This window comes from Paroedura picta, chromosome 8 (genome assembly GCF_049243985.1).
Source record: "Paroedura picta isolate Pp20150507F chromosome 8, Ppicta_v3.0, whole genome shotgun sequence".
Classification (NCBI taxonomy): domain Eukaryota; kingdom Metazoa; phylum Chordata; class Lepidosauria; order Squamata; family Gekkonidae; genus Paroedura; species Paroedura picta.
The window spans coordinates 94040676-94167855 of record NC_135376.1 but is presented as its reverse complement, the minus strand read 5'-3'; the positions used below and the strand labels follow the sequence as shown (position 1 = coordinate 94167855).

At 46.5% G+C, this 127180-nt stretch overlaps 5 protein-coding genes and 2 long non-coding RNA genes across 8 annotated transcripts; 6 read left to right on the top strand and 1 right to left on the bottom strand.

The window, feature by feature from the left end:
- The first annotated feature begins 7102 nt into the window (after nucleotides 1-7102).
- LOC143843967 (pulmonary surfactant-associated protein D-like) lies at nucleotides 7103-16399 on the top strand. The gene is made up of 5 exons (XM_077350852.1): nucleotides 7103-7153; nucleotides 8916-9100; nucleotides 10228-10323; nucleotides 11572-11643; nucleotides 12751-16399. Exons 1-5 carry the CDS (start codon nucleotides 7146-7148, stop codon nucleotides 13122-13124), a joined length of 735 nt encoding a protein of 244 aa, XP_077206967.1. The 5' UTR covers nucleotides 7103-7145; the 3' UTR covers nucleotides 13125-16399.
- A 5996-nt stretch (nucleotides 16400-22395) lies between these two features.
- On the bottom strand, nucleotides 22396-29962 carry LOC143843969 (uncharacterized). The gene is made up of 4 exons (XR_013233766.1): nucleotides 29883-29962; nucleotides 22876-22962; nucleotides 22637-22756; nucleotides 22396-22503 (listed from the first exon to the last, which is right to left on the bottom strand). It is a non-coding gene; the product is annotated as an uncharacterized LOC143843969 (long non-coding RNA).
- LOC143843968 (mannose-binding protein-like) lies at nucleotides 26598-38377 on the top strand. The gene is made up of 5 exons (XM_077350853.1): nucleotides 26598-26826; nucleotides 27704-27887; nucleotides 31294-31401; nucleotides 35557-35640; nucleotides 37122-38377. Exons 1-5 carry the CDS (start codon nucleotides 26743-26745, stop codon nucleotides 37496-37498), a joined length of 837 nt encoding a protein of 278 aa, XP_077206968.1. The 5' UTR covers nucleotides 26598-26742; the 3' UTR covers nucleotides 37499-38377.
- A 6714-nt stretch (nucleotides 38378-45091) lies between these two features.
- Nucleotides 45092-54893, top strand: LOC143843966 (pulmonary surfactant-associated protein D-like). Of its 2 annotated transcripts, none has more exons than XM_077350850.1 (5): nucleotides 45092-45264; nucleotides 47059-47252; nucleotides 48615-48731; nucleotides 49791-49874; nucleotides 51236-54893. In XM_077350850.1, exons 2-5 carry the CDS (start codon nucleotides 47069-47071, stop codon nucleotides 51610-51612), a joined length of 762 nt encoding a protein of 253 aa, XP_077206965.1. In that variant the 5' UTR covers nucleotides 45092-45264; nucleotides 47059-47068; the 3' UTR covers nucleotides 51613-54893. The 2 variants fall into 2 exon arrangements, with proteins under 2 accessions (XP_077206965.1, XP_077206966.1); XM_077350851.1 differs by having other exon boundaries at nucleotides 45137-45266; nucleotides 47062-47252.
- Nucleotides 54894-57215: 2322 nt separating this feature from the next.
- Nucleotides 57216-66959, top strand: LOC143843964 (pulmonary surfactant-associated protein A-like). The gene is made up of 5 exons (XM_077350847.1): nucleotides 57216-57355; nucleotides 58453-58639; nucleotides 62366-62485; nucleotides 63179-63256; nucleotides 64077-66959. Exons 2-5 carry the CDS (start codon nucleotides 58465-58467, stop codon nucleotides 64451-64453), a joined length of 750 nt encoding a protein of 249 aa, XP_077206962.1. The 5' UTR covers nucleotides 57216-57355; nucleotides 58453-58464; the 3' UTR covers nucleotides 64454-66959.
- Nucleotides 66960-77038: 10079 nt separating this feature from the next.
- On the top strand, nucleotides 77039-94221 carry LOC143843965 (pulmonary surfactant-associated protein A-like). Its single transcript, XM_077350849.1, has 5 exons — nucleotides 77039-77073; nucleotides 78469-78572; nucleotides 81820-81909; nucleotides 90192-90269; nucleotides 93498-94221. The coding sequence occupies exons 2-5, from the start codon at nucleotides 78482-78484 to the stop codon at nucleotides 93872-93874; spliced, it is 636 nt and encodes a 211-aa protein (XP_077206964.1). The 5' UTR covers nucleotides 77039-77073; nucleotides 78469-78481; the 3' UTR covers nucleotides 93875-94221.
- An 8817-nt stretch (nucleotides 94222-103038) lies between these two features.
- Nucleotides 103039-121478, top strand: LOC143842703 (uncharacterized). The gene is made up of 3 exons (XR_013233307.1): nucleotides 103039-103262; nucleotides 115987-116235; nucleotides 120886-121478. It is a non-coding gene; the product is annotated as an uncharacterized LOC143842703 (long non-coding RNA).
- Nucleotides 121479-127180: the final 5702 nt, after the last annotated feature.

Below are 127180 nucleotides of genomic sequence, written 5' to 3'. Positions count from 1 at the left end.
TTGAGGCTTTTGAACTCCGGTGCTGGAGAAGACTCTTGCGAGTCCCTTGGACTGCAGGGCGAACAAACCGGTCAGTCCTAGAGGAGATCAGCCCGGACTGCTCCTTAGAAGGCCAGATCGTGAAGATGAAACTCAAATACTTTGGCCACCTCATGAGAAGGAAAGACTCCCTGGAGAAGAGCCCAATGCTGGAAGCGATCGAGGGCAAAAGAAGAAGGGGACAACGGAGAATGAGGTGGCTGGATGGAGTCACTGAAGCAGTCAGTGCAAGCTTAAATAGACTCCAGGGAATGGTAGAGGACAGTAGAGGCCTGGAGGATCATTGTCCCTAGGGTTGCGATGGGTCGGACACGACTTCACACCTAACAACAACAACTAAATAGAATGAATAAGCAGCTATTTGATTTAGGTTCTTTCAGTAGAGTAATACCCATACCCTCTCTTTCTCATCTAGTAAATCACAAATGCAGGGGTATAATTAATGTGATGCCTTCGGCTGTTCTTGAAGGCAGGTATTTAAAAAAATTCATGTGATGAACATATACTCCCTTATTGTGCTGAATGTATAGAGACATTAAAGGTAAAGGTATCCCCTGTGCAAGCACCGAGTCATGTCTGACCCTTGGGGTGACGCCCTCTAGCGTTTTCATGGCAGACTCAATACGGGGTGGTTTGCCAGTGCCTTCCCCAGTCATTACCATTTACCCCCCAGCAAGCTGGGTACTCATTTTACTGACCTCGGAAGGATGGAAGGCTGAGTCAACCTTCAGCCGGCTGCTGGGATTGAACTCCCAGCCTCATGGGCAAAGCTTTCAGACGGCTGCCTTACCACTCTGCTCCACAAGAGGCTCTATAGAGACATCAGAACATGTTATTTTTGACTGCAAGCTGCATAAAAACATCTGAGAATCTCTCCTGATCTCGACAACTTTCCCCCTTACGGGAAGGTATACGGCATGTTTATCTTTAAACCAGTCCTGCGGAGTGGTATAAATAAAAGGCTAAGGGGTAAAGGGAAGGAGAAGGGGCGGGCTGAGTCCGTGAGGAAAACTTGGAGGGGCCAAGTGGCTTCGCACGGCTCCCCATTGGCTGCTTGGTCCGTCCTCGGCTGGCCCAGCCAGGGAGTCGCCACACCAAGGGAAGAGGCTTCCCCGCAGGCAAGTCCGCCGACTGGGATCCCTTCGCACCGGGGAAAGTAGCAGGGACGCAGCCGGCTCGGCTGGGGAGGGGGTCCACGGGAAAGGAGCAGGGCCGCCGCATCGAAGTTTCGGTGGCCCTGCTCCTTTCTTGACCACGAGCCATGGCCCGTGGGCAGGGAGGGTGGCCACGCGATGCCGGGGACGCGAGACCTTCACCACGGTGTAAAGACCAGGGCTGCCGCCTCCCCGACTCACCGACCATGGTCTTCTTCCCGCGTGGGGGCGGGGCCCGGGGAGCACAGCATATCCGGCCCCGGGACTGCCAGGCCCCGGGAAGCCTTCGCCCCGTGAAGGCTTCGCTGGGGAGGGGGCCTAGCACCCATTTTATATTTAAATAAAATTGGCTTTCCCCCTAGTTGAGAATAATTCAGATAGGAAGTCAAAGACAACTTATAAAAGGACTAGATTGCATGGCTTGCAACCATGATTAGGAGAATGCTAATAGGGCATAATTGGTTTTATATTTATGTATTTTATACTTTATATTGTTATATTTTTATTTGTAACTTAAAAAAAACATTCCTGCATGTATTTTATACTTGGACTGTAATTAAACATCAGGCATGTACGTTACTTCCGTGCTATGCATATGTTATGTCTTTAAAAGATGCTTCGGTGTAAGTGAATTCCATGTTAGGGAGGTAAGAGGTGCAATAGAACTCTATGTAAATGCTTTCCATAGCAGGACCATTTTGAGGACATGCGGAATTGGAATGAGGAACAGCCATACGATCCAAGGAACTGGTTGGTGGAATTGCATTATCCAATGCAATGAGGACCCCTGATCATTTACATACCATTTACTTATACCATTTTTAACCCACTCCTAGCGGAGCGGATTAAATAATTCGCTAAGGGCACCCAAGGCGGGCCCTGTCCATGATGAGGAAGGGGCCCATAGGCCCCTTCCTCCGGACTGACAATTGGAGGGCCCAATCGGCAGGCGCGAAGCGCCTCCCAATCCGCCCACCTCCCACCATGCCCGATTGCACTGCGCCGCCGCCATTACCACCTTGCCCTTCCACCTGCGCAGTCGCTGCGTCCCTGCCCGAACACTCAGGACCGCCCGTCGTCCTCGCCCGCCCTCCAGCCACCTCCGGATTCACATGCAGCCATGGATGGCCGCCTGCCGTCGTCCTCGCGCCGCCTCCAGCCACCCGCATAATGAACGCCTCACCACAGCCCACAGCCGTGCCCTGTGACTGCACCCCCCCCCACAGCCGCTCCGCCCGCCTTCCCCCCATCGCCTCCGTGGAGCCTTGCAGCATCGCTGCCGGCCCCAAAGCCTCGAGAGCCGCACCCTTGCCTGCTCCATCTCCTCCTCCGCGAACGCTACAGTACGCTGCGCCACGGGGAGTGTGGACACTGGACGAGTAGCACCTCGCCTCCCGGCCCTGTCCCGCCACGAACCGCGCGACTCCCTCGCCCCGCTAGCACCCGCTGCATTCAGCGGGCTTAATTACTAGTTAGCAAAATAATGCGTTGTCAGTTTTCAAAATCCAAATATAACCCCTCCTTTTCCTGAGTTTTATCTGGGAGAGAAAAAGATTTACTCAAGGCTTCAGGCTATTGGAACAGGCAGCTTTAATAAGAAGATTGTTGATCTATCCATGGGTTCAATAAGCACAGGCACAGCTAGTGCATTTCAGCTCTTTATTTGATCCAAGCAAACTTTGAACTGAGTTCTCCAACCTCACCCAATAGAGACAGATCCTGAGCAAAAGGATCTCTCCGCTCCAGTAACCTCGTCAGTCATAAGTGGAGTCTTCTCACTGGATGTTAACTCTGGCATCTCATTATCACACCTCCCGGCCACTCCTCACCGTCTTGCTGTCTCACTCTTAAAGACCACCTTTTCACACTTCTTATACTCCACAAGTGCTGCTGGAAATGGCAGAAGATAGCAACATGCTTTATACGTGACTCTCTTTCGCCTGTCAATCAATCTTAGCACCAATCCCCTTTCTCCTTGTTTCAAAGGGCCCACGATGGCCACTAATTTTTTAAGTTAAATACTTCTTCGTATAAATGCTTATGCATAAATGCTAATCATAGATGCATAGTGCTTTTTGAATGTCACCCCTTATGGAATCACAAGGCTTGATACTTAAAAAAAATTATCTTGTTCCTTATTTGGGGGGGGGGGCTTTAGAGAGACATGCTTTTTGTTACAACTTTGGGAGAAAATTATTTCTGGCATCACCCGCATGCTTGTTTGTCTCCTCGTTGCTCCAGGCTGTTCTTAAGAAGCACTTCCCATCCCCCGGAAGGCAGTGCAAGGGCAGGACATTGGAGGAGATAGTGCTTTCCTCTGCCTCCATACATTTCTTTTGCTTGTGGTCTGCTGATTGCTCTTCCGTAGCTCGTCCTTTTTAGGTTGGGGAATCCACTTTATGCGATTCCCCAACTAGCGTTTTGAAATGGAGGATGTAGTGAGCAGTTTGCTGCCTGGATGCTGGATGTTGGCAACATCATGCGGAGTGGCTGGAATATAACGACTACCTGAGGTAAGCATTTCAGTACACTTAACGGGTGCAGAATTGCCCTCAATGTTCTTCTTTTATAGGATGAAACAGACAAAAGGTTTAAAAGAAAGTTCACCAATAATTCACTCTTACCCTTTCAGAATAAAAATAGAGTCCAATAGCATCTTTAAGACCAGCAAAGATTTATTCATGGGGTGAGCTTTCAAGTGCAGGCACTCTTCCTGAGACTAAGTGAACAACCATCATAAATGTGGAGATAGAAGGCAAAAGCAAATTATGGCAAATTAGTACATCTTGCATTCCTTCTAGGGAGAAAAAGAAAATGTACCTCAAGGGAGATAGGGATGGAACAGACCTTTAACTGAGATAATGTTGCTAAGCGATCCCTCCCTCCCTCCACCTGGAGATCCTAGGACCCTTTGTATTCTGGGGTACAGCAGGCTTTGCCCCTAGAAATAGTAGTAGTAGTAGTAATAGTAGTAACAATAACAATAACAACAATAACAACAATAACAACAATAACAACAATAACAACAATAACAACAATAACAACAATAACAACAATAACAACAATAACAACAATAACAACAATAACAACAATAACAACAATAACAACAATAATAATGCACGCAATGTGACAAGCACAAAACAAGCACAGCAGAGACTGAGAGGGGAGACGAAGAAAGTAATCCCTACCTCCAACAGACAGACAGAGCTACTGGGGGCACTTTCAAACCTGCTGCCATTCTAATCCACTTCAGCAACTGTTGGCAAGTGGATTTGGCCATTTCACATAGTTAAATGTGCCTGCCAAGTGGATTGCGAGTGTGTTGTTTAGTGTGTGGGAACATGCAGTGGGACTCAGCGAGCCGCTTGGGTATCTCACACACCGGGAGGCAAACTTTGGCGAGTTCATTTGTGATCCCTGGGAGAAACCTGCAAGAAGGAGAGAGACATCATGTTGTTTGGATCTTCCTGGTATAGTTGACAGGATTGGTGCAATATACTGAGGCTGGATGTCGTTCTAGGATGGGGCCACAGATTTTTTTAAGAGAAAGATTATGGCCCAGTGCCTCTTAAGTCCAGTGTAATATTTTTTCCTAAATATATGTGCTTGTAAATTTGCAGGTAACCATTCAGTTGACCATTCCTAACAGGCCTTATGTTTCATGAGTGTCAGAATGAAGCATGAATGGTTCTGCTTGGAGCTGTGCGGTTAGTAAGGAGGACTAAGATTCTGGGGCTTCTTTGGCACTTAAGAGTATTATTTCTGGCAGCCGGCGCCCCCTTTGACATTATGCAAGTGACAGCAGGAGAATTAAAGGGATATAAAAGCAAGAATTAAATGGATGTAAAACAAGAACTGGAATGTTTCGCAGGGCATTAATTCATTGGGTAAGTCGGAAGCAACTTAATGGCACTTAACGCGCACACAAACAATGTAATTTTGTCGTGTACGTATTTCCTACTTCTCAAGTTACAGCAAAGCCGAATGCTTTGCCTTGGTAACAGTTCCTGGCACTTTCCCTTCCTCTCCAGAAGTCTCTAGGTAAGTCCAGGAATTCCCCCACCCTTGGACAACTTGACATTCTACAAACCCAAGGCTCTAAGTGCTTTCCTTCATGAAATGCACCATTGTTCTCCTTCCCTTGTTGATACAATCTAAAACCCTGGAATACAGTTAATTCCGGCATTGACCCATCTGCCAACTCAGACTGGGAGCAGCTTTCCAGGGGCTTGGGTGGAGGTCTTTCAAATAACTTACTGTTCGGTCCTTTTAATAGAGATGCCGGGGATTGGGACCTCCTGGGACCTCCTGCATGACAAGATGTTCTACCACTGGCCACAGCCACTCCCTAAGAAAAGATTAAAAGTTGTACAAATTGAAATTTAGCAGTTGCTGAGGAATGGACACTGAATTGGCAATTTGGCTCGAGATGGGGGTTGGGTGTTTCTGAGGGGGGTATCCATTTGTCTATTTAAATTGCTCACGAATTGGGGAAAACATTGTGGGGAAGTAGGATAGAAAACAGCTGGTGAACATTTTTATACCCAACTTTTCACTACCCAAAGGAGTCCTCAAGTGGCTTACAAACATCCTTCTCTTTCTTTCTTCACAACAGACACCCTGTGAGGGAGGTGAGGCTGAGAAAGCTCTAACAGAACTATGACTACGAACATTTACTCAATCTGCTTTTGAAGCTGTCTGTCCTTTCCCACTACTTCCTGTGACAGTGAATTCCACATGCTAATTAGTCTTTTGGAGAAGTATTTTCTTTTATCTGTCCTAAGCCTACTGCTCATGGATTTCATGGAGTGACCACACGTTCTTGTATTGTAGGAAAGGGGGGAAAGTATTTCCTTCTACCTTCTCTATCCCATGCATAATTTTATTAACCTCTGCTATAAACGCCCTGTCTTCTTCTGATGATGATGTCATCCGTTCAGCCATGTCTGACCCGCAGCGATTCTATAGGAAAGTCTTCACCATACGTCTCTGTCAATGACTGCTTCTTTTAGTTGGTTCATGGTCATCCCTGTGTTGGCTTTGATCATGTCGAGCCAGTGGATCCTTTGGCGACCACGTTTCCTTTTGCCACTGACCACGCTGAGCATTAATGATTTTTCTAGCGAGTTTGATCGCATGATGCGTCCAAAGTAAGTGAGCTTTAGCCATAATATCTTGCCTTCTAATGACATAGTTGGTTTGCTCCTCTTCAAAACTGTCTTGTTGGTAACTTTGGCTGTCCATGGTATTCGCAGCATTCGTCTCCAACACCATAATTTGAAAGCATCTATTTTCTTCCTGTCTTCCTTCATCAAGGTCCAGCTTTCGCATCCATAGGTTGTTATGGGGAAGACAATGGCGTTGACTAGCTGGCACTTTGTATTAAGGCTGATATCCTTACTCTTCCATACTCGGTTCATGCTTAACATTGTGTTCCAGCCCAGTGTTATTTGCCATTTGATTTCACAGCTGCAACCACTACTTTGAGTGCCTTCTTCTAGCTGAGGCCAAACAAGCCCCACAAGAAGGGGCTCAGCTGATGAACAGACTAGATGGACATCCTTGCCCTGCATTTCAGAAACCTCAGAGCAGTCCCTTTTCCTCCAGAAAAACAACACCCTTCCAAGCCTTTGCTTTCCATCAGTTGTGAACCATTTCCCTACTCTTTGCTCAGGCTCATAAGAGGACAAAACCTTCCTTTGTGTGTGAATTTGCCTTATTGGCATCGACTGAATGGAGGCAGGCAGCCAAGCTCATGAGCTACCCTGGAGGTAATCGAATGGTCTCCTCTGAAGGTGTCTTGTTTGAGGATCATGGCCCCAAATCCAATGTTGATTGTTGAGGTGATTTACTTAAGAAACACGTAAGCTCTGGTTACATAAGCCATCGTTTATAAATGGGAATGTGCGTCTGCAAAATTGTTTTCACTAGGACTTGTGTGGAATAATCAAAATGACACAGTAAGTGAACAGGTTTTTGAACCCAATCTCAGACCGCAGGAATCCTCATGAACGTGTACGTAATTAAAATGATCAATGCATAGGCTGAAAGGAAGTTCTACTTGACCCAAAGAGTCACTAACACATGGAATTTACTGTCGCAGGAAGTGGTGGCAGTACAATTGTAGACTCCTTCAAGAAGGGATCGGATAAACTTCTGGAGAGGAGGTCCATCAGTGGCTGATAGCCACAAGGTATAGATGGAAGACTGGGGCAGGGATGCTCTGTGTTCTTGGTGCTTGGAGGGGGCAACAGTGGGAGGGCTTTGATGGTGGAGTTCTGGCCGTGATGGTGGACCTGCTGACAGCCCCTGGGTTTTGGCTGCTGTGTGACACAGAGTACTGGACTGGATGAGCTGGTGGCCTGATCCAACATGGCTTCTCTTATGTTCTAGGCTAAGGACTATTTCTGTGCTTACCAAATTTCTTTGAAATCAGTAGTAATTGTTGCAGTGCATATAAATGTCTTACGATGCAAACACAGAATGAGAACAAGTTCTGGATTTAAAGGCAAAGGAAGCAGATTTTGAAAAAAATATATATAATAGACATCCTTGGAACTTGGGTACGTTGGAAGCTGTGGCTACCATGCAGAAATGATGAAATCTGTAACAGGATGCGTACTTTGTGCTGAAATTAATATAACTGTAAAATACATCCATTATGAAACTGTTTGAATGTATTTTGTAGAGAATGTCTTGAGGACTGCAATGAAGAGAATGTTGGGGAGAAATATTTACTGTTCTATACTTTGATTTTTGAGCTACGTGATTTGTTATATGGCCCCTCTTTTATTTTTGTGTCCTTTTTATATTATGGTCTTTTATTTTTAAAATTAAAATATATTATAAAAGAATAAATCACAAGTGGTATAAATGGTTCAGAGCAGGGGTCCCCAGCATGGGTGCTCATGTATGCCACAGTGCCGCCAACACCTTTCCTAGGGCTTCCCATGTGTGGGCAGGGGGCTGAAGGGTCTTATACACCACAGAGCTTCTGACTGGTCATTGGAGATCTAACTGGCTGTGTAGATTTTTATAGCACGTTGCTTTGGGAGCAGCTGCCCCCACAGCAAGGATCTTCACTTGGGACTGAAGGTAAGCTTTGGTAGCCATTTTGCAGCTGGCTCCACCTCCTGCAGCAGCCATTTTGTGGCAGCCATTTCATGGTTGTCCTCACTACCCTGTACCTGGATTTCAAAGGTGCCCACAAGTTCTATAGTTTGGGGACTTCTGTTTCAGACTAGCTGAATGACGTCCATTTTTGACCTAGGAGAATAAAATGACTGCCATTACTTCACAGGGGAAGGGATGGTACAAAGAGGTTTAGCAGGGCCCCCAAAATGTTGCCACGTCATTTATAACCACCCTTTGGTTCTTGCTTTACACTTCCAGCCAGCTACATGTTCTCCTCTAAGATTCTCTTATTTCTCACTTTTCAATATGACTTCTGATCATGTTTTCTGTTAACTCTCATTCCAGCAGGTTAGCCGAGTTCCCTAAATCAGAATCCTTAAGGGAGGTTGTGGTTTAGTGGATGTCCCAGGTTCAATCCCTGATACCTCCTGTTATGCTTACTTATGTCATGCTTACTCCCTTGTCCCCCTCCCTACTCCTAATAAGTTCCCCCATCCCTCCCTCCTTGGCTGGTCTTATACACCTTTCAACTCTATAGGCAAGTCTCATAACTTAACATCCCATTTATTCTTTTTTAAAACATTCTAGATCATCTATCCAAACTTGGTTGCAGCTTCTAACACTACATCTGCTAGTCCTGGTGGTATCAACACAGAGGGCCACAAGCTCATCAGCACCAAGTTATGTTCTCAAAGGATGGGTTCCAAATGCCTGCACACTGGTTGTCTGTGCGCCACAAGACAGAGGTCCGGAAGACGAAAACAGAAATCCAGGTACCAGGATCTTTATAGGGAAGGTGGGCTTTTACTCACTTTGTGCGCTACAGCAGGGGTAGTCAACCTGTGGTCCTCTAGATGTTCATGGACTGCAATTCCCATGAGCCCCTGCCAGCATTTGCTGGCAGGGGCTCATGGGAATTGCAGTCCATGAACATCTGTAGGACCATAGGTTGACTACCCCTGCTCTACAGGCCACTCCATTTATTTAATTTCTATGCTGCTCCTCCTAGCCAGCTAGCCTGTGGCAACTCACAACATTTCAATGAAATACAATTCAATAAAACAATAGTAAAATAAAATAACCCTCCTCCTCTCCCCCCTCTCAGAACCTCACCCTACTCAAGCCCGTCGTCAACGGCCATCCATCCGGGGAATGACATAATTGGAGTGCCAAAGAAGGGGCAGATCTTCTTCTTCCTGGCCTCAACCAAAAGCCTGCCCAAATAGCTCCATCTTCCAGGCCCTGCAGAACTGACTCAGCTCTGTCAGGGCCTCCAGCTCTCCCCAGAGCTCATTCCACCAGACAGGGGCCAGGGCTAATTATTAAGCCCAGAGTAAGGATATGGGAAAGAGCCTCTTGTGGCGCAGAGTGGTAAGGCAGCCGTCTGAAAGCTTTGCCCATAAGGCTGGGAGTTCAATCCCAGCAGCCGGCTCAAGGTTGACTCAGCCTTCCATCCTCCCGAGGTCGGTAAAATGAGTACCCAGCTTGCTGGGGGGTAAACGGTCATGACTGGGGAAGGCACTGGCAAACCACCCCGTATTGAGTCTGCCATGAAAACGCTAGAGGGCGTCACCCCAAGGGTCAGACATGACTCGGTGCTTGCACAGGGGATACCTTTACCTTTAAGGATATGGGAAAGGAGTTATATTATAGTTGGTGCCAAGTAGAAGTCGGGGTTCCACACATGCACATGAATGGCCTCTATTAATAGAAGGTGCACTGAGGAAGGAATACATTTCATTAAAAATCCCCCCAATGAGGAATATAGGGAGCAGCTGCCTTTCTGGTACTGGCTCTTCTAACAGCAATGTCAACAAATGCCCCATTTCATGGAGATATGTGGAGTTTTACAATTTTGTTGAAAGGTACATCACGGGTGAATTTTGTCCTTCTGTACTAGGGTTCCAGGGTCCAACTGGAGCACCTAGCAGCCATAGGTCACATAGACATGCTGGCTCAAGACATAGGAGATTTAGAAGAGATGCCAATCAATCAGGTCAGTAATTTCTTTAAATGCATTCTTGACTCTCCTATTGTATCTTTCTACTTGCCTACACTACAGGCTTAAACCAGTTTAAACATCTGGGAGGAAAGTACTTCCAAGTTACACTCTATGCATCTTTAGGGCAACATACTGAGCAATTTGCACACAGCCCTCAACATAATGTATGCATGCAGCAAACCCATGCTCCCCATCTTGGAAGGTGTGAGCTTTCTTTGCAACCTTTGCACCCAATCCTTTTTTTTTTAATGAGCAAACCAAACTCAGTCAACAGATGCAATACACAAAAGTTCACCAGACTCGGTCAACAGATGCAGTACATCTAAACCTGATGCATTTCTTCATACATTCTCAGACAGATGCCTATGCTGATCATTTATAGCAGGGGGTAGTCAAACTGTGGCCCTCCAGATGTCCATGGACTACAATTCCCATGAGCCCCTGCCAGCATTTGCTGGCAGGGGCTCATGGGAATTGTAGTCCATGGACATCTGGAGGGCCACAGTTTGACTACCCCTGATTTATAGCTTTTAAAACAAATCAACAACAACAACAAAAAATCCCTGCTATAATTTGTTGCACAATGGTAAGAATTGTCTTCTGCCATCTGTTGTTGCTTGGGAATTAAAATAATAGGAGAGGCCCTCCTCAGTGCCCTCCCACCCATCAAAGAAGCTCATGTGGTCAGCACTCGAGACAGGGCCTTTTGGGTGGCAGCCCCATGATTTTGGAACAACCTTCCCAGGGAGGGGTGCCTGGCCTCCCTCCCTTTTGATCTTCAAGAGGCAGCTGAAGGTTTTCTTTAGGACTGCATCTGACTGATTTAATTTTTATTTATTGGAAGTCCTAATTGGAATTTTAAAAGTGTGACCTCTTGTGTGCTTTTATACTTGTTTAATTGATATTGTTTTCATCCTGCTTTTAAAAATAATCATTGCATTTAAGGATGCTTTCACACACAAAAAATAATGCAGTTTCCATCCACTTCGGCATGCGCCAATTCGCCCAGCAAAATCCACTTGTGACGCGCTTTGGAAGTGTGATTTTTAATGTCTGTGAAAGTGCCCATTACATTTATACTGTAAGCTATCTTGTATTTTGCGAGGGAGAAAGATGGCTAATAAATATGCTGAAAGAAAGAAAGAAAGAAAGAAAGAAAGAAAGAAAGAAAGAAAGAAAGAAAGAAAGAAAGAAAGAAAGAAAGAAAGAAAGAAAGAAAGAATGCTTTTTTTTTTCATTCAGAGCTTGACTGCCTCAGAAAGGAAATAAGGGACCTGCAAGCACAACTGAACGCTTTCAACGAAACCCTGAAAGGTAAGAAGGGGGGAAGTGAAGTTTGGCTGTAACTGAAATGGTTGTCAAATGGCTCCGGCATCGTAAATGACCAAAATAGCCATTTCGACTCTGGGTGGAAATGCCGCAAGATTCTCTTTCCTCGTTTTGATTGGAAAGGGGCAAAGCCAAAGTTTTGAGTTATGCACCACAAATTAACCAGTGTCCAATGTAGGTCATTCCAAAGTGGCTTTCTGTTGTGTGTGCACAAGAGGGAGCCAACTCCCTGACTGGTGCACTTTGATGATTTGACCAAAGGGTGATCCTGGGAGGAGGCAGCCTATTCCTCAGGCATCAAAGAAGGCTGCAAATCATAAAGAAATGAAAGTTAGCATCTACACTAACTGAGCAGCCGCAAAGATGCCTGCCCTGTTGCTCAAGTTATGCTACCGACACAGAGGGTGAGACAAGCAGGTGCGAGATTCATTGCTTGGGTAGAAAAGGGATGCATGAGGATGGCATGCTCACCTGGTAAACGTGAATGAAGCAAAATTTTGCAAAACACGGCTGGCCTGGGAGCTAGTGAGTCCGAACTGAAATGCTAAGGGCCAGGACTTGGGGCCAGTGTGGAGATAGGGGGGCTGAACAGATCCAGTTTCAAAATTGCTGCCCCTCCACCGAATTGGTATCCTTGCCGTCAGAGTACGTGGCAGTTCTCAGTATGACATGCCCAACCTTAGTGAGCCTATAGGAGGATTCGGAATTTTGAGGGAGTGGGGAGGGCGTCACCCCAAAAATGGCTCCCACAGGATGTGGAACCAAACCCAAATAGCTTCTGCAGGAGGTGGAGCCAAATGGAAAACCTTCCCCCTCCTGAGAAGACGGAAAGCCGGAAAACACAATGGCACCAGACACTGACTGGGGAAAGCCCAGGTGCTTCACAGGTCTTCTGATCCTTAAGGGAAAACTCTTTCATTTGAATGAGGGGAGCCAGTAACAAGCCCTGCTTGAAAGTGGTTCTGCCCCCTTACTGTAAAGCTCAGCTGATGCCAAGGGATGTCCTGTTGGGCACCTTGGAGCCCACAGGAACCCTGTCGGGGAACCCTGGCAAAACCAATTCAGAAACACGGCTGTTCTGTTTCCTTCTAGTTCTCCTCATGCCCAACGGCGTGATGGTCGGTGGCAAAATATTCAAAACTGACGGCTCCACGGGTGACTACGAGACAGCAAAAAACATCTGCTCACAAATGGGGGCCATGATCGCCTCGCCACGGAACGCCGCAGAGAACAAAGCAGTGCAACAAATAGTGCAATGGCAAAACCGGAAAGCTCTCCTAGGAATCAGTGATGCTGAAACGGAAGGCAGGTTTGTGGACCCAAGTGGCGTCGAGGTGCGGTACTCCAACTGGGCACCAGGAGAACCAAACAATCTTGAAAATGAAGATTGTGTAGAAATGCATCTGGATGGCAGGTGGCACGATCGACGCTGTGGATTTGTGTGGTTAGTCATTTGTGAATTCTAAAAGATCCCACTGCTTTTTTGTTCTCTGGTACCAACAGGAATGCTGTCGTGTGCAGTTAGTTCTAATTGCAACCCAATCTCCATGATGTCGTCGTTTGAGGAGACAGTTGTGTGGATTGTTTTGAACCTGTGACGATTCTGTATTTGACTGTGTTTGTTACAATTTTGCAGCACCAAGTTCTTAATAGCTTGGCTCTAGATGTATTGCTAATTGTACCTTCACCAGCATGTGTTTCTTTTCTTTTGATATCTCCACTGTTTATAGACTTCAGGCTTTATATATTTGACCTGGATTTAGGATTATTTTGATAAATATGTTTTATCCCAACAACCCCCCCCACACACACACACACCCCTTGTAAAATCTCTTCTTGATTTGGAAGAGGCACGTTTTCCTCCTTTGCATGCATTTCCTCTGAATGGTGGGGTGGAGGGCACCAGCATTCACGAAGGCCTTTTCAGAGTGCTGGCTGGACGACCTGACTGTCTGGGGGCTCAGGATGCTTCCAAACTTATTTTCCTCCACATTCCTTGGCAGCTGTCATCGTTCCAGGTTTTTTGACCTTGTTTCTAAAGCAGAAACATTGCCTTACTGAGTGCCAGGATGGTGTAGTGATCCAAGAACGGCGGACGCTTATCCAGAGAACTGGGTTTGATTCCCCACTCATCTACATGCAGCCAGTTGGGGGACCTTGGGCTAGTCACAGTTCTCATAGATGTGTTCTGACAGGGCTCTCTCAGCCCCTCTTATTTTTATAGAACTAAGTCTGAGTCCAGTGGCACCTTTATGACTGACAAAGTTTGATTTTGGGTATCAGCTTTTGTGTGCATGCACAAAACAAAACAGAATAAAACTTTGTTGGTTGTAAAGCTGTCGCTGGACTCAAGCTTTGTTCTGTCGCTTCAGACCAACAAGGCTAATGCACCAGGAAGTAGTTTTTATGTGCTTCCTTGAGTGACAAAGGAAGACTGGAACAGGGCAGACAAGGAAGCTGTGTAGTTTAGTGGCGCAGAGCACACTCATTTTATGAGGGCGGTTCCAATGGGGAAGTTCAAATGCAGTCCTTTTTAGATTCAGGCTGAATTGGTTCAGCGAAATCCAAATCACCCGAATCGGTGGTTCAGTATACTGATTTCGATTATTCGATTTGGCCAAACTGATTCCACACCATTATAAACTAAGTTGCCATTGAAGTCGATGGAAACTTTTGCCTTTTTGTCTATCCCGTGGTCTGGGGGTGGGGGGGGGTTGAGAGATAGGCACCAAAGAACCCCCCATTTGCAAAAGGATCTACAGTCACGCAAAGAGGGTGCCCCATCTGACCTTCTTTACTTCCTATGATGGGGAAAAGGACAAGAACAGAGAACCACAATGGAGATGCTTGAGGGCCCATAGAATTGGACCCACAGTCTAATCTTTTTTGCAGCTTAGGGGTTCTTTTGAGGACAGGCTCCAGCAGCTATGCTGCAAATTTGGTGCCTCTGCCTCAAACTCCAACCCCCCCCCCCCAAACCAAGAAGTATACAAAATTTCCCATTCACCCTAATGTCACCATAGGATATAACAAAGAATCTGAATCACCATTCAGATACCACTTATTCTGCCAGTCTAAGAATACGGATGGGCAATTTGGCTCAGATACATCAGAAAAGTACCCAAATGAACATTGTTTCAAGTACTTTTCTGTTTTCCTGAACCGAATCGCCCATCCCTAGTTCCAAGTTCAATTCAGATCAAAGAATGTCAGCTAGCAGTGCTGGAAAAGACCTCAGCACACGACTTATTCCCAGGTGGCATAAACCACTGGTCCCAAGCATAGCACTTGCTGGGGGGGGGGGGTTGCCAGTTGTTCCTTGATTTTTAGGGCAAAATCCAGAATGTCTTGAATGGAACAGAAAAAGAGGGAATTCTGCTCTTTCCTACAAAATGACTGACTCACCAAGTGCTCAACCAAGGTATGCATGTCAGTAAACTCAGCTGAGTTCCTCAACTTGGTTACGCCCTTTCCTGCTGCCTGCCAAGTGTTTTTAGGCAGTCGGTGGGGCCAGATGGGGCTCTTGCTCAGCAGAGCTTCTAACTGGCTGTGCGGACATTTTCTGCCACCATCGTGTTGGCTTTAGTCTCTCTCATTCCCTTTATCCAGGGTGCATTATTAAAATGACTCCTCTGCACAGAGCCAGCTACAAAACGTCATAGAGCTTAGAAGGTAACTCTTTAGCATTTCAGGCAGAAGTTCTACTTTATGGGGGACTAATCACTCTCTCATACACCCAGAGGAAGCCCCAGGGTTATAGTCCTCCATAAAACAGAACTTTTGCCTGAAATGCTAAAGAGCTACCATCCAAGTTCTCTGACGTTTTGTGGCTGGCTCTGTCTCTGGCAGCTGCCATGTTGTGCTTGGCTCTGCCTTCTGAAGCACCTGTTTTCTGGCCATGACAGGATTCCCCACACTCAGAAAGGATGGGGGCCCCTGGGCTAGAGGGACAGAAACAAGGGAAATTCTAGGAGCAAGTTAACTTGATTGTTATCCTGGCTCCATGCAGAGGAGAAGCATTTCTATTAAACTGTGTCTGTTTACAGTGCCTCCTAGTGTTCAAACTAGGTCTGCAAGATACAAACAAACCAGGATCACAGTTTACTGACTAAGAGTAATAACACAGATTATCATTGTCGCCTTAAGGATATGGCAACGTCACACACAGCTGCAGGGAATTACCAGGGTGAGTTTGTTTTAAGACGGACATTGTTTTCAGTACATTTTGAGAGCATCTTTCCGGCTATTGTTAGTTCACAAGGCTTTGAGCCAGATTCAGAAAGGATTAAAAGACTGGCTTGCTTCCTATACAAGTGTTTAGTTATAAACAACAGGTACATTTATCATCATCATCATCATCATCATTTAATTTGTTACCCCACTGCCAAGCTGACTCATGGTGGGTTACAAATGTCCAGTTAAAAGCCCATTAAAATGGACACAAAAATATAAGATACATTAAACCAACAATATGGCAGAAACACCCCCCACACACACACCTCTAGAGTAGCGATCCCCAACCTGGGGGCCATGGACCACATGTAGTCCATCGACTAATTGGAGGTGGGCCGCGAAGGACGCCTTCTCCCCCCCCCCAGCCCTTTACTTCATCCCCCCGGCCCTTTACAACACACTTCGGGTGTCATTGTCTCCCATCACTCCCAGATGGGACTATCTCATTGCAGAGAAACAAGCTCAGGGTTCCTAATGATTTGTCATTGTCATGAGTTAAAATTTCCATGAAAATAAAATATTCCTTATGTTCATTGTTGTGGCGTGTCTGTATCTTATTTTGAAGGGATGTTTAAACATTACCATAGCGATCAGAGAGTGTTAGGGCAGTGGTTGAGAGTAGAGGAGTAAACTACCCCCCCCACCGGGCCTCAGTAAAATTGTCAAGCGTTGAGTGGTCCCCGGTGATAAAAAGGTTGGGGACCACTGCTCTAGTGGGAAGAGGATGGTGAGACAAAATAACCAGCGTTGCAGCTTGACACCAGGAGGGGTCCCATCAATCTTCCCAACTGCCCCGGCCTCAACCATAGACCTGGCGGAAGAGCTTCATTTTACTGGCCCTGTGGAATGCCAAAAGGTCCCGCAGGGTCCACAGCTCATGTGGGAGCTCATCCCACCAGGTCAGGGCCAGGACCAAAAAGGCTCTGGCCCTAGTTGAGGCCAGGCATGCTTCTTTGGGGCCAGGGATGACCAGTAAATCGTCACCCACAGGGGGACATAGGGCAATAGGTGGACCCTCTGGTATGTGGGTTCTCACGTGCATAAGGCCTTGAAGGTTAATAGGGCTTGGTCCCTTGGCCCCAGATCATCCTCGTCACTCTCCTCTGTACCCTTTCAATTTTATCTACATCCTTCTTGAAGTGAGGCCTCCAGAACTGCACACAGTACTCCAGGTGTGGTCTGACCAGGGCCGAATATAATGGGACTATGACATCTTGTAATTTTGATATGATGCCCCTATTGATACAGCCCAAAATGGCATTTGCCTTTTTTACCGCTGCATCACACTGCCTGCTCATGTTTAGTTTACAATCCACAAGTACCCCAAGGTCTCGTTCACACACAGTGTTACCTAGAAGCATGTCCCCCATCCAGTAGGCATGCTTTTCATTTTTCTGACCCAGATGCAGAACTTTACACTTATCTTTATTAAATTGCATCTTGTTCTCATTTGCCCATTTTTCCATTGTGTTCAGATCTCGTTGAACTCTGTCTCTATCTTCCGGAGTATTTGCCAGTCCTCCCAATTTGGTGTCATCTGCAAACTTGATGAGTAGTCCCTCCACCCCCTCATCTAGATCATTAATAAATATGTTAAAAAGTACTGGGCCGAGCACCGAGCCCTGAGGTACCCCACTACTCACCTCTCTCCAGTCTGATGAAACACCATTGACAACAACTCTTTGAGTGCGGTTCTCTAACCAGTTCCCTATCCAACTAACTATCTGAAAATCCAGATTGCAGTCCTTCAATTTATCCATCTGAACATCATGGAGAACCTTATCAAAAGCTTTACTAAAATCCAAGTAAACAACATCAAACAATTTTCCACGTTCCAGCAAACCTGTTATTTGGTCAAAACCTCTCTATCACCAACCAGTGGCCAGTGCAGCGATGCTAAAACATTACTGTGGCATCACCCATGTTGTCATAATGCCAGTGTCATGACGACACTCCTTGACAGCCCTTTGATCTTCCCCTTCATCACACTGAAACAGGGCAATGGACTATGAGCTCTTTGGAGGAAAATATTATGACAAAGTGTATATCCCACCTTTCTGCCTTTACCAGGGCCACTCAGTCAGCTGACAATTTAAAACAGACATAGTGAATGCCATTTCAAAAGCATTCAAATCTACCTCCCCCCCCCAAAAAAAACACTTATCATTAAAGCAAATTAAAAGAGAGATCAAATATGTACAAAGACATAAAAACAGCAATTAAAACATTGGTCAGGAAGGAGAGAGGTTGTATAAAGTGGATAAATTTATAAATCTGTAGGTATAATTTAAAGCTAAATTTAAAGCTAGATTTGTAATAAAGCTAGGGCCATTTCGCACGGCTTCAAAGTAGCAGGATGGTTGCCAATTGGAAACGCTACTAATTTGCCATAACCCACGACGTCGTACACAATCTGCAACAGTCCTGCAACCGACCCGCAAAAAGCGCTTCGTTGTAGCGCTTTCAGGGGAATCCAGAAAAGTGGATTCACCCTCCGGATAGCGATACACTCCTGCAACCAATCTGCGACAATAGCGCCACGGACTTGTGCGTTACCATTGTTGCGGGTTCTTCAAAGTCCCTCCTCCCGAGCCTTTCCTCCTAACTTCCGGCGAACTGTCCGCCATTTTTTTTCTCCGAGCGAGCGGGGATCTACGAGGCAACGAGACAGCGACTGGCTTTCAAGCACGATCACTGTCGGAAATTCTGCCCGGACACCACAAGAGTTTTTCAAAAGCACAGTGGCACACACCGTCACGTTCCAAACATTTGCCCAAAGCTTAAAACCCCGTCTACCTTCGGCCAGTACTAGCGGAGTCAACGTACAGGGAGCATTTTAAAAAACTTTCCGCTGAGCGTGCCAACGAACGTTCGCCGCTCACGGTCTCCCGTTTAGATTAGTGGGGTTCAATAGATATGATTCGAGGTGATACCATGAGGGGCGGTTTATGTGTAGTGGGTCTTTGTGTGGTTCCGGGTGCGTGGTTGTGCTTGGGTGCGGACAACCCCTTCCATCGGCGGCTAGACCTCCGGCAAGCGGAGTCGCCGTCCGCCGTTCATTTTAAAAAACTTTCCGCTGAGCGTGCCAACGAACGTTCGCCGCTCGAAGTCTCCTGTTTAGCTTAGAGGGGTTCAATAGAAATAATTCTAGCATGAGGGGCGGTTTATGTGTAGTGGGTCTTTGTGTAGTTCCGGGTGCGTGGTTGTGCTTGGGTGCGGACAACCCCGTCCATCGGCGGCTAGACCTCCGGCAAGCGGAGTCGCCGTCCACCGTTCATTTTAAAAAACTTTACGCTGACCGTGCCAACGAACGTTCGCCAGTTACATGTCATTGATTTATGCTTTGGTTGGTGAATATTATTGGGGAACTGTCGAGTACCGCTGCACTTGCTCCCGGTTTTACACCGGCATGCGTTTTTGTAATGGCGGACATCTCACTAAAATGGCTCCCGCTGCATGTTCAAACTGCTCTTCCCGCGTGTGGACGAATCAGCGCATGCGAGAAGTCAAACAAAAGGCACTAATCTGGCCATTAGGAGCAGATCCTGTTCCCGCGCGAGGAGTTTTGAACGTGACATGTGACCTCATGTGGCCAATGTGCGTGTCCCCTACTGCCCTCCACCAATCAGGAGCCGGCTAGTCCCTTTGTCTTTGTGTGCGGGAAGGTATATGATCCGTTGCACCCTGCACCTCGCACCTCCATTTTGCTCAGCTACTAGCGAAAGCACCATGGAATCCTCTTCGCAAGCCTCGTCCGTCCCTGCAACCGGCCGTGGGCCAACTTGGAGGGACGCGGAGATCAGGGACCTGATCGCGATTTTCTCGGAAGAGAAAATCCAGGACGCCTTCCAGTCCTCGCACAGGAATAGGGAGGTCTTCGAACAAGTGGCCATCAAGATGCGTGCCCTGGGCCACAACAGGACCGGCCTTGAATGCCGGTCCAAAACTAAAACAAGGCGGGCGGAGTACATGCGTGCCGTGAACCATAATAAGGGTTCCGGCAACGAGAAGGTGACCTGCCCCTACTTTGAGGAGCAGCGTCCGCTGTACGGCGACGGGGAAGGAGCCGGCAGGCCGAAGCGCGTTGGGAGGAGCCTCCCGGCGAGGGCACCTCGTCCAGCTTTCGGCCTCCACCCCCCGTCCAGCAACGAGCCGCGGACATGGTCACGCTGGACCTAATGGCCATCGCTCCTGGGGAGCCAGAGGAGGTTCCTCAGCAAACGCCCCTTGCCTCCGGTAAGTAATTTTATTTTTATTTTATATTTCATTTTGAGCAAATGTGTGTTCTGACGTTTGGGGATCGTTTTCTCGTGTGTTCGTTGCAACGCATAATATGCTAGGATGTTTGTGGATTGCTTTTGGTGGCTTTTTAAAACGGTTGTGTTTAACCAACAACCCAAACTGTTTTGCAGCATGCCTCAGCCATAGGCCTTCTGCAGTGCTTTAGCCACTACTTTGGGAGCTTGCTGTGTGGTTCTGGTTGTATGCTTGCTCCTTTTTCACTATTGTATGCCTTGTGTCCGTTGCAACGCATAATATGCTAGGATGTTTGTGGATTGCTTTTGGTGGCTTTTTAAAACGGTTGTGTTTAACCAACAACCCAAACTGTTTTGCAGCATGCCTCAGCCATAGGCCTTCTGCAGTGCTTTAGCCACTACTTTGGGAGCTTGCTGTGTGGTTCTGGTTGTATGCTTGCTCCTTTTTCACTATTGTATGCCTTGTGTCCGTTGCAACGCATAATATGCTAGGATGTTTGTGGATTGCTTTTGGTGGCTTTTTAAAACGGTTGTGTTTAACCAACAACCCAAACTGTTTTGCAGCATGCCTCAGCCATAGGCCTTCTGCAGTGCTTTAGCCACTACTTTGGGAGCTTGCTGTGTGGTTCAGGTTGTATGCTTGCTCCTTTTTCACTATTTTCTGCTCTTGTCCACAGAGACACAGATGCCTGGGACGGTGGTCCTCGAGTCCCCAGCAGCGGTGGCAGAGGACAGTGATTCTGGGGCGTCCACAAATGTTGGTAAGTATCAGTTGCAATAAGGGGGGGGGGGTTTAACTGCTTTGTGCTTTTCTGTTTGTGCAGGGCAGCAGCACTGCCAAGAGACAGAAGAGAGTCCCTCAACGTTGCTGCTTTAGGGTTTGAAGCTTGCTTTGCCACACTTTGGTCCTAAATCATGTTCTTTTTTCCCTTTTTTCAGATTTCATACCCGGGACGCAGGAGGAGGAGGAGCGTGGGGTGGCTGGACCTCCTGCCGTGCGCAGGCGTATACAGATACAAGATGGTGAGCGTGCATGAACTGTTCCTTTCGAGCCATGGCTGCAGGACAATGTCTGTGTGCAATAACTGTGTGCTTCCTTTTCATTTTTGTGCTCCCCTGGCATTGTTCTGAGTCTTGGTTTAACAATATGTAACCAAGAAAGGCCACCATGGGCAAACAAACAATAACCATGTGCTCCCCTGGCATAGTTTTGAGTCTTGGTTTAACAATATGTAACCAAGAAAGGCCACCATGTGCACCAGGGTGGGTTTTGACTGTCTCGATGTTACTAACAGTTCTGTTTCTCTTTTTTTGCCAACAGAGGTCCTTTCAGAAGACGATGAGCCAGCCGGCTCACCACCTAGAGGTGCTCTCCAAGCAGAGGAGAGGCTGGCGAGGGAACGCGGCAGGCTGCGGCGCGTCTCCGTATTAACTAGTGTGGGAGAAAGGATCCTCGAGCACTGCCAGGAGGAGTCCAGGCGTGCCGCTGCCGCAGACCAGGCGATGCTCTCCCTCATGGCCCAGGAGGGAAAAAAATTCCGTGCCATCCTTAGGGAGTCGAACCAATCCCTACGCGAAAGCGTGGAGGAGGTTCGACTGATAAGGAGGCTGATGGAGAGGGCGGTCGCGGTTATGGAGGCGGCCACCCCTCCTCAGATTACCGTGCACGTCCCCCCCCCCACCCACACCTCCCCCACCACCTCCAGCACCCACCCCACCCACCCCGTCTCAGAATGCCTCGACCCAAACGAGAAGGAGGACTGTTCTCGGGAAGAGAATAGTTAAACCCGCGGACAAGTTCTCCCCCTCCTAGTTTGGGCCAGTTTGTCTAGTTATCTGTGTTTGCTGTTGTCTGTTAAATAAAGTTTATATTTTTGACTCTGTCTCTGTGTACCCTCTCTAGTGATTGTGCCTATTCTGGCACCGTTGTGTGGGTTGGAGGTTGGAGGGTGTTTTAAAGGTTAAAGGTGTTTTAGGAGTTTGGGGTGAAAGCTGTGCGAGTGTAAGGAGTCACACTGGAGTCTTTTTCAGGAAATTTACAACAACATTTTATTTTCAAAAACAGTTCAACAGGGGAAAAAAACAAGGGAATGTAACTTGGACCCCCCCCCCCACCACCCTCCAAGAAAGCCAACTTTTTTATAACAAATTCATATATTTAACAGGGATAGAAAAATGGGCAATGCAACTAGGAACCCCCCCAACACCCCCCACCCCAAAACACAAACAGAAAACAAAACTCAGGTCCCACTGCTCCCCTCCCCAGCCCCTTCCATCTCCCTCACTCTCCTGCACAACCGTCCCATGGTCCCCCTGACTTTGCGGCGGAAGAGGTCTTCGTCCTCCTTCTTCTTAACTGTGTGGGGAGGGAGAAAAAGTACACATTAGTGCCACACATATTTTCCAATTTTTTTAGTTTACATGGATACACTTTTTAGTGGCCTTAGCCACAGTGTGAGAAGAGTTGGGCAGTGGGGAACATAACCTACGTTCTTCCGCCTCCCTCTGCTGCCTTTGCTGCTCAATCTCCCCTTTCAGGTCTGCCACTTCAGCCTCTAAGGCAGTCACCCTGGCCTCCATGGCACGCATCCTTGCCTCCATAGTTTCTGCTATAGAAATCAAACAAAGAATTTAATCACACTTCAAATGGAAGCATCACAGCAGGCTCCCATATGGCTCCATGGGGGTACACACACATGGGTCTCCCTCACAGACATAAAACTCTCACCTGCAGCCTGTCCTGAGGTGGAAGGTCCCTCTTCCTCCCCCTCCTCACGCTCAGGTGCTTTTGCCAGCTTGGATGGTGATTGTGTGGCTGGGCAAAGAAAAAGAGAAATCCTAAGTAAAAGCACACAAACCAGAGATGAAACACAGCTGGTGGCCACACCACAGTTAGAGTCAAAGCGCATAACCAAAGTGGTTCTACAGTACTGGCGGGCTAAGTCAGAGGGGGTTGACAGCATCTAAATACTTTCTCGAATTTCATTGGGGACAGTAGGGGAAAGAGGCAGCTAGTCATTCCATGCATGTTTAAGGGTAAAACACAACGAGGGCAGCACTCACCCATATGCCTCCTCATTTCCAGGGGGGGCTTCCCAGCCTTCTCCCATATTTTCACCATCTGGTCGTGGAAGACCGTTCTCCCACTTGGCTGCGGGACCCCCCCCCCCCCCCCCACTGTTCAAGACTGTTGAGGAAGTCCAGCTTCACCCTCTTAAATTTTGTCCGGACCTGCTCCCAGGTCCGGACGTAGCCCCTCTCCCTCAGCTTCGATGCCAACACCAGGTAAGCACCCTTGGTGTGGCAGTGGGTGCTGGCCATAAGGCGGCCAACACTTTTCGATTGGAGCACAAGCTCCAGAAGTGCCTCAGCCTCGGCGCGCTGCCAGAAGGAGCCCTTCCGTGGCTTCGGCATCTTCGGAATGACGGTTAGGGAACGAACGTGCGTTGCTCCGATCGACCACCCCTATTTTAAATGTATCCAAGCTGCCCACCAATAAAATTATTGCTTGGAACATAAGTGGATTGATCCTCCGGTTTGACAGGGGTCGCCAATACTTCCTGGCTACCCGCCTCCCCAAACTTTCTACGTTCAGCGCTTCCGTATTGTGTTTGTCAATTTCAGCGGGGAGTTAGCATTTAGGGCTGTCAAAGTGCTTTTGGACCAGAGAATCCCCGTTTTTTTGCTGGCTAAGTAGACAAACCGCACAAGACAAGGTTAAACAAAGAACATAAAACTTTATTCAACAACAGAGTAGGAAAACCAATCAAACACGCCTCCTGTTTCTGTAGATGTGGGTGGCTATAGCGTCCCGAACCTTGCACCCCTCCGCATAGATCCTTTTTTTCCTTGCTTCAGGGATGTCTTGTGTGTCCTCGAGGACTACAGGATCAGGTTCATCCACAGGGAAGGGGATGTTATGTCCCTTGTCCTCGCATATGTTGTGCAAAATGACACACGCGATGATCAGCGGAGTCACATTGTCTATATGCACATGGAGTCGTGACATCAAGCAACGGAACCGGGACTTCAAACGTCCAAAGGCACGCTCCACTACATTCCTTGCCCGGGAGTGAGTGAGGTTGTAGTGGCTCTGCACGTCTGTCCTTGGCCGCTTATAGGGAGTCATGAGCCAGCGGCGTAATGGGTAGGCTCCGTCCCCGAGCACCAACGCCGGCACACGCACGCCCTCAATGGTGGCGATGGGGTTTCCTGGAACAAAGACCTCTTCGTCCATGGCTTTCCTGAGGTTCGATTCCCTGAAAACAAGGGCATCATGCCTCCTGCCACTCCACCCCACCTCGGCATCGATAAACCGTCCGGAGAAGTCCACAGTTCCTTGCAGGAGAACAGAACAAAAGTCCTTCCTGTTCCCGTACTCCTTTATGCTTCCCCCGGGGGCACGGATAGGGATGTGGCTTCCATCGACGGCCGCAAAACAATGCGGGAATCCAAGCCTGGCAAACCCGTCCATACTCTGGAATAAGGGAAAGAAAAGAATATAAGCCATGGCATGTCAGCGTGGGGTGTATCGCGTCTTCGTTGCTGACCTGTCAAACAAGAAAAAAAATTTAAAGGGCAAAGGGGATAGAATGACACTCACCGCTCCAAGCCGGTCTCCGAGGCACACGACTTTGCTGAACAATTCCGCCTCCATGGCGAGGCAGAACTCCTGAAGGATATCGCCAACCGTAGTGACTCCGAGTCCGAATTGCTGGGCTACTGTCCGGAAGTACTGACGGGTGGCCAAGTACCACAATGCGGCTGCCACCCTTTTTTCCACTGGAACGGGGCGCCGCATGCCAGTGACTTGCCTCTCCATGCGTCCACGTAGAGCCTCCACGAGTTCAAAAAATGTTCCCCTAGACATTCTAAAGTTGGCAATCCAGTGGTCATCATCCCAGCGAGCCCACACAAAATTTTCCCACCAGTCAGAGGATCTTTCGTCCACCCAGAACCGGGGGGGGAACCGGACCTCTGCCAGAGCTTGCCAGTGCCTCTTTGCCGCCATGGTTGCCCGTTGAGAACGTCTTGTACTGCTGGTCATCGCTCTGGCAATACGTTCTCGGTATGCCACGAAAGCAGCCCTCCTATGCCGCACGGTGGTGTGGATACGCTGGACCACCGCAAGCATCTGAGACAACAATTGAAAAATAATCCTCTCCATTGCAACGTTAACCTGTGCTGCGGGCAGTAGGCTACGCAAACAAAGAGTGAGGCCGACCGCGTGTCTGCCCAGGTGCATATAAGCAGGTAACCTGTGGCCGGGTACTGTGGGCGGGGATTAACCAATCAAACATATCAATGCATCAACCTCTGGTTCATAGAAAACAATAGAAAACACGTTCCAAGGGCGCCAATGATCGGACGATAACGCGTTGCTACGGGGTTTCCTGGGTTTTTTTTAAAAAAAGGGAACCCCGACAAGTCCGGCTTTAGGGTCGAGGTCAAAGGTGTGCCTGCAGTTTGATTGACGGGCACGGGAGGCCAGAAGCGCTAAAAAGGGACCTCCTTTGTAACGAAAAGACGGAGAACCGGAAGCCTGTGGGTTACGAAAGTGACGAGAAGTGAAAGTGCTAAATTCCCAAAAACCGCAGCTGTGCGTTACGGGCACAGCTAGTTACATTTCGCTAGTTGAAGTAGCGATTTCGCTAACAGCAACCAAATAGCAACTTTGAGCTCTGTGCGAAATGGCCCCTAGAATTGTAATAAATTGAGAAATCTGTGCTTCAGAGGTTTTCCCATTCTGATGGGCAGATGGCTGGAATGCCATAGAGCAGGGGTGGCCAAACTGCGGGTCTCCAGATGTCCATGGACTACAATTCCCATGAGCACCTGTCAGCACATGAACTGGCAGGGGCTCATGGGAATTGTAGTCCATAGACATTTGGAGACCCGCAGTTTGGCCACCCCTGTCATAGAGTCTAACCTCCAAGGCAGCCATTTTCTTGAGGGAAAGAGATCTGCCTGGGACTACCTTGTACAATAAAAAATAAAGAAATAATAGAAGATTCAAGACTCTACAGAAGTCAATTTTGGATATTGTGCTTGCCACCTTGGTATCCCAGTGCCTCTATACTTGATTCAAATCTGGAGGTTGTCATCTCATAAAATGAAATTACTGTAATTATTACCTAAACTTCCAAGAAACATTTATGACAACGTTGTGGCTGCTGTGACAAAATACCCTGAGAATCTGTCATTATACTCTGCTCATGGTTCATTTTGCAATCCTAGGTACAAGGTGCAAACAACACAAAGGGGGTTTCCCTTTGCTTTTTGTGCAGCTTATTTATCCTGAGAAGTTGTTTTATATAACATTATCGGCAGGTTAAATGCTCATCATTGGTAGGAAACGTAACCTTGAAAACATGGACCCAAATCACCAAATATTATAAGATACACCCCTTTAACCCATATACTAGAAAATCCACTTGTGAGGAAGATTTAAATGTTGTCTCTTTTTTCGCTAGTGAATTGATTTAGCAAAATTGCACTGTATGAAGTCCAGTTGGGCAATCCACAGAATTATGCCAGAGTAAACATAAAATTGTGCCTAGAGGATTTTGTTTCCTGCTGTTTCCTACAAAGATCGATGGTCTCTCTCGGCTGGTCTCCCTCACTTCTTTTCAGATCAAACAAATTGCTTCAGTTGGTCACATCCAAATATTTCCTTCCGGTAAGCAATCTTGGCTTAGATTAATGATGCATTTTTAAACTTCCCCATTCTGATTTAGTTTTGCTTCTTAAGATTGGATATTTTGGGTTATATAAGTTCCTGACAGTTAGAGTGGTTCCTCAGTGGATCCGGCTTCTTCGGGAGGTGGTGGGTTCTCCTCCTTTGGAAGTTTTTAAGCAGAGGCTAGACAGCCATCTGACAAGAATGCTGATTCTGTGAACAGATTGTGAGTGGGTGGGCAGGAAGGGATTGTGTTAGTGACCATTTTTTGCATGTCCAGGGAAATGCTAATCGCCACTTTGGGGATGAGAGGCAAATTTCTTCCAGAGCAGATTGGCCAGGATTCTGATTGGCGGGAGGGGGGGGAGCATCATCTGAGCTTAGAATCAGGGATACTGTGGGTGGGCAGGTAGTGGTGAGTTCCCTGCATTTTTATATGCCATTAAAGGTTTTTTGAATTTGAGTTCCCTGCATTTTGAAGAGGATTGAATTAGATGACCTTGGAGGTCCCTTCCAACTCTATAATTCTATGAGATGAAATAAGGTCCCCCACATACAGAAAAGCAGGGTAGTGACTGAACAATCTCCAGTTTGGTGTAGTGGTTAGGAGTGCGGACCTCTAATCCGGCATGCCGGGTTCAATTCTGCACTCCCCCACATGCAACCAGCTGGGGGACCTTGTGCTCGCCACAGCACTGATAAAACTGTTCTGACCGAGCAGTAATATCAGGGCTCTCTCAGCCTCACCCACCCCACAGGGTGTCTGTTGTGGGGAGAGGAATGGGAAGGCGACTGTAAGCCGCTTTGAGCCTCGTTTGGGTAGGGAAAAGCGGCATATAAGAACCAACTCTTCTTCTTCTTCTTCATTCTCTCCAAGGTCTCCACAATGTATCTGCTTCAACTTTTCATGGCCCTGGTGGTAGGAACATCTCTGGAGGACACAATAGTTTCCGAATCAAGCAGACCAGAAACAAACACGTGCCCAGTGATGGCATGTGGCATTCCAGGTTTACCAGGCAGAGATGGAAGGGATGGCAACAAAGGAGAGAAAGGAGACCAAGGTACCATGCTTGTAATTCAATACCACATAATTATACCTGCAGATCCCCAGCCCTAAATTGGCACGTCGGACCTCAACAAGGGCTAGGGCCTTTTCAGTCCTGACCCCCACCTGGTGGAATAAGCTCCCCAAAGAGATCAGGGCCCTGCCGGAGCTTTCACTGGGCCTTCAAAAGGCAGTTCTTCCACCAGACATTTGCTTGAGGCCGACTGACCCAAAACATCTATAGGTCCCCCCCCCCCGACTGAGAGGTCAAACCTACCGAGGGCTTGTCAGAGTTGCTTGTTGAAATGTTGTTCTAGCTGATATGTTATTGTGATTTGTTATATTGATATCTGTTATATTGTTATTATTATATTGATATTGTTCTCTGTAAATGTTCTGTATGTTTTATGTAAACTGCCCAGAGCTGTAGGGAAGGGCAGTATAAAAATATAAATAAACAAATAAACAAACAAATAAACAAACAAATAAATAAATCAGAAATGCTTGGCAGTTTAAGAGAATGCTACTGTCTTAATTTCCCCTGGGGTTTCTTATTCATTTTTGAAATCTCTCTGTTTTGATCACATATGATTTTGGGAAAGTTCATTTTCCTTTGGAATGTATAAAACCTCATAGCTTTAAGAAGAGAATAGGGAGAGGGGGTGGAATCACATCACACCGGTCAAGGCTCTAGAAATGCTAATGGCCTCAGGGGATGAAGACCATGAGATGGTCTGCTCACACCAGTGGTTGGAGACACAGCCAGGAAGAGAGACCGGGGGGGGGGGAGTTTTAAATGCCAGAAAGTGTCTTCCTGAAGACCTGTGGTGAGTCCTCTTTGTGGTGTTGCTGACTTTGAGTTTGGAAATGCTGAGGAAATTGGTGAATGGAGTCTGGAGAAGGTAAGGTTTGAGGAGGGATTTAAAGGTTTGAGGACGGATTTAAATAATCAGGATTTAATGCCACCTTCCAGGGCAGCCATTTTCTCCAGCTGAACCATTCTCTGTAGCTGTTACAACATGCTCTACCTGTGCCATGAGTCCTGCCTGGTTGCAGGCAGGGATTGTACAGTGATCTGCTCTGCCCCAGCCTGGGTGGGAGTGTGGTACCATGCATGGTGGAATGAAGGGGGTGAAGGAAGTAGAGGTATAGGTTGAGAGGTATAGGTGTTTGGGGAGAGGGAGCGCTTGGAGGCCTAGGAACAGGCAGTCAGCCCGGGAGTTGGGGTGGGCATGAGTCTTAAAAAGGGAAACTTGTCCTGGTCTGGCAGTTCTGTCAAAGACCAGAAGTGTGCATGTAATCAATTCCAAAACCAACCAAGAAAGACTCCTTTGCTGCTACAAGACTCAGATTATTGGAGAATTTGGCAGGAACCTCACATCACCTGGAGATCAGTTGGAATTCCAGATAATCTCCAGCCACCTTCCTTCTTTGACCCGTCCTGGGGCAGGCAAACAGATAATAAAATCCATGACACAATCCTCCTGGCTGATTCCATCTAGGAGGAAGACGCTCGTACACCTGGTCAAGTGGAGGGCTGCAAGCCTGAACAAAGACTCCTAAGTAATGTTTAAAATACTGTAACTTCTCAGTTAAAAAGCCAGCCTAAGAGTAAGACCAGCTAGGGCAATCTGGGAAAGTGGTACGTTGCCAGGCAGAAAATTGGCCTGCCACTGGTATCCAGTTGCCTCAGAGGCCAAGATGGACCAGGGCCTCTATGTCAATGGGACTTTCCTGACACGTTGATGCTCTGGAATTTTATTCATGTACCTCCCTCCTGCCCATCAGTTTCCTTTCCTTGACAGCCAGTAGTGGTTAGAGTATTTGATCAGAATCTGGGAGACCTGGGCCTAGTCTGCACACAATAGATAATGCACTTTAGAAGTAGATTATCCTGTTCTGCACAAGAAAATCCAGCTGCCAAAGCACATTGAAAGTGCATTATCCTATGTGTGCAGACTAAGCCCTGGATTCAAATGTCCATATAAATGCAGTAAATAAATAAAACTACCTGTGCTGAAGAGGTCATCTAGGATTTGATGTTGAGAACCCTGAAGCTTCTGTCTTTGGAAATTTGAACATTGATGATGAGTCTCTAATATTTCTGGGTCCACAGATGAAGATTACCAGAATGAGCAATGACTTAAAACAACTTTAACAAGAACATCTTGAGTCTGTTTTGGTGGAGAGGGCAGTCTAGAAATTCAAAGAAATAAAAAATAAATAAAACATCTTGCATGGTCGTTTCTGAGCCTTGTTCTAAAACAAATCAAGGACATGTGATTTTTTGGGCAAGTCCTCACATAACCAGTTCCTTAAAAATATTAAATGCAAGGGGATTGGGGTGAATTGGGGGTAACTGCAGTCCACTGGTTGCCCCCCTTAACCCTTCACACTTTCCCCTGTCCTGTTGTTACCTTGTTGCTGCTAACCAGTAAGACCCTCATTTTTTACCCAGGAGGAGTCTTCCCCATGCCCGGGAAAACAGAAGCAATTATATTTTTGATCCTTTAACCAGGTAGCCCAGCCAGTTGTGGGATGGCGTGGAACTATCAACTGACTCCTTGAACTGACACTATCCTGATTTAGTCACTTAAAAAAAAACCCAGACACACTAGACCAAAAGAACAACAACAGTTGATTAACTGAACCAACCCCCCCCCCAAAAAATATCCAAAGTGTAGCCCCTACCTCAAGAAAAGAAAATAGCAATCCTGTTCTACCCCAGAACCTTGCTCCTCAAACCTTTCTCTTCCTTCCTCAGACCAGGAGGATTACAGTATTTGCTGGCGTATAAGACTACTTTCCCCCCCCTGAAAAACATGCCTCCAAGTGGGGGGGTCGTCCTATACGCCGGGTGCACTTCAGTTGGGATAGACATAGCTGCCCATAGTGGCCCATAGTACTGTATTTTGAGTGGAAATGTTGGGCGGTCGTCTTATACGCCCAGTCGTCTTATACGCCGGCAAATACGGTAATTATTTTTCCCTCTCATGCCAAGGCTGAGCTACCCCTTCCTCAGAGAGCCTGGCTTCCAACTGCCACCCCCCCCTCAGAGATTCAAAGAACACCTCCCATGGCTGTGGAATGGAACCCCATTGGTCCATCATAATGGCTGGGCCATGGCAACCAAACCCCTCCAGGATCCAGTCCATCTTTTCACTTCGTCTTGCCCATGTTTCTTGTTGTCATTATTGATCTTTTTGGTGTAGTATAATGCAGTGGCATTGAACTTGTATTATACTTTTAATACTTGTACTGACTTATCCTGTTAGTGCCCGGAAGAGCCTGCTGAGGGCAGTCATCTAAATAAAGAAATGCTGTGGCACACAGGTCATCGCTTGATTTGAAGGCGCTTCTCTCTGTGGATTTTTGTTTGAAGGAATTATACTGCACAGGCCTTCCTTTTTGTCAACCCCTAGGAGTTGGACAGAAGGGCCAGCAGGGCTCTCCTGGGAAGGCTGGACCTCTGGGCCCTACGGGAATGCAAGGATCTCCAGGGGCGAAAGGACAGAAGGGAGAAACAGCAGGTAAGTCCTCAGCTTTTTGATGGTCGGCTCTTCAGGAAGTAGAGTGGGGGTCCCCATGATTCATTCATTCATCCGTGTTTGTTTTATCATTTGAATGTATAAGCCCCCACTCATGAGCCTGTCATCTCAGAGCGGTGTACATCATTGTAGAAAATGCATCATATTAAAAGCAATAAAACATAAATAATTACTAAATTCCTAAAGCTAACATTAAATGCCTGCAAAGATTTTGGCACAACGGAGAGATATAGAAGGAGATCACCCTCGGTCAGGGAGACCCATGAGATATTTGACTCTTCTAGGCATACCAGCCTTAGCCATATGCCTGGCAGAAGAGCTCCATCTTGCAGGCCCTGCAGAATTGTGTTAGCTCTGTCAGGGCCCTGATGTTCTCTGGGAGCCCCTGCCAAGGCTGAGAAGGCCCTGGCCCTGGTTGAGGCTAGCCATACTTCTTTGGGGTCATAACACCCACTAACACCTTTCCTGGTGCCCACCAACTGTTTTTAGAAATCAGGCAGAGCCAGGTGAGGCTTCTGCCCACCAGGAGCTCACTGACAGTCTTCAAGCAGCAGCTGGACAGATACTTATCCTGGATGCTTTAGGCTGATCCTGCATTGAACAGGGTATTGGGCTAGATAGCCTGGAAAGTCTAACTCTAGGATTCTATTATTCGATGACTGGTCACTGGAGATCTGACTGTCCAGATTTTTTAATAGTTGGCTCAGGAACAGCTGCCTCCATAGCACACCTGTGTGGGTATGCAAGAAAATATTTTTGAATACATTGATTTTGAAAAGCATCCAGTTAAACATAGCTGCTTCCTCGGATGTGGGAGAATTGTTACGAAAGATATGCATGAGTTCACTCCCTGGCATTTTGTGGTTAGCTCTGCCTCCTTCAGCAGCCATTTTGTGTTTGTGCCCACCACACTGTGTCAGAATTCCAAAGGCACCTACAGTCTGAAAATGGTTGCGGTCCTTGCATTACAGTCTCTACTAATATATTTAGAGGCTGGTAATAAACTTATCTAGAAGCCCCCAAGGAAAGGGAGTGGTAAATAAAACCTCTTGTGATGTGATAATAAAGAAGGGACTGTTAGTTGGCAGAATCATAGAATTGTAGAGTTGAAAGGGGCCTCCAGGGTCATCTAGTCCAACCCCCTGTACAATGCAAGAACACAGAACTACCTGAGCACCCATGGTGACCCCAGTTACAAGCCCAAGTGATCCTCCACCACACACCAAAAATCTCCTGAATCAAGCCTGGCCTAAGGGAATTCACCTGCCATCTCACAGTGGTGATCAGCAATTCCCTGGGTTTGTAAGGAAGGGCCACAAGAGACAAACACTGGCACCTCCCTTCCTGCCCACCTGCTCACAATCTGCCTAAGTTCATAAAATCGGCATTTCTGCCCTTGCTTAAAAACTCACCACCTCCTGAGGAACTCTGTTCCACTGAGGAACTACTCTAACTGTCAGGAACTTCTGGATGTTTAGCCAAAAATTATTTGGAATTAATATCGACCCATTGGTTCTGGTCTGACCCTCTGGGGCAACAGCAAACAACTCTTCTCCATCTTCTCTATGACAGCCCTTCAAGTAATGGGTTTGAACTTAAGAGCAAGATGGGCTATGCCCATTGGCCGACTCCTGATTTTCAACTTAAAGACAAGATAGCAGTGGCTTACTTACCAAGCTTCAAATTATTCCACCTCACCTATAATTTCTGTTATATTAAAGCAGGGTTCTTTTCCCTCTGACCACCTTTTCCACTCATCCATCTGTCTATCCATCTACCCTTCTCTCCCTCCTTCATTCCCTAGGGAGCTTTCAGGTGTTTAGGCCATGCTCATTTAATCCTGCTCACTTTGCTGTGCATTTCAACCATCTGCTCAGTAAGAGTTTGGACCTTTTGTGTGACATCATCCCCAGTCACCACCATTGTGATCCACACCGCCGTGATCCATGCAACAGTCACCTCTAGACTAGACTTCTGTAACTCACCCTATGCAGGCCTGCCCTTGGCCTCAATCTGTAAAGTACAGCTGGTCCAAAACGCAGCAGCCAGGATCCTCACAGCAACATCATGGATGGCTTCAGAATCATACAACGCCTCAGAGTCCAGCCTTCAAAGGAGCCATTCTTGCCTGCAGTTGGGAGGGAGTGGTGCAGGTGTGTATCTCCTAGCCTATGGGCTATGGTCAGCCTTTACCAGCAACTGTTTGTATTCTGGGGCACAGGCAGGCAGACCAGCATCAGTCCTGTGAGTCTGGAAAGTGCAGGAAGATCTAAATAAATACTTACAGCCTGAAACTGTAAATAGTGAGAGGGAGAGGAAGGGAAGATGATTGGAAAATGCTTTGAGACACCTGAGGCCTGCTGGGTCACTGCGGCCCATTCCCAGTTCTCTCAGACCTCTCACAGCCCTCACAGGTTGACTATTGTGGGGAGACGAATGGAAAAGGTGTTTGTAAACTGCTTTGAGACTTCTTTGGGTAGTAAACAACAGGGTACAAAAATCCGTTCTTCTAAGGAGCAACCATGAAAGAAGCATGTGGGCACATAACATTTTATCAACAGTGAAAAAATGGAGAAGAAGGAACAGGGTGGACACCTGTGTACTGTGACTACCCCATGTGTATTAGGGCAGAGGGGCATTTCAGTGTCTGTCACCTAATTCACACAAGAAGGGAAATGACACAGAACTGGGAGGGAATTGGTTGCCATGTAATCTTCCCCTAAGAAGAGTCTCCAGTCTGATTTTCCCTTCACGTATCTGAGGACGTGGCTCTGGAAAGCTCATCTGTAACCACTATGCCACAATTCCCAAAGGTCAGTCCTCTCCCACACTCAACGAACATTCCAAACCACAGGTTCTTGACACCCATATCTCCACACCCATGCCCTCATTTGCCACCACAACCTCCCACACAACACACACATTCAACCCCATGCCCTTACAGACTGCACAACTCCTCCCCTTCCTCTTCCCACTGCCAAGCTCTAGCGCCTGTTATATTCTTGGATACAACGGGCTTTGCCCGTAGTAATGTTATAATACAGACCCTCCAAATTCCAGCAAGAGATTATGTATAGGCCTTGGACAGGAGCACCATCCTGTGCCTCTATGAATCCTTCATAACCCCCCCCCCCAATCTACGCTTTTTAGTCTAAAAAGGTTCTAGCTACAGAGAACAGTTGCTCTGGAGAAAATGACTGCTGTACAGCCCCCAGACAGCAGGCCAGTTTAGGAGTGTGGACTTCTAATTTGGCGAGCCGGGTTCGATTCTGCACTCCCCCACATGCAGCCAGCTGGGTGACCTTGGGCTCACTACAGCTCTGATAAAGTTGTTCTGACCAAGCAGTAATCTCAGGGCTCTCTCAGCCTCCCCTCTCTCCCAGGGTGTCTGTTGTGGGGAAAGTAAAGGGAAGTTGAATGTACACTGCTTTGAGACTCCTTCGGGTAGAGAAAAGTGACATATAATAACCAACTCTTCTTCTTCTTATATTGTTCATGGTTTAATCAGCTGGTGATTTAAGTCATGCACAGATCTCACTAAAGGGCAAATAATTGGATTCTTGAAAACCTTGTGAGCATACATTTGACTCTCAGCACACTTGGCCTAGCCTCTGTTTTTTTTACAGTTTCTGGGGAACTACTCTTCCTCATGGTTGCAGAAGAAGAAGTCACACAAACATGCAGGAGCGCCACATTGGCAGATGGCCATTCATCTGATGACTGCCTTACTCTATCTTCACAGACTTTTCTCCTCAGGAACTACCTCTTCAGAAGTCCTCCACACCCTGAGGAGAAAGAAGCCTCAGCCTCTGGCCCTGTTGCCCGCCATTCACTCACACAGCGTATCTTAGAGCTCGTCTCCCTCTATATTGCCTCACAAACTTTTAAACTATTTTTACTGGGCTGACAATTATCTTTCACTTGGACATTCTAACTGTTGTGCCTTTTATTAGCTACAATGTGCAGGACTCTGAGGAAGCAGCATTCAAGATCATTCAAATCAATGGGTACAGTGAACTGTAGAGATCGGGGAATGTTTGGGTGTGTTACTATCGATCATAATGACCAATCACCAGTGCTTCCAGTATGTGGAACTCACGGTGCTTAACTGTGATCTTCTGGGTTTTTTTCTCTTAGCTACTGATGTGGTTCAGAAACAAGTAACTGCTCTGGAAAACAGGTTACAGGCTCTTCAAGCTGAATTTAATAGGTACAAAAATGGTAAGTTCAAATATGTTTTAATTGCATTAAGAACATAGAACCATAGAATAATAGAGTTGGAAGGATCATCTAGTTCAACCCCCTGCACTATGCAAGACACTTACAATCCTTTCACTCATCTACTGCAACCTGCCACCCCCTTGAACCTTCTCAGAATCAGCCTCTCCGTCAGATGGCTTTCCAGCCTCTCCTTAAAAATCAAGGCTTCCCCTGTTGTTGACCCGTTGCACTGATATTCAGAGGTTTACTGCCTCTGAACATGGAGGTGCCCTTTATTCGCCATGGTTAGTAGACACTGATGGACCTGTCCTCCATGAACCTGTCTAGTCCCACTCTAAAACCATCCATGCTCTTGGCCATCATTTCACTATATCTTATTTATTTGTTTGTTTATTATTAAATTTATAGCCCACTACTCCCAAGCAGTGGCTCATGGCAGGTAACATCTATGCCTCACTATAAGATCCCCAGAAAACAATAATAAAACCAGATAAAATCATCCCCTGATGGCAATAAGATAAACTCCTTCCCCCAGCTCTACGGTCTTCTTGAGTAATGCCATGACCCTTTTGTGACTCTTTCACGATGCTCTCCCTCCCTAAACAGCCCCTGAAGCAAAGATAATGCTGGCGGTCCTGGGGATCCATCAGCCATATAAGGAGGGATAATCAGGCAAAATGGACCCTCATTCCTTCCTGCTATCCTACTAAGTGCACAATGCCAGCTTCCCATTCGTGCAACAGCAAGTTGGGACAGTTTCCTCCTATTAATCAACAGGAGAGGGCATGGCTCAGTGGCAGGAGGTCTGCTTAGCCAGCAGAAGGTCCCAGGCTCTATCCCTAACATCTCCAGTTAAAGAACCTGTCAGTAGGTAATCTGAAAGACCTCCATCTGAGTGCCTGGAGAGCTGCTGCCAGTCTGAGCAAACCACACCGATTTCGATAGAACAAGATTATGATTCAGTATAACATAGCTTTTATGTCCCATGACCTCAGCCAGTGCCTTTGGAGGGAGTCTTAACCGCCTGCTGGGGGAGATCCACCAACGCAAAGCCTTTTGCTTTGCTTTTTCACTCTTTTTGAGAAATGCTGACTTGGACATACGTGAAAACAGCAAGCGTAACCATGAATATTAGAGCTATGGAAGCTCTGATCCCATCGATCCTGAGCATCATTCCTTGTCTCTGCTGGGAAGCTATTTGTTGTCATCCAGTTGCACTGTAAGGCAGGGGTAGTCAACCTGTGATATCCATGGACTCCAATTCCCATGAGCCCCTGCCAGTAAACGTTGGCAGGGGCTCATGGGAATTGGAGTCCATGGACATCTCCAGGACCACAGGTCGACTATCCCTGCTGTAAGGGATTGGTACTGATGGTACAACCATAACGGATAAGTGCAAGAGTATTTCTTCAGGGAGGGATTAAAAAAAAAAAACCATAAAGAGATTCTCACTACTGACTCTTTTTCCTCTCTGGGCCCAGTGGTGTTACTGCAGGGACTGACAGTTGGACAGAAAGCTTTCTTTTCGACTCACCAGCATGCCAATTTTGCCAACGGCAGGGCCCTGTGTGCAAAAGCTGAAGCCATCATGGCCTGCCCCAAGAATTCTGCCGAGAATGCCGCTGTGCATGAACTAGCAAGGAGGGATTCCAAAATTGTTTTTCTGGATATAGCCGACATCCAAACAGAGGGCAGATTTAAGTACGCAAACGGGGAGCTGGTAAGCTACACAAACTGGAAAGCAGGAGAGCCGAACGATTCTGGTGGAAATGAAGATTGTGTTACTATGTATACTGAGAATGGGCAGTGGAATGACTACAACTGCAATGAGAAAGCTCTCATTATTTGTGAATTCTGACTTGTTTGCAAAGAGTGCTGATGTTTCAGGGTCCTGCATGTTCTACTACTACTAGGAAACATTACTCCTCGGTTGAGGCATTCCCTGGCATAACAGATTTATGATTTCCTGTGGAGTTGGCCAAGGCTGCTTCCCCGAAGCTCTTCTTGCAACCACAAAGCACATTGACCTAGTAGTTTTCAGTGCATTTTTCTTGCCACCCTAAACTCCTGCCACTTGCCCCCACACCACTGGAGGACTTTGGGCTTTAAAAGATGATCAGTAGTTGCCAGATCGCTGCCGAACTGCAATTGCCACAACTGCCCCCTTCCTCCAGCTTTTATTGACAAAAAGATTAGCCCTCTGGTTTCTGGGATTTAAGGTGTGCCCTTTTCTTTCCACAACTAAGCTTGCTTTGGAAAAGGTTACAACAAAGCAAGGGAAATTGACTAAATAGGGGAGTACGTGTCCTACGAATGCACCATTATTTCTGTTGTTTTGCTATTGACACGGATCAAATGGGAATGCCACAAAGTTGGGTGAATAGAAAAATTGGGATGAATGCCCACCTGAAGCCTGCAAAAGCTTTAGATTTCAACACACCTCAGCTGAGGTTGTTAAATAGTGCTTGTGCATAAGATTAAGGCTTCCATCTGGAGCATTTGGAAAGGGTGGGATGGAAATCTTTTAAATAAGTATGGTCTTTGTACCGCCTTTAACTCTAGAAAATGAGTAATCTCTTTCCAACTGTCAGACCTAGGGCCTCATACAGATGTCATACTAAGCAGACAAATCACAAAGCTGATTTGCAGGGGGGATTAAGAAAACAATTCTGGCTTTATATGCATATGTAAGTATGGGCGCAATTCAATGACTGGAATAAATAATATTACACATTAATATTTACTTCATCCTTGAGTTGCAATAGAGCTTTTGCATTTGGTGCAATAGTTGTTGGCTTGCAGACTGCCATATGTGCAGAAAATGACGGCATGTACGCTTGGATGGATTCAAACACAGCCACAACTTTATTAACACAGAGATCGGCACAAAAGCAGGCATGGATAGGAGAGCCTGAACCTGTGGTCATGGACCACTGCCCTTTGACTCCAGCAGCACCAGGGAGCCACCCAATTCCACCCATAGGAACTTGGGTCTCTCCCCTGCTGCTGTGTCAACCCCAGGGAGGTGCTCCAACCTGGTGCCTGCCAGAGAGAAGCACAGACCTCCTCTGCATTCACACAGACCACCTGGCCCTGCGAGCTTCCAGCCTTTCTATCTGGGTCGGCCTAACTCGCAACAAGCCACCTCTTTAAGGAGGTGGTTCGTAGGGAGTTCTACCCACAAATTGAACTCCCCCCCCCAAAAAAAAACAGGCTTCTCAGTCAGTCAGTCAGTCAGTAACCTTTTATTGGCATAAAATGTATAAGACATATAAAAATAGGGTTTAAAATTTCAACAAAATAATAAAATGGGGTTACATGACCAAACAGATCTTAAATTGATTAAATAAACTATAAGAGATAAAATACAAGGTAGGCAGCATATTATAAAAGCATCTTAGTTAAAACTCTGGCAACTAAAATGGTTATCTCTGGGTCTTTGTCAGAGAGCAGAAATTGCAAGGCCATAGATTTACTTACAGAAGGCTTGTTTCCCAGCAAAGCAACAAAGCTGTCATCCCGACACTGCTCATATAAGGGGCAATCTAACAAAATGTGTGAGACAGAGTCAGGGCAACCAGAACCACACGGACAGAGTCTCGCATGGTATGGGATATGGTGGAATCTTCCCTCTAAGACCTTTGAGGGGAAAGCATTCATTCGTGCCAGGAGAAAAGCTCTTCTCAGGGGTGGGACATCAAGGAGATGCAAATATGTAGGCATAATATTTCTCTGCATAATGATGCCAAAGAATGCTGGTGAGCAGACTCGAGGCTGGGTAGGTATGAGTTCCTGCTGCTCATGGTCTAAAATTCTGTTTAATAATCCGGAAGATACATTTTTCTTCCAGAGGTAGTAGGGAGTTCAGATCGATGCCAATGGAGACTAATTTTTGTTCAATAGCCTGGAACCATTGAAATTTAAGAGGGTCACTTTTTAGACAAGTTAAAAGGCTGCCAGTTTCTATTCTAAAAAACAGTCTGACCCAAAATTTAAAAGTAGCTATCCAGGCCCTTGTCTCTACCCTAATTTGGCCAAATTCTGCGCAAATGGCATGGTAGGAGACACAGTTGGGAACCCCTGCAATTTGCCTATAGAAAGCAGATTGAACACCCTCAATAGATTTATTAAAGGCAGGAACCCATAAGGGGCATCCAAACAGGAGCTGGGACATTACTTTGGCATTAAAAATTTTAATTGCTGCAGGGATAAATTGGTTACCTTTCGCAGAGAAAAAGAACTGTTTTATCAAGGAAGATGAGGATTTGGCCAGATTGATAGCTCGTTGGCAGTGGGAGCTCCATTTCTGGTTATACTGGAAGGTAACATCTAGATACTTAAATGTTTTGACTTGTTCTATTGAAGTGCCTCCAATAGACCAAGTCATTGCATGCCAGCTCTTAGAGAAAACCAAAACTTTTGTTTTACCATAGTTAATTACTAACTTATTATCTTGGCAATATTGGTAAAAGGTGGATAAGTATCGTTGTAAGCCAACCCTTGTATATGAGAGTATTGTAGTATCGTCGGCATACAACAACAAAGGAATATGCTGGGAACCAAGTTTTGGGGGATGACCATTAATAGGTTCCAGTTTTAACGCTAAATCATTAATGAATAAATTAAACAACAAGGGGGCCAGAATACAGTCTTGCTTAACTCCAATGGTCATTGAGATCTTAGAGGTCTCCCTTTGAAGAATACCGGACTTGGCAGGAGGTGGACACATAAAGTTTTTGGATGAGAAACACAAGTCTCGGTTCCATACCCATTGATTGCAATTTATTCCAGAGCATATCCCTATCTATCTTATCAAAGGCACTTTTAAGATCTATAAAAGCTGTGTATAGCCTCTTACCATTTTGGGACGTATATTTCTCGGCCAGGCATGAGAGAGTTAAACAATGATCTATAGTAGAGTTACCCTGCAAGAAACCAATCTGTTCAGGACCTATAATTCTTTGAGAGCGAGCCCAATCAGTTAGGCGCCGTTCGAGATGTTTTGCATAAATCTTACCTATAATTGATAATAAACTAATAGGTCTAAAATTATTAGGGTCATTATGGTCACCATTTTTAAACATGGGGACAATGATTGAATTCAACCAAGAACTTGGGACAATCCCATGTAAGTCAATTAAGGTAAATAAGTTGGCCAAGGGAGGAGCCCACCATTTAGGGTTGTTTTTTAGAACTTCAGCTGAAAGGGCATCCTGGCCTGGGGCTTTGCCTATCTTAAGGCTCAGAATTAGTTCCTCTACTTCGTCAGGCAAAACTGGGGACCATCTAGGGACATTAGTTGGGATGGAGTCATTCAGCAGATTTTCTGGAGCTGCTGGGACATTAAATAGAGCAGAAAAATGATCAACCCAAACTTCGGGGGCAATAATAAGTTCTAAATTATCAGTCTTCCCCCTCAAGGGTCCTCTTACAGCTGACCAGAATGCTTTGGAATTTTTGGATTTAACAATGTCAAATAGGCGGACCCAATTATCGTGAGAGTAAAGCCGTTTTTTCTCTCGGATAAGACAATTATACTGTTTTTTTTGTTCAAAGTAACTGTGGATAATAGTCTGATCCTCTGACGATTGGGCCTGTCTAAATAGCTCTCTCAGGTTTTTGTTTTTTTTTGAGATATGACATTCTTGGTCAAACCAGGAGGAAAACAGGCTTCCTACCTATGCTGGAGCCGCCCCCAAAAGTTGTGACAAAAGAATTGTATTCTTAACAAAAATAGCCCAAAGATTAACAAACCATCTGAACCATAACTCTTAACAATGTCTTATAGCAGGGTGGGTGTGGACTGACTGAGCTTCCCGACCACTAGAAGGGGAAGAGGCCGGCGTGACACAGCCTGTGCCTTCAATAAGGTGCCCCGGGCATGCGTCTGCTTCTGCCATGCACACACTCCAAAGGCTCCGCCTCGGGTCCCACAACGAAGACATGCGGAGGCATCCCCCTGCAGGGCAGCTGCTACACCAATGCCGATGTGGGGACGGTGAGTCCCCCAGCCAGAATTATTTGAAATGTTATAAATAGGAGTCTTTACTTTAAAGTCATTCTGGTCCTGTTAATGCAAAGAAGGTGGACCGTGGGACTGCAAGTACATAGAGAATGAAGCCTTCAAGCAAGTTTCCTTCCCCTGCTTGCTGCCCTTTATCAGATGGTGTAAAGGTTTTGTTCACATGTGCCCGCTTAGCACTTCTGGATGGAGCATCTTTCAGTGCCTTGCCAGCATGAACGCAGCATCACAGAATTTCTGTATCCAGAAACAAGAAAAACATTTTCTGTCCAGCCCCTCTGCATGACAAAGTTATAATGTTTATTTGTTTGTATGTTTTATTTACATTTATATACCACCCTCCCCGAAGGCTCAGAGCCATTTACATAGAACTGAAACTATACAAGAAACATTACATATAACTCACTATAACATTAATATTGTTAACTGATAATAACCAAGTAACCGTATAACATTAAACAATAATAATATAAACAGGTCCAGGAAGTAGATTTCGGGGGGGGGGGGCAGGGGCCTGCTGATGTTGTTGATTGATTGTGCCTGGTTCAGCCAAATGCCTGGTAATTACCTTCAAGTTAGTGCTCAGACCCCTTGCAAGCCACCTTTTGGGCAATGCTGCCTGCACCTTGTTAGCAAAGCATGGCTTGGCCAGAAGTGTACCCAGATGTGTAAGTTTTACCCAGGAAGCCGACCCATCTCACAGTGACAATGTGCAATTCCCTGGGTATGCAAGGAAGGGCCACAAGAGACAAATACTGGCACATCCCTTCCTGCCCACCCACTCACAACCTGCCTACATTCATAAAATCAGCATTTCTGAAAAATTCCAAAGAAGGAGAACTCACCACCTGCCGAGAAACCCTGTTCCACTGAGGAACCACTCCAACTGTCAAGAACTTCTTCTGGATTTTTGGGCAAAAATTCTTTTGAACTAATTTAAACCCATTGGTTCTGGTCCAACCCTCTGGGGCAACAGAAAACAATTCTGTTCCATCTTCTATATGGCACCCTTTTAAATACTTGAAGATGGTTATCAGATTCCCCTCTCAGTCGTCTCCTCTCCAGGCTAAACAGACCAAGCTCCCCCAACCTTTCTTCATATGTCTTGGTCTCCAACCCCCTCACCATCCTTGTTGCCCTTCTCTGGACATGTTCCAGTTTGCCTACATCCCTCTTCAACTACATCCCTCTTTAATATTCATTAATGCTCTAGATTAAGGGGTGGAGGGACTACTCATCAAGTTTGCAGATGACACTAAATTGGGAGGACTGGCAAATACTTCAGAAGAGAGAGACAGAGTTCAACGAGATCTGAACACAATGGGAAAATGGGCACGTGAGAACAAGATGCAATTTAATAAAGATAAGTGTAAACTTCTGCATCTGGGTCAGAAAAATGAAAAGAAAAATGAAAAGCATGCCTACTGGATGGGGGATACGCTTCTAGGTAACACTGTGTGTGAACGAGACCTTGGGGTACTTGTGGATTGTAAGCTAAACATGAGCAGGCAGTGTGATGCAGCGGTAAAAAAGGCAAATGCCATTTGGGGCTGTATCAACAGAGGCATCACATCAAAATCACAAGATGTCATAGTCCCATTGTATACGGCACTGGTCAGACCACACCTGGAGTACTGTGTGCAGTTCTGGAGGCCTCACTTCAAGAAGGACGTAGATAAAATGGAAAGGGTATGGAAAGAATGATCCTGAAGCAGTCTTCCATATCTTCCCTGGGGACAGCCAGTAAATAAGTTTTTTTGTCTCAATAACAGAGCCATTACCTGGTCTCTGTTTCTTTGCCTCAACCTGGCAAATGCATTATGTCCTTTATTTTAGGGGTTAGTTGCAGACATGAATTGGGTATTTAAACAGTTGCACGGCCATAGCTGTGCGTGTAATGTTTGTGGATCAAAACCACACACCCAGCATGCCCTGTTTCCTGTACTTCCTTTGTACTTCATGTTGCAGAAACAGCGGTGTGGCAGTTGCTGGCCTTTCCCGTTCTCCATCTCGTTTCCCTCAGATATGTCAGCAATTACACATTTTAAGGAGGGAGAAAAATTATAGGTTTTTAGTGAGCTGAAAGAGGATGCATAATCCTGATTTAGACTCACATCTCCCCCTTTGCAAGACTTTCTAAGGTTTCAAAAACCTGCAAACCTGAGGGACTGCAGCAGGGACAGTTTATCCATGTAGCACTTGCTATGGGCCCCATACTTCCAGGGACCTCACACAGTGCCTTCCCCCCTATGGATCAGGGCCGTAGCCTCTCTCCTCCCCATGTTTCCCTATTTAAGGACATTCGGAGTGACACCCCTTTCCACTATGGGGGCCCCTCTGCCCCAAGTCTGGCTGCTCCCACCAAAATTGTACTGGACTGTAGGCTGCGGGGTGACAGAAATATTGGGGCAGTATGTCTAGTTTCAGACCGTTTTCACCTGGGTGTAAACTGCACGGAGCTTTTGTTCCAACCCCAGATCGATTCAGTCCCTGCCCTATACACAGAATGCGATTTCCGTTTGGATTTTGGCCGATTTAAATTTTCCTTCTGCAGCAAGAAGGATTGATCCGGAGTGACCCTACCTTTATTGTGCAATATCTTAGAGTGCTTTTAATCCTGAATATCCAGCTTGGGAAAGAAAGCTCTGTGGTAGAGAACCTCTGATAGGCTACACCTGGTCATGTGACACGCTTGCCTTAAAGGAGAAGCCCCTAATTTCTCTCAACTTCTGTCGGTCCTGGATTTTTCCTCCTTCCTCTGCCTTTTCCAATCCTCTCCCCCTCCCCTCCAAGAAAAGAAAGAGGCTCCCTGCCTGGCTCCTCTCCCCCCCCCCCTTCAAGAAAAGAAAGAAAGAGGCTTGGCTCCCCCCCCCCCCCTTCTGAGCCTCCCTAACCACATGCAGAACACTTTTCTGTTTCAGTGGGGAGGGGGGGGGAGAAGAAGACCCGAGTTCAAAGCGATCTGAATTCAACAGGATTGACAATGGAATAAAGAAAGTAAGTGCAGACTCTGCCCTGCTTTGTAAATTATTTCGCTTCTACCGTCTTCTTGGAGCTCTGCTGAAGGGCACAGCAGCACTAGCCCATTAGTCTAATCCCAGTTCTTTTGGAATATGAGGAGTAAGATGCAAACCACAAAGTATTAGAAAAAGGCTGGTTTCTCTTTGTGTTTTGCACAGCTTATTTATTCCGAGTAGTTTTCTTATTTATCACATTCTCGGAAGGTGCAACGTTCTTCAATGACGAACAGCCCAGCTTTTTTGAAACGAGCCCAAGATAACCAAATATTATAAGATACTCCCTTTTAGCCCATAGCACACTGGCAAGTCAATTTATGAGGAGGAGGAGGGATAATCTCAAATTCCAACCATTTTTGGCCAGTAAATAGATTGAGCAAGATTTGCACTGCTTGCGGTGCCCGGAAAAGGTGAAACAACCCACAGAATTACGCAAGAGCAAAGATCAAGTACTGCCTATTTCCAGGGTGATTTCTCCGCTTCTGTTTGTCTTACTTCTTCTCAAGAGATCTCCTGCCTTTCTTAGCGGGCCTTTTCAGATCAAATAACTTGCTACAGTGGATCACCGCAGCACATTTTGTTCAGGTAAGCAACACTGGTTTTAGGTTACTGTGGGACTGTAATCCCATTGACTTGAAAAGAACAAACCCTTCCCAGCTTACATTTAACGTCTGCTTCCGATGTCTGTTGCACAATTAGTCAAATATCGCAAGAGTTCTAATATGTAACTGGGTTCATTGTTAGGGTACATTTTGTGTGTGATTATTCATGGGTTCCTGTTTGAATTGGTTAGTGAAAACTTTTAAAGGAGTCGAGGGCTCCTTTATTGATCTTTTCTTTAAAAATTGATGCTAGCTATAATGTTTTTCTGTCATAAGGTCTGAAGAAAATGATATGCATCACCCTTCCTTTCTAACTACGGAGGCGACTGCTTTGTTTAATTCCAACTTTCAATAGTTTTACAAGCTTGGGGGACATTGACATTTGCCTGACTAATTGACAGCACAATCCTAAGACTTCAATGCTTCCAACCCCGGTTGCCACTCTTGTTAGCAATGCCCTGTAAAAGGCAGATAAAGCAGGAAGGCAATTTGGCCTACCTTGTGATTCCTAGAAGACTGAGAAAGTCTGTTATCGAGGATTGTGCTCCTCCTTTTCAATAGGCTGTCAAAGAGGTCAACTTGGAGGCTTTCAAAGGCCTTCCCGCAATTCATTTTTGTCCTGCATAGATTGAAATTTCTCTAAAATGTGCTATTCAACAGCTGATATCAGTGCCCAAAGAGAAGAAGGGGGATATGGTATAGCCCTCATCAGATCTCTAAGCAGGTAATTACTTGGATGGGAGACTACCAAGGAAGGCTCTGCAGAGGACAGCCATGGCAACCCAACAATGCTTCTCACCGGCCTTGAAAGCATCTTGTTAGGGCCGCCAGAAGACCGTTGCAACTTGACGGCATTTGCGTATGTGCTAAGTACTCAATGAAATGTGCACATTTTCTTTTAAGTGACAGATGCTGTCTTTTGATGCTGATAGGGAAATTCAGCAGTCTATAGTCGTGCTTCCAGCTGAATTTGCACATAGATGTTGGGGGATGCAGCTTTTCCAACCAAATACGGCATTGGACAGGTGACATCCATATTCAACGTGCATTTTGATGGTTGTCTGAATCACATCTGCTGTTCTGCGTACAAAAATCTGCTTCCATGTTCCTTGTTTGAACATAGGATATTAGCATTTAAATCACTTCCCCAATCTGCTTCATTGGCATGGTTCCCTATCAAGGGTTCTTGGGCACTATAGTTCTGTGTAAGGACTGGACCCCGCTACATATTTGTCAGCTTTAAGTAAAAATAGAATTCCCAAGTTAATTGATGTGAAGCTTTCACCATGTTGGTTCTCCAATGTTTTCCAGATGATCATGTAGTTCAGAGAGAGAGAGAGAGAGAGAGAGAGAGAGAGAGAGAGAGAGAGAGAGAGAGAGAGAGAGAGAGAGAGAGATTAGGGTTTTTTGTACCCCACTTTTAAACACTTGAAGGAGTCTCAAAGCAGCTTGCAGTCACCTATCCTTCCTCCATCCTTCCTTACAATCGCCTATCTTTCCTCTCCCCACCTACCTGTGGGGTAGGTGAGGCTGAGAGACCTCCGAGATAATTGGGACTGGCCCCAGGTCACCCAGAAGGCTTTGCATGGGGGAGGAGTGGGGAATCAAACCCACTTCTAGAGATGAGAGGCTGCCATTCTTAATCACAACACCCAGCTGGCTCTCAACATGGAGCAAACACATGGATAAGGTCAAAAGGTTTGAGAATCTCATTTTCAAAGACCGCTTACACACAGAACAACCACCATCAACAGTGATCATCTTTGATTGTCTCTAGGGTCTCAGCAATGCACCTGCTCCAACTTTTCATGGTCCTGCTGGTGGGAACCTCTCTGGGTCGTGCAGCAGTTTCCGAAGCAAGCAGACCTGAAGTCAACACATGTACAGTGCTGGCATGTGGCAGTCCTGGACTGAATGGTTTACCAGGCAGAGATGGAAGGGATGGCGCCAAAGGAGAGAAAGGAGACCAAGGTATCGTGTTTGGAAGGTGCTACCACGTGATTATACGGCCCATACAAAGAGAAATGCTTGGCAGTCCATGAGGGTATTATTCTCTGAAAGTCTTCCAGGGTTTCTTATTCATTTTTGCAGTCTGGTAACTATCATGAGCTCCTTCCTGGGAGTGTTAACTTCAAGGTTTAATGGGCCAAAGGGCCCTCTCTCACCCCTCCCTAACTCCTGCATTCCTTCCATTCTTCTGTACCTTCCCTCCCCTTCTCCATCCCATTGTTTATGACTGGTAGAGGCTCTCCCCCCTGCTGCAAAAAGTTCTCCCTTATCTGTCCTCATCCTTGGTTTGCACAGGGGGGGTTGGAAATGTACTGCCAAGAATGGCAAAGAAAGCAGGCTGGTTGCTCCTCTATTTGCGCCTTTTAGATAAAATGCCTTCCCTATGAGAAACTATTCTCCCGCTCAAATCATCCCCCCCTATATATAGGCCCAAGGAGGCCACCCATGCTTGTCTCTGTCAATGTATGTGTTCCTGCTAAAACTTTGTCCTGCTTCACCCCGTGGAATCCCTCAATAAAGACTGACTTCTTTGCACCACATGTGTCTGGAGCAGTTCTCTACGAGGGGGTCTCCTATGGTCAGCCAGACCAGCCTACGGTTCGTGACAGTAACAGCCTGAATAGCCCTCAGTAGTCTGATATTGCCGGATCCCAGAAGGTCAGCACGGTTGCCCCTGGTTAGTACATCAGTGGGAGATCACCAAGGAAGATCTGAGGTTGCTGTTCAAGGAAGGGAATCACAAACCATCTCTGCTTGCCTTGAAAATCCCATGGTCCTGGGGTCACCATGATCCCCCATGCGGGTTTTACAGCAGCTCAGACCTTACCTGGTTGCGGTGTTCATTCCCGCTTCCTCATGACATCAGCAGAGTCCCAGCGCTGGTGCAATTCTAGCTGTCAGTTGCCCCCCTGCAAGGGAACACGGGGAAATCAGTGTTCCTTTTTTTGCAATGGGACTCAACAAGCTGCAATTTGCAGCAGGGCCATCAGGAAGCAAAAACATGGGGCCATCCCTTTCCCCGCCCTCGCAACCCTCCCCACCTTTTCCAGGCATCACTTCCACTGCCTCACTTGCTAGGCTGCCTCTTCCCCCTCCCTCAGTCTGCCCACTCAGGCCGCCTACTCCTCTCCCACCTCTGCCCACTTCTGCTGCTGTGGAGCCTCGGGAAGCATTTTTAATTAATTTGATTAAATGCTCAGGTGAGACTGTCACTTGAAGGTGGTCAACTTGGGTGGGGATTTGAAGAAGCTTTTTCATGGCTGCTCTTTGTTTGAAGGCACTAAAAGTCACAGCAATTCAGACTTTCTTCTTGTCAAACCCTAGGAGTCGGACCGAAGGGCCAACAGGGCTTCCCAGGAAAGGCGGGACCACCAGGCCCAGCAGGCCCAATGGGAGTTCAAGGACGTTCTGGTGACAAGGGACAAAAGGGAGAAGCAGGAGGTAAGATCTCAGCTTTTTGAGGGCCGGCTGGCATTAGATGGTCAGCTGGTACTATCCCATCTAGGCTGGCCAATCTCTAGGTGGTAGCTGAAGATTTCCTAGAATTAAATGTCATCTCCAGATGACAGAAATCAGTTCCCCTGGAGAAAATGGCCCCTTTGGAAGGTGAACATGATGGTATTATGCCCCACTGAAGTCCCTACCTTGCCTAAACCCCACCTTCCTCAGGCTCCACTCCCCAATTCTCCAGGTCTTCTCTGATTTGGAGCTGGCAACCCAAACTCCATCACACGGCCAGGCAAGTGAAAGCTCAACAACACCCTCCTCCATACAACTCTTTCTTCACTTCAAAAGCCTCTTCCCCCCCCTCCCCCCCAATCCAGGCACATTTTCTAGTTTCATGTGATGTCTAGTCAGGTTTCCACTTTTTGGGGTTTTTTTTTTTGTTTTTTGCTTCTGTGTTATTGATAGTCTGAACTTCTCACTTGAACTCATGGCAGCTAACACAGAGTGAGTCAATGCAAACACAGCTGCTTAATAATTGTAGCAGTGGGGGACTCCGGGGCCAGAAGACGGACCCCAGCTGGAGCAGGAGAGGCAACATTGCTCAGCAACCCAGCAGTTGCTTCCATCAGTCAGCACTGGTTGGTATGACAGGGTGTACCTGCCTCTTTGGGGAACAGGAGATTGGCTCCCTGGCATATGCCATGCATCAAGCGTCTGTGGGATTGAGCATTGGCGGAAGCAGAGGCTTGTGGTAGCCCCCACTCTATGGCGGTTGTTGGGCATGGGGGTAGATCCATTGGGAGGGGGCTGAGCCTGAGCACCAGCCACCCCACGTAGAGTTCTGCAAGAGAGAAAGGCGACCTACAAAGTTTTTAAAATAAATACATAAATAAATAGTTCTAAGAAGGACTCTTGGATGTGGCATAGCAATTCACTAAAATAAATGTCTACGATGAGCTGTAGAGATGATTTTTGAAGGAAATATCAGTTATGATTACTAATCAACATTTTTTCAAGGCTGCTGCATTATGCTTTCGTATTTCTATTCCTTAGCGACTGACACTTTGCGAAGCCAAATGGCGGCTTTGGAAACAAAGTTCCAGGCACTTCGAACTGAATTCAGCAATTACAAAAATGGTAAGATACAACAAATATATTTTATTGCATTAAGAATGTAAGAAGAGCCCTGCCTGATCAGACCAGTGGTCCATCTAGTCCAGCATCCTGCCTCACACAGTGGCCAACCAGTTCCTCTGGACAGCCAAAAACAGGGCATAGTGGTCAAGGCCTTCAGAAGAAGAGCCCTCCTGGGTCAGACCGGTGGCCCATCCAGTCCGACTTCATGTCTCACAAGCTGGCCAGTGAGGGGGAGCTCACTGACTCCTTAGGCAGCCAATTCCACCGCTGAACTCTGACTGTGAAAAATGCTTTTCCTGATATTTAGCCGATGCATGTAGTTTAAAGTCACTCCTTCAGGTCCCATCCTCTGCTGCCAACAGAAGCCACTCCCTGCCCCCCTCCAAGTGACAACCTTTCAAATACATCCTTTTTCAAGTGAGGCCTCCAGAAGTGCAGGCAGTACTCCAGGTGGGGTCTGACTGATGCAGTATGCTACTCTGACTGTGATGAACCACTGGGCTGATTGAGTACGAGGCAGCTTTGCACATTTTCATGTGTGCTCTGTGATCTTCTGTCAATGCCTTGGGGAGGGGAGGGGGATGCTGGGGGGAGACCGCCAGTACGAGGGCTTTTGCAAGTGTTTGTATGATGATACCCAAAGGCACCTATTTTGCAAAACACTGATTTGGGCGTACCCAAAACCAGCAAGCTAGCCATGAGGTCAGTGCCATGAGAGCCCCTCCCATACAATGACCTCAGCTTCATTCCTAGACTACAACCTGTTGTGTCTGTAGACCTACCAAGGAATGAGCTTGAGGTCTGAGGCAGAATTTTAATCAGCCAATGCATGGCTAGATCTTGACTGCTGGATCCAGTCAATTTGAACTGAAACCGACCTTTGAACTGACACCTTGGCCAATCAGAGCTTTTCTACAGCATTGGAGGCTAGAGGCAGCTTGTTAGTTTGGGACAAACAGAGAGCTGCACCTTTACTAATGCCGATTTTTCAAATATCAAGGGTTATATCCACTCCAGTTTATTGCAGGAGAAGGGAGTAGGGTCACTCTGGATCAAGCATGCTTGTTGCAGAGGGAAAATTTAAAGTGCCCAAAATCAAAATGGAAATTGCATTCAGTGTAGACGGCAGGGATTGAATCGATCTGGGATTGGAATAAAAGCTCCGTGCAGATTCAGCCCTGGTCTCTGAACCCATGAATCTAACACAACCCATGCCACACCATGTCCTTCCCAGCAGAGAACCTCTTTCCTGTGGCGCACCCTAGAGGGTTGAGTGTGAATAGGGACACAACACGGAAGTAGGTGAATTACAAGGGCCTTTCAAGATTCTCACAGCTGACACTTTTTCCTTCTGGTCCCAGTGGCGCTACTGCAGGGGCTGACAGTGGGACAGAAAACATTCATTTCAACTCACCGGCATGACACTTACACAAATGGCAAAGCCCAGTGCGAAAAGGCTGGAGGAACCTTGGCCTCCCCCAAGAATGCCGCCGAGAACTCCGCCCTGCAAGAAGTGGCAAAGAGGGATTCCAAGTTCGCTTTCCTTGATGTAAACGATATCCAAACAGAGGGCAGATTTGTGTATGCAAATGGGGCCCCAGTAAGCTACACAAACTGGAAAAGTGGAGAGCCCAATAACTATAATGGAGTCGAAGATTGTGTTATTATTCTGCATGAAAATGGCCTGTGGAATGATTATAACTGTGATACAAAATCTCTCATTGTTTGTGAATTCTGACCTATATTATTTGGATTTATCGGCCACCTCTCCGTGCAAACAAGGCAGCTGACAACAGTAAAAAATATATACAGGTAAACAGAAAAGCCTTTGTGAATCATTAACTAAAAATGGAAACTAAAATCCCCAATAGAATTCCTCTTTCTCTCTGATTCTGGCAGGGTTTTTAAGTCTGTTTTCAGAGGTTAAGGGAGATGGAGAGGAGGGGACCCCCATCTGATAAAATCTTGTACCTAGGTGGAAGAGTGCCACCTTGCAAAACCTTTGGAACCATGCCAGTTCCAGAAGGGTCTGAGTCTCGGCTGGCTACTCATTCCACCAAGAAATGGCCAAGAAAGCCCAGGTTCTGGTCAAGGCCCATTAAACCTCCCTGGGAGAAGGGACTACTAGTAAGTTGTAATTTGCAGACCTGCAATGGTGCAAATGTGCATGCATGACAGTTTTGCTCAAGTGCGCGTGCGTGGGGCTGCCATGCATGCGCATTTGTGCTTGCAGCGGGGGCACAAACGTGCATGCGCGGCAGCTCTGCGCATGCGCAAAACTGACGCACATGCACATTTGTGCCCTCGTTGGGCACAAATGCCCATGAGTGGCAGGTACGGGCATGCGCGTTAGCGCCACCGGTGTGCCACTGGCTGCGCTTCCCTCTCCCCCCCTGGCAAGAAGCTTGCCAGGCCGCAAACTAATTGGCCGCTTTGGTGGCTGATTTGCTCGCGGCCTGGCAAGCTTCTCGCTGTGGGGGGGGGTGGGGGGGGAGCCGTGGCCCGCTGCCAAAGCTCTTGTGGCCCAGCACCAGGCTGCAGGCTGGGGGTTGGGGACCACTGTTCTAGTGCTTAGATTATGAAACACCAATATAGTGTCCATAGGCACTACCTTGGCGACCAGTACCTTTCCTGGTGCCCAACAAATGTTTTTAGAAAATAAGTGTGGCCATGTGGGGTTCTTCCCAAAGACGGCTTTTGATTTGCCACTGGAGAGTTGATTGGCTATTTGCTTTGGTGGCAGCTACCACCAAACTGTTGTTTTTATTTTGTCTCACTACTCTTTTCCAGTGTTTTTTTTTAAACTATCCCCCTTCTCTTGTTATGGGGAGAAGGGTAAATGATTGTAAGTTGTCTTGAGAGTCCTTTGGGTAGTAAACAGTGGATTACAAAAAACAGCTCTTCTAATCAGATAAATTTTTTCACATGCCTTTATTATACATGCCTAATTATCCCAAGTACATTGTTTTAGGGGCTAGGGTGCCCAACCGTAGCCCGGGGACACAAATTTGATACATAAGCCACATTCCAAATATCCTGCAGACACTTACCTGCTCAGGCACTTCTATTTTTTCTGAAGCATGGACTTCTACACATCTGTGTAGTAGCTATACTTTCCCCCGTACACCTCTTAATACCCATTCAATCCTGCTTTCTTTAGTTTAAATTCTTGTGTGTGTGTTTTAACTGATTTTTTAGTTGCTTTAAATTTAAATTTTCAAAAACTCGGATTTGTTTTCATTTCAATCTAGTTCATTTGAAGAGTTTCTGTAAGGGAACACCCTGGTGAAGATCCCATTGTAACCCCTCTCACTAGTTAAATTCCCCAACTCAGCTTCTAATATGGGTAATGCTGTGAGTGCTTGGGGCAATAACTTTTACTGTAACGTCTGGTAACACAGATCCACTTCCATTTAATGTATTGGGTTTCATGAGAGCAAAGAATTGGACCTTAGTGTTGGAAAAGAGGTGAGAAAGTAAAAGGAGAAAATTAAAAGTGGAGCAGTTACATGTGCACATGTGGGATAAGTCAGAACAGGGGCAGTAAGTGAAGAAGAGAACCACTTCAAAACAAAAGGCATTGCACTTTATGAAAAGAAACCATGTTATTTAATGTCTTAGGACTGTTGGGAAAAAAACCTTTTCCCTTAGCAGAGTTACTGTCGTAAAAGTTAGCAGAGTTATTGTATAAATGATGAGACAAGACAAGGCAGATTTACTGTATATAAAAAGACAAACTTTACTAGCTAAACAGGGTAAGGGAACTGGAAGTTAAAACAAGAAAATATACAGGAGCCATATACTTTAGCTGTTACATGGTTGAGATTCAAGATGGATCTGCCTCTCTGCCTAAAGCAGAAAGCTCCTCAAACAATGGGAGGAAGTAGAATTCTGTCTCTTCCTGCCAAACTTGTGTACATGACAAACCAGAGTAAGACCATGGCTGCAGCTAGGAAATTTACATCTGAAAACAGACCATTTGACCCATTCTGCCTGTCCCACTAGTAACAAGTGTATACAAACAGTTTAACCCTTTGACTGGCAGTCTGTGGCTGGCTCTTGCTAAGAGACACTGGGAGTTATGTAGACCTCTGTTTCCCTTGAGCCTGGCAGGATTTCCTGCCACAATTTCAGGCCTTTCCCACTGAACCAGGGCCTAGTCTGCATACAAAAGATAATGCACTTTCAATAGGCTTTCGCGGCTGGATTTTCCTATGCAGAAGGAGGAAAATCTACTTCTAAAGTGCATTGAAAGTGCATTATCTATTGTGTGCAGACTAGGCCCAGGATTCTCAGTGGGCTTTTACAAGATCTGAGGGAATAGAATCTCAGCCTCAGGGGAAAAACACCAAAGTCTTGATTAACAACTAGGGTTGTGCGATCTGGCCACTGAAGCAGCCGTTCCTGCCCGTAGCAGCCAGAGCTGTCATGGGATGTGAGGAGGCGCCAGCGCCGGCGCACCAAGCGACACACACACGCAGGCACAGAGCTCTGCACCTGCGTGTGTGTGTCGCCTGGTGCACCCATGCCTGCGCCTGCACCTCCCCTCCCCCGTAGCGCTGGCTGCTATGGGCAGGAACGGCTGCTTTGCTGCCAGATCGTATAACCCTGTTAACAATTGAGGGGGGTAGTGAGATAAAATGGCAGAAAGATGGGCTACTGGCTTTTGAAGCCAAATGCGGAGGTCAGATGGGTAACTGAAAGCAGTTGTACTATTCATATAATGGCAAGATGGAGATTTTGCTTTGGCATCCTGTTAGCAGAACATCATCAAGTTGGCCCCCTCCTACAAGAGCCCTCCTCTGGAATGAGAGAAGCATCTGAAGACAATGACTCCTAAACACCAGCAGCAACATGGAATTGATTTGAACTGCACTTTAATTGTTTTAATTGCTTGTGTTTGTTTTAATGTTTCATTTGTATTATGCAATGCTTTAAACCTCCCTGAGCAGCAAGCTGACCAGGAGAGGCAGTTATATACATCCAATCATCATTTATTAATAAATAAGTTCAGATCGAGATGGTGGTGTTCTTTGAAGCTCTTCACACAAATTTGAAGGCCTGTCTTTTCCTATATGAACAGACCCCATTCCTATCAACTGCTGTTGCTGTTCGTCCTTCCCCCTAAAAAAGATGTGGAGAGTGATCTCCCTTCCATGTTGCTTTCCCGCATTCTTGTGAATGAGGAAGGGCCTCAGCATTTAGACAGGGATCAGAACTCCAGCTAATGGGCGACAGGGGTAGTCAACCAGTGGTCCTCCAGCTGTCCATGGACTACAATTCCCATGAGCCCCTGCCAGCATTTGCTGGCAGAGGCTCATGGGAATTGTAGTCCATGAACATCTGGAGGACCATAGGTTGACTACCCCTGGGCTATTACCCATCTTGAGATCCTAGGTTGTGCAAAAGGTGGGCTTATGGTTATTTGAAATAAATAGTAATTTACATTGATTCTGGTAGCTAGCCATGTTGGTCTGAAGCCATAGTTTGAGTCCAGTGGCACCTTGAAGACCAAAAAGGTTTAGTTCCGGGGATAAGCGTTCATGTGCACACACACTTCTAGCCCATGACACTTCTGGTCATTGGTGGCTTGATGGTTTTGAGCAATCTGTGACACATTCCCTGTTGCAGACTTGCCTTTGTGGAGTTCATTGCATTATCCCTTGAGGCTTGCCAGAGCTGGGTTTGGCCCCATTTCAACAGACTGTTATGGATTTTCATTATCAGTGGGATTTTAATCTCCCAGAGTGATAACAGGTAGTGTGAGGGGCTTTTATGATTCTGCCCACTGTTAACATTTTGCCCCTCGTTTTCATTTGTGTTTCTCCTTCCCCGTTCTAATGTGTATTTTTGATAACACTGTTCTCCGCGAAGAACAGCCAGTGAACTTGAAGTGAGTGAGTAATCGACAAATATACAAACCAAACGCAACAGTTCAGAGGAATAATCAGGTGTCAACTTTGGAAATTCTCCAGGAGAAAAGAACACAAACACACCTGTTTGTGTGCTTCCCTACAAAGGACCCTCGAGGAGCCATAATGGATATAAGAGGAAGATGTCACTTCAGGAGGGGTTACACTGATTCCCAACTTCTGCATGTCTCAGAGTGTAGACACAACTCACCCTAGGGCTGAAACAGATGAAATTATCTACCTGCCTATCTAACAACGATCCTCCACAGTAAACCCCCCATAAAACAATCCTAAAAAAACCCAACCTTGGTGGCAAAGAAACTCCCCCCCTCCAGCTCCACGGACTTCTTAAAACTGCCTCAAGGGACAAACCCAGGGGTAGCCTGTCTTAATGCTGGGGCATACTGCTCTGGCACCGTGCTGCCAATTTTCTGAGGCTGGTCCCGTGCTCTGGAGAGCAGGACTGGCTTCAAAACATGCTTGGTGGTGGCGCCAGAGCAACAAGCAGGCCTCAGTCCTGGGGCTCAATGCTGTGGTGCTGCACCACCAGTCTTCCAAGGCTGGTCTCGTCCTCTGGAGAATGGGACCAGCTTTGGAAGATTCTCAGCAGTGGCACCGGCACCAGAACAACAAGCGAGCCTCAGGGCTCAGGGCTCTGGTGCCACACTGCCAGTCTTCCAGCGAGCAGAACCGGCCTCAGAAAAAGGGAGGTGAGCTGGTGGCCACAAAGCAGAGAGGCCCAGCACTGAGCCCTGCTGTGGTGGCGCCTGTCTTCCCAGGCTGGTCCCATCCTCAGGAGAGTGGGACCGGCCTTGGAAGAGTAGAGCTGCAGCCAGTAACGGCAGAGCAGTGAGTCCCAGCTCTGAACCTCACTGGGGGCTTTGCCATGCCAGAGCCCCAAAGGAGCCCTGCAGCCACCAGCCACTGAAAGAGGTAACGAGGGGCGGTGGAAGGAAGAAGTGTGTGTGTGTGTGTGTGTGTGTGTGTGTGTGTGTGTGTGTGTGAGTGAGTGAGAGAGAGAGAGAGAGAGAGAGAGAGTTGAAGGGGCTGAACTGCCCCTGTATGCTGATTAGTACATCGAGTGGTCACAGGTGAGGTTGCAATGGGGGAAAAAACCAAGCACATGCTCTGGTTTCTCATACTGGATTTGATGTAGGAATGGTAGGAAATGGTAGGCATAAGGATCAGAATGACAAAACAATCCAGGGTGGATTATGCCTGTGTATATTTTGAATTATTTCACCATCACTTTCCCTCCTCCCATTCTCATCCACATTTTGGTTCAAGAACTTTTCCCCACTTTTGCCATCAGAATGGAATCCCCACCCTCCCAGCCATGAATGGTGAGATTGTCCTCACAGGGCCCTTGAAGCTATTTGAAGTATTTGCCCAGCAAATGGAGTGTATAAGCAAAGCAACAACTCATTCAAACCTGCCCTGGTCAAATTTCCACCTACATACAAAAGTGTTTATCGAATTTCCACTTAAATCTGAAGCCACCCCTGGGACAGCACTATATTAAGCCGGTGGAGCTGAGATCCTCCTCGAATTTTGCTGTGGAGCAGAAAGGTAAGTCCAGCTCAGAAACTGGAATGTGACCTGAGATTATTCTTCGCAATGCCTTGCATTCGAACATTTAAAAGATGTTGGTGTTCGGGTCAACCACTCGGCGGATGAAGCTGCCTTCTATTAAGCCATTGGTTCCTTCATCTCATTATCTTTGATGGAGTCTGAAATCCTAGAGATGCCAGAAATGGAGCTAGGAGCTTTAGCAAAAGCTCTGCCATTGATTCAATCAAGAAGAGCATAGGAAAAGAAGTCGGAGGAAAATAGAAATATTTTGCCTTTAGAATTAAGGACCAACACTTTCCCCCTGAAATGTTTGAACAGATGATGAAAGGTGTTGTAAAGTCACAGCTGAATTATCGTGATTCTGTTGGGTTTCCAAATCAAGACACGCTCAGAAGTGGTTTGCTATTGCTTGCCATGGACATCCTCGGTGGTCTCCATTCAAGGACCAACGAGAGCCAACCCTGCTTGGCTTCTGAGATCTGATGTGATCAGGCTGAGGCCATCTAGATTAGAGATTCCAGTCTTTGGGTGGGACCTGGGGATCCCCCGGTTTTACAGCTCATCTCCAGGCAAGAGAGATCAGTTCCCCTGGAGATAATGGCTGCTTTGGAGGGTGGACATCATAGCATCAAACTCCACTCCCTGCCCCAAATCTCACCCACTCCCAGCTCCACCCCCAAAGTCGCCATGTATTTCTCAGCCCAGAGTTCACAATCGTCATCTAGGTCAGGGCACTTTTAAAAGAGGTATTATGGTCTGTTTGGGGCTAAGAGAGCCAGTTTGGTGTAGTGGTTAGGAGTGCGGACTTCTAATCTGGCATGCCGGGTTCGATTCTGCACTCCCCCACATGCAACCAGCTGGGTGACCTTGGGCTCACCACGGCACTGATAAAACTGTTCTGACGAAGCAGTGATATCAGGGCTCTCTCAGCCTCACCCACCCCACAGGGTGTCTGTTGTGGGGGGAGGAATGGGAAGGCGACTGTAAGCCGCTTTGAGCCTCGTTCGGGTAGGGAAAAGCGGCATATAAGAACCAACTCTTCTTCTTCTTCTAATGTAACACCATTCAATGTTCAATGTGTATTCTTTTAATAGAACCAATCAGAAATGAGGCTGTTGGACCACCTGTTTCATGTTGTGGTAGTGGTGGCTGTGTTTTCCCTGCCATGTGATGGAGAGGACAAGTGTGCAGGGACTCCAGGGATACCCGGGACGCCAGGAGCGAATGGGCTGCCTGGGAGAGATGGAAGGGACGGTATGAAAGGAGACCAAGGACCACCAGGTAACTGTTTGATAGGCAGTGCTGGAGATTTCTAGTAAACATATTGTATTCAAAGAAACGTAGGCCTTCTAGAACTGGGCAAGAACTCGGATTCTAAGGATTTCCCCTCTATACTGATATCTTGCTCAGCAAAACTGGAGTTCCTTTCGCTATAGATTTCACCCCATAGGCCAAAGAATCAACACTTCTGTATTTGTAGTATGCAAGTCTTGGAGGATTTATCTCATTACATACTATACTGTCTGCTTTATGCACAACCTACGGCAAAATTTCTTGCTGAGATATTATTTGATCTGGTTTTCTATTCTGTTACTCAGAAGATAACCTCTCTCTTATCTAATTCTGATGCCCATCTGTAACAAGTAGCTATATATATATTGGTTTCTGAGCCCTGCTGGGTGGAGTCCCTGTCTGGACTATGGGCCAATCAGGAAGCCTGGCCCCACTAGTGCCCACCCCCAACAGCAGCCCTGGCCAGGAGTGCTCTGGCGAACTCACCGCCATTGCGCTCTTGCCCACCGCGCAGAGAGCCCACTGGAGGGCTGGTGAGTGCAGGGGGGAGGGCTGGCTCCACTCCCCCATGGGCCTGAGTGCACCCGGGAGGACTGTCTGCCGCCACCTATCCCAGCTTTGCTGGGCGTGAGATCCCCGGCCAGCCTGGGAGACACCAAAGCACCTCTTCCCTCATCTCTGTCTCTCTTTCTCTTCATCTCTCTCTCTCTTTTCTACCTCTTCCTACATCTCTCTTTCTCTCTCTTTCTTCCTCTCTTTCCCTCTCACCCTTTCTTTATATCTCTCCTTCTTTCTATCACACATTTTCTTTCTCTCTCTTTTTCTCTCTCTTTCTTCCCTTCTTGTTTACTTCTCTCCCTCTCTTTTATATCTCTTTCATTCTTTCTTTCTCTGTACTTCTCTCTCTGTCTTCCCCCCCTCTTTCTCTCTATATTTGTCGCTCTTTTCTTCTTTCTCTCTTCCTTACTCTCTTTCCTTCTACCTATATTTCTTGCTATCACTCTCTTCTCCCTCTCTTTTCTTCTCTCTATCTTTTTTATTCTTTCTACCTCCCTCTTTCTCATTCTTTCTCCCTCTCTCTTTGTAATTTCCCCCCTCCCCCATGCTAGTGCCTGTTGTATTAGCTACAATGAGCTTTAATTCTAGTTTAACATATAAGATGTCATTATATACCCTGGCAGCAAGGAAAACTTTTTTGTCTGCTGCTTTGAATGTTTTATGGTTTTTATATAGTAAACTATTCCATTTTCAGGAGACTTTTGTTTTATCATATATGTCTTGTAAATCTGTTGTTTATAGTGGTGTTATTTTGTAAAGGCCTGCGGCCATATACATACAAATCTATTACCTACATACATATTACACATGTGCATGTAAGTCAGAGTGATGCCCTTTTCCTCCAAAATTTGTTAGTCTGGTTATAAACTTCAGGCTGTTTATGTGTACAGGGGGGGGGGGAGAATAAATCAGAATATCTATATGATGGTGGAAAGCACTGTCAAGTCAAAACTAATCCATGGCAGTCCCACAGGGTTTTCATGGCAAGAGATGTTCAGAAATTATTGACCATTGTGCGTAGGGTTGTGTGCTTCAGCTCGGTTTGGCTGCCTCGGTGATCACTGAAGCCCAAAGCGGCATGTAGGAGGCCAGTAGCGTGATGCAGAGAGGGGTGGTGCGCTACCAGTATACTACCCCTCCTCTCTGCACCACGGTGCTGGCCTCCTACATGCCGCTTCGGGCTTTGGTGATTACCAAGGCGGCCCAACCGAGCCAAAGAGCACACCCTTAATTGTGTGCCTTTCTGTAGCCAGCCTGGACTTCCGTGGTTGCTTCCCTTCCACCTTCCCTTCAGCTTTGCTTCCAAGATCTGACAAGATCAGGCTAGCCTGGGACACCGAGGTCAGGGCAGACAGTTTGCCACTGCCTTCCTCTACATAACAGCCCTGGGCTTCCTCGTGGTCTCCTGAGCTGGGGCTAACTTGGGCTGACCCTGTTTAGCTTCTGACAAGGCCATGCTAGTCTGGGCCATCCAGGGCAGAGTCTGCACTTACATTGTTTATTCCATTGAGAATCCTGTTGAATTCAGATCGCTTTGAACTCGGGTCTTCCTCTTCCCCATTGAAACAGGAAAGTCTTCTGCACGTGGTTAGGGAGGCTCAGAAGAGGGGGGGAGGCTAATGGAGACTCTTTCTTTGTTTTCTTGAAGGGGGGGAGGATCCAAGAAGTCAGAGGAGGGAGGAAAAAATCCTTTCTTTTCTTGAAGGTGTGTGTGGGGGGGGGGGGGGGACGAAGACGGCACAAAAAAAAATCCAAGACCAACAGAAGTTGAGAGAACTTAGGGGCTTCTCCTTTAAGGCTTCTCCTTGTCACATGGCCACCTGTAGCCAATCACAGGTCCTCTACCACGGAGGAGAGCCCAGATTCAAAACAATGCGATTTTCTGAATATATTCAGGCTTAAAAGCACAGGAAGATATTGCACAATAAAGGTAGGGTCACTCCGAATCAATCTTTCTTGCTGCAGAAGGAAAATTTAAATTGCCCCAAATCCAAACGGAAATCGCATTCTGTGTAGAGGGCAGGGACTGAATCGATCTGGGGTTGGAATAAAAGCTCCATGCAGTTTACACCCAGGTCAGAGAAGCAGCCATATCCTGGAGTATAAATTGTTACACAATGCCTTTGGGAAGAGCTTCCTTGTCATGTTATTAGGAGGTTTCCTGGCAGAGGAAAATCCATTTTTGTAGTGACAAAATGGTCTTCTGTTCAATTCAAAGTAGTTCTTAAGAGAAAAAAATAAGACGATATTGAGAAGCAATTATTTATACAGGCACATGTATGCACACACATGTGCCTGTGACATGATCCTTCCCTGAGCTCAAAATATGAGGTGAAAAACTGAGAAGTACCCCTAATGAAGTCTGCACGCCCAATAAGCAGCTGGACCCATATATGGGCGGATGACATTTTTTATATTATTGATATAATGCCCCTTCTGCCCAGCTTTCATGGGCGTGTGAGAATGTCTCCCTGGACACACTCTAGAAATGCCGCTTCATTTGTCCGTATAATGGGAACCTGCCCTCCGGTTCTGTTTTGCTAGGCACAAGTTCTTTTGGGGAGGACTATAACCCATTTAGTCCTGATTGGGAGGGGGCTTTGAAAGCCAGAAATCAGTTTCCCAGTCAAGGCTCTGGCAATGAATGTATAATTTTACAACTGAAACTCACAAAACAGGGACTTCATGTCTCTGTGTGTGTGTGTGAGTGTGCAGGCGTGTGCATGTGTAAAGTCACAACTGATCTTGAGGATTATCCAGGCAAGAAAAACAAGTTTCCCTTTATTTGTATCCATATAGCAGACCTGGTTTTCTTACTAACTGGGGTAACCCCTCTTAGTTTCTGACATCTGATGGTTTTGCTGATAGTGGTAGGCAATACTAATACTAATACTAATACTAATACTAATACTAATAATATTGATTCAGCCTAAGTACAGGATACAGGAACTTTAGGGGAAAATTAACCAGAAACAAAAATAAAATGGTGCATATCCTTCAAATGCAATTCTCTCAAGGAAGCTGGTATATAAATATGGTATTAGTTGAGCCTATGGTTCAATCTGCTGCCTTGGGAGCATTCTTCACCCCTTGTTTTTCTCACTGTGTATCGAGGAGTAAAGTGGCTTACATGTTTGTTGCTGATGGTTTCTCTAGGTCCTATGGGGCCCCCAAATGGTTTGCCAGGTGCTCCTGGAAGAGATGGACTTCCTGGTCCAGAAGGGGGAAAAGGGGAACCAGGCGAGAAGGGAGACAGAGGGGAACCTGGAATACAAGGTAAGAAGAAGGAAAAGGTCTGGCATCATGCCTAGAGTTTGGCACATGCCCTGCCCCAGCATATACCTATTCTGCACACACTGGATAATCCACTTTCAATACACTTTAGAAGTAGATTGTCCTGTTCAGCACAAGAAAATCTGGCTGCAAAAGAACACTGAAAGTGCATTATCCAGTATGTGTTGAATGGGCCCTGGATAACTCCCCTGGGTAGCATGATCTGCACCACCAATGCGGAAAATACCCAATGAGCTTCCTAAAGTATAGAATGAAGACTACTGCTTCCATACCCTTTCTATCATAGGGGTGAGAACCAAAACCTGACCAAAGAATAATGTTCACCCAGAAAAACCAGACCAAAGGGCAATGTTCATCACCCCCCAAAAATAATTATCCCGGTTCTTCCCTTTTAGAACTGTCAAGGAACCAGTCCACTCTGTCTGTCTTCAGGCAGGGGGAATATTCTTTAATGAATCCACAACAGTTTGGGCCTGTCATTTAGAAATTACGCTGAAACTGGCATAGCAGTTTCAAGGGGCAAGTTTGATAATACCTGAATTGGTTGGTTGTGTTCTTCAAAATGGTTTCACACAGGAAAATCCAGTTGCAAAAGCACTTGAAAGTCTTGGTTTTGCAATGGCTAGAAATGTCACTGAAATTCACTCTTTTTCTCCTGATCACACTGCATTGCAGGTCTCCCGGCTTCTCTTGACCCTGAAGTGCAGAAAGCCCTCAGGTATCTAGAGCAGAAAATCCTGCATCTTGAAGGAGGTAACTGTTCCACTTACATGATCTTTCATACCTGTTTAAAATACAAGTAAAGAATAACCTTAGCTAATATATCTGACAGTGGTGAGATCTTTCTGGTTTTTTAGATAAGAGAGAAAGGTATTGCTAATGGTTCATGCACTACTTTGACATTATATCTCTATATTTCTAAAAGGCAAAGTATACAGAATTTAATGTAGGAAAAAATAGAATATTTGTAATATGTAAAAGTGACAGTGATGATATTATTCTAAATGGGAAAAGTACTCCTGAAGTTTTATGTGTCATTTTGAATTTATATAATTAAGAGAGAAATTTGATGCAACGTCATCATTTATATAAGAATTTAAAGACTAGTCACTAAATATTTTTATTTAGGTACATGATATATGATAAAAGGTGCAAATATCAACTTTATATTATACTAGAATTAAAGCCCTTTGTAGCTGATACAATGGGCACTAGAACGCTGGGAGGGGGAAATTAGGCAAGAGAGAGGGAGATAGAAAGGAAGAGAGTGATGAAGATAGAGACAAAAAGAAAGAGAAAGAGGATAGGGGGAAAATAAAGAGACAGGAAACAAAAGAAAAGAGAGGGGAAAAGAGTGTAACCTGCCACCCCCTTGAACCTTCACAGAATCAGCCTCTCTGTCCTCTTTAGTGGCACTCAGTGGTCGGGTCTGGGATGTAGCTTGGAAAGTTACTTTTGCTGTTTGATGCAGCATCTTAATAACTTGTTGGCCATGGTACCAGGATGTACACATGAGAACATTACTCGTGGCAGTTATCCAATAGTTAACCATGATTTTTCAACTCATTTGCAGTCCTAGCTCTGGAAGGAATGGTAACTAAAGCGGGAGACAAAGTGTTTGCTACCAACGGGAAAGAAGTAGATTTTGAAACCACGCGCCAAACATGTCAACATTCTGGGGGTTCTATTGCAACCCCCAGGAATGAAGCGGAGAATGAGGCAATCCTGGCTATCGTGAAAGAGAGAAATCGCTACACCTACCTGGGAATGAAAGAGGGTCATGTGCCAGGAGAATTCCTCTATCTGGACACCTCCCCTGTGAACTACACAAACTGGCGTCGCTACGAACCGAATGGCAATGGAGGGGAAAACTGTGTGGAAATGAACACGGACGGCGGGTGGAATGACAAAAAGTGCAACCAGTATCGCCTCACCGTTTGTGAATTCTGAAAACCTCCCTCCATCTATGTCACAAGCCTGAATGAGTTTAGCTCCCATGGCTTCTTGGGATTTGTAGTTCTGCAAGGGTAACACAAGGGAGTTGATTGTCATAGCTTCTTGCATGGGGGATCCTTGAATTGTGAGGTCAGAGGAGATTTTTCTGTCAAATGGGTATAATGCTGATTTTAAGGTTGTAGAGTTAAGTGTTATGGGATTCATATAACATATTCCACAATTCCCCTATAATTTAGAATCTATTTTCTCATGTAATGTCATAACAGTGCATCCTGGCATGGAGAGATTCAACCAGAATTAGGATTGTCAAGCTTCCAAAATTAGGATGTCCAATGATGTCGAAGTATTTAAATGAGTGCTTTACAGATCATTACAGCTGGACTAAATGGCTAGGCCAAAACCTGTGAATCTCCAGTAGATCTAAATCCATTTGGAGCTGAGCCAGAGCAGACACATGGTGCACAAATGCATATTCAAATTTTTGTAAGTGGGTATGAAAGTTGAGATGGTTATTTTTGTTTATTGGTTATTTCAATGTAAATTAACATCACCCCGACATCCGTGAAGCAGATCCTGTACTCAAGCAGAGCTACCTTGGTGTAGCAGTTAAGAACGGCGGCCTCTGCTCTGGGGAACCTGGTTTCATTCCCCTCCCCACTTCTCTACATGAAGCCCAAGGGTGACCTTGGGCCAGTCCCAGTTCTTTCAAAGCTCTCTCAGCCTCACTTACTTCACAGGGTGTCTGTTGTGTGGAGAGTAAAGAAAGGCGATTTTAAACTTCTTTGAGGCTCCTTCAGTTAGTAAAACAACAGGGTACAAAAAAACCAGTTCTTCTAAATACAAATGTCAAATTTCCTGTAAAAAACATAAATAATATGCAATAACAGTGATTTTGTGGGTTAAAAAACCTTCATGCACGACACCTAAAATAGGGAATTTTGGGAAAAGAACGTCTCCCGCTAGCTTGAGGTCATAGTGAGTTCACTGAGGCAAAATTTAAACCAGTGGCTTTCTTGAGCTTTCTTGCTCAAAGCTCACACTCTTAACCTGATTTAGCAGAACATGGCTATAAGTTAGATCTTTCTTCTGTCGAGGCTACTTCAAATACAATAAAGACTCATCTAAGCAAGAACATCTCCCAGAGCGGTTGTGAATTCTTGTCTAGCAGAAATCAGAGTAATCGCTGACTTTACTGACATATATTTGTGGAATAGCAGGTGTTACAAGGCCTGTTTGTCTCCAGGGACTGTTCTTTTAGTATCATTGCAGAACAGGAATAGCATTTGAGCAGATACGCCAGTTTACGTTTTGCTTTGTTTGTTAAGTTTTCTAAGAGCACAATTTTTCCGTGCAGTCTTAGCTATGGGAGAGAACCCCCAAGTGGCAGGTTCTGACACGCAGAGTCCCATAGGAAGCTATTCTCTCCCCAGTGTTATTTAATATTTACAACCATCCCCTTGCCCAGAATTCCTGACTGGGTTATTATCAGGACACTACCTGTCAACACAACCAGATTCTTTGGCCAAATGGCTGGAGGCCGTGGTGGATTGGCTCAAGCGGAGTTGACTGAAGCTGAATCCAGCTAAGACAGAAGTCCTCTGGCTGGGTCGGCATGTGATGAGTGAAGGAGTGCAACTCCCAACTCTCACCGGAGTCCAATTGACACCGGTGACCATAGCCAAGAGCCTGCATGTGACTCTGGATGCCTCTTAAACCAGATCACAAATGTCGTTCACCAGGCGTTTTATCATCTCTGCCAGGAACAATAACTTGCACCCTACCTGTTGACACCTGACCTAGCCACCATGATCCATGCAATGGTCACCTCCAGGGTAGATTACTGTAATTGTCTCTACACGGGGCTGCCCTTGAAACTGCTCCTGAAACTTCAATTGGGTCAGAATGTGGATGCACAGGTTCTCACAAGGACCTGGTGGAAAGCACGCATACAACCTGTCTTCTCCCAGATCTGACTTTTTATTCTCACCTTCTGAGCTCTAAACAATCTGGAACCTTCATATCTATGGGACCTTCCATTATTTTCCCCAAATAATGTTATGTTCTAGCAAACAAAATCAGCTTAGGATTCTTGGCCCAAGGAAGTTAAATTGGCCTTTACCAGGACCGAAGCTTTCTCAGCCCTAGCTCCAGCCAAGTAGAATACTCTCCCAAAAGAGATCATGGTCCTGCAGGACCTTAAACAGTTCCACAGGGCCTGCAAGATGGGTTTGTTCCACAAGGTGTATGGTTGAGGCCTAGGAACAACTTTATCGTTTGCTAGCCTGTCTACAACACATCCAACTAGATTCCATCTAAGTGAATTATTCTTCCCACTCTTTTTTCACTTGGGGAAGGAGATGACTTACTCAATATGTATTTTCAATTAAAACTTAATATTTAATTTTCTTCTGTATTTTAAATCCTTCTGTAAACCGCCCTGAACCTCCAGAGAAGGGCTGGGCATAAATGCAAAAATGAATAAAACTGACAACAAAATGGACATGAGTGGTTCTAATGGACAACAGTTTTTCTTGATCATGGGCACTTGTCGGTGGGCCTGACCCATCTCCCTCACAATGGCCCAGATACTAGATGAATGTCCCTATGGGTGTTCAAGTGTACCCTAGTTGCCCAGACTGCAGTTAGCATGCTTTCGAGATGCTACAGGTATTCAGTTCATGACCAGCTGGATACCACCATGTTGTCGATATAAGCAGCCACATAATCTTGGCATAGCCAAATAAGTGGTCCACTAATCTCTGCAATGTAACATCCACTCTGTGCAGCACAAAGGACATGGTCACAAATGGGTGCACTCCCTTGATGTGGCAAATGCCATCTTTTCCTTATCTTGGGATCTGAGTGGAACCTGCCAGTGGCCCTTGGGTCATATCCAGGGTTGTCATGTAGTATGTTTCACCTCTCTAGCAGCTATGGTTCTTGGGTTGTAGGGTAGGCATCAAATCAGGATACTTCTCCTGAAGTCCCCACACACATGGCTTCAGGCTTAACACACTAGTTCTCCTTCACATTCTGAGGGGGTCTATCACACACACACAGACACACAAACATGCACAGTTTCAACATCCTGAGTCTTGTGGGCCAGTGGCCATAGGGGCACCCTCACCAAACATCTTGATTCAGTGAGTGACTTCTGCTTTTTCACATGAGGTGGGGCAAAAACCCTTTGGTACTGGCCAGCAAGTCTCACCATTCCTGTTACTGGCATACACATTTCTTGGAGATATCTCTGGTAGGCTTGTTCCTTCCTTATTCCTGGGAGGAATCCCCAGGAAATCAGGGGCCTATTCTGTTATGATGAATAATGACTTCCTGTTGGCATTCCTTCAGCAGATTAAAAAGCATCATGTGCTTCAAGATGGCGGCCAGAGCAGACTGCTCCTACACAACCAGACTGCTCCTACACAAATCTCCTCAGCCATCATAAATACCAACCAAATAGTCATCAAATTCAGCCAAAATTAGAACAAAAAAGAAACAATAATCTGGTGCACTAAACAAGAAGAAATAAAATTATCCCAGACAATCCTGGAAAGAAACTGACAACAGCAAAACTACCAACAGCAAACAACTAACCCAACAACAAAGACGTCAATCAGACACCAACAACAACAGAAGAAAATCCACACACTGAAACAAAGAGGGAAGAAGAAACAGAAAAGATGAAAGAAACAGGCACCAAGGCCCAACATGTATCCCCCATGTTGTATGTAAACCGTCCTGAGCCATATGGAAGGGAGGTATAGAAATCAAATAAATAAACAAACTTTGACCAGCATGGACAACTGCTGGAACCCTGCAACAACCTTAGCCTGCCCCCCCCCAGGACAATGCCAAAGCCCTCTGCCACTTCCTCAGCCCAACACCCCTCGCCAGAGCTCCTAAAACTAACTTGGCCTGGACTCCACCAACCCTGCACAGTCAAAACTGGAGCCCTCCACTACCCCTCAGCCCGACATCTATTTCCAGAGAACCCAACAGCAAATTCGGCCCAGCCCTCAATTGTTGTTGTTGTTAGTTGCGAAGTCGTGTCCGACCCATCGCGACCCCATGGACAATGATCCTCCAGGCCTTCCTATCCTCTACCATTCCCCGGAGTCCATTCCCCGGAGTCCAGCCCTCAATAGCTCCATGCAAACAGCATTGGAACCCTCCACAGCCATCCTGAAGTGATGCCCATCAACACCAGAGTCTAAGCCCAGCCTCCACCAACTGGAACTCTACCAGACCTCCAGCCAGCCACACCCAGCACATCCAGCCATGAGACAGACCAGTCCAGAACAAGGCACAATCAGATGGCATGGATCTCACAAGAGGTGAAGGAAAGGATCCCACAAAGAAGATCCCAGAAGAATGCTCTCATTGGACCTCTTCACCTGACTTCAAGCAAGATACTAAATATAAGGATCTCCAGCCTCAGGCAAGACCAGGGACATGGGGAGAGGGATGGAACAAAGGGTCAATTGGAGAGAACGAAGGGGAAAAGGGGGCAAGAAACTTCAAAAAGAAAGAGGAGGATTCTCTGGGCAGGAAAAAGATCTAGAACAAAGGGAGATATAGAGGGGAAAAAGAAGGGTCAGTCGGAAAAAAAGAGGAATGGCCCAACAATCTAAAAGACCAAAAGACCTCTCCAGAAAATAAAAAACAAAGCTAGGGGAAGGGGGAGGAGAAGGAGCAGGAAAAGGGACAAAAAGTGGGGGAGGGGGAGAATTGTTTTAAATTAATTAATAGAATAAGGACAGAAGAGACCAAAAACTGGGGGGGGGGGGGGGGATTCAAAAGGCAGGAAAGAAAACAAAACAAAATTCCCAAAGATGGTGACCAGGCTTGTAGCAATCTATGAAATTATCCTAAAATGACCGGAGAGCTCCCTGAACATATGATGGTAGAGATTGACATGCAGGAGAATTACTGCACCCAGGAAACCTTCCCCAGAAACCTCCCAACAACTAAACCAACTCCCTCCTAGCAATCCAAAGAATCAATAATCAATTAACTGAAGTTGGAACAACCATAGAGTATCTATATCAACTACAAAAACTGATTGTCTAATTAATTACTTAATTAATCAATAATACATTCTGAGTGACTGATTAATTATCTAATTAATTAATCCAAATTAAATAATCCCTGATTAATTTAAAACACCTCAACTTCCCCAAATTGATTCTACCCAGCCCTGGAATGAAATTTAAACTTAATTTAGCACCTTACCCTCTCCTACGCACTCCTCCCCCACCCACCGGAACATAATCTAGCACACAATACAAAATGCACCCTAAATTATAAATAAGCACCAGACTGGGTAGCACTGAGAGGCCATAGCAGAAGATCAAGGCCATCCCTCTTGAAAAAGCACACCCAACCCAATCACACCAACCAACCCTAAACAACCAAACTCAAAGTACACTTTCCTCATTCTCGGAGGAAAAGACAGTTGGCTGATTCATGACATGCTGTAAAGTGTAGGCCGTAGACTGGCAGGAAGAGGGGCTGGAGGCAAAAAGTCTCAGAGTGAGAACAAGCCTTGGGCTGATGAAACAACAAAGGCCCTTGTGGCAACAAAGGCCCAGGCAGCAGGCTGATTCAGGGGGATGGTGAGGTAGCTGCTCCCACCAAATTAGCCCCAAGCCCTGAAAGTCATGGGGCAACTTTAGTCTGTCATGTGTTTCAAACCCAGTTCAGGGCAGAGAGGCCTCAAAACAAAGACACAGGAAGTTATGACCAATAAGACACTGGGGGATATTTTCCTGCAGCGCTTCCAAGAATCAGACAAATGGTCAAACCCAGTTGATCCAAGAGGAATAAGGTCTCATAAAACAAGAGGAGTTGACAAAGGGTAAGGTAATTGAAATAAGCGAAAGATGGATGCTTATGGGAAAATTCACATATGGGATTCATTAAAAACATCCAATCAAAATCATATATCGATTTAGGAATAAACCAATTAAACCCTTGTTGTCAAGGTGGCAAGCTGCTGTTAATAACCAATCAGCGAATAGGATGAAAAGCTGACATCAGTTGACCCACAGCAGTGTTAGGGTCAGGTTTAGCACAGCACCACTTTGTCTTGGCTCCGGACACTCAGACCATTTCTGCATTAGGAGACATATCTTGGGGCTTTTTGCACGCCTTCAAAATAGCACAATGGTTGCCAATTGAAAACGCTACTGATTTGCTGTTATGCACAACGTCGACAATCTGCCACACACCTGAAACCAATCTGCAAAAAGCGCTTCCTTGTAGCGCTTTCAGGGAAATCCCCAAAAATGGATTCACCCTCCGGAAAGCGATACACTCCTGCAACCAATCTGCAACACTAGCGAAAAAGACCTGTGCGTTAACATTGTTGCGGTTTCTACAAAGTCCCTCCCCCTGGCTCTCTTCTCTGATCTTCCGGCGAAGCGATCACCATTTTTTTTTCTCCGAGCGAGCGGGGATAAACGCACCAGCGAGCCTCTTTCAGTTTAGAGGCTTCCCCGGCTTCAGTCCCTCCCCTTCAGTCACTAAGCACAAAGAACAGAGAAGCCCGTTTGCTGATGTATTTTCCCTTTATTTTTTACACATTCATTCAGCCGAAAATCGGGCCCGTGAGGGGGGGGGATTTTTTTTTTTCACTCGGAGGGAGCGTGGCAACGATCAAACGACAGCTCAAACACACTAGTCAGCTGGATGGGTCTCTCCGTTGCAACGAATTAACACAGATTCGTTGCAATGGGTCTGTTTTTTTTTTTAAACCTTTCTTAAAGGGAAAGGGGCTGTTTGGGAGCATGCTAACGGCTGCCCATTGGCTGCTTGACGGCCAGGGGCGGGACGAGCTTGGCAATAGCGCTTCCTTTCTAGCGATTTCTGCCGAGACCGGAAGCCTGTGGGAAACGCTACAAAATGCAACTGGATTCCACTACAAAGGCAGGTATGCATAACGACGAATTCCACTATTTTAAATGGCGATTTTTCATTCAGTGACCAATTTGCTACAAAGATCCTGGTGCGTAAAGCCCCCTTGTTTTAGCTTTGCTTTGGATTCCCTTTGGATGCTGCAAGTTGACTCTAGCCCTTCCACATTTGGGCTTTCCTCTTGTAATTTCCCAGGCTGAAATTCACAACATACTTTCCATACCGATGGAGGCAGCCTTCCATCATGCTTTGCTCCCCTCCTCTTTCAAAAAATGTGTTTTCTTTTTGCAAAATGGTGCCTGCTTGCACCTTTATTTTCATTGTGCTCCTTAATCCCACCATTCTGCACCCTTGATCACCTCCCCCTCTTCCCAAGTGTCCTGAATGTAACTTAAAAAAAAACACCTTGGGTTATAACACTGCTGTGCAAGACTGCTTTTTAAAAAACTTTAAAACAGTGTTATAACATGACTACCCTTTTTTTTTAAAGGGCAGATTTTTTGAAGCCAAGGGGAGGAAGGGAGGAGGGAAGAGGGTGACAAGGAAAGAGGCATGCCCAAGCCACTCAAATGATGGGCGTGGGGAAAAAACTCAATTGCATACATTTCCACATTGGGCAGCCCTGGAATTCAGAACTGTTCCTGGGCAGCTGTATTTTAGTTCGGCAACAGATGGAAAAGCTGGCCCTTTAAAAATTCAAATCCAAACAATATTGCTAGTGCGGAAACAGTCTCAGTTGATGCAGTCAATGACTGAGTGACATCTGGGTTTCAGTAATCAAGCTGATAAAGGCAGTGAAGCTGGCAGAGCCAATAGTGGGAACAACTTTCACAACCTTTGCTCTGTCCTCCCAAGACTCTTGGAAGAACAGAGTATGGTTTGTGCCTTGTTACCAATTGTGTTTATTTTCAGAGAGAGAGAGAGAGAGAGAGAGAGAGAGAGAGATCTTTCCTGACAACTACCTTGCTTATACACCTTGAACCCCAGTCCCTCCTGCTCCTTTGGACAAAACACCTGGCTCCCAGACTTATTGTGGACTGGTAAGCAAATTCTGCTTTGTTTATTACATTGTCACCTTGCAATTGCCTCTGAGCCTCCTGGAAACTCCCAGGTAGAATAAAAGCATTAAATACCAACCTGAACAAGACATCTGATTTACTACCTTTGCCTATATGAAACTGGAGACTGTGTCAGCAACCACCAGACATAGCTTTGAGCATGATGGCATGGAGGGCCCTGCAAGAACGGACCCTGCCCCTTACTTGGCAGGGGCCATCACATCTGGCTTGGCTGATCCAGTCAGGCCACTGCTGAAGATAACTGGCCACCCACAGTTTATTGTTGGAATTATAAAAATTAATTTAATGTCCATATTTGTCACACTGCATAGTAGGTTGAATCCTAACAAATTTCCTTCTGGTGAAAGAAGGAATAGGAGCTTAGGGATGCCAGCCTCCAGGTGGGACCTGGGGATCCCCTGGAACTACAGCTTGACTAGAGAATCAGCTCCCCTGGAGAAAATGGATGCTTTGCAGGGTGGTCTCTCTGGCATTGAAGCCCACTGAGATCCCTGTCTTCTTCAGTCTCCATCCCCACATCTCCAGCAGTTTCCTAACTTGGATCTGGCAACCCTACTCTCCATCCCAACCCCAGTGGCTGAGAGGAGAACCTAGCAATGCTAGAGGAGACCCTTTGGATTGTGGGACCGGCAGTAGGATGGTGAATACAACAAGAATCTTGCAGAAAAGCTGCTAAGATCAACCCAGCACTCTCAGGGGAGGGGGGAGGCCATGTCCTAAACACCCTGTAAGCTGTGTAAAGCTCATTAACTGCTATATAAATCAGAAGTAAACATTGGTTCAGTATTTACCGAGATAAACGATTTCCAGCTAAATGTTTGAGAACCGGGACAGCCAGTGCATTTTATAAGTCTTTAGAACTTGTCCAGCTGCTTTTACCTTCAATGAGAGAAGTTCTACTGTGAGCCATTATTTGTAAAAGGCTTAATTGTCCCGTGCGGTGTACAAGAGGACCTTTTTCTCACAAGGTACTTCGTCAACCATTGTGTGCTTAGGAGACCTCACTTAGGAAGTCCATGCTCCAAAATGACTTTGATTATAGAATCCTAGAATCCCAGAGCAGGAAAGGGCCATCCAGGCCATTGATTCCAACCCCCTGCTCAATGCAGGATTAGCCTAAAGCAACCGTGGCTGGGGCTCTTTTCAGAGCGTCACAAGAATGCATTGGTGTTGGGCTGCAAAGCAATGGATATAAACCTGCACCGGGATCCTTGTAGCAAATTGTTTGCTGAACGAAAAATCGCCATTTAAAATAGTGCAATTCGTCATTATGCATACCTGACTTTGTAGTGGAATCCAGTTGCGTTTCTATCATTTCCCACAAGCTTCCGGTCTCAGCAAAAATCGCTAGACAGGAAGCGCTATTGCCAAGCTCGCCCCGCCCCTGGCCGTCAAGCAGCCAATGGGCAGCCGTTAACATGCTCCCAAACAGCCCCTTTCCCTTTAAGAAAGGTTTAAAAAAAAAAAACACCCATTGCAACGAATATGTGTTGATTCGTTGCAACGGAGAGACCCATCAGCTGGCAGGTGTGTTTGAGCTGTCGTTTCATCGTTGCCACGCTCCCCCCAAGTGAAAAAAAAAAATTCCCCCCCCCCCCTCACGGGCCCGATTTTCGGCCGAAAACAGTGTAAAAAATAAAGGGAAAATACATCAGCAAACGGGCTTGTCTGTTGTTTGTGCTTAGTGAATAAACAGCTCTGGGGAGGGACTGAAGCCGGGGAAGCCTCTAAACAGGCTTGCTGGTGGGTTGAACTTCGCTCACTCGGAGAAAAAAAAATGGCGATCGCTTCGCCGGAAGATCAGAGGAGAGAGCCAGGGGGAGGGACTTTGTAGAAACCACAACAATGGTAACGCACAGAACTTTCCCGCTAGTGTTGCAGATTGGTTGCAGGAGTGTAGCGCTTTCCGGAGGGTGAATCCACTTTTGGGGATTTCCCTGAAAGCGCTACAAGGAAGCGCTTTTTGCGGATCGGTTTCAGGTGTGTGGCAAATTGTCAACGACATTGTGCATAATGGCAAATCAGTAGCGTTTTCAATTGGCAACCATTGTGTGATTTTGAAGGTGTGCGAAAAGCCCCCCATTTTTCTCCTCTATACATTTAGGCCTGTAACTGGTAAAATGTAATCATAAAGTAAGAAACTGACTAGAAGGGACATTCTCAGACAGTGTATCGTGAAACCCTGGTGTTTCTTGACAGCCCTGGGAGAGTTTTGCAAATGGGTGGAAGTTAAATAAATCGTTATATATTTTTAAATTTTGTTAAGCATTTATCAGGTGATATGACCCTATATGGACAATGATGGGCCTGGAGGGGGTGGGAAGGGGAGGGGCCCTGGGTGGGCATGACCACAGCTTTGCTTTCCAACCATATTCTGCATGATTGTGCTACTTCTGGGGTTTCTCAAAGCCTGAAGAATGTTTCAGCGGGTTCTCAATGGTAAAAAAGTTGAGAAAGACTGATATATGGTCATTTTGACCCATCCCTCCCAAAATGGCTACTAATGGCCCTGGAGAGGGAGGGAAGAGGAGGGGCTCCAGGTGGGCATGTCCACAGCTATGCTTCCCAACCATACTGTACACGATCTGCCACTTTTGGAGTTTCTTGAAGTTGAGAAAGTGTGGACTAGAATGCTCAAGTTCACAGCATGCACACCTGAGTTCAAGGGAATATCAAACCTTTATGAGAAGGGGTGATCAATCACCTGTCACTTGACATCATTACAGACTGCTTTCTAACCAGAGGCCTTGCATCTTTCTCTTCTTATTGCCCTCAATATTTGAAAGAGCCCAAGGAAAAGGGGGTGGGGAACACTGCTGAGATGTGTGAATTGAGAGTGACTACTTAAATATCTTGGTGTGATTAGCTCTTTTAGTTAGTTCACAGTAAATTCTGCTGAAGTGCAAGTACAAAAGGCAGGCAAGGTATCCAATCATGGCCATTGAAAGGATGTCCCCAGTTATATATGTGCAAAGAGAACTGCATGATGGAGGCCCAGTCACAGGGGTAGCACACACAGCTTTTTACCATCTTTAACAAGTGAGGCTACTAGCGCCCTACCTGCCCCCAGACTACCTGGCCACAGTGATCCATGCAACAATCACCTCTAGACTGGACTTCTCTATGCTGGCCTACCCTTGTCCCTGACCCAGAAACTCCAGCTGGTGCAGAACACAGCTGCTAGGGTCCTCCAAAGGAGGTTAAGATCCAATGAGCAAAACTTGTTCAAGATCCCCAGTCCCAAAGAAGTTCAACTGTTTTCAACCAGGGCCAGGGTCTTTTTGGCCCTGGACCCAGCCTGAACGAACATTCTGCCTCTTGAGATCAGGGCTCTGTGGGACGTGGGAGAGTTCTGCATGTCCTATAAAACAGAATTGTTCCACCAGGCTTAAAGCTGAGACCTGAAGTAATACTGAAATTCTGACCTTCCTGCCCAAAATATCAGTTGATTCACCTCACACTGCCCAGCTTAAATGTCCCTCAGCAGGAGGGGGCGTTTTAGAATTGATTTGATTGTAGGATTTTAATATCAATTATTTCTTTTTAAGCTGCTATTTTATTGTTATAATTTTCTTTTTACCTCCCCTTCTGAGTCAGGGAAGGATCCAGGACAGGACAGCCCGACTCTTTCCCCTACCACACAGGCCAGCCCCAACATAGGCCTTGCTGTGAGGCAACGGAGGACCTGAGTCGGTCCATGCCTAGGACAGCCCCGACCTGGCATCAACATTGAGCGGAAACAGAGATTTGCCCCACCACCAGGTGAGCAGTAAGGCAGGGCAAATTCCCACTGTGGAAACGGTCATGGTCTGAGCCTCACCTGCCACATAGGGTTGTTGTGAAGATAAAATTTAGTCAGGAGAACAATGTCAGACTCCTTAGCCTCCCCACTGGGGAGAAAATGAAGTAAATACAGTTAAATGTCTACCCTGAAGGCTGAACGTGGCCCAAGTGTCGACTTCAGGACGGAATAGCAGGAGAGTCACATAAGTTCCTACCTATTTTGTGCCTCAGGTATTGAGGAAAGACTATGTTCTTCTCTACTGCATGTTCTAGGTCAAGTGTGTCAGGTTACCACTAATCTTGGAGTTCCAATTGTCAGTGTGCCCATACTACAAAGCTGTGGGGAAATCATACATACAAATGATGTGAACTTTATAGAGAGACCTACAGAAAACAGCTTGTAGCTTATACAAATCGGCTTGACTTGGATCTAATTTTCCCTCTTCAGGGCTGAAAACTGTGCTGAACATATAATTGTTGATGAATTAGATTGAAGTCCTATAGAAATGTGATAGCTTGTCAACAATTCTCAAGAGAAAGGGGAGCTCCCTCTCCAAAAAAAAAAAAAGTCTTATTGTCCCAAGAGCAGTTTCACCCACTGTTCTGGATCTTATTTCTGCAAGAAAGGAAGTCAATATTGTCTCATACCCATTCTGCCTCCACACAAAAAATCTTCCGTAACAAAGGGACTGTGTAAATAAAATAGGGGGAGGGGAGATCAAACATAGCCAAATAGCAAATAAGCATAAGTGCACAGATCAATTGAAGCCACCCTATAAATTGACCCTTTTCTTTAATACCAACACAAATACTTCAGTTCTTTGGACTAAGAAGGTAATTCATACTCACTTTTCTCTAAGTGTAGATTTAAACTTCCTAAGGCTGTACACCTTTTCGAGAGGAAGCTCCATTGAAATCAATGGAACTTACTCCCGAGGAACCGTGCATAGCATTAGGCTTTGATGTTGTTCTTCAAAATAGCGTTCTGTTTTACTTTAACTAATCTTGCATGTATGTTTTAAATGGGTAGCTGCCTTAGTGGCCCCTGAAAGGGCAGATAGGCTGGCGATAAATTTTGTAAATGTATAAATATCACCATCGTTTACCAAGAATACTGTTGCTACCAAGTGAGCATCAGAAATAATGTTTCAATTGAATGAAGGAGGGATTTGAACTCGGTATGACCGTTTATGCACTGGGAACTTTACTGCCCCACCCTTCTGTCAGGAGCAAAGAATGGGGGAGGATGAGGTGCACCAGGGCATATGCTTCCCCATGTGGGTACAGGAAGAGGTGAGGCAACCTGCCAGGACAAAAACTCCAGCTTGCAGCTTGGCATGAAACCTCCAGTGCATAAACGGTCTATAAGAGGCTGATGATCACCATTATAGAGTTGGGGAAACTCCAGAGGAGGGCAACCAAGATGATTGGTGGTTGGAGCACCTTCCCTTGGAGGAAAGGCTGTAGAGTCTGGGACTTCTCAGTTGAGAAAAGAGACCACTAAGGTGGGGAAATGACAAGAGGTTTGTAAAATCATGCATGGTGTGGAGAGAGTGGACAAAGAGAACTTCCCTCTCCCAGAATAGTAGAGCTGGAGGGCATCCAGTGAAGCTGATGGGCAATAGTCTCGGGATGGGCAAAAGAAAACACGACGTTTTGCAGAGAGATATTAAAAAGTGGAATTCACTGTCAGAGGATGTAGTGATGGCCACAGATATAGACAAATTTAAAAGAGGATTAGAGATAAAAGAGTCATATAGGTGGCTACCGGTTATGATGACTAAGGGGAACCGCAAGGAGATAACATCAAGGGAAGGCCACTTCTGATGTTCTTTTGAAGGCCTCGGCCTCTCTGCCCTATTGATGGCCCTCCAGAGGAACTGGTTGGCCTCTGTGTAACAGGAGGCTGGAGTAGATGGACCCCTGGTCTGATCCAGAAGGGCTCTTTTTTATGATACATTCTCATGAGTAGTACACATTGAAAGGAAATGATTTTTTAAATAAAATTGTGAGGAAGCAAAACCTAACATCCCGTTTGCTTCCATTAGGTAAGACTCCGCCCTCGATTACCATAATTTAGAACGATTGGCACAGTGATTCATAATCAGGTTATTAATTGCATACACTCTTCTGAGCAAAGCAGAAGGATGAGAGACTTGCGGCATCCAATGGCAATAACGTCATATCGATGCCATTTCATTTGGGGGCAACTTTTTTTCCTCTGTTCAGTTGATCGAGAAGGATGCCGTCCTCCCAACTGGTTCTCCTCCTTGCAGCCACAGTTGCCTTCCTGGCCACGGGTCACGCTGAACAAAGGTGCCCAGGACCTGTAGGTAAGTCTCGAATTAAACAAAGACCTGGGAGCGGGGGGCTGAACAGGACCATGTCAAGGGGAACAAAAAGAATTGGAAGTTCCTCCAGTTCCACCTCTGGAGGAGATTGTAAGACCACAGTGTAGACCAGCGGCGACAAAACTATGGCTCCCCAGAAGTCTATGAACTACAATCACCATGACCTCTTGCCATTGGCACAGCCAAATGCCTGGAGGAAGAGCTCCATCTTCCAGGCCTAACAGAACTGAGCTAGTTCTAACAGGGTCCTCAGCTCTTCTGGGAGCTTATTCCAACAGGAGGGGGCCAGGACAGAAAAGGCCCTGGGCCCGGTTGAGGTTAGATGTAACTCTCTATGGTCAGGGATCACCAGTCTGTTGGAATTGGCAGAGTGGAATGCTCTTTGGGGGGTATAGTCAGTCAGGTGGTCCCTCCGATATGCCAGACCCAAACCATGCATGGCTCTAAAGGTAAATACCAAAACATTGAATCTAATTTGGAATTTAACTCGGAGCCAATACAGCTGCTTAAGGACTGGACAAATATGGGCCCTCCAAAATGTTCTAGTGAGCACCCATGCAGCTGAGTTCTGGACCGGCTGCAGTTTCCAAATCAGGGTCAGGAATAGAACAAGTTTCAGTAATCTAGCCTGGAGGTGACCATCACTTGGATTACCTTGGCTGGGTGTTCCATTTAATGCAAAGTGCACAGTAGCTACAATGTCCACACAGACAAACTACGTCCTCACAGAACTCTGACCTACTGTCCGCCATTGAAGCATTCGGACTAAACAAGTTTGTTACTGGTTCCACACATCAGGTAAGGCCACACTCTAGATCTGATCTTTGGGATAGGGATAAATGGGGATAAAGAAATATTGGTCTGCTACAATAGACTAGAGTGCCATGGTGAGACCACCTTGTACTTAAGGCTCGAATCGATACCCTGCTGCCTTCCTGTATGGGTGGAGAGCTGATTCATGCTCACTCAAGGAAACAATGGGATCTGATGCCTCCCAGTGAGTCAGTTGATGTGCTAGTGGAAAATTGGCACCAACACCATTGAGGAGATCGCTCTCCAATATTCTCTCTGTTCCAGCCCTAATCCAGCACCATGGTAGACATTGGAGCTGCATGAATGGAAACAGGAATTGAAATGACTAGAGTGATTTTGGTAGAAAACTCGTGATGAAACTACAAGAACATCCTATAAGATGCTTATGAATGCTTATGAAATGGCAATAAAGGCCACAAAGAGGATTTTGTGGCTGCTGTTGGCCTCATTTGCTCATGCCCAGTAACAATCTGTTCTCTGACATACTTAACTAATGGATCATCCAAAACAGCTACATTGGATATCAGCTGCAAGACTATTTGCAGAGAAAATCTTGTTGCTCTACCAGGACTTATCTGCTGTGTTTGATACAGATAGTGGAGAACTTTTGGACATCTCAAGGTCCTGTTTTGGACCACTTCTGTCCTCTCTCCCCAGCCAATGTGAACAGGACTCTGTCAGCAGTTTGGTCCACCTCATGCACCCTTGACCCACGTCCTCTATGATTGGTGAAAGCCGGTAGTGAGGAGATCCGGATCTCTGTCTGGGAGCTTATCAACCCATCTCTGAAATCAGGAATTTTCCCAGAGTGACTAAAGGAAACTGTGGTTGGGCAACTTCTTGAAAAAATTGGCAATGGGCCAATCCAACCTAGCCAAATATCACCCATCTGGCATTTGCTGTTTTGGGGGAAGGAAGCTGAATGGGCAGTTGTGGGACTTCCTGGAAGAAACATCAGCCCTAGCCATAGTCTGCCTTCTCATCTTGCCATGGGGTGGCGATGGCTCTGGTTGCCCTCACAGATGACCTCTAGAGGCAGTTGGACCTCAGCAGGGTGGTATGGCTGCTCTTATTAGATTTGACAGCAGTGTCAGCCATGGGCTATTAGCCCAATGCATAGCCAAAGTGGGGGTCTAGGGCTTAGACTTAAAATGGCTACAGTCTTTTCTCCAAGGTCAGAGACAAAGGGTGGTGCTAGGGAAGAGAATATCCTGGTGTGAGCCCTAATATGTGGAGTCCCACAGGGAGCTGTTCTCTCTGCAATGTTATTTGACATCTACATGTGCCCTCTTGCCCAATAGGTCCATGATTCGGAGCTGGATTGTCACCGATACACTGATGACACCCCCAATTGTTTCTGTTGATGGGCAGCCATCTGCCTACTCCCCCAGATTGTAGGTGTCTGGAAGACAGAGTGGGCTGGCTTGAGAGGAGTCAGCTGAAGTTAATTCCAGCAAAGACAGAGGTCACCTGGCAGGGTCAGCACATTGAAGGTGATGCAGTGCGGCTCCCAGCTCTTGACATGGTCTATTTAACACCTACGACCACTGTCAGAAGCTTGGGGTGATCCTGGATACCTCTCTATCTGTGGACGCCTAAATCATAAATATAGTTCACCAGGCATTCTACCACCTTCTCCAGGCTAAACAACTTATGCAGTATCTGTCCACACCCAACCTAGCCACTGTGTTCCATGCAACCATCACCTCCAGGCTAGACTTCTGTAACTCGCTGTACATAGGACTGCCCTTGAAGCTTATCGGGAAATTCCAACTGATTCAGAATGCAGCAGCAAAATTTCTTACCGTGACTCAGTTGAGAACTCATATTACACCAGTGCTCTCCCAGATTGGAGAATGAATCAAATTCAAGGTTTTGACTCTTACATTCAAAGCTCTAAATGGTCTGGGACCTTTGTACATATGGAATATCCCTCTTCTGCTATACGTCCCAAAGGGCATTAAGATCAAGTGATCAGCACTTGCTCAGGGTTCCTGGCCCAAAAGAGGGCCTGGGCTTTTATGGCTGTGGCCCCAATCTGGTGGAACACTCCCTGGGAAGATCAAAGCCCTCTGGGACCTACAACAGTTCCAGAAGGCCTGCTAGCCAGAGCTGCTTCACCAGGCCTAGGGCTGAGGCCAGGAAACTGCAATCGAGGAAACTGCTGACCTCCCCGCCCAAGAACCCCACTCATGAATCATTACTCTGCCCACTAAACCTGTAATGGCTTTGTAGGAGGAAGTGTTTAATAATGTAATTTTAATCTTAAACCTATATCTTACTTAAATTATGTAAACTACATTATTGTATATGTTATATTGCTGTCACCTGCAGGGAAGGGTGGGCTAGAAAAAATAGTTGTTGTTGTTATTGTTATCGACTGCCAGCTTTCCATGCTTCTGTTTCCCTACCATAGGTCCCCCCGGTAGTCCTGGAAGAAATGGGGCCCCTGGTCAACCTGGGCCAAAGGGTAACCAAGGAGAGAGAGGAGATCCGGGACTACCAGGTGATAAGCAATTCTCTTTAAAGTGTCGTTTTATATTTGTCTGAAGAAGGGATGGCTCCATTAGTCATAAAAGCAGTATATTGATAATTTCCCCATTGTATTGACACTTTGTTGTTGTTGTTGTTGTTAGGTGCGAAGTCGTGTCCGACCCATCGCGACCCCATGGAAAATAATCCTCCAGGCCTTCCTGCCCTCTACCATTCCCCAGAGTCCATTTTAAGTTTGCACCTACCGCTTCAGTGACTCCATCCAGCCACCTCATTCTCTGTCGTCCCCTTCTTTTGCCCTCGATCGCTCCCAGCATTAGGCTCTTCTCAAGGGAGACCTTCCTTCTCATGAGGTGGCCAAAGTATTTGAGTTTCATCTTCAGGATTTGGCCTTCTAAGGAGCAGTCAGGGCTGATCTCCTCTAGGACTGACCGGTTTGTTCGCCCTGCAGTCCAAGGGACTCGCAAGAGTCTTCTCCAGCACCAGAGTTCAAAAGCCTCAATTCTTTGACACTCGGCCTTCCTTATGGTCCAACTTTCACAGCCATACATTGCTGTGGGAATACCATAGCCTTGACTAGATGCACTTTTGTTGGCAGGGTGATGTCTCTGCTTTTTAGGATGCTGTCTAGATTTGCCATAGCTTTCCTCCCCAGGAGCAAGCGTCTTTTAATTTCTTTGCTGCAGTCCCCATCTGCAGTGATCTTGGAGCCCAGGAAAATAAAATCTGTCACTACCTCCATTTCTTCCCCATCTATTTGCCAGGAATTGAGAGGGCCGGATGTCATAAACTTCGTTTTCTTGATGTTGAGTTTCAAGCCAACTTTTGTACTCTCCTCCTTCACCCACATCAAGAGGCTCTTTAGTTCCTCTTTGCTTTCTGCTATTTGAGTGGTATCATCTGCATATCTGAGGTTGTTGATATTTCTCTCTGCCATCTTAATCCCAATTTGTGACTCATCTAACCCCGCCTTTCTCATGAAGTGCTCCACAAACAAGTTAAATATGCAAGGCGACAGTGTACAGCCTTGCCAAACTCCTTTCTTTTGAAAAGAGAATTTTGCCACAAAATTTTGAACCAATCAGTGATTCCATGCCCGGTTCTCACTATTGCTTCTTGACCTGCATATAGGTTTTTCAAGAGACAGATGATGCTCTGGTATTCCCATCTCTTTAAGAACTTGCCACAATTTATTGTGCTCCACACAATCAAAGGCTTTAGCATAGTCAATGAAGCAGAAGTAAATGTTCTTCTGGAACTCCCTAGCTTTCTCCATGATCCAGGCAATTTGATCTCTAGTTCCTCTGTCTCTTCGAAATCCTGCCTGTACTTCTGGAAGTTCATGGTCCACACATTGCTGGAGCCTAGCTTGTAGGATTTTGAGCATAACTTTGCTAGCATGAGAAATGAGTGCAACGGTGTGGTAGTTTGAACATTCTTTGGTATTGCCCTTCTTTGGGATTGGAATGTAAACTGACCTTTTCCAATCCTGTGGCTATTGTTGAGTTTTCCAAATTTGCTGGCATATTGAGTATAGCACTTCTACTGCATCATCTTTTAAGATTTTGAATGGTTCAACTGGCATGCTGTCACCACTACTAGCTTTATTGTTGCTCAGACTTCCTAAGGCCCATTTAACTTTACATTCCAGGATGTCTGGCTCCAGATCAGTAACTACCCCATTGTGGTTATCAGGGATGTTAAGCTTGCTCTTTTATAGCTCCTCTGTATAATTTTGCCACCTTTTAAAAAATCTCTTCTGCCTCTGTGAGGTCCCTACCATTTTGGTCCTTTATTATACCCATCTTTGCATGAAATGTTCTCTTCATATCTCCAATTTTCTTGAAAAGATCTCTGGTCCTCCCCATTCTTCTATTCTTTAAGAAGGCATTCTTATCTCTTATTGCTATTCTCTGGAATTCTGCATTCAATTGGGTGTATCTTTCTCTTTCTCCCTTGACTTTCATTTCCCTTCTCTCCTCAACTATTTGTAAAGCTTCCTCAGACAACCATTTTGCTTTCTTGCATTTATTTTTCTTTGTGATGGTTTTAGTTACTACCTCTTGTACAATGTTGCAAACCTCGGTCCATAGTTCTTCAGGCGCTTGGTCTATCAGATCTAATTCCTTAAATCTATTTGTCACCTCTACTGTATATTCGTCAGGGATATGATTTAGTTCATACCTGAATGGCCTAGTGTTTTTCCCTACAGTCTTCAATTTAAGCCTAAATTTTGCAACAAGAAGCTGATGATCTGAACCACAATCAGCTCCTGGTCTTGTTTTTACTGGCTGTATAGAACTTCTCCATCTTTGGCTGCAGAGCACATAGTCAATCTGATTTCTGTGTTGACTGTCTGGTGATGTCCATGTGTAGAGTTGTCTCTTGGGTTGTTGGAAAAGAGTGTTTGCTATGACCATTGTATTCTCTTGACAAAATTCTACCAGCCTGTGCCCTGCTTCATTTTGTACTCCAAGGCCAAACTTGCCTGTTATCCCGGTTATCTTTTGGCTTCCTACTTTAGCATTCCAATCCCCCATGATGATAAGCACATCATTTTTTGGCGTTGCTTCTAGAAGGTGTTGTAGGACTTCATAGAACTGGTCGACTTCATCCTCTTCAGCATCAGTGGTTGGGGCATAGACCTGGATTACTGTGATGTTGAATGGTTTGCCTTGGATTCAAACTGAGATAATTCTGTCATTTTGGGGATTGTATCCCAAGACTACTTTTCCTATCTTATTGATTCTGAAGGCTACTCCATTTTTTCTGCGAGATTCTTGCCGACGGTAGTATACTTGATGGTCATCTGAATTAAATTGACCCATTCCTGTCCATTTTAGTTCACTGATTCCTAAAATGTCAATGTTCAGTCTTGTCATCTCTTGTTTGACCTCATCCAGCTTGCCTTGATTCATGGATCTGACATTCCAGGTTCCTATGGAAAAAAGTCTTTACAGCATCGGACTGTCTTTTTGCCACCAGTTCCCTCCACAACTGAGCATCCTTTCGGCTTTGGCCCAGCCACTTCATTCATTCTGTCGCTACTCGTACTAGCCGTCTGCTCATCCCCAGTAGCATATTGGACACCTTCCGACCTGAGGGGCTCATCTTCCGGCGTCATATCGTTTTGCCTTTTGAACTTGTCCATTGGGTTTTCATGGCAAAGATACTGGAGTGGTTTGCCATTTCCTTCTCCAGTGGATCACCTTTTGTCAGAGCTCTCAGCTATGATCTGTCCGTCTTGGGTGGCCCTGCACGGTATAGCTCATAGCTTTACTGAGCTACGCAAGCCCCCTTGCCACAACAAGGCAGCGATCCTAGAAGGGGGTATATTGACACTAGGAAGTATTTGTATATGAATATGAAGTATTAAATATTCATATATGCATAAGTATTTAAAATCTTGGGTGACCCCAGAACCCCATAGAATGCCAATAATTAAATCCCATGCTAGTGACTTATGGTCTCTAATGAAAGAATTCTGAACATGATCCAGTTGGGAGGAAATTGTATACCACTGAAGCACATTCCCTTTAATTTTTAATGAATTGCTATTAATACAGTGTTTTGTAAACATTTCATATCTGCCAGTGAGTACTTAAGCAGATACAGGCAAGTATTTTAAATATTAATGTATATAAGTATCCCTGAAGAAGATCAGAGTTGGAAATGTGTATGCATGAATATCTTCCTCTCCCTGGTAATCAACTTCTGAGGGTCTCCATGTGAATCATAGAATCATAGAATCATAGAGTTGCAGGACACCCACATCCCAATCGCTCATCCACTGTAATCTGCCACCCCCTTGAACCTTCACAGAATCAGCCTATCAGATGGCTATCTAGCCTATGTTTAAAAATTTCCAAACATGGAGAACCCATCTTTGGAACTCCCAAGGAAGCCTGTTCCACTGAGAAACCACTCTGACTGTCAGGAACTTCTTCTTAGACAGAATTCCTTTTGAATTAATTTCATCCCATTTGTTCTGTTCCATCCCTCTGGGGCAAGAGGGAAACAACTCTGCTCCATTCTCTATATGGCAGCCTTTTAAATACTTGAAGATGTCTACCAGATTCCCTTTCAGTCGTCTCCTCTCCAGGCTTAACAGACCAAACTCCCCCAACCTTTCCTTGTACATCTTGGTCTCCAAACCCCTCACCATCTTTGTTGGTTGTATTAGATTTGTGTGGTTGTATTAGAGTTCTCAGGTCCTCCCTTCCAACCAGGAGAGGATGGGGGGGGGGGTAGGGTTGCCATCTCCAGGTTGAGAAACTCCAGAAGCTTTGGAGGTGGAACTTGCAGCGGACAGAGCCCACAGTAGAATACAAGAACATGGAATCTGCCCTCCAAGGCATTCATTTTTTCCAGGAGAATTGATCTCTGTAATTCTGGGGGGCTTTCACCACTTCTTCAATGGTTGCCAATTGAAAACGCTACAGTTTTGCCATTATGCACAACGTCGTTGACAATCTGCCACACACCTGAAACCGATCCGCAAAAAGCGCTTCCTTGTAGCGCTTTCAGGGAAATCCCCAAAAGTGGATTCACCCTCCGGAAAGCGTTACACTCCTGCAACCAATCTGCAACACTAGCGGGAAAGTTCTGTGTGTTACCATTGTTGCGGTTTCTGCAAAGTCCCTCCCCCTGGCTCTCTCCTCTGATCTTCCGGCGAAGCGATCGCCATTTTTTTTTCTCCGAGCGAGCAGAGATCAACGCACCGGCAAGCCTCCGTTTAGAGGCTTCCCCGGCTTCAGTCCCTCCCCAGAGCTGTTTAGTCACTAAGCACAAACAACAGAGAAGCCCGTTTGCTGAAGTATTTTCCCTTTATTTTTCACACTGTTTTCGGCCAAAAATCGCGCCCGTGAGGGGGGGGGATTTTTTTTTCACTCGGGGGGAGCGTAGAAACGATGAAACGGCAGCTCAAACACACCTGCCAGCTGGATGGGTCTCTCCGTTGCAACGAATCAACACAGATTCGTTGCAACGGGTGTGTTTAAAAAAAAAAAAAAACCTTCCTTAAAGGGAAAGGGGCTGTTTGGGAGCATGCTAACGGCCGCCCATTGGCTGCTTGACGGCCAGGGGCGGGACGAGCTCAGCAATAGCGCTTCCTTTCTAGCGATTTTTGCTGAGACCGGAAGCTTGTGGGAAACGATGGAAACGCAACTGGATTCCACTACAAAGTCAGGTATGCATAATGACGAATTCCACAATTTTAAATGGCGATTTTTCGTTCAGCAAACAATTTGCTACAAGGATCCCAGTGCGGAAAGCCCCTGGGAGATCCCCAGGGTAGATGTAAAGCAACATTAAGTCATAGCTGACTTATGGTGACCAATGGGGTCTTCAAAGCAAGAGACAAACAGGTCACTTCTATCGCCTGACTCTGTATAGTCACCCTGGACTTTGTAGGTGGTCTCCCTCCCAAGTACTGACCACACAGATGCGGCTGCATTTTTCTTGCTCACCGTATTTCCAGTGCCATCATGGTTTGTGAACTTTCAAGGCCATTTTCAAAACACACAAAACCGCACTGTTTCTAGAAGATCTAGAAAAGAAGCCAAGCCCAATTTTCCTCCCTATCTTGCATTTACGGAAGACTGCAACTCGCTGTCTCTAAGAGGGGGAAGCACATTTTACCTGGAAACTGTATTTTTGAAACAACAAACAGGTTGTTAAATATAAAGTTGTGAATCAGGCGAGGACCATAGACTATCAATTGTTATCATTAATATTATTGTGCTGCCCTGGGAAAAATGCTTGCGAACTTAAACCAAATCCTTCTTGCGTGTTAGCCGTGTGTGAAATGCACGCTCTCTTAGCAAAGCCCCAGGAGACCTCTGTAACATGGCCAGACCACTAGAGGGAAGCACAGACTGCTTGTTTGGCTTAATTCTGCAAAGGCCCCAGAGGACTGAGGGGTTTTTTTTATAGTACTGTGACCAAATATACCTTTTAGCCCTAATTAAGTCCTCCAGCAAGAAAAGTTGTTTCTTCAATACTTTTAAAAAATGCTTTTCATTGCCCGAAGGTTTCTCAAAGCAGCTTATACTCACCTTCCTTTCCTCTCCCCAAAACAGTCACCCTGTGAGGGAGATGAGACTGAGAGATCTGATAGAATTGCTCTATGAGAACAGCTATAGAAGAACTGTGACAAGCCTAAGGTCACCCAGCTGGCTGCATGTGGAGGAGCAGGGAATATCCTTACCAGATTAGAAGCTGTCCCTCTTAACCACTGCAACACACTGGCTCATGCAATCTGAACAGCCCTAATTTGTCTGATCTGGTTATATCTCAGAAATTAAGCAGGCTTCCTCATGGTTAGTCCTTGGATGGGAGACCACCAAGAAGTCCAGGGTTGCTATGCAGAGGCAGGCAAACCACCTCCTTTCATCTCTTGCCTTGAAAACCCCATAATGGGTTACCCTAAGATGGTTGTGACTTGATGGGTCTTTAACTATCATATTATCAAGCCCACTAGTCAAATATCAAGAACTGCCCTTCAATTCTGAAATCTCAATCCAGCCAGACTCCCTTTTGTACAGTGGAATGATAGGCTAGATCTGTGGTTTTCAAAAATGTTGACCCTTAAGGAATCAGCCAAGTCTGCCTCATGAATTTTTATCTTGGAAACTATGGTGCTTTCCGCGCAAGGACCAATGTTGCCAAATGTTTTCAGAATGCAGAAACGTCATATTAAATAGTGGAATTTCGTCATTCCGCATACCTTTAATTTTAGCAGAATATTGAAGTCCCAGTAGCATTGTATTCATTCCCCACAGGTTTCCAGTCTCGCTGGAATCGCAACAAAGGAAGCGAGATTTTTCTGCGCTTCTTCCCGCCTCTGGCCGTCAATCAAATGGAACAGCCAATGGGCTGTTGTGTTCATGCTCCCGAAAAACCCCTTTCCCTTTAAGAACTGTTTTTTAAAAATGCAAACACACCAGTTGCAACGAACCTGTGTTCAATCATTTTGGAAAAACCTTTTTTGCTGGCGTAGGAGCTGATCCTTCATTGTTTACAGGCTCCTCAAGTTAAAAAAAAAAAATCCCCCCCCCTCATGGGCACGATTTGTGGCTGAAATTACGGGCAGTATCGAACAAGGGGCTGTATTGTGCTTGGGAACTTTAAAGACATTTGCAGTAGGGAGCTTTGTTTCACTGTTAATCACTTCTGTGGAGGGACTTTAGCTGGAGAAGCCTCGCTCGTTCATTGCTTTCGCTGGTCTAAGGGGAAAAAATAGCGATCACTTCTCCGGAAGTTTGGGGGGCGAGAGCAGGGCAGGGACATTCTTTCTACTGCTACATTGAGAACGCACATGTCTTTCACTGATGTGTTGCAGCTTGTGCTCAGAAGTGTAGCGGTTTTTTCAGGGGGAATCCACTTTTCCCGATTCCCTGAAAAGCGCTACAACACAGCGATTTTTGCGGGAGTGTTGCAGGAGTGTTGTGACGTCATGCGGAATGTTGAATTAGTAGCGTTTACCAAAGGTAAGACTTCTGCTACATTTAAGTCATGCAGAATGGCCCTAAGATTTCTGGATCTGCAGACACTGATTACCAGAATAAGGCATGGGCTTGGACGGGGCATATCTGGGGTACGGCAGCTGTGGCACAAGCCCTAGGTACTACATGGGGGTGCACAGGAGGGAATGACATGCACCATGCCCACTGAGAAGAAGAGTGGTTCGACCATGGAGGTGGTGGCAGCAGCGGGTGAGTCAGAACTGCCCTCACTTGCTCTGCCTCTTCCACAACTGATCTCATCTGATAAGTTTCATGTTATAGTGCAACCTGGCCCTCGAAGAAGAAGAAGAAGAAGAAGAAGAAGAAGAAGAAGAAGAAGAAGAAGAAGAAGAAGAAGAAGAAGAAGATGTTTCTGGACCATCTTGGAATGTTGGCATATATAGCCCCCTCCACATGATGCCACCAACATCTCTAGGCTATCCAGTAGCTGGGTCACGACTAGGCCATTTTAAAATTGTGATTTCAGGAATCCAGAAAACTGGATTTACCACCCTAAATCATGTGAACCACCAGTGAGCAACCAGGGATAAAATCATATGGAGGGGGAAACATGCAATAATCTCGGCAGTTTTGACCCACCATCCCACCTGTCCTCCCCGCTCCATTTCCTGCTCTGAGTAATTTTTTTTTAATAGTGCAGTCCATGTTGCAGTGGGACCACAAACCTATATTATTCAAGGTGAAATAAATCCTTCTTTAAAAGGTCCACGGTCTTCTTGGGATCAGACAGACCTCAACAGCACCAAATAATAGTTGTTTCTGTTCACAGGGTTGCCTGCATATGAGGACCTCCAACTGCAAAACAAACTCAAGGAGCTGGGACACAGAATCACCCGACTGGAAAGAGGTACAATCATTACAGTGTCTTTTTATAAAAAAATAATTAGAAATCTAGATCTAGATAGGAATATAAAAGGGACACAAAGAAAGAGGCAGGGGCTATAGAGGAAATCATATAGACTAAAAATTAATGAAATATAGAACATGAAGAAAGTTTTCTTCCCAACGTACCCTCCATTGTAATCCTTAAACCCTTCTCTACAAAATACAATAAATATGTCTTACTTCAGGCTTTTTAAATTTCAAGTCTAAATTTGGAAAAAGGTACATTTTAGGAAATGCTTCCTAAAAGCTTTCTGCCAGCTCATTCATTTTTTTTAACGAAGTAGGTGACATTTTTTTTATTCTCAACGAATCCTTGCCTAAAATTCATTCAGTGATGTGACAGGTTCCAGGCACCAGCTCAGGAAATGAGCCTGGGGATCAGTCATCATCAATGGATATCATTGAAACAAAGCTGGTTCATCACCCAGGTTGCTGCTTGTGATGAGAGACTGGCAGAGAGTACTGATAGGGTAGGAGGCCATGAGCAGGCCATTTCTGCAGTGTGTTGTTCCCATGACACTCAAAGGCCACCAGCAGAAGAGCAGTCTCTGTTGATTCAGACCAGTGGCCCATCCAGCCCAACACTGTTTGTCTAACCATGGCCAAAACCCAGGTACCCTCAGGAGGTCCACCAGCAGGACCAGAACAACAGAAGCCCTCCCACTGTTGCCCCTCAAGCTCCAAGAATACAGAGCACCACTGCTCTAGACAGAAGAATATAAAGAGAAGCCACACTGAAATCAGGCCGACGGCCCATCCAGTCCAACACTCTGTCACATGATCATCGAAACGCAGTTGCCATCAAGAGGCCTGCCAGCAAGGTCAGAACTCAAGAAGCCCTCCCACTGTTGCCCCTCAAGTACCAAGAATACAAAGCATCCCTGCCTTGACAAAAAACATAAGAGAAGCCATGTAGGATCAGACCAGTGGCCCATCCAATCCAACCCTCTGTGTTACACAGTAGCCAAAACCCAGGTGCCATCATAGACCCTGCTGGGACAATACTGGAAGAAATAGACCACCACCTGAGCTGCTGATTCAGAAGCGGAGGGCACACCAAGGTTGCCAGCTCTAGGTTGGGAAATGCCTGGAGACTTTGGGGCTGGAGCCAGGAGTGGGCAGGGTTTATAGCAGGGAGGGAGCAGTTGAAAAGTACCCAAATCAATATTGATTTGGGTACTTTTATGTCTTTTCTGAGCTGAACTGCACATTCCCTATATTCAGATGGTCCGAATCAGGATAGTCAAAATGTGATTCGGCCATGAATTGGTCATCTGAATGCATCCAGCTTTCTTGGGCAGTGCCTGAGAAGGTAGAGGCAGCGTGCAGAGATCAGCTGATGAAGACTGGCTGAGGAGGCATTTAAATGGAGAGAGCAGGATGCCTATCATCCCCAGATTGTGGAGTGTGAAAAGTGAATGGGTATTTTATTTACTTCTCAGGGGAGGGGTATAACACATTACATTACTACCTTATCTGGGAGTCTCCCAGGGGACGTATTGGTACTGGGAAGCTCCTTTGCTGGGTCTGAGTGGACTTGCTAATGAACTCCACCCAGACACAGGAAAAGTGCTTCTATTCCTAGTCCATCCCCAGAAGACTCCCAGAAAGACAGAAATGTGATGTGTTTTATACACACATGCAAAAGAAGTACATAAAATGGGCAGCAACTATTCACACACTCCACACTTTGGCATAGAGAGATTCCTATCTTGCTGTGTTATACCCAGACCATGGCCACACAGCCCAGAAAACCCACAACAGCCAGTTGACTCCAGCCACAAAAGCCTTTGAGGATTCAGAAAAGCATTATACTCACTGAGAGTTCAAAATGAGCCATGTCAAGACAAGTCAGCTCTTCTAAAGCTCTCCCACGGCAACTGCAGAAGCCCAGAGTCAACAGATAACAGAGATTCTAGAAGCCAGTTGATGCTTCCATTCAATTCAGTAGGGAAGACTCTGAGTGCCTTTTTGATGCCTGAACTACTGTCAGTGCTGTGATGAAACCTGTCCCGTGGGCAGCCCTTTCTACCGCAGGGCTGTGGAATGTGGCTCCGGTCTAAAGCCAAGGACTTCTCAGTGAGGAGTCCTGCTCCACAGTGTCCTTCCACCACCATGCAGTGCAATTAGGATTACACTTTACTGCCACCTCCAAGCCAATAGCTGTAGTTGTCTGGTAGTCTGTTCTCTAGACCTCTTGGGCATTTTCTGCATTCTCCTTTTTTTCACTTTTTTGTTCTGGTCGCTTGGAGGGGGGAGGTTCTGTCCACCCATGTCTTGCTCCCTCTAGTGGCTGATTCAATATGACATCTCTGTATGTCCAGCATATCTCCCTGCAGATTTAGACTGCTTTATTGATGTAATATTGAATCAATAAAGGGACTTAAACATATGCGAAAAGCGGGGGGAGACCCTAAGCAATATGAACCCACAAGCCAGGAAAAGAAGACTGCAGAAAAGCCCTGTATTTCTTCAAATTCAGAATCACTCTCCCATTACAAATCAGACTGGGAATAGTGGAGCCATTGAGATCTCAGTCATTAAAGATATTCAATGCCAAGGAGCTCTCTCTCTCCTTTTTCTTTGTGTCTCAGTACATGTAAGTGTTGGCAGCAGAGGACAGAACCTACAGGAATGGGTTTAAACTACTAGTCGAATGGTACCAGCTAGATATCAGGAAAAATGTTCTCACAGTATGAGCAGGTCAGCTTGGAAGGGGCTGCCTAAGGTGGTGGTGAACTACCCCTCACTGTCAGTCTTCAAGCAGTGGCTGGGCAGATCCTTAACCTGGATGCTTTAGGCTGATCCTGCATTGAGCAGCGGGTTGGACTTGATGGCCTGCATGGCCCCTTCTGACTCTAGGATTCTATGATTCTAAGTTTTCAAGTCAAGAGTCCTGCAGAGGTGGTTGGCCATTGCCTGCCTCTGCGTAGCAACCTGGTCTCCCATCCAAGGCCTAACTAGGGCCAATCCCGCTTAGCATCTGAGATTAGGCTAGCCTGGGCCATCCAGGTCAGGATGATGTCCAACCTGATGGAGTCTAAAAATAAGAGGCTATGGTGGGCGATATTTGGCCTGACAGCTGGTTCATGATAGGGTCCTGATAAAAAGAAGCCCATCCTTCATCTCCATGAGAGCACAACAAGGGATGTCTGATGAGATGCTGAACGTCTTCCATTTTTCTTTTCAGCCTTGGCCCTGAGTGGGAGGATTGTCATTGTTGGTGACAAACTCTTTGCCACTACGGAGAAAACAGACGACTTCGACAACACAGTCAAAATCTGCCGAGTGGCTCATGGCTCCATTGCGGCCCCAGTGAACAAGATGGAGAATGACGCCGTGATGAGTTTGGTGGGGAAATTCAATACGTACGCGTACCTGGGCATTACAGAGGGGCACGTCCCTGGGGAATTCCACTTCCTGAATGGGACACCATTGAATTACACAAATTGGTATGAGGGGGAGCCAAAGGGGAAAGGAGCAGAGAGGTGTGTCGAGATGTACCTGGATGGCACCTGGAATGACAAAATATGCAATAAGTACCGCCTCACTGTCTGCGAATTTTAAACCAAACTGATTGGTTTTTTTCTAAGAGTCATTATTTGCAGTTGCATCTAGGAATAAGTACAGACAGACAGCATAGGTTACAGGATCCAGGGAGAGCCAGGATCATGACTGCACTTATTGAGTGACCTTGTACCAGTTACACTCTCTCTCAGCCTAACCTACCTCACAGGGTTGTTGTGAGGATAAGTAAATAAAGGGATCACATTTACTATCCTGCACTCTTTGGAGGAAGCGAATTGGGGAAAAGTGAAATTAATGCATAATGAAAGGTTTCTTGTGATATGACTGATTACTGTGTGATTCTTCAGTGCCAGAAAAGGGAAATCAATAAAATGCAATGTGCTGAACTTTTCTTTCTTTTTATTTAGTGCTTGTTTGTTTGTTTGTTTGTTTTTTAGCCTGCCACTCTGTAGAGACTTGTGGCAGGTTACAATATAAAATCCCCATAAAATATATAAACCCCCATCTAGTCCCCTAACAATCCCGACAGGACATTAAAAGCAACCTGAACCAAGACTGGCAGCATAAGCTCACCCCCGTTTCTTTCAGCTATCCACCCCCCGGGTGCGATATGCTAGATGTCACCACCTGGCCTGTGGCCTTGTTGTTCCTAGCTGGCCTCAGCCAAAGAACTGGTGGAAGAGAATTGTTTTACAGACCCTGCAGAATGCTGATAGCTCCTTCAGGGCCCTGAGCTCTCTCTTCCACCAGGTTGGGGCCAGGACTGGCCCAGCTTGAGGGCAGGCACGCTTCCTCAGGGCCAGGGATCTCTAGTAGGTTAGCACAAAATGTGTCCAGAATTGCTAGTTTCTTTGTGACAAAGGAATCTAAATTTTCTAGATGTATATTAAATTAAGACTTGGGGACTGCATACAAATTAATCTGGCCCAATTGCATATGTGTGTATGTGAAGTAGGCAATGGGCCACGGAAGTGATTTCCATCTCTATACTATGAGATTGTGAGCCTCTTGTGGCGCAGAGTGGTAAGACAGAAGACATGCAGTCTGAAAGCTCTGCCCATGAGGCTGGGAGTTCAATCCCAGCAGCCGGCTCAAGGTCGACTCAGCCTTCCATCCTTCCGAGGTCGGTAAAATGAGCACCCAGCTTGCTGGGGGGTAAACGGTAATGACTGGGGAAGGCACTGGCAAACCATCCTGTATTGAGTCTGCCATGAAAACGCTAGAGGGCGTCACCCCAAAGGTCAGGCATGACCCGGTGCTTGCTCAGGGGATACCTTTACCTTTACCTTTACTGAGAGATTGGGCAGAATCCTAAACTCGGGTTTCTACCTGAGCTGGCCAGGGGTGGAGGGAGATAATCTGTTCATCTTAATAGCAGATTGGTCCATTAATGTCTACAGATCAAGTTCCTCTTACGGTAGGGGGCCCAACCTTCAGGCGAGACTCAGAATTCGAACTGATCCTCCGGCACCAGACTTCAGTTCTCCTGGAAAACATGGGGCTGCTTCATAGGGTGGAGTCTGACCTTCCCCAGGCTCCAACCCCAAATCTCCAGGAATTTCCCATGCCAAACTGGAAACTTTAATGACAAGCTGTAAAAGGAAAGACCTTTTAAAAAACATTCCGACCTGTCTCTGCGACAGTCAAAGCTAAAACGCAAAATGCCCACTCCACCCAAGTGTATTTTCAAAGCTTTTCTGGCCACTCGTTGTTATCAAAATAGGACCAGTGGATGTTTTAAGGCAAAGGGAATAGGTTTTGGCATGCATCCCTGTGGCCCTATTTTGTTTTCTATCCGTCCCGTTCTTCCCCATTTAAGAGAAGCCCGGTGGAACAAAATGTATTATTCCTATCCTAACCAAGCAGCTCTAAAACCCACAGGAACAGTATTAAACAAGATTACATTATTTGTTGGGGAAATGCTCTAACAAAGGGCAGAAGTATAACTCGGCTTGTTTCCCTCCAGATTTTTGTCATTTCACATGCTGCAGGCTCAGGGGTTGCAATCCGGAGGAAATGCACAGAGGGAAGTGGGGAGGGCTACTGAGGTCTTTCTTCTGCTGTTTTCCTGCCAGCCCCACCTCTCCCTACTGCTCCCAGGAATGGGGGAAATATTTGTGTCTCTGCACCCCATCTCCATGTAAATGAAGGCAGCTAAACGCAGGGTGATTTGAGATGGGAAGAAGAGGAGCTGGGCTTTTGTACCCCACTTTTTTACTACTCAAAGGGGTTTCAAAGTGGTTTACAATCGCCTTCCCTTCCTCTCCCCACAACAGAGGTACGTGAGGCGGAGAGAGCTCTGAGAGAACTGTGAGTGGCCTAAAGTCACCCAGGGGGCCTCGTGTGTCTCAAAGTGGCTTACAATCACCCTTCCTCACCCCACCACAGATGCTCTGCAAGGTAGGTGAGGCTGAGAGAGCTCTGAGAGAGCTGTGCCTGGCCCAAGGTCACCCAGCTGGCTGCATGTGGAGGAGCAGCGGGGGATCAAACCTGGCTGCTGCTCTTAACCATGACACCGCCCTGGCTGCCATGGAAGAAAGCGTTCCACAATCCCTCTCTGGTGCAATCCTCCCCTTTCAAGCACAGACTGGGCAGCTGCAACCAGCAAACCAATAAAAGGCTGCAGCAATGACCCCTGGGGCTGCAACAACACAAGGCATCAGTTTGCTATGACGTGCCACAGTGCCAGGAAGGGACACACCTCTATTTAATGAGTATTTATAGGAAAGCTCTCAACCACAACAAAACCCTTCCAAGACCACCCACTTTCTCACAAATCCCTTTCCCTTCTGCAGTCATGTTGTAGCCAAGATATGTCCACCCTGCAGAGTGCTCAAGTCAAGAGACGTTCTGAAGTGCTTTGCCGTTGCCTGCCTCTTGAGCAGCATCCCTCGCCTTCTTTGCTGGTCTCCCCTTCAAGGGCTGAGCCTGCTTAGCTCTAACTCTGCTGTGATTGGGCCAGGGGTGGCCAAACTGTGGCTCTCCAGATGTCCATGGACTACAATTCCCATGAGCCCCTGCCTGCTGGCAGGGGCTCATGGGAATTGTAGTCCATGGACGTCTGGAGAGCCACAGTTTGGCCACCCCTGGCCTAGCCTGAGCCATCCAAGTTAGAGCAACAACTGTCCCATCAAGCCACAGCCAATCTGCGACAATCACAGGACCGGACCACAGAGTGTTCAAGGCAAAAGAAATGCCATGGTCGTTTGCCATTGCCTGCCTCTGTGTAATAACCATTGGCTTCCCTAGTGGTCTCCCCTACAAGAACTAACTAGGCCCGACAGCTCAGCTTCCAAGCCTGACGCTTCTCCAGAGGGCTCATTGTCAGCTTCTGTTCTGGTTTATATTCTATTTCTTTCTCCCCTTTTTATCTGGAAAGGGGAGCATGGTTTTAACACATTCTTCATGCATCTAAAAATCCGTCATCCGCTGCTTTCCTCAACCCTGCGGGGTAGGCTTGCTAGATCCGGGTTGGGAAACCCCTGGAGATTTGGTAGTAGGGGCAGGAGGACAGAGACCTCAGTGGGGTACAATGCCACAGAGCCCCCCCTCCAAAGCATCCCTTTTCTCCAGGGGAATCCATTTCTGCATTCTAGGGATGAACTGTAATGCCAGAGGATCCCCAGGTCTCACAGGAGTGGCCATCCCTCCGTCCACCAGGCCTGTTGCCACGGCAGCCTCTCCTGGCATGCTCTGCCATGGTGGGCAGGCTGAGAGTTGACCCCTGCCAGCTCAACTGATATCTACAAGTTTAGACAGCACCTTTTTAAAAAAAAAATGTGGAAATTTAAACAAACCCAGTGTTATTTTGGAAAACCTTTTGCATATTACCACAAACCTGGGAACTACTCCAAGTTTGCAGACGAATACATTGAGCATCCGTGTGGCCCTGACCCACAGAGTCAAGGATATGGGGACCACACAATGCGAGTTATGCTTTTCCATTCCTGCTTCACTATCACGTGGACAGAGAACAGTGGGAAGGATTTCCTTCAGTGGGGCCTGCTTCTCAGCCAGCCAAATGGCAGCTCCTTTGCACACCTGTGCTGCGTGCAGCTTGCTAAGGCCAGCATTTCTGCACAGGTGGATTCAACAGTGCTTTCCTTCCACATCACATGAACTGGCTGCATTCTTGCTGCTTGGGGCACCTGAATGGGTTACTTGCTCAGGGATTTGTGTCTGTTTGTCCAGAGTAGTTTGCTGTATTATCTAGCAGGGCCACTTTCCTGTTTGGACACGCCGCAGCTGTGTTCATATTTATGGCTCAGTGGCTTTGGATTAATACCGCTGACATCTTTTATGTACCTGGGCTGATTAAAACGGTTTGTGTCCTGTAACCTCATGTAGCTGATGAGAGACATTCATGCCTATGGACAAGGTCAAGCTGACCTTCCATTTCCCAGCCCTGGAGAGCAGAGCGGGCGGAGCGGAGGAGCTCTTACCTGTGAAAAGCTTACACCTTGTGGCACTGCAGCCTGGAAGGAGTTGTCTAGCCATATTGATACCCAAATGGGCCAATTGCTTGGTGTGCCACTGTCCAGTGAAGGACTCGACAGGGAGACTCTAGAAGCAGACGGAACTTTATTGGAATAAAGGGGACTCCAGAGAAGGAGGCCAGCTTGTTTACCGCAGCTTTAGAAGACAAAGCCCAGGAGCAATCGATTCAGATGACAGGAAAGGAGATTCCACTTAAATATTAGAAAGAATTTTCTGACTCTTATGGCTGTTTGTAGGTGGGATATGCTGCCTCGGAGGATGGTGACATCTCCTTCATGGGGAGTTTTTAGGAGGAGATTGGATGAGAATCTGTCCAGAGGGTGTGTTCTTTAAGTCCCCAAGAATGCAGGGGGCTGGGCTGGATGGTCTAATCCAGTATATGGCCGCTTGCTATGTGCCCTGCCAGGTCTTCATGCATCCAGTTAACACTTTCTTCTCTTTCAGGACTGAGAGTAGGAGGTAAGGACCCAATACCCTTAGCTGCCCAGCTGAAGGGTGGCAATTTTTTAGTATATAATATCCCACTTGTATAAATGTCCTGCATCCATATGTCAGAGTCCTAATTCAAGCCATCTAGAAGCCCATTCTACTGCATCCTCTGCTTTTCTCCTCTGCCCCCAACCCCCCCCCCTCTCCATTTTCTGCATTCTGAATTCCACGACAGCTATTTGTCAGGATCAGCCCCACCACTGCTGCAGTCAGGGACAGGGATGCCTTGTTCACGGGCCTTTAACAACAGCTCAACAGAAATCAGTAAGTGATTATGTATTTATTTGTACATTTATTCCCTGCCCTTCCCCAGAATCTCAGGGCAGCTTACCAAAAAATTGTAGAATACACCAAGAGTTTAAAATCCACACGCATAGTGTCAAAACCATTTGGCCATGTATTCTTGTATTGCTTTTATTGCTGGTTCTCTGTCTCTGCGGTTGATTACTTTAGAAGTCTTAGGTGTGAATTATCAAGGCCATTCCGCACCAGGATCCATGTTGCAAATTGTTTGCAGAACGAAAAATCGCCATTTAAAATAGTGGAATTCGTCGTTATGCACACCTGCCTTTGTAGTGGAATCCAGTTGCGTTTCTATCGTTTCCCACAGGCTTCCAGTCTTGGCAAAAATCGCTAGCCAGGAAGCGCTGTTGCTGAGCTCATCCCGCCCCTGGCCGTCAAGCAGCCAATAGGCGGCCGTTAGCATGCTCCAAAACAGCCCCTTTCCCTTTAAGGAAGGTTTTTAAAAAAAAAAAAAACACACACACACACACCCGTTGCAACGAATCTGCATTGATTCGTTGCTACGGAGAGACCCATCCAGCTAGCAGGTGGTGTTTGAGCTGCCGTTTCATCGTTGCCATGCTCCCCCCGAGTGAAAAAAAAAATCCCCCCCCCCTCACGAGCGCGATTTTCGGCCGAAAACAGTGTGAAAAATAAAGAGAAAATAAACCAGCAAACGGGCTTCTGTGTTGCTTGTGCTTAGTGACTTTAAACAGAGGGACTGCAGCCGGGGAAGCCTCGCTGGCTAAACGAAGGCTCGCCGGTGCGTTGATCACCGCTCGCTCGGAGAAAAAAAAATGGCGATCGCTTCGCCGGAAGATCAGAGGAGAGAGCCAGGGGGAGGGACTTTGCAGAAACCGCAACAATGGTAACGCACAGAACTTTCCCGCTAGTGTTGCAGATTGGTTGCAGGAGTGTAACGCTTTCCGGAGGGTGAATCCACTTTTGGGGATTTCCCTGAAAGCGCTACAATGAAGCGCTTTTTGCGGATCGGTTTCAGGTGTGTGGCAGATTGTCAACGACATTGTGCATAACGGCAAAACTGTAGCAATTTCAATTAGTAACCATTGTGCTATTTTGGACGAATGCGGAAAGCCCCTCATTATAGGAGGTTAGTTGTGGGGGAATCTCTGTTCTGCATTGCTCTCCCTGGTTAATGGGAAAAGTACCAACTTGGATGTGTAGTGACCAAATGGGCTAGCAGGGTGAGCAAGGGGAACTAGAGGTTAAAACAGGGCAGTAGTCACCTGACATTAGTTTTAGCAAGGCTTTTTGGGATGGAAGTGTTGTCATACTTTACAATAAAGAAACTTGCCTACAAATGGAGTTTTCTTATTGGAAGCAATCAGCTAAAACCTCACACATAGAAATTTTAAGATTAAATATTTTTATTTTTTTAAAAATAACAGTATAATATTAGGAATTAGACCATTGGCCATTTCAAACAAGTTGACTGTTATATACAAAATCAGTTAAAATTAAGACAGAAAGCTGATAAGATCATGAGGAGTTTAAAAGTTGCCAATTGAGTTCCTACATAGTAATATAAGATTACACAGATAAAAAGGGACCATAATGATTAGGGTTTTAATCCTGATTGCACAATTTGGACCTAATTTTCCTAGTGGCGAGAGCAAACAGTGCAACTCTGTTGGTAATGTAGGCATCAATATCAGACAGTAGAAAAATCATATGTTCAGTTTTTGAGAGGCCTGAGGTGGTAGGGAGTGTTCTTCTAATAAACTTGCCTCTTGGTTCATTGTAGAGGGGGCAATCCATTACATAGTGCGTGAGGTCCTCAATCACTCCCCTATCACATATGCAGGTGTATTCAGATAGAGAGAGATGGGAGAACCAACCACTACGCACCACTATGGGTAAGGATTGGAAACTTAAATGAGTAAATGCCATCCTGAGTGTTAAGAATGGCAAACTCTCCAGATATGAGGATCTGCAGTGAATTCTCTTGAAATGTTTAAAAAGAGGGACAGCTCTGGACCGAGCAATTATATCACCATCTAGAACTGCATCCATTTGATAGGTCCATTTCTGGAGCTCCTTCACTGAGCTTCCAGGCCTTAGATTGTCTGGGATAGAGTAATGTAAGATAATACTATTTATGTACACTAGATGGATTCTATCGCTAATGGGCTTTAGGTTTTGACTGCTGATGACATCAGAATTCTTTTGTGTAGATTTCAGCCAGTATCAGGATGAGGTAGACAGTTCTTAATGATGCAACTGGATTAAAGCTGAAAGGATGTTCAGTAACTGATGTGAATGGTTGCACAAGGAATGTCAAAAGCAGTTTGATATAGAATAGGAATAGGAAACAGGAGATGTGTGAATCACGGTATGCTCGATATTGTAAAATGAAATATGAAAAATAGAATGCTTAAACATGAACTTTCAATGTGCTTTTGCAGCTAGATTTTCCTGTGCAAAACTGGAAAGTCTACTTCAAAAGTGCATTGAAAGTGCATTATCCGACGTGTGCGGAATGTGGTCGAGTGAACTAAAGTGGACTAGGGCATTTTCAGACAGCATGTTACAAACTATTTTCCTATGGTGGGTGGTGGCAAGGAGAAGGAATGGAGTGGAAGCAGAGCCCCTCCCCTTCCCACCCCCTCCAGGCCCATCACTGGCCATTTTGGAAGGTGGAGGCAGGTTGACATGGCCATATATAGTCCTATCACCCAATAAACTTTTTTTTTACATTTTTAAAAAAATACATGGAGGGGTTAATTGAGCTGAGGGGGAGGAGTGGAGAATTAGAGTATATTTGCCGCTGGGGGGGTTGTAATGGTAACCCGCCACGAGCCAGCTAGTCTGGGAATGGTGGATATTATTAATTAAATAATTAATTAATTAACTCCCACCCACTCAGGAAACTCTTCCAAGGTCATCAAGAAACCCCAGGGTTTAAATAAAGGCCTTAGGTTTCAAAGACCACTCTATAAAGACAAATCCCCCTCCCCTCCAGCAATATATTATGCAGTTCACACAGAACAGGTCTCATCTTCAAAGGAGCATTCAGATTGCAACTAACATCTCCAGGTGCCAAAGGATAGTCTAATCATCTGTAACTGCTAGGCTATCTAGGGAGGGAACGACTGGAGCACTACGGAGAGTTCTGGGCCTTGGGTCAAGAACAATATAGATGAAATATGGAAAGAAGCTGGGGCGGGAGGGGCTACTTGACAGAATGGCACTTAAAAAAGAAACCCACTAGGAATTTCTATAGTTGACTTGTCCTGAAAAGTAATTGGAGCAGAATACACAGCATATTCTTAATCATGTCAGCATTAATGATTTCCAGAACAGTCTAACCCAGACAAATGAGGTCCTGGCCCCGACCTGGTGGAATGAGCTCCCAGGTGAGCTGTGGGCCCTGTAGGAGCTTTCAACGTTCTGCAGGGCTTGCAAAATGGAGCTCTTCCGCCAGATCTATGGATGAGTCTGGGGGTAGCGAGGAAGATCTGAGGGGGGGGGGGCTCTTGTGTACTCAGCAGTCAATTGGCATTGTGACGCTCTTTATTTCTCCCTAGAGGTTTTTTGGGGGCAGGGGGGGAGTTGGGAAATTTTACGATCATATTGTTATGTTTTTATTGTAATTTTTGCTGTCTTTGTTAATGGGGTTTTATTGGGGTTTTACTGGTCGTTTGTAACCTGCCACAGGCCGGTTGCAGGAGTGGTAGGCAATAAATTTAATGATGACAATGATGATGATGATGATGATAAATGCTCATTCACTGGGAATAAACAAACAAACCCTATTTGTCTCCCGTCTAAAACCTCTGTAACGTACAATGACCAGTTGCCCATGTTAGGAATTGAAGCTCGAGATTTGTAAAGTCAATCGATGTTAAGCCTGTGTGACAATGCCCAGAAAAGGATTGTGTCACTTTAAGAAATCCAGTGTGGGAGGCGGTCCAGGCACCTTCCCGGACTTACTATTTACCGGTTTGTACAGTAATGTCATCAAGTGCCTGATCTCTGGTGTCCCACGGATTAGTCTCCCTGCCTTGCTTTGACAACCTTGTGGGAGAGCAGGAACCCAGATCCTTTGAAGAGAGAGGGGGAAAATGTGTCTCAGCTTGACCGCTGTGAGCAGAAACCCTGGAGACCCACAAGGCGACCGGGTTTGATTCAAAAGCAGGTAAGACTCGAAAGGCCAGACTTGTAAATTGTATGGTGAAATGCTTTGCTCGTCTGCAGGTAGCATGTGGGAAGCGGAGCCCTGCCTTCCCCTAAAATGCCAGGCTTAGCGGAAACATAGATGGGCTCTAGGCAAAGGCGGGTAGAGTTTCTGTGTACTGAACCAGAAGAAAGAATTTGGAAAAACTGAGCAAAGTTTCCCGGATTCTCTCAGCTGGACCAACCGTCAAGTGGACCAGAACGTCAGCCTCCCTTTCTTCAGGTTGCCCGAATGGTACGTAAACAATCCAGCTTTCAAAATGGCTCACAGATAGCTATCCAGCCCAAAGCGTGCTGCCCTTGGTAAGCCGAATGATTGTGAAAACACTCAGTCTTTCAGCGCTGTAAAAAAGAAATCTCAGAATTTTAATTGTAGAATGGAATTGGTGCACTGTCATGCCCAGGAGGGAGATGCAAGATTTGGGAAGAGTGCTGCATAAATTTCTCTGCAGCCCCACAAGTATACCTTAGGGACAGGTGACCCTCTCTTACCTACAGCCTGAGGCTAAAAATACCTTGTGAGGATAGTGTGGAGCATAGTTGAGATGGGATTTGGATACTTGAGAAACCTTGTTCTGGTACATACACTTTATTTTTATTCCGTCTGTAGCAGGACAGTCGCAACAAGACCTAATCTTTAAAAACTGCATCCTTAAAGGGTTTCCTTAAAGGGTTTCCTAATCTGAGGAAGGCTGGAGAGAGACATCTAGATCAAGTGCGTGATCAAATATGCCGCATAATATCTTGCTAGAATAACAGAGTTCATCAGTCCTTTGGGTTCAATTGCCATTCACAAAAATATAAGAGGAATAAAAATGTTAGGGCTAGTGATTAATGGCAGACACTTTTCCAGTTGTGACAAGAAGTAATTAAAAGAGACCCATCCGGTAGCCAGGTTGGTCTGCAATAGTGCAACTGCAATCAAGTCAACTAGCACCTTAGAAAACAACAGGTTTTGAGGGGCACAAGCTTTCGAGAATCAAAAAGCCCTTTTGTCACAGGAAGTGATCATTCTAATCCCTGGGAATAATTTCAATGTATGAGATGTTCAGGGGCGGTTTCTCCATTGCTTGCCTCTCCATAGCAGCCCTGGACTTCTTTAGTGGTCTCCCCTTCAAATTCCAACCAGAGCCAGCCCTTATTAGCCTCCAAGTTCTGACAAGACCTGGTCCATGAACCTAAGGGTGCTTTAACCAGCATGACCCTTCTTCATGTGCATGTCATGGCCATCAGACCATTTCCGCACCAGGAATTTGCCCCACTTCACCGCTCGTCCGGTGGCAGGGCAAATTCCTAGTTCCGCATGATGTTGATGCTGGGCCGGGGCTGTCTGAAGCCTGACCAGACTTAGGGCCTCGTTTGCCCCGTGGCAAAATAACAGGGATAATTCCACATTCCCTTTTTTGCCCTGAGCATCAACAGGCCCTATATTGGGTTGGGCCATATGGAAGGCTCCTCCCCACCCATTGCTGCAAGTACAGCATCCTGGAAGGGACCCAAAAATGCCCTACGCTGCTCGCACATTTTTTTTTATTTTTAAGAACATGGTATTGCATTTAATGCGATACTACATTCTTAAAAATAAAACCCAAACAGTCCACACCACCCAGTAACACAGCAGAACCTTGCCACCCCATTTGTTCTGTGAAAGGGCAGAAATCCAGGGTGGACTGGGTACAACGGGCCAAATGCTCCCTCCTGGGGAAGCAGAAAGCATTGGAGTGACCTGTCCCGGATCGGAAGCCCAGTGGCAGTACAGCACTATGTCTCTGGTGCGTAATAGCTATCACAGGGCGCACAGCTATACACACAAGAGGTTTAAAAACACACCTTATTCTTTGGAAATGGAGTATTACTTCTTCCAGGTAGATTAACACGAAGCACCAGAATCCGTCCTTTTGTTTCTATTGGAAGAACATGCCAACTCTTGGTGAATGAAGACTCCCACAGCCCAAAAGAACTGTGTTGTTACCCTTGGTTGCTACGTTTTGCTGCCCAGTCTACAGAGAGAAAAGCTGCCCCACAGAATCCAGATGCGTCTGCATCTTCCCACACCCTGTTGTCTGGGGTCTAACAGGAACAAGGAGTAACTCAAGCATTTTTCCGGCACCCTCACTGATTGGGTCAGCAAGAGATGTTTGTGCAGACATGGCAATGGAAGAGTTGGCTGCTCCCTGCTTGTCTTCCTCCCTGTTTGCTTAGAAGGTTATGGGTGGTTTGATTTCAGAACCAATGGCAGATATAGGGAATGGTGCCCAGGGCTCACAGCCTGGGCACCATACTTGACGGAGGTGCTCTGGACTCCATCAAACCCATGCCAGCACAGGGAGCCGTTGGCTCCAAGGGGCCCATCTCCGATGGCACCCACACTGGCAGGCAGGGGACAGCTCAGAGGCACGTGTGCCCAACTGCAAACCAGCCCAGTCCCCTCACACCACAGGGGCTCCTGGGAATTGTAGTCCATGGACATCTGGAGAGCCATGGTCTGGCCACCCCTGGTACAGAGGCATACAGTCGTAAAGTGGGAAGGAGGTGGTAGATCATCTAATCCCTGCTCAATCCAGGAAATGAAGAGACAGGACACTCCCCACAATGGCTGCCCAGCATCTGCCAGAAAATACCCAGTGAACAAAAGAGGTTTGCTACCCACTTTTCACTAACCAAAAGAGTCTCAAAGCTGCTTTTGATTGCCTTCCCTCCCTCTCCCCACAAGAGGCAGGTGGGGCTGAGAGGGCTCTGAGAGAACTGTGACTGGCCCAAGGTCCCCCAGCTGGCTGCACATGGAAGAGGAGGGAGGAATCAAACTCAGTTCTTCAAATCAACCACTACACTGTGCTGGCTGCCAGGGAAATGAAAGCCCACCCACCTTGCGGGAAACTGGGGCCATCATCAGACTGCTGGATTCAGCTGAACCTGCCTCTAACTTTGTGACCCCAGATCAGACAGCAAACTGGGTTCCCTTCAATTATGTCCCTGCGGTTCAGACATACAGGTAGCGTTGGGGGATGGGCTGTTTGATGTCAAATTGACCGCTAGAGGGACAGGACAAGTCTTTACAACTGGAGAGGAGTTCAGGTATTTGCATAGCCTGAGTGGCCCTTGGGGGCGCAGTTTGGCCTGTTAGGGAACCTCACAAGGGAATGTGTTGGTTCTTCTGCTTGTGTGAGATGAACGTGCAAATCCCTGCTGTCTGGAGGGGCCAAATGGTGCTCTCTCGAAGACCTCTCCCATTCTGGGAAATTATGTGGGGGATGCTAATGCCAGAAGAGTCAGCTTGGTGTAGTGGTTAAGAGCAGCAGACTCTTACTGGAGAACTGGCTTTGAATCCCTGCTCCTCCTCCAGCTGGAGGACCTTGGGACAGTCACAGTTCTCTCAGAGCTCTCTCACCCACCTCACAGGGTGTCTGTTGCGGGGAGAGGAAGGGAAGACTGCTTTGAGACTCCTCCAGCTGTCCATGGACTACAATTCCCATGAGCCCCTGCCAGCGTTTGCTGGCAGGGGCTCATGGGAATTGTAGTCCATGAACATCTGGAGGACGACAGGTTGACTACCCCTGCCTTAAGGTAGAGAAAAGTGGGATGCAAAATCCTCCTCTTTCCATCACATGCAGCCAACTGAAAGACCTTTGGGTCAGTCACAGTTCTCTTAGTGCTCTCTCAGCCCCACCTACCTCACAGGGTCCTTGTTGTGGGGGGTTAGAGGCAATTGTAGGCCACTTTGAGACCCCTCCATGTCCTAAACAGCATGGTAAAACCAGCTGTTCTTCTGTACACAATCCCAAGCCATTCTGTGGATTGCCATGGCCCACGCGGGAATCTGCTGCTCACATATGGCTGTTATGCCGGGTAGATCCTTGGACCCAACCTGCATTCTCTGTTGGTCTGAAGCAGCAGCACAGAGTTAAAGTCCCGTGGCACCTTTTAGCTCAGCCAAGTTTTATTCTGAGTAGCAGCTTTCGTGTTTAGGGATAAAATCTGCCTTGTCTTCTCCCTCATGCCAACAATTCACCAGCTGTCGCTGGGCAAATTATTACCTCTGGAGGGGCGCTCCCCTGGTCAGAAGCGTAGCAGCAGCCCTCACGACGCCGTCATTAGAAGGACTAATCAAATACTGCCCATTCAGAAAGTGTCATGTAACTATTTGTTCTGCTGCTGAATTGAGTCATCTCAGAAAGAGGCCAATATTAGGCCCCTGGCTGGTTCCCCTCTTTTTTCCAAGCGGCCAGAAGAAGCTGGGAACTGGAGCGGCGGCTGGTGGGAAGAATCTCAAGCCTTTCCCTTTAAACCAGCCCGAAGCAGATGTTATCAGGCCAAGGGAGGGAAGAAACAAGCTTTGTGAGTCATCTGTATCTGTCCCGACCCCCTCAACACACACACACACCTGAAAATTTAAAGGCAGCATCTGTGAGGGTAAAACGGTATGTCTGATTCTTAAAATGGCACAAGGGGATCAAATCATATCAGTAGCCTCTGGTTCCATCTACCTACCATGCTTCATTTCCACATAGAATCGTAGAATCATAGAATAATAGAGTTGGAAGGGATCTCATGGGTCATCTAGTCCAACCCCCTGCACTATGCAGGACACTCACAACCCTATTGCTCGTCCACTGTAACCTGCCACCCCCTTAAGCCTTCACAGAATCAGCCTCTTCATGAGATGGCCCTCCAGCCTCTGTTTAAAAATTTCCAAAGATGGAGAACCCACCACCTCACATATTGAGCTCCTGGTTGTGCAGGAGACTGTGCATGGAGGCTACACCAGCAGTGCCCTGGGAATATGGAGGGCGGGTTGAATTGTGCAGTCTGAGCTGACACCCATGAGCTGGTGTGCAGACAAGACACCCAGTGCATGGATGCTGGCCACAACAAGGGGGTGAGGCTAAGAGGCCTCACACATACACTAGGGTAGCCTACTGCAAATTGAAAAATTCCAGGAGATTCGGGGGTGGAGCCTCGGGAGAGATCTCAGCGTGGTATCATTCCACAGAGTGCATCCTCCAAAGGAGATCTTTGCTCCCTGCCAGGGGTCCCCAACCTGAGGCCCGCAGGCTGCATGTGGCCCCCAACCTCTTTCTATGTGGCCCTCCAACCTGCTGGTGTGCTGCTATCACCCTCAGGGTATTACATTTTGGTTTAAGATGTGGCCCTCTTTAAGCGCTAGGCACGCTAATGCGGCCCCCATGTGCCAAAAGGTTGGGGACCCCTGCTCTGGGGAACTGATCTCTGCTGTCAGGAGACAGGCTGGAATTCCAGGAGATCTCCAGGCTCGACCTGGAAGTTGTCATCCCAAACATGCACCTTGTATACCCACATAAGGCTCCAGAGAGGGAAATTCAGGGCAGGGGATGGCTGGGAGAAACCAGCAAAAAATGAGCACCTAGCAGAGAGGTCCTTTATCGGAAGAGCAGCTGGTTACACAAACGCTATTTCACACCCATTGACTTTTGATAAGAGAAAATGTCTTACTCTATAGCCACAAAAGCATCCGTGTATATGTGTGTGTGTGTGTATACATATATATACAGGGGTATATATATGTATGTATGTATGTATGTAGAGCCTCTTGTGGCGCAGAAGCCTTCCATCCTTCCGAGGTTGGTAAAATGAGTACCCAGCTTGCTGGGGGGTAAACAGTAATGACTGGGGAAGGCACTGGCAAACCACCCAGTATTGAGTCTGCCATGAAAACGCTAGAGGGCATCACCCCAAGGGTCAGACATGACCCAGTGCTTGGACAGGGGATACCTTTACCTGTATGTATGTATGTATGTATGTATGTATGTATGTATGTATGTATGTATGTATGTATGTATTTTCTCCTATTTCAGAGGTGGCCAAACTGTGGCTCTGCAGAAGTCCATGGCCTACTATTCCCATCTGACAGGGACTCATAGGAATTGTAGAACATGGACATCTGGAGAGCCCCAGCGTGGCCACCCCTGTCCTCTATCCCTATCGATTTCAGGATGGTGTCCGTGGCCTCTTTCACCATCATGATTACTCCTTTGCCAAGACTGTGAGGAGGTTAGGTTGTACAGGGAGCATCATTGGGTTGGACTGACTGGGGCTTTTGATGGTGGCTGCCTGGGGGGGGGGGCTGTGGGAAGGACAATGGCACCATTGTGAGGTCACCTTCCCACTCAACCTTTGACTGCAATGATTTCCAAACCAGGTTGGGGAAAGATGGGAGTAAAACATGGAAAAGCCTAGGGCAGCCTTTCTCAACCAGGGTTTCATGAACCCCTGGGGTTTCTTGACGGCCCTGGAAGGTTCCTGAATGGGTGAGAGTTCATTAATTTTTTTATATTTAAAAAAATGTTAAAAATTTATCAGGTGACATGACTATATATGGTCATGTTGACCCACCCACCCCCTCCCAAAATGGCCAATGTGGGCCTGGGGGTGGGTGGGAAGGGGAGGAGCCCCGGGTGGGCATGTCCACAGCTCTGCTTCCCAACCGCATTCTGCATAATACTCCACTTTGGGGGTTTCCTGAAGACTGAAAAATGTTCTCATTGTTAAAGAAGTTGAGAAAGGCTGGCCCAGAAAATGCTGGGTGGATGTTCCAGAAGTTCCCTTTGGATGCCCAACTGGAGCAAATCCTGCATATGGAAGCAATCCCATGTCTTTTCCGTGTTCTCTTTTTACTGTTTAGTGCCTGTTTCTTGGGGGGCACAGTTCCATGTTCTGGATGTCTTGTACTCCCTCTAGTGGTAAATTCAGCATCAAACAGGTTTTCCCCACAGTTTCTTTCCCTGCAGTTCAAATCTACAGTGAAATAAACGGGGGGGGGGGGGGATAGTTTGATGTTGAAACACATGGAAATCATGAGGGGGGGGGGACACCCAAAGAAACAGGAACGTAACATGAAAATGTGAGAAAGTTCCTAGTCTCTTCTATAATGGTTAAGAGTGGTGGACAACAATCTGGTTTGATTATTCCACATGCAGCCATCTGGGTGACCTGAGGCCAGTCACAGTCCTCTTAAGGCTGTTCTTGCAGAGCAGTTCTCTTAGAGCTCTCTCAGGCCCACCAACCTCAAAGGGTGTCTGTTGTGGGGACAGGAAGGGAAAGATCTTTGTAAGATGCTTTTGGACCTCTTCAGGTAGTGAAAAATGAGGTACAAAAAAAAACAGCTCTTCTTCTTCTCTGAGGTAGCCAGAGATAGAACCAGGGTGGTGGGTTCTCCTTCCTTGGAAGTTTTTAAGCAGAGGCTAGAAATGCTGATTTTATGAATTTGGACAGATTGTGAGCGGGAGGGCAGGAAGGGATGTGCCAGTGTTTGCCTCTTGTGGCCTTTCCTTGCATACCCAAGAAATTGCTGATCACCACTGTGGGATGGCAGGTGACTTTCCTCCAGGCCAGGCTGGATTGTGGCAATTTTGGGAGGTGGAGGGGAATCACTTGGACGTGGAATTGGGGTGGGCAGGTAGATGGGAGTTCCTGCATTGTGCAGGGGGGTTGGACTAGATGATCCTGGAGATCCCTTCCAACTCTGTGATTCTATCATTCAGGGTACCCCCAATGGTGGGGTGGGGGAACTGCAGGTCAGGGATGCAGCCACACCTCCCAGCTGCTGCCACTGAAATTGGGGAAGGGGCTTCATTTAGTAAAAGTGCAGACAGCAGAAGCCTGCAGCAGGTGATCCAGAAGCCCCAAGGGGCCCGGGAACTGGGGCAAATGCCCCTACTGTTGTCTGGGATTACTGTTTGATGGGAACGTCCAGAAAAGGACACGGTGTACAAATAAATGTTAACTGTGCCCACAAGCAGAAAAGGGTAAAATGGCTTTTGGTAGGACCAGCAGCCGAACAAGCAAAGGACCCTAACAAATGGTGATCGGTGCATCTCTGGAGGCAGCGATTAAGCTTGGAAACTCAATCTCTATTTCTCTGGGACTGTCATTCTGTTGACCGTTTTAGCTTATCGCCTTGAATAGACGAGATGCAGGTGTTTTTGTTCCCGGTGGGAGCAAACGCTCTCTGAAAGAGAACTGTTGGGAGCAAACAAGACGGCTCAGGACTGAAAGGGTGGAGGGCAGATAACAGTGTTTGCGACACGCTTCACGAGAGCAATAAATATTCTCCGCAAACATAACTTTCCAGATCTGATAAAAAAGGAACATTCTTTGGTTTTTGTTTTTTTAAATGAATGAATGTCTACAGCTTTTTTTTCTCTGGCAAGTTAAGAAAAAATGCTTCCTTTTTTATTTGCTTCCCAAAGGGGACATTCTCCCCTTCTCCATTTAAACCTCACAACAGCCCTGAGAAGTAGGCTACGCTGAGGGTGAAGGACTGGCCCAAGGTTTCCCAGCCAGATTCTGTTGCAGAGCAGGGGATTCGAACCTGGGTCTCCCGGATCATCGCCCACTGCTCTAACCACTACGCCACACTAGCCCTAAATTCTAAGTATTGTTAACATGGACTTGACCCAAGCATGACTAAGTACTTGCCCCTGTCCCTGTTTTCTCAGTTGCATCTCCCTGATTTAGATAGGTATTGAGTGGTGGGACCAATGGGAGGGGTCTGTAATATCTGGAAAAGTTAGCAGAGTATGCATGGCTACTGCAAGCATGTAGACCCAAAAACAAAGAAAGAGCAGGCTCTGGTTGGGTTAATAAATCATAGAATCATAGAGTTGGAAGGGCCCATACAGGCCATCTAGTCCAACCCCCTGCTCAACGCAGGATCAGCCCCAAGCATCCTAAAGCATCCAAGAAAAGTGTGTATCCAACCTTTGCTTGAAGACTGCCAGTGAGGGGGAGCTCACCACCTCCTTAGGCAGCCTATTCCACTGCTGAACTACTCTGACTGTGAAAAACTTTTTCCTGATATCTAGCCTATATCGTTGTACTTGAAGTTTAAACCCATTACTGCGTGTCCTCTCCTCTGCAGCCAGCAGAAACAGCATCCTCCCCTCCTCCAAGTGACAACCTTTCAAATACTTAAAGAGGGCTATCATGTCCCCTCTCAACCTCCTTTTCTCCAGGCTGAACATTCCCAAGTCCCTCAACCTATCTTCATAGGGCTTGGTCCCTTGGCCCCAGATCATCTTCGTCGCTCTCCTCTGTACCCTTTCAATTTTATCGACGTCCTTCTTGAAGTGAGGCCTCCAGAACTGCACACAGTACTCCAGGTGTGGTCTGACCAGTGCCGTATACAATGGGACTATGACATCTTGTGATTTTGATGTGATGCCTCTGTTGATACAGCCCAAAATGGCATTTGCCTTTTTTACCGCTGCATCACACTGCCTGCTCATGTTTAGTTTACAATCCACAAGTACCCCAAGGTCTCGTTCACACACAGTGCTACCTAGAAGCGTATCCCCCATCCAGTAGGCATGCTTTTCATTTTTCTGACCCAGATGCAGAACTTTACACTTATCTTTATTAAATTGCATCTTGTTCTCATTTGCCCATTTTTCCATTGTGTTCAGATCTCGTTGAACTCTGTCTCTATCTTCCGGAGTATTTGCCAGTCCTCCCAATTTGGTGTCATCTGCAAACTTGATGAGTAGTCCCTCCACCCCCTCATCTAGATCATTAATAAATATGTTAAAAAGTACCGGGCCAAGCACCGGGCCCTGAGGTACCCCGCTACTCACCTCTCTCCAGTCTGATGAAACACCATTGACAACAACTCTTTGAGTGCGGTTCTCTAATCAATTCCCTATCCACCTAATGATCTGAAAATCCAGATTGCAGTCCTTCAACTTATCCATCAGAAAATTAATATAACAACTAGCCCCTTAACTAGGCTTTCTCAACAAGGGTTTTTGGACCGCCCTGGAAGGGTTTCCCAAATGGTTGAGAGTGAATTCATTTTTATATATATTTAAAACATGGCCCTATATGGTCATGTTGACCTCCCCTCCCGAAATGGCCAATAATGGGCCTGACAAGGGTGGGGAGGGGAGTTTCCCTGGGTGGGCATGTCCACAGCTCTGCTTCCCAACCATGTTCTGCATGGTCACATCACTTCTGCGGTTTCTCAAAGCCTGAAGGATGTTTCAGGGGGTTCTCAGCAGTAAAAAAATCAACCAACAAGGATTCTTGCCCCTTATGTGGAACATCCCCCACCAGTCTCCCGAGGCTGCCCCCACTCTCCGGAGGGTGGGAACGACCTTGGAAGGCCGGTGGGAGCGGCAATGCCAGAGCTCAGTGCTCTGGTGCTGCTGCCCATTTACTGCCGTGGTCCCTGGGGGCGGGGCTACAGATGCCATGTCCATAGACTTCCATTGGAGGGAAGGCACCAGTAGACGTTCCACATGAAAAAGTTGAGAAAGGCTACTGTTATCTAATCCTGCCCATTGGATGGGGAGAGTTGCAGATGGCATCTCTCCACCCACCATGCTGCAGGCAGGCAAGATGGCCAAAGGGCCATCTTCTGAAGAAGAAGAAGAAGCAGGAAACTGGAACTCGCAGGGACAGCGTCGGAAAGATCAGAAAGGTGAATGGTCATTGTTCCAATCTCTCTGACTCCCTCCAGGGGAAGAAATCTTTTCCACCTGCAGGTTGAGTCAAGAGACGTAGCATGGGACACACTTTTCCACTGATTTCTGATAGAATCACAGGATCATAGAGTTGGAAGGGGCTATACAGGCCATCTAGTCCAACCCCCTGCTCAACACAGGATCAGCCCAAAGCATCCTAAAGCATCCAAGAAAAGTGTGTATCCAACCGTTGCTTGAAGACTGCCAGTGAGGGCGAGCTCACCACCTCCTTAGGCAGCCTATTCCACTGCTGAACTGCTCTGTGAAATTTTTTTATCATTGTACTTGTAGTTTAAACCCATTACTGCATGTCCTCTCCTCTGCAGCCAACAGAAACAGCATCGTGCCCTCCTCTAAATGACAACCTTTCAAATACTTAAAGAGGGCTATCATGTCCCCTCTCAGCCTCCTTTTCTCCAGGCTGAACATTCCCAAATCCCTCAACCTATCTTCATAGGGCTTGGTCCCTTGGCCCCAGATCATCCTCATCGCTCTCCTCTGTACCCTTTCAATTTTATCTACGTCCTTCTTGAAGTGAGGCCTCCAGAACTGCACACAGTACTCTAGGTGTGGTCTGACCAGTGCCGTATACAATGGGACTATGACATTTTTCCATTGTGTTCAGATCTCGTTGAACTCTGTCTCTATCTTCCGGAGTATTTGCCAGTCCTTCCAATTTGGTGTCATCTGCAAACTTGATGAGTAGTCCCTCCACCCCCTCATCTAGATCATTAATAAATATGTTAAAAAGTACCGGGCCGAGCACCGAGCCCTGAGGTATCCTGCTACTCACCTCTCTCCAGTCTGATGAAACACCATTGACAACAACTCTTTAAATGCGGTTCTCTAACCAATTCCCTATCCACCTAACTATTTGAAAATCCAGATTGCAGTCCTTCAACTTATCCATCAGAACATCATGGGGAACCTTATCAAAAGCTTTACTAAAATCCAAGTAAACGACATCAACCGAATTTCCACGATCCAGCAAACCTGTCACTTGGTCAAAAAAGGAAACCAGGTTGGTCTGACAGAACCTGTTGGAGACAAATCCATGCTGACTTCCTTGGATCACCAAATTGTCATCCAGATGTTTGCAGATCGCTCCCTTTAATATCTGCTCCATTATCTTCCCCACAACAGAGGTCAGACTCACTGGTCTGTAGTTTCCCAGGTCATCCTTCCTCCCTTTTTTGAAGATCGGAATAACGTCTGTGGGCCTTGCGCCCATTTAATAGCCTAAGGCAGGGATGGCCAAACTGTGGCTCTGCAGATGTCCATGGACTACAAATCCCATGAGCCCCTGCAGTCTGTGGACATCTGGAGAGCCACAGTTTGGCCACCTCTGGCCTAAGGCCATTTCATGCAAAGCAACTTGGGAGAGGGGAAATTGGCAATGGCGAAAGAACAGGAAGGAGGGAGGGATGTTCTTCACCCTTTACTCACTTTTCTCACTCTTGTTCTTGAACTTTTCCACGAGTTACGCCATGGCAGGAGATTTGGCAGCAATGCTTGTTTGTCCTGAATTTCATCAGAAGTTCAGGTTCTCTCAGGTTTCCTTGGAAAGGTGGGGTCATTGGCTTTTCAGCCAAATGTTGGGCGTTGCTTTATCTTGCATATTTGATTTGCTAATAAGGAAGTCCTGTGGACGCTGTGCACCCTTCCCTTAAAGATATAATTCTTCTCTAAAAGTATATAACATAATCTGGGCTAGACCTCTGTACATTCTCAGTCTAAGGTCATTATCACCCAGTAGCAGAAATGACCCAAAGGACCTTCCGACAAAAGACTGAGGATATTTTTGGCCTCATTTGGAAAACTCATTTCTGGGGGCTTTGTGACTTGGGAAAGGAAGGGTCTCTGGGTTGATTCTGCTGGAGTGAACGAATACATGCCTGGGCATTTGGGGGGGGGGGCATACATCAGTGCTTGTAGAGAGCCAGTGTGGTGTAGTGGTTAAAGAACGGTGGATTCTAAACTGGAGCCAGCTGGGTGAACTTGGATCAGTCACGGTTCTCTTAGAACTCTTCTTGGAGATCAGTTCTCTCAGAGCTCTCTCAGCCTCACCTACCTCACAGGGTATCTGTTGTGGGGAGAGGTAGGGGAAAGGTGTTTGAAATCTGCTTTAAATTAGGACTCCAGGTAGCAATAAATAAGGTGTAAAAAACCAGTTTTTCTTCTCTTCCTTAGATGTTATCTTCTTGAATGAAATGCCTCACTTTGTCTTAACCTGGGAGCTGCCCTCTAACCCACCCTTGCCCTTTGTCCACATGGCCTTCCATAGAGGCCCATCTCTGCAGGTCTTGCCTGTAGAGCCAGTGCTCTCATGCTCCCACGCACAGGATCCCAGACAAGCTGGCCACTTGTGAGACAGAAGGACTCTTGAGACTGGCCTTCTCTCTCTCCTTTCAACTGCAACCTGAATACAGTTAAATGAATGTAAGTTGACCTTTCTTGCAATATACTTCTTGGGAGATCAGTTTACTGCACTGAGTATCATGCTTCTATGGCTGGCCAAGCTCTGCTGTGTTGACCAAATACACCCACAGTTTTGCCCATCACAGAGCCCTCAGGGCAGCTACGAGGACTTTTACTCAGATGCACATCTGGCATTCAATACGCATAATTCTCATGTGCATGATTTGGATTGGAATAGTGACACATTGGAGGGGGGTTAAGCCTCCCCCCTGTGCCATTTGCCTGTTCTGATAATGTCCCAGAGAAGGAAGGAAGGAAGGAAGGAAGGAAGGAAGGAAGGAAGGAAGGAAGGAAGGAAGGAAGGAAGGAAGGAAGGAAAACGAGCCATTTGCTCCCTGCAGAAACTTATACATCCTGATGGCTATACAGAAATGTCTCAAAATAGCAGCTCCCCTCAGCTTTTCTGGTTGGGAAAGCAGTGGGGGGGGTGTCATGTCAGCAACCTTCTAGTGTTGTGACCCCCTCCAACCAGCTCCATGTTTCCACCTCAGAGTCTTTAGGGGAGTAACCTGAGAAGCCCAGATTGGTAGCTGAGGAGGCCCAGAGGGACCAGGGTGAGAGTGCGGCTTGCCAATGATGGATCAGCAGCACAAGGAGGGTTCCCAGGTCCACCCACCAAAGTAGCCATTTTCTTCAGGAGAATTTATCTCTATAGATGTGCTGTAATTCCAAGTGATCCCCAGATCCCTGCCAGGCCCTGCCAGGGAAACGTTATCACTGGTGAATTAGCTGTTCCTCCTAGGATTCCCAGACCTGGGTCATGTCTGCACACACAGTTTAATTTCGATTTAAAGCAGTCTCTCTTTAATCATTCTTTTCGTATTTGTTCCTCCCTTCAGCAACTATTTTATTTCGAGGACATTCTCCAAATGGCAGCATTTAAATCTTCATGTTAATAAGAAAATCCAGATTGCCAAGATTTTTTTCTCCCCCTCCCTGCATTTGTTTGAGATGTTAATTAGTCTCTGTTGATTGGTTTCTGGCAGGACCTGGGCTTTCTCTTCCGGGCTTTGCATTTTGCATTCCTGTGTTTCTTGTCTTAAAGTTAAATGGACTCTTAAGACTTTCTTAAAAAAATGATTGGGGGGGGGGACTTTTCAAAAGTGACCCACCGTAGACATACTGCATTCAAAGTCTCTGTGTCAGGTCTTCTGGTGTTTTCTCTCACTGTTATTTTCCAAAGGAAGACAGGCAATATCTCCTCCTCACTTTAAGAAACAAATTGCCAAGTTTGGAAAGAGAGAGCAACCTGTTTCTCCCCCCACTCCCAAGCAAGTGTGGGCTGATCTTTAACTCTTTCTTGTATGAGTGCTTCTGGCATTATTTAAAGAGGACATGTTCATTAGGGGAAACAGTTTAGCTCAAGCGAATTCTAGGCAGCACCAGAAATAAAAGGTTCTTCTGCTGCCGGGAGCCAGCCAATCAGCAGAGACCTCATCACAATGCTAAGCTGGAGGAATGGGTGGTGGTTGGGGAAAATACCTCTGAAATAAGCCAAGGTATCTGCACCTGAAAGAGAATGATGTCGGGCCAGATTTCCTCATTGAAGTCAAGAAAATCCACTCTTGGATAAATGCTGAAGAATAAGTAATGTGACTGCAAAGTCAATCTTCAGCTATATAGATGGGAGAAAAAACCCAACCAGGATCAAAGTGGAAATCAGTGTCAGGTGCAGATGGCTTTTTTTCCCACTGAGCCCAACAAGCTTTAAAAGCCCAGTGCAGATAAACCCCTGCACTGGGGGTAAGGGGATCCCCCACTTAGGACTTCTCCCCACACTGACATTCAGCTGGCCGGCAGTTGGATTTACCAGCAGACCACTCTTCTGTAACTAGAGATGCAGCAATGTCACATCTGGTGCTCACTGGAAATGAAGCCATCGTGTTGCCAGGAAGGTGTAGACACTCTGGTGTTTTGGCAAAAGCTCTATGGTAAAAATGGCTTCTATCATAGATTTTTTGCCTAAATACCAGAGTACTCTAGGGATGCCAGTTCCCCCCTGTTGGGAGCAGAGGTCCTCTTGTTTCAGGTGCTTCTCTCTACCACCAGTCAGTTTGCTGCTTTTAAGGTCTACCCACCCCCCACCAGTTGCCAACCATGGTATTGAATGTAGCAAGTAAATCTCCCAAGAAGTATATTGCAAAAGGTAGATCCAGTTCACATTTTGGGCTTCAGTCCAAAGGAGAAAGAGAAGCCTAATCTAAAAAGTCCTTTCCTTCTCACAAATGACCAGCTTGACTGGAATCGTGCATGTGGGAGTATGAGGTCCTTGGCTCTGCCGGACAGACCTGCATGGAAGACCATGTGGAGAGAGGGAGAGGGCTGAAGGAGTGGAGGGGTCAGAGGGCAGCTCCCAGTTTAAGACAATGAGAGGCATCCCATTCAAGGAGATAAAACTTATACACACTTAGACTGATGTAGCAACACACCTTCCAATGTCCAGGCACTCACTTGAACAAAAACATCTCATCAAAATATGCATGGTGACTACAAAAATGTTATGGTTTATGACTCAGTCCTCGGTTCTCATTCAGAACCCAGAGGACAATGGAGGATTAATGTATTTATTTATAGCCCACCACTGCTGGTTAAGTCGGCTCTTGGCAGGTAACACAGTAAAATACCCCACAATAATGGAGCTTTCCCTCTTTATTCAACTTAGAGATACCCAAATTCACTCCCCACCACCAGATTTTTTTTCCCTCTTTATAAAGAGCCAGATGAATCTGAGGCAGTTCTGAAGGGAAGGGGGCACAGTGGAGTGATTGGCCCTCTGTATTCCATAAAGCTGAGTAATAGAAGAGGAATTCTTTTTGAGAAGGGAGGGAGGGAGGGAGGGAGGGGGGAGAAGCAAGGTAGAAAGACAGAGATGCCAAAGCATTCTCAGCATTGGGGAGATTTTTCTAGGAAATATTTTTTCCCCCTCCGCAGCAGTGAGGATGGTAAAAGATACAACCAAATCACAGTCAATTTATGGTGACCCACATTGGGCTTTGAAGGCACGAGACGTTCAGAGGTGGATTGCCATTGCCAGTCTCCATAGGGCCTCCTGGATCTCCTTGGTAGCCTCCCACCCAAGTACTAACCAGGGCTGACCCTACTTAACCTCTTATGTCAGACAATGTTGAGCTAGCTTGGGCCGTCCAGGTCAGAGTCTCAACTGTAGATGTCCCTCAACTGAGTGGTGTAGGCTTGCCAGGTTCCTCCTGGCCACCAGTGGGGGCTAGGGGTAGGGTTCCCAGATGCAGCTCAAGAAGCTCCTGGAGTTTTGGGAATGGAGGATAAAGACCGCAGTTGGGTGCAATGCCATAGAATCCACCCTCCAAAGCATCCATTTCCTCCAGAGGAACTGATCTCTGTCATCCGGAGATGAGCTATAATTCCAAAGGTTCTCCAGATCCAACCTAGTAGTTCGTGTCTCTAGGGTGGTACCAGGATGTCAAAGGAACCCTGAAAAGGAGGCTGTATGTACTTTTTGGCACCACAAACTAACATAAACACACAGTAGGCCCAAAAAAATCCTACCCACGGAGCACAGCATGGTAGAAAGTCAGACCGTGAAAGAGGGTGCAGTACAGATGCCAAAGTTCATGTCGAAAGGGAAAAGAAGCTGCCTTGGAAGCGTTCCAAAGCGAGGGAGCCAAGGCCTCCCAGTTTGTCAGGATTATCACTGGCTCCAGGACGTAAACTGATCTTCTGCAAAGAACTCTTTCCTTCTCAAGAACAGTGTTATGCAATTTGCCAGTGAGAATGTTGGGTCAGTGAAATCCCTCCATCCATCAGGGATTTTTCAAACTAGTTTGGGCCAAGAAGCATTTTCTTCAAGTAGATTTAGGGAGGCCACACAGGATCTGTTCTCATAGACTGCACCGTGGACAACTAGAATCTTCTACGCATGAGTCATTAATGCGATGGAAGGGAGAACTCCCGACACTGCAGAGAATGAATCATAATTCCCCCTTCATTTGGCCTTATGGTAAAACAATTGCCCATTTTAGAAACTGAGAAAGCAACCAAATACCCTACTTGGAAATCTACCATATTTCATCACTCTCCCTTTAGTGAGCAATGATAACTTTACCTTTAGGAACAGCTGAAACGAACTATTTCTGGAAATTGCTTATTGATAATAAATTTTTCATTTTTGTTTTCTAATCTTTAGAAGTTGTGCCTTTTTTTTTTGTCAAGAAAAAAGATTTTATTGACAACAGCACTCTACGGTGTTTTCCACAAAGGGACAGGCACATCCATGGGGTTGTAGCTATTAGAAAAGCCTTTCTCAACTTTTGTACACTTGAGAAACCCTTGAAATAGTCTTCAGGCTTTGAGAAACACCAGAAGTGGCATGATGGTGCAGAATATGGTTGGGAAGCAGAGCTTTGGACATGCCCACTCAGGACCCCTCTCCATCCCCCCCCCAGGCCCAAAATGGGCCATTTGGGGTCAGGGGTGGGTTGACATGACCATATATGAGCCTTTTGTAATCATTTTCAGTAAGATAAATATAAAATTGATTTTAAAAAAAGAAAGAAAGGCTGGGACAGGCAGTGTGAGCTTGTAAGACAGGTGTGTTTCTCAGACTTCTGTCTTGTTGGTTTTTTCTCTCCCTAGATCAGTTCCAAAGGTTGAGGAGAGCTATGGTGCAGACTGTCCTGGCACCGTGGACTATCGCCTTGGTCATCTTCGCCGCCGTGCTGGTAATGGGTTTCCTCATGTTCCTCCCTCCTGCCGTCGTGCTGCTCTGGCGAATGAAGTCCTTGTCGCAGATCTCTTTGGACGGCACCGTGTAGTCCTTGCCCATCCCAGCGGTTGGGCACGGAAGCCCTGGAAGCTGCTGGAAATGTGGTCCACGTGAAACAGCAACGTTAAGCTCCTGGACGGGAAACAACAGTCTTATGTCTTGAGACATCTGATGCGAAGCAGGGTGGCTTCTGATTTGGGGGTGGGCTCCGGGCAGACAGCGCCCAAAGGCCTCCATCTGCCCGCCACCAGTGCCCCCGATGCCTTCTTTCCCACCCCCCACATCTGCAGGCCCTCCCCCGACTTGCAAGTCCTTCCCCTATATGCATGCCCTCCCACTGCCCATGCACAGCAGCCAGCATCACTTGCACATCCTCTCCCTGACAAGACAGGCCAGCACAAGCCGTTGAGCACCACCACTGTGCATCACCCAAATGTCCTTCTGCAGTGACTCTGGGCATAGATGGGGGGGGGGAGGTTGGGGCAGTGGTAGGGGTAGGGGTAGGGGTAGGGGTAGGGGTAGGGGTAGGGGTAGGGGTAGGGGTAGGGGTAGGGGTAGGGGTAGGGGTAGGGGTAGGGGTAGGGGTAGGGGTAGGGGTAGGGGTAGGGGTAGGGGTAGGGGTAGGGGTAGGGGTAGGGGTAGGGGACCCCACCAGAAATTCTGGGCACCAGCAGCTGACCCAGCTTGGGGTCTGCTGATGCCCACCCAGATATAGACACACACACACTTCCTTCTCACTCCTCTCCAAGTGCCTTGCTCTCCAGTGCCCTCCAGCTTGGTGTAGTGGTTAGGAGTGCGGACTTCTAATCTGGCAAGCTGGGTTTGAATCTGCGCTCCCCCACATGCAACCAGCTGGGTGACCTTGGGCTCACCCACAGCATTGATCAAGCTGTTCTGGCCAAGTAGTGATATCAGGGCTCTCTCAGCCTCACCCGCCTCACAGGGTGTCTGTTGTGGGGAGAGGAATGGGAAGGTGACTGTAAGCCACTTTGAAACTCCTTCGGGTAGAGAAAAGCGGCATAGAAGAACCAACCCTTTTTCTTCTTCAATCAGCATGAAGGGGGAAATTTCAATGCAAGTGCAATAGATACAATTCTGAAAAGGCAGTCCTGCTGGGCTGTAGCAGTAAAATAAAGAAAGAGTCCAATGCCACCTTAAATGCCAGCAAAGTGGGTAGGAGTCTTCTTGAGCCATCAGGGGCATAGAAGGGTACGCATATTAGGCAGCTGCTTTAAATTTGCCACTAGGGCTTCCAGGTGCTTGGCAGGGTTTAAATATGAAAAGGGATTGAGCACTACGCTGTTTAAAGATTTAAATAATTATTTTGTTGAGAGGAGAGAAACGAACTAGTATAGAAAGAGGGGGGGGAGAGAGTCCAAACTAACTGCCAGACTATTGTTCTGGCTTCATTCTTTTCTATGTTCTGGAGGCAAGCAGGGAGGAAGTATGTTCAAAGGAGCAGGAAGTATCCAATGAACCAATCAAGATGCTGGAGGAGAGTACTAGAAAAAATATCTGATGCCCCCTGCTGGAGATTCTGCAGAAGCTGTTGAATCATGCGCACTGCACATCTTGCATATTCCAGCACCAAGTTGCCCTCTATGGCAGAGAATCTCCTCAAGCAGCAGAAAAGAGTAAGAGCCTGGGAGCACCTTAAAGACTAGCACAAGTAGTGCCAGGGGGGGAACTTTCAGGAGTCACTGATCCCTTCTTCAGAGCAGTGACTCGTGAATGATCTTTGCTTGCCGCAGATTTTGTTAGTCTTTCAGGTGTTCCTGGACTCTTTCTCTTTTCTACTGCTACAGACAGACCGACACAGCTACCCATTGTGTCCTGTTTTCAAGGTCTGTGCTCCTACTGCCACTCCATGGAGTAGAATAGGATGGGAAACTGGTCCTAGAAGTGATATCCCATCATTGCAGGGCACTCTAGGAATGCCCAAGTCTCTGCACTGAAAACCACAGAGATTTGGGAGATTCCTAGAGTGCTGCCAATGTCGTAATGTCATTTCAGGGTCCCCAACTGGAAATGATATGACAGCATCAAGCGGCATTTATTTCTTAGAGGAGGGCGTTCCAAAAAGAAGGCAAACTAAAAACTAAACCAGCTTTTCCTAGGTGAACTATGTAGGATTAACAGAAAATAAAGTCCAAGGTAAGTAAATACTCCAGGAGGTTACAGAGGTAGAGCTGGGAGGGCTGTTATACGGAAAGGCTGGGATTCTCAGAATTTGAACTCCTAGAATCTAAGGAGTATTTTGAACCCGTAAGGTCAGCTACTGGCTAAGAGAGTGGACTGGAGGAAAATGCCAGCCAACTTTCTATCAAATCTGGAACAAAAAGGACAGAGCTAAATCCTTTCAGAGCTCTAAAAATGATCGTCTTTATTTGTTAAGTACGCTCAGCAGATGCAGGTTGTAATCTTGTGTCGCAATGTCCAGTTTAAAACCTGGGAGACACATGACCTTAAACTTGTGGGTGAATTCCACTTCGTTGATTCTCGAATTTGGTTTACTCTTTGACGTTCCTGCGTAGGAGAATGGTGTCAAGATTAAAATAGTCACCAGACAGACTCAGCATGGCCATGGGAAGAGTAGAATCCTATGAATACCCAGAAGTGAGTCCCATTGCGTTCACTGTGCCTTTACGTGGAAATCAGTGCCACTGCATTGGTTCTTACTCCCAAGTAAATGTACCTAGGACCATCTGATGCAGCCCTAGCTCTTTTTGCATTTGCATTCTGCAGACATGCAGTACGGCTCCATATTTGTTCAGCTTAATGAAGTGCTGTTCTCTCCCCCCTCCTCCCTCCCCCCTGGCTATTTATTCAGTAAGCCACCAGTTTCCTGTCGAGTTGGCTTCATAAATTTAAATCCAGGCTTGTGCGCTGGCCTCGAGTTCTGTAATGTCTGAAATAAAATCGGCTATGAATTTTCGCTTTATTCAAAATAATAGTTGGGACGCTCTTCACACTTCCACGGAGAAGAGGAGATTAGATGAAACCGTAGATCTCCTGGTGACTTTTAAAGGGATGTTTCAGGTAAAACCGAGGCCCTGCAATTTTGATCAGTCGTTTTTATTGGGAGATTTGGTTAAGGCAGCGGAGTAGTTTGGCCCAGCCCTGGAAGCATTATATTAAGTACAGTAAATGAATCTCTCAAGAAGTATATTGCGCAAAAAAAAGAAGTAAAGTTGCATTTATTCAAGTAGACCCAGTTCACGTTCAGGTTGCAGTCCAAAGGGGGGAGAGAGAAGCTTAATACTTTTCCGGTTGCAAATGGCCAACTTGTTCGACATCACATGCATGGGAGTATGAAAGCATCGGCTCTAAAGGAGAGACCTGCAGAGGTGTGGCTCTCCATGGAAGGCCATGTGAAGTCAGGAAGACGACAAAGGGAGAGACAGGAGGAGTCAGAGGGCAGCTCCCAGGTTAAGTCAAAGGCCCATTATGCACGGAGTGGAAAGTCCGCATTCGGGGTGGAATGGCGGCGGCTAAAATCACCAATTATGCACGCTGCAGGCAGCAACCGGGCGCAGAGTCAACGTATGCCGCTGAAAAAGCCACGTTAGTGAGATGTGGAAGAAAATGGAGCTTCCCGGGACCAGGGCGCAACTGGAAGCGGCTCTGAAGTAGCCGCGTGCATAATCGCTCTGTCCCGTGCATAAGCGGTTTGCTTCACTTCTTCCTCCTCCGCATTCTCCATGCTGCCGTTTCAGCGGCCGTGCATAATAGGCCACAGAGACACATCCCATTCAAAGAAACCACACCTAGACACACTTAAGTGACGTGGAGCCTCCCAAAGTCAGATTTGCTGCTGGGAATTTTATTGCTGAAAGAGTAATCCTTTGCAACTGTTTGGAGCTAATTGTGTTCTTTATTGTCTGTCCTGTCTATCAGTGGTCTTGGGTGAGGTTTTTCAAAGAGGCGGCCTCGGCTGTCTTCTAGACATGCTTCTTTGTCCTGCTTGTGTTCTGCTTGTATATTGATAAGTAAATACTACAAAAATGCCACAACTGTCCAGGGCTTTCTCTTTCAGCAGAAACCAAGCTCAATCGCATTGTTCGGAAACTCCTCATTCATTGACTGGGCAAAGTGGTACGCAAAAGAATAACCTTCATTGACGTCATTGTCTACTTGTGGGCCAGATTACAGAGAGATGAACGGAGGGCCAAGCTAGACATGAGGACATTGCTGTGGCCACCCCAAAGACCAGGCAACAATTTCAGAGTGATTTAAAAGGCCACAAGGGCCTGATCCTGATTAGGCCCACAGCAGGGAACTGTTGCCTCCTATCAAAAGAGACCGCTAGTTATAGTGTTTAAGAGCTGCAGGTTTTCTCTCAGTTTCAGTGGCAACTGGCAGCAGCTTCTTGGCGGCACAGTTTCCCATGGGTTATCTTTCTCTGCCTTCTCAAACCTCTCTGGACTTGGCTTTGAGAAGAAAATCCTGAAGAACTCCGAGGGAACCCTGGCAAGACAACCAATGGACAACAGTGTCATGAGGAAGCTTGGAGAAAAAAACACAGCATGGAAAGGTCCTTGTGAAGGACTAAGGAGGTGGCAGCCATGGAGAGACTAGACTGACCAGGACTCAATGTGGCTTTAGATACATCTCTGTCTTGGATCCAAATTAGGGAAGCACATGGGTTGACCTTAGGCCTATCACACACCCTCAGCCCAGACCTGGGGTCAGCTATGGCAACACTGGGGTTCTCGAAAATTGTTGCCAACCCCACTCATCAGGCTGGCCATACCCTGGATTTGATCTTTAGTGCTAGATTAGAGATTAATCTGTTGGCTGATAGCGCCATTCCATGGTCAAACCACCACCAGACCACCAATGCCGGCTGAGGATGCCCCCCCCCCATATTGGGGTGCCAGACATATTTTAGTCCTTCAGCAGCTTAAGGAGGTGGTGGTCCACCCTCTGCTGAAGAAACCATCTGTGGACCCATGAGACCCCACTAGCTACCGCCCAGTTTCACATCTTGTGTTTCTGGGCAAGATGGTTAAGAGGGCCATGGTGGACCAGCTCCTCGCATTTTTGGAGGAAACTTTGGCGCTGGACCCATATCAGTGTGGCTTCCGACCTGGCCATGGGGTGGAGACTGCGCTGGTCGCTCTGAAGGATGATCTCGGGCGCCAACTGGATTGAGGCAGGTCAGCCATTCTTGTGTTATGAGATCTGTTGGCCGCTTTTGATATGGTCGACCACAAGCTCTTGGCCAAATGCCTTGCTGACACAGGGATAGGAGGGATATAGCTTTGAAGTGGCTGGCCTCCTTCCTTAAGAACAGATTGCAGAGGTTCCCGGTAGGAGATTAGTTATCTGACTCCTATGCATTGCCGTGCTGCTTGCCACAAGGGGCAGTACTCTCTCCCACTTTATTCAACATCTAGATGTGCCGTCTTGCCCAGTTGGTCTGGAGCTATGGGCTGGGCTGTCACCAATATCCGGATGACACCCAGCTCAATCTCCTAATGGACAGCCAGCCAGACCCCCTCCCCAGATACATTTGCCAGTTGTTTGGAAGCTGTAGCTGGGTGGATCAGGAAGAGTCGCCTGAAACTCAAACCCTCCAAGACAGAGGTCCTCTGGCTAGGTAGGAAGGGGTAAGACCAGGAATAAAAAAGTCATTTAGGAAATGGAAGGAAGGCCTTATTATCAAGGATGAGTATAAACAAATAACCAATAATTGTAGGGGGAGTGTTAGAAAAGCTAAAGCTCAATATGAGCTTAGGATAGCAAGAAATGCTAAACATAACAAAAAAGGCTTCTTTAGATATATTTCAAGTAAGAAAAAGAATAGGGACACTGTAGGACCACTGAGAGGAGAAGAAAGTGAAATTATAACAGATGATGATGAAGAGAGGACTGAACTGCTTAACTCCTATTTCTCCTCGGTCTTCTCTTGTGAGGGAAATAGTGATCAATGTGGCAAAAACGTAACACAACACGGGGGATGGGAATGGTGGCCTAGGATCACTGTTGGAGCAGTCCACAAACACCTAGTTTCATTAAATGAAACAAAGTCTTCTGGGCAGATGAACTGCATCCAAGGGTAATAAAAGGGAGGTGATGGTACCGCTTTACTCTGCTCTGGTTCGGCCTCACTTGGAGTACTGTGTTCAGTTTTGGGCACCCCAGTTGAAGAGGGATGTTGAC

Bases quoted from the DNA above. Each gene is read 5' to 3' on its own strand.
- LOC143843965 (XM_077350849.1), top strand. From the start codon at position 78,482: ATGCCGTCCTCCCAACTGGTTCTCCTCCTTGCAGCCACAGTTGCCTTC. The intron at 81,910-90,191 runs GTGATAAGCAAT...TTCTGTTCACAG, and splicing joins AGGAGATCCGGGACTACCAG to GGTTGCCTGCATATGAGGAC. The intron at 90,270-93,497 runs GTACAATCATTA...TTTTCTTTTCAG, and splicing joins AATCACCCGACTGGAAAGAG to CCTTGGCCCTGAGTGGGAGG.
- LOC143843968 (XM_077350853.1), top strand. From the start codon at position 26,743: ATGGTCTCTCTCGGCTGGTCTCCCTCACTTCTTTTCAGATCAAACAAA. The intron at 27,888-31,293 runs GTACCATGCTTG...GTCAACCCCTAG, and splicing joins AGGAGAGAAAGGAGACCAAG to GAGTTGGACAGAAGGGCCAG. The intron at 35,641-37,121 runs GTAAGTTCAAAT...CTCTGGGCCCAG, and splicing joins ATTTAATAGGTACAAAAATG to TGGTGTTACTGCAGGGACTG.
- LOC143843964 (XM_077350847.1), top strand. From the start codon at position 58,465: ATGAGGCTGTTGGACCACCTGTTTCATGTTGTGGTAGTGGTGGCTGTG. The intron at 58,640-62,365 runs GTAACTGTTTGA...TGGTTTCTCTAG, and splicing joins AGGAGACCAAGGACCACCAG to GTCCTATGGGGCCCCCAAAT. The intron at 63,257-64,076 runs GTAACTGTTCCA...ACTCATTTGCAG, and splicing joins AATCCTGCATCTTGAAGGAG to TCCTAGCTCTGGAAGGAATG.
- LOC143843966 (XM_077350850.1), top strand. From the start codon at position 47,069: ATGCACCTGCTCCAACTTTTCATGGTCCTGCTGGTGGGAACCTCTCTG. The intron at 47,253-48,614 runs GTATCGTGTTTG...GTCAAACCCTAG, and splicing joins AGGAGAGAAAGGAGACCAAG to GAGTCGGACCGAAGGGCCAA. The intron at 49,875-51,235 runs GTAAGATACAAC...TTCTGGTCCCAG, and splicing joins ATTCAGCAATTACAAAAATG to TGGCGCTACTGCAGGGGCTG.
- LOC143843967 (XM_077350852.1), top strand. The intron at 10,324-11,571 runs GTCAGTAATTTC...TTTTTCATTCAG, and splicing joins AAGAGATGCCAATCAATCAG to AGCTTGACTGCCTCAGAAAG. The intron at 11,644-12,750 runs GTAAGAAGGGGG...GTTTCCTTCTAG, and splicing joins TTTCAACGAAACCCTGAAAG to TTCTCCTCATGCCCAACGGC.